Here is a 144,179-nt window from a genome sequence, read left to right as displayed (position 1 = left end):
CAAGTCATTAATAAAAATTACAAACAGTAGAGGCCCAAGGACAGAGCCCTGTGGAACTCCACTCACCACTGACTTCCAGGCAGAATATTTTCCTTCTACTACCACTCGCTGTCTTCTGTTGGCCAGCCAATTCTGTATCCAAGCAGCTAAGTTCCCCTGTATCCCATTCCTCCTGACCTTCTGAATGAGCCTACCATGGGGAACCTTATCAAATGCCTTACTGAAGTCCATATACACCACATCCACAGCTCGACCCTCATCAACTTTTCTAGTCACATCCTCAAAAAACTCGATAAGGTTTGTAAGGCATGACCTACCCCTCACAAAGCCGTGTTGACTGTATTTGATCAAGCCATGCTCTTCCAGATGGTCATAAATCTTATCCCTCAGAATCCTTTCTAACACCTTGCAGACGACAGACGTGAGACTTACCGGTCTATAATTGCCGGGGATTTCCCTATTTCCTTTCTTGAAGAGAGGAATTACATTTGCCTCTCTCCAGTCCTCAGGTATGACTCCAGTGGAGAGCAAGGATGCAAAGATCTTCGCAAGTGGCGAAGCAATTGCATTTCTCGCTTCCCAAAGCAGCCGAGGACAAATCTGATCCGGGCCTGGCGACTTGTCAATCTTAATGTTTGACAAAATTTTCAGCACATCAGCTTCCTCTATCTCGATCCATTCCAGCATGCACACCTGCTCTTCAAAGGTTTCATTCACTACAAAGTTTGTTTCTTTCGTAAAGACAGAAGCAAAAAACTCATTTAGGGCTTCCCCTACCTCCTCAGGCTCCACACACAAGTTCCCTATGCTATCCCTGATCGGCCCTACTCTTTCTTTGATCATTCTCTTATTCCTCACGTAAGTGATTATTAAATGGCGCGGCAGGCTCAAGGGGCCGGATGGCCTACTCCTGCTCCTGGTTCTTATGTTATAATGTTCACCAGTACTCTGGATTGTCTGAAACAAAAACAGAAATTGCTGGAAAATCTCAGGGGGTCTGGCAGCATCTGTGAAGAGAAATCAGAATCAATGTTTCAGGTCCTGTGACCCTTCTGCAGAACCTCTTCTTCAGTCCTCTGGATTGTCAGCCTAGAATTTATGCTCAAGTAATTTGCAGTGAGACCTGAACCCAAAATCTTAACTTCTACGGAGCCATGGCTGATATTAGCTGTGAGCTGACTAACTGTGATGTTGCCTATCTTTATTTGTACAGCAATCCAAAACACCAAGGCTCTTAAATTTAACCAAGAGGCTCCCCACGGGCATAAGAAGAGAAATGCCTTGGAAAAATACCCATCAGAACCATTACGAATCTTGTTTTATTGAAACTTGCTTTGTTATATAGTAAGAGATAACAAGGTGTAGAGCTGGATGAACACAGCAGGTCAAGCAGCATCAGAGGAGCAGGAAGGCCGGGCCTAGACCCTTCTTCAGAAATAATTTCCACATTCATTAATAATGTATTCAACTTAACAACCTCTAGACACAAAGCTACAAGGAGGTTTTCTTCTTGTTAGGGGAAATATTTAAGAATAAGGGATAGTAAGTGATAAGCTAAAGAGTTTGGAGGGAGGCTAGCCCATTGTTAGACAAAAGTAGGCTGAGTTAGTGTCTACCTTTCTACATCTCTCTCCTTCTTTAAGAAATTCCTTACAACCTATATTCTTGACTAAGCTTTCGTTCACTTTTCCTATTACATGAGTGTAAAACTTTGCTGCTTTAATGGTGCTACATAAGTGCATGAAGTTGTTGCTGTAATGTCATCCATTTGAATACCTTGAGCTCTCCTTGAAGCTCTGACTCATGGAGGGAACTGGATCGTGGGAAACCGACGCAGTGACTCACAGGTAAGTTGTGACTGACAGAGAAGGACAATCATTCTTCAGGGATTCAAGAAGCACTGGATCTCTTTAATAAGATTTGAGATGGCTTCAGTGGGGAAATGACCTGTTGGACGAAATGAGTTTGAGGGAAACCTGATGTCTGCAGGAAAGTGATGAGACAATGCAAAGAGATGCTCTGCTGCCCGTGATGTTTGAGAGAATGTTCAGGGTATTGCCCACTCCAGGATTCTTCTCAAGAGGACAGCAATGTTATTACGACTGGGCTCAGCAGTATACCGGCAGGGCCTGAAGGCAGCAGGAGTGGTGGATCTTAGGGAATTTGGCACAGTAAGACAACTAAATAGTACCATCTAGCAGAGTGCTGCTGGTCAGCATTTAGCACACACTCTGGCCGTGTATTGGCACACCCTTGCACCTCCTTCGCTCTCCCTGATGTCATGTAGGCTGCTTCCATGAATTCAACCCTTTGTGATTCTGTCCCCTTGGATTCTGCCTCCCATGCGGCCTGGGTATTGGGTTTCTATATTATATTCTTGAGGCTGCTCTACTCTGTCAGAATGTCTCTGCTCTGGATCTACTGGAATGACGGAGGCTGAGAGGCAACCTGATAGAGGTCTACGAGATTGTGACGGGCATGGACAGAGTGGACAGTCACAAGCTTTCTGCTGGGGTGGAAGGGTCAGTTACTGGGGGGCATAAGTTTAAGGTGCGAGGGGTAAGGTTTCAAGGTGATGTGTGAGGCAGGTTTTTTACACAGAGGGTGGTGGGTGTTTGGAACTCGCTGCCGGCGGAAGTAGTGGGAGCAGATACTTTTAAAGGGTGCCTTGCCAAATACATGAAGAGGGTGGGAATAGAGGCAAACGGTCCCCGGAAGTTTCAGCTGTGACAGACAGCATGTCGGTGCAGTGTTGGAGGGCAGAAGGGCCTGTTCCTGTACTGTAATTTTCTTTGTACTATCTTTACCCGAGCTCATGTGCCAGTTGTTTAACTCTTAGTAGTTTCAATAAACCCTTTCATTTACAGACTGATGTTTGAAACACTGATTGCAGCTCACAAATGCAGTTCATACATCCCTCTCTGTTGATGTGAGAGTTACATTATTGTGCATGTGCAATTGTGGATCTATCTGCGACACTTTAGGTAGACATGCCACCACCAAATCCATCCTGTTGGTATTAGTCTAGGCTACAGATACAAGTGAGAGATGAACGCCTGCACAATATCTGAGGTAGATATATGTGGTGCTCACTTCCCTTGAGCAGTAAATACGTTTGTTCCATTTTACTTAATAACAAGTTTACTTACGTCTAAAATACATAATTTTCTCTTGTGGGATAATAATAACATATACTTCATGCCATTACACTAAAAATAACCTAGCTTTAAGGGAAAAGAGAAGATGAGTTTTGACAGGCAGTGACCCTGTAATTTTAAGATACAGCAGTTAGGTGCAGATCACACACTCCCAGCTCCACATTCATTTCAAACACAAGCCTTTATAGTGAGAGCTATTAGTTAGACCATTGAAATGACCTGGTTTCCTTTGGTGTTAGCTGGTGCAGTGCAGACTGTGTTTAAGGCAATCCAATATAACAGTAAAGGTCTCAAACTTGCTTTCAGGCCTGAGCTGTTTATTTGAATGGCCTAATGTCTGTTTTAATGCACATTTTGGTACTATATAGATGTTGCTGGGGCTGCGCTTTCAGTTGGTTATCCATTGTATTGGAAGTTTAGTGCACATTTTGTGTCCGAGGAAGAGGTGTGGCACCATGGAATTGCAACAACATTGAGTTTTGTAGACCAGGGGCTCAACCTTTGAAGAGCTGCTGCATCCCTATGAATCTCAGCACCCAGCAACAATGATGAATCCCGATCTTCTACGCAACCCCATAAAAGAAAATGGCTGTGGTATCCTGAAGGAGCAGGAATTCCCCATCCGCCAATTCCAGCATCTGCATGTATTCTTCTTTAATTCACAGCCACTTTTCTTCCAACCCTCACAGTCACTTCAGCGGGCTAAAAAACCCAACTGCAAATTATCACAGAGATAGTAGGAACTGCAGATGCTAGAGAATCTGAAATAACAAGGCACGGAGCTGGATGAACACAGCAGGCCAAGCAGCATCTTAGGAGCAGGAAAGCTGACATTTTGGGCCTAGACCCTTCACCAGAAATGGGGGAGGGGAAGGGGGATCTGAAATAAATAGGGAGACAGGGGGAGGCAGATAGAAAATGGATAGAGGAGAAGATAGATGGAGAGGAGACAGACCAGTCAAACAGGCGCGGATGGAGCCAGTAAAGGTGAGTCTAGGTGGGGAGGTAGGGAGCAGATAGATCAGTCCAGGGAGGATGGACAGGTCAAGGGGGCAGAATCAGGTTGGTAGGTTGGAGATGGTGGTGGGGCTTGAGGTGGGAGGACGGGATAGGTGGGAGGAAGAACAGGTTAGGGAGGTGAGGACAAGCTGGGCTGGTTTTGGGATGTGGGAGGGGGATTTTGAAGCTTGTGAAATCCACATTGATACCATTGGGCTGCAGGGTTCCCAAGCGGAATATGAGTTGCAGCTGCTGCAACCTTTGAGGAGCATTGTTGTGACACTGCAGGAGGCCCAGGATGGACATGTCATCAGTGGAATGGTAGGGGGAGTGGAAATGGTTCATGACTGGGAGGTGTCCCATCTCCTCCCTACCTCCCCACCTGCACTCACCTTCACTGGCTCCATCCCTGCATCTTTGACCGGTCTGTCTCCTCTCCACCTACCTTCTCCTCTATCCATCTTCTATCCGCCTCCCTCTCTCTCCCTATTTATTTCAAATCCCCCTTCCCCTCCCTCATTTCTCAAGAAGGGTCTTGACCCGAAACGTCAGCTTTCCTGCTCCTGTGATGCTGCTTGGCCTGCTGTGTTCATCCAGCTCTTCACCTTGTATTGCAAATCATTACACATGGATTCCTACTGAAATTACACCCTTCTTGATAGCATTACATGCTCTACTCAGAGTCTTTTTTAGTGATTCTGGATACTTAGGGCATTCATCCATGCTCAAGATGGTAGGAAGGGTTTGTCTGCTGGCATTAGTTCAGATTAAACCAGAAGGTCTAACAACCCAGAAGGTCCAACAGGAAAGACATTCATGTCTTTGAACAGCTGAACAAGTTGAACACCAACCAGGTGAAGCAGCAAATTCCAAACAATGGAATCACAAATCCTATAATCCTACAATTGGTGGTTTTTGTTAAAGTAGGATATAAAACTGTCCTTTCACTAGAGATATTTGTAAGCCTAATAACTTCTACAATTCCATGATGAGAGCTGAATAGGTTTGCCTCTTCTGAACCTCTCTGGTTGATGACAACAGAAGTTTCAGTTTATTTTAGTACATGGCTATATCTCTCTTTAATTAACTTAGAGCAATTAATTTTCACTGGAGCAGTAAGAAGAAAATCACAAAGTTTGCATGAGTAAAAGAAAGAGCAAGATTTTACCTTTTAACCTTTTAAATATAAAAGATGTGACACCAAGCAAATAACCGTCAGGCAGTCACACATGCAATGGTCAAGTTAAATTGATATAATGTCCAGTATGAAAGGAAGATGAAGAATTTGTAGCTTAGAGGTCTTTGAATGTCCTTGAGTTTAACCTGAGACCATGTTTGATTAGTTACTTTATGGGACAGCCAGCAACAGTCGACATTGCAGTCATCTTTTAAGTTTTCAGCTCCCTGCTGTTTATTTCCAGTCGTTGTTGTCACTGGCTTTTCTTCATGGGAAGCAGAGAGCGGGTGAGACCAACGGGCACTGTCTATTCTACAAATATTTGTTGCATATTCTGTCTGCTGAAGTCTTTGTTTTTCAGACTTGACAATTCTAAGCCATGTTTTCATCCTCAACACATGAAAATTCCTACAATGGTGAAAAGTAAACGGGAGATGAGGACCTCTTTATGTCTCGCAGGGCAGTGGGTTAGGGCGAGGTATTGACTTGTCTCATCTCCATAGGATAAAGACAGCTCAGCTGTCTGTTGTCCGGTCCATTTTAACTTCATGATACTTGGCCAAACTATTTGGTCAGGCAATGCCTGTGATTAAATTAAGGCAGTGGTTTGGCCATGTTTTAAAACTATTTCAGTCCATGAAAGTCCCAAGTATTAAATCAGATAATGAAATTCAAAAATCAAGAGTCCATAGTTTATCTCATTATGACACAGTGAGGGTTTATACAGTCACCGAGTCACACTGCACAGAAACAGACCCTTCGGTCCAATTCATCCAGCCAAGTTTCCCAAACTAATCTGTCTGCATTTGACCCCATATCCCTCTAAACCTTTCCTATTTATTGACCTGTCTATATGTATTTCAGATATTGTAACTGTACCTGCACCTACCACTTCTCTATGGCAGTTCACTTTAATTTAGAACTCCCCTACCCTATGGAAAAGGCCTTTGCTATTCACCTTGTCTGTGCCCCTCACAACTTTATAAACCTATATGAGGTCACCCCTCAACTTCCTACACTCCAGTGAAAATGGCCCAGCCTTTCCAGCCTATCCTTATAACTCAAACTCTCCAGTCCTGATAAAATTCCTTGTAAATCTTTTCTGCATCTTCTCCAATTTAATAATATCCTCTCTTTAGCAGAGACACCAGAAGTGTATAAAGTACCCCTGTACAACCACAACATGACGTCCCAGCTGCCACGCTCAATGGTCTGGCTGATGAAGGCATGTATGCTAAATGCTTTCTTTATTCCTCCATCTACCCTATGATGTAGCATCCAAAGAACGATGTACCTGAATCCCTATGTCACTCTGTTTGACAACACTCCCCAGGGCTGTACTTGCTTGTTTTACCAAAATGCAACACCTCATATTTACCCAAATTAAACTCCATCTTCCACTCCTCAGTCCATTGGCCCAATTGATTAAGATTCCTTTGTAATCTTAGATAACTTTTTTCACTGTCCACATTACCACCAAATTTTGAGTCATCACAAACTTACCAACCAAGCTTCTTAAATTCTCATCCAAATTTTTTTTGTAAATGAAAAACAACAGTGGACCTGTTCCTGTGGAACACAACCAGAGATAACCGGTGTTCAACTCTGCAGGTAAACATTAGCCGAGAATAAATCTTTCCTGACCTGACAACCAATCAGAAACCATCGCTATTAATATGTGCATGCATCTGTTTGCAAAGAACAGAGCCTTGTGTAAAGAACACATCCACTAATTACAATTTAGTAAAAAAGGATGACCCTCATTCTCTGGTTCGTGCCTCAGGACAATACCTTGACCAATCAGAGTTAAACTGCCTGGCTTAAATGTAAACAAACCTTGGCAGTTAACTGTCAGATGTCATCTAACTGGAGCATTCTTCATGCCCTTAATGTTTAGGTTTCACTTGCCAATCAATCTCCACTCATTCAGGAGAAAATGTTGTCCCGCTCTACATTGGTATTCATTGTGAATCATAAGCTTTGACAAAAAAGTACCTTTTTTCAGCAATACTCATGTTACGTACAAAATTTCTGACTTCTAAAAAATATCCTTTTGAGCTGGTTAAAGCCAGGTTAAATAAGAACAGTGAATGGTTGCCAGCTTGCAGAATTAAAATTTTTTTAAAATGTTGTTGGTCAAACAATGTAAAACTTATACAAGTCCCTGTCAAATTACATGGCAACAAATGCAATATGAGACTATATACCCTGAAATGATGAGGAGGCTGCATGGTTTTTCAGGATGAAAGGGTTAAAATGGGTCAAATGCTCTCATCTTTTGAATAGTCCATTATTTTGAACGGGAGGTCAGGTGGGAATTCACATTCCTACCACATTTTATAATGTCCGGAATCACACCACACCGAGTTATAGTCCAACAGCATTTTTTGAAAACACAAGTTTTTGAAGCCTCACTCCTTCTTCAGGTGTGCGAAAGCTTGTGATTTCAAATAAACCTTTTGGACTATAACCCAGTGTCATGTAACTTCTGACCTGGTCGCCACCCCAGTCCGACACCGGGGCCTCCACATCGTGGCTATCACACTTTATAATGTTCAAACAACTGCCAAGTAAGATGGTAAACTGCGCCCGTCCGTATCTGTCTATTTTATCTTCCAGTTGGACTGTTTTCCATTTGTAAGCGCATTATCGGCCAGTTATTAGCATCGGCTTTCCTTCCCAAAAGGAGTTGTGCTGTCTCTGTGCATAATCCTTACACAGTCAGCCAGGCATGAATAAACAAATAGGATGGATAAGGTCAACAAAGAGTCATCATCAGTATCTTTTCATCACAATTATTCAGACTAGAGATTTTATTGCAAAAATGATTTTTAAAAACTAGATTAATCATGGAATAATTTTGGATGTAATATTTACAGCAAGACTGATAATTCTGGGGTTTTCCTTATAAATAGTGAAATATGGCTGCAATTTGAGAATGGTTGTCTCCTGAGGGCAGCCTTACATGATTCTGGAACATTCTTCAGTTCCGCCTGAACCAATGGTCTTTTGTGCAATAGGATAATGGACTGCTCTTGAGAATTTTTGCTGTATCTATTAGCAACCAGAACCACTAGGAAAGGATTTCTGACTTGAGGCATTGCTTTCTCTTCCTTTTATGCTGCAGTGTTTTGCTTATATTTAAATTCCGCCATGATTTATATACAGAAACTCTCGGTGCCACAGCCATGTTTTTATTTCTGTTGCGCTTTCTCATTGACTCGTCGTATGATATGAGGAAAACTGTTATGCCGTGCTGTCTATGGCATCAGGATTTCTCAAAACATTTTGCAGTCAGGTTATAGTGTCATTGGAATGAAGGAATTGTGACAGGCCGTTTGACGGTGGTACTGAAATGATCACAGCTAATCTGTTTTTGTGATGTTGATTCAGAGATAGATGTTGGTTAGGACAGAGGAGCCAACTGCCTTATTCTTGAGCAAACTAACTCCTTGGAGGCCCAAGTGCAACTTTTCATCCGAAGGGCTGAAGTTCTGACAATGCAGTTTACCCTCAGTGCTACATCAAAGTGCAAACTGGATTATTTACTCAAATCTCTGGAATGGGGTCTTGCACCCTCAACCTTCAGACTCTGGCGTGGGAGAGTCAGCCCTCAGTAGGATCTTGTGTACTGCGCCTGCAATACTGATCTTCATTTGAAAATGCTGAACCCACTTCACTGTTGCTCTGTGAGTTACCTATTCTTTGGAAATTAGAGGTTCAAAACTAGCAATTTCAGTATTTCGCATAATGTTTGTAACACTAATAGTTGAATCAATGAGGAAAGCAGGATCACTTAAACCTTAGGATATAAGAGCATATTTAGGCCATTCAGCCCATCAAGTCTGCTCTGCTATTCGATCATGGCCGATTTGTTTCTCAAGTCCATTCTATTGCTTCTCCCTGTCACCTTTGATTCCCTTACTGTTCGAGAGCTTACCTATCTCTGTCTTAAAGACGCTCAATGACTTGGTCTCCATAGACTTCTGTGACAATGAGTTTCCCAAATTCACCACCCTCTGGCTAAAGAAATTCCTCCTCATTTCAGTTCTAAAGGGCTGTCGCTTCACTCTGAGGCTGTGGCCTCAGGCCTGAGTCTCTCCTACTAGTGCAAACGGCTTCTATCCAGGCCTCTCAGTATATTGTATGTTTCACTCAGATTCCGGCTCATCACCCTTTTTTTAAGCTTTGTACAAACAATCAGTGTGAGAGCAGAGCAACTGTTAGGATTAATGGTCACAGTGTCATGGAGTCGTACAGCATGGAAACAGACCCTTTGAGGCTGTAGGTGTGCTCGCCAAGCCCATGCATTTGGTTGCAAACATTCCGTCGCCCTGCTAAGTAACATCATCAGTGCACTTCTTTAGAGGAACGCTGACCATGTTATCTAGCAGGGTGAAGAAATGTTTGTAACCAAACCCTCAAGCTCGGCCAGCGAGTCTATAACGTCATCCACAGCCGAAGCCACTAATCTTCTCGAAAACTTTAAACAGACCCTTTGGTCCAACCAGTCCATGCTGACCATGATTCCAAACTAAACTAGTCCCACCTGCCTACTCCTGGCCCATATCCCTCTAAACCTTTCCTTTTCATGTACTTTTCTAAATGTCTTTTAAACTTTGTAATTGTACCCACACCTACCTCTTCTTCAGGACGTTACCTCCACATGTGAACCACCCTCTGTGTAAAACAAGTTGCCCTCAATGTCTTTTATAAAGTTCTTTCCAATCATCAGAAAAATATGCCTCCCCCAGTCTTGAAATCCCCATCCTAGGGAAAAGACGCCCACCATTAATCCTATCTCATGATTTTATAAACTTTAGTGTAGTTGGACTGAGTATGAAAATAGAAAAGGATAATCAAAGAGCAGAGGTATGTGAAGTGGATGTGATCCCAGTTGAGTCGGCAGGTCTATTACTGAGACAATGGTTAGCACTGCAGCCTCGCAGTGCCAAGGACTCGAGTTTGATCCCACCAACGGGCGACTGTCTGTGTGGAGTTTGCACATTCTCCCTGTGTATCTGTGGGTTTCCTCCGGGTGCTCCGGTTTTCTCCCACAGTCCACAGATGTGCAGGTTGGGTGGATTGGCCATGGTAAGGTGTTGGCCCAGTGGTATTAACACTGGACTGTTAATCCAGAGTCCCAGACAGCGTTCTGGGGACCTGGGTTTGAATCCTGCCATGGCAGATGGTGGAATTTGAATTCAATAAGTATTTGGAATTAACAATCTAATGTTGACTATGAGTCGATTGTCAGGAAAAAAACCCATCTAGTTCACTAATGCCCTTTTAGGGAAGGAACTGCCATCCTCACCTGGTCTGGCCTACATGTGACTCCAGACCCACAGCAATGTGGTTGACTCTTAACTGCCCTCTGGGCAATAAATGCTGCCTGGCCAGTGACGCCCTCATCCCGTGAATAAATAAAGGGGGGAAACCCATGTGGGGGTGTGAGTGTGGGTGGGATGCTTTTTGGAGAGATGGTGCAGATTCAATGGGACCAATGACTTCTTTCTGCACTGTAGGGCTTCTATGATTCTAAACAGATTAATAGATCAGCAAAAGGGACTGTCCCAGTGTAAGCTAGCTTGAGTAGACAAAAATCACGTAACCTGTAATGGGAGCACATTGAATGGTGGGTTTTGAAGATAATCTTTTTCTATTGGGCCATGGAATGTGGAGACCTTGGCCAGTGTTTAGTAGCCTTTCATAATTATCCTTGAGATTTTGAAGGTGAGCTACCTTCTTGATGCACTGTAGTCCATGTGGTATAAGTTAACCCATTTAGTTGCTAGGAAGGCAATGAAGAAATAACAGTATAGTTTCAGAGATAGTAGGAACTGCCGATGCTGGAGAATCTGAGATAACAAGGTGTAGAGCTGGACGAACACAGCAGGCCAAGCAACATCAGAGGAGCAGGAAGGCTGACGTTTCGGGCCTAGACCCTTTTGCGCATGACTTGGAGAGGAACTTGGGGGTGAGATGGATTAAACTAGAATTAAATTGGAACTTCAAATCAAGGCATTTGGTAAAAGAAGGGCTAACAACATCAAGGAATGATACAACAAACATAGGTAACTGGGGGCAGAAGTGAAAGCAATTTTAGGAGAGAAAGTTTCAGAAACCGTTCGTAGACTATGAACAGATGATAAACTAATGGAAAGCATGCTCGTCTTTTAAGGAAGCCAGAGAGAAAATAGAGAGATTCTACTTTCCAATAAATGGTCCTTCTTAAAGAGCAAATTGAACACCATGTTTGGAGGGTAGCTAGTACAACACATCTGTTTAAGGAAGAAAATTAGATAAAAAGAATGCATTGCAGACTGTGAATATGGATCTTTGTAAGTTTTTTTTTCCAAAGGCATAGATAAAAGAAGTTCAGGAATATGGTCAAGATCTTAAACAGCGATATGGATAGAAAATTGATTGACAGGCAGGATCAAAGGTTGGTTGAAAGGATTTGAAACTGGTACATCCAGGGATTAGAGTTGTGAAATGTATACAATGATTTGTGTTTGTATTTGGGAATTATACAGGATGGGTTGAAATTGTTGATGATATTCGACAAGCTGCATGATCTTGAATAAGTCCTGTGAATAATCCAGTACATGCCACAGACAGCAAAACATGTTTTGTTTTGTCTCTGCAAGCAGCTTGCTCCCTGTATCTGCTTTCCTGTGCTGGCTGTTTGTTACACTGTATAAGAGAGAGAGCTTTGTTCCAAGTTGCTGGACTTTACCTTGGACCAGGATGGCAAACAATGCCAGGAACAACCTCAGCCTGCAGACCAACCGCCAATTGAGGGGTCCCTGACGGGCAGAAGGGTTTGTTTTTCCTTTTTATCATTCTTTTTGTTTAATTAATAAATGCCCTTTTCCTTCCTCGTCTTTTATTATTACTCAATAAATGTTTGTATTTAGGCAAACTGGTATTGTTGAGTCTTCTTTTTTTAACCAAATCTAAAAAGAACCGCTTGGATTCACCCCTGTGATCCAGGACAGGAATATGGCACAGAATATCAAAGCTTGCCAATAACACAAAGCTGGAATTTTGTACAGTGATATGGACTGCAAATATTTCAGCAAGGTGTAGGTACTTCAGCATAATGAAGAAAGATGTGTTTGTTCGAACTGAATCTGGAGAAATGTAAAGGAATCTATATTAGGATGGACAAACAGCAAGGAACACAAGTTGACAGCTAGTAGCAAAAAACAGATTGCTGTGATGGACAGAGAAAAGTTCTGGATGTTCAGTATGTGATTTTCTTAGTTTCATCATCTACAATAGTTACAAAGGCATTTTCATTACAGACAGACAATATGTCCTGGACTGATGGTGAGATGGCAGAGGCAGGGATTGAACCCATATCACTGGCATCGTTCTGCATCACCATCTAGTGCCAACTGAATGGATCAACCCCCACATGAATCCTCACTCTCTCATGTGACAGTATGCTTGAGTACCGCTGAACTGAATGGACCAGTTTGTGTAATATCAGAAGCAGCATGTTTTCAGAGGCTGAATTAAAATACCTAAAACGCAATTAGTTATTTCAAATTAAAATCTAACATCTGATTTTCCCAGGTTTGCGATATACCCAGAGTGTAGTTATGTTGTTGTTTGTTTCCCACAGTAAGTTAGAGCATATTGAATCCACTTCATTGGATCCTCAATTTCAATATCACTCAATTCTAATAGTTACACTCATTGGTTTAGAGGCAGGAAGATGAATGCGTTTACTGTAGGATTTACTCAACACAAGGGATATTGATCATCCTTAAGTCCCTGCTGATTCCATCAAAAGCCGAAGGATTATTTCAAATAAAAGCAATTGAATTATAAATATTTGTGACTGAGCTGTAATCCCATCCTGAATAATTTTTGAATTGATCAAATAAATACGCACTGATTCTAGGAGAGAGTGAAAATAAACCTACCTGTAAGTTTGAATGAAATAATTGCAATGGGTAGTGACACTATCTCAGAACCAGAGGCACCAGTTTCAGGTCTTGATGGGTTTGATGGGGGATGAGCCTGGGCGGGTGCTCTGAGGGTCGGTGTGGACTTGCTGGGCCGAACGGCCTGTGTCCACACTGTAGGGATTCTATAATTCTGATTTTATGATGGATGGAGGCGAAATAGGCCCAGTGGTGACAGATTGTACCTGAAGATTAGCAACTTTGAGGTTCTCCTGACTCTACTGTCTCCCCTCCCCTTCCCCCCACCACCAACACCAATGGTCTACTTGCAGTACAAATGCTTACATTATCAGATATAACAGTCTGGATTCCTCTATTGCCCTCCTGTCTGCCACACTGAAGCAACATTTGTGGGCAGCTTCTATTTACTTGTCTTTAAGAAGAACAGGGCCATGTAGATTGGAAACAACACAAATGGACCCTCCTAATATATGCAGCATACACAGGCAGCATTTAGGCATCAAAGCCACTTAGGGCTAGAATTGATCAGATGAGGTGATACACAAAGCTTATGTTTTGCCCAGCGCAATTTAAATGGGTGCAGGCACGTCACGCTAACTAATTTCTAGATTGCTGTTCCTCACTGAGATTGAGGTTGGAGAATTGCTCCTTGAGTAGCCTGGTTGGCTATCACCTCCTGTTGAAAGCCCTTTTACTCCTCCTCATCCTTCCTCTTCCAGCAGCTTGTTCTGCTCATCATTACCTCTGCTCATTCTCCAAGTCCTGCTCTAAGCCAAACGGAACACATACTACTGCGCCCACGTCTGGGTCAAAAGATCTGTGAAGAATCCTTGGAGTCAGGACCAAGTCCTTCGGCATGTGTTACACTACTTCCCGTAAACTTCAGAAACTTTGAAGACTTTGAGAAGCTATGGGCAGAATAAGAATCAAAAGCAGACGTCAAGCAGCAACTAACTTGTAGGGAGTGTGTACAGGATACAGATGGGGTTTTGGAGCTAAAAAAAAGTATTGGCACATCAGGAAAACAGTCTCTGTGGAGCCACAGTCTACAACCTATCTCATTAATCTTTTACACTGTGCTCTTAATTAATGGCTCATTTTATCTTGAACTACGGATTAAATTTTGCTATCTTTTGATCATTTCCATCCTCCACAGTTGTATGACACCCCACTAACCCTTTCATCTGTAGGTGGCTCTACTTCATCACTGTGAGGTGTTGAAATAATATAGAGGCGATCAGCAGAAGTTCAGAGACAGAAAATAAAAGCATTTTGTGTGTCATTTGGCTCATAACTGTTTCTGAGTTAGAAGTTAGAAGTGCATTCAAGGGTATGCTGAAGACTTGAGCATGAATCTCTTCGCTGCAAATTCAGTGCTGTGAGATCGCTTTTGGATGAAATCTTGAACTGGGGCTCTATATCCCCTCTCAGGTAACACAAGTGATCCCACAAGATTATTCAATGATTTGGGAATTCTGCTGGCATTTCCACCATTTTTGTTTATCCTTCAAACGATAATTTCAGAAAAACAATCCAATTATTTATTTCATTGTTAACTATTTGGCATTACACGGTCAATTTGGTTGCTACATTCCTGTGCATCACCACTTTTTGGAAGTACTCTATTGATTGTGAACCTTTTCAGATTATTCTAAGATAATTTGAGAAGTACAAGTTCTTTCTTTAACTATCCTTTAACATTTTTTTGACGAAGTTTTACAAGCCTGATCATTCCTGTTTATATGATCTGTTCACCTCACTTCATTTTCCTTTAGCCCTCCTAATCTCACATTTCACCTCCCCATTCAATTTACTCAAAATCCTGACAATATATTTAACTTGCATATTTCTACTTGGCAAAAAAAACGATTCATTCAGAACTGCGGTCACAAAGAGAAAGTTTAATGGAATTTTGTTCTGCCTCATTTATATTATAAGTAATTAGAAACAGCAGAAATTCAAGCCATGGAAAGTATGACCAACTGAGCAATTATCAGAGAATAGTAAAAACAAACAAGCAGATTATGTTAGATTGAACAAAGCTGGAACTTAAGGCAGGATCACAGCAAAGACAGCCCTATAGATGAGCAGATCAAAAACAGTTTCAAAATAGCAGAGAAATTCCTGAGATCAAGTCATTATTTGCCCTTTGCTATTTTAAGGGATGTCGTTACTGGGATTTGGAAGACTTTAACACAATTTTGCAATAAATTAAACACGTCAAATCGAAGGGCCGAATTTCAAGGCTTATGCTAGAATTAAAATGTACAGCATTTGAAATCAGTCCCTTCAAGAAAACAGGGAAGTCAACTAGTTTCTGGCTAAGTTTTAGTCTGAGAGGTGTTGCTCACTTGGGATGCTTCACAAGGGTGGCACAGTGGTTAGCACTGCAGCCTCACAGCAATGGGGTTCAATTCCAGCCTTCGGTGACTGTCTGTGGGAGTTTGCACATTCTCCCTGTGTCTGTGTGGGTTTCGTCCGGGTGCTCCGGTTTCCTCCCACAGGCCAAAGGAGATGCTGTTTGACCATGGATTGGGCTTGTTGAATAGTTCCATAGTGTCCAGTGATGTGCAGGCTGGGTAGGTTAGCCAGGAGAAATGTGGGGTTACAGGGGATAGGATGGAGGGGCTGGGTCTGGGTGGAATGATCTTTGAAGAAGTGATGTGGTCTTGGGTGGGCCAAGTGACTTCTTTCCACACTGTAGAAATATTAAAAAAAAAACAAATTTCTCGAAGGACCACCTATTGGAGTATTTGACAAATGGGAATGAGGAGGCAGGAAGCTGGGTTTTACCTAAAACGAATATGTCCTCCACTGGCAAAGCAAAAGGTAAGATCACCATAGTCTTACCAGACCATAGGGCTGCTCTCTTAGTAGAGAGGCAACTGGTGATGGTTTAACCAGTGGTTCACTACGCATCAGGTAAGGGGAGAGGTTGAGAAGCCGAATCCTTCATGATGACCTCAGATGGTGCGAGAATTGAACCCACGCTGTTGGAATTACACCGCAGCTGTCCAAACTAACCAAACCCGACAAAGCACATTGAGGTGCGAAATCATAAATCAGCATCTCCAACAGGAAGGGGAAACTCAGAGGCACAGGAAGAATTTATATGGGAGCAATCTTGATTTCTGGCTATCGTAGGTGAATAGAATTATATATCGGTTCCTTGCCTGAAATATTTAGCTGTACTCTGAGATAGATACAAACAGATCACATAACTAAACCGTTGAAGGAAATGAATATCAAGATGGCATAGACACAGTGAACCAGCTTTCACTTGGGTCCCACTGCTCCAAATGGAGTACATAATTAGAAGGAATTAATTAGAAGATTGCATTCTCCAAACTGATTCTGTAATGCTAATCCCAAATGGGAGCACTTAAAGAACATGATAGTCCTATTAGGAGTTTATTGTTCACATATTAGAATATTAGTCAAGTATAGTGACAGTCACCACCAGCTCCTGTATATCAATCTTCCCTCTGTTTTCATGCACATGGTTCTTACTGAAATTAGTCTGGGATTGTTCCATATCCCTCTTTTCCAGCATCAAATTATTTGGCAGTTCCACAGTCCGGGAAGATTGCCAGTAAATAATTATCCATCTCCCCAAGAACTGAGTGCTCCAAGTTGAAATCAAGACCCTTTGGAATCGAGCACCTTTGATAATTCTGCAAGCATGTGGGATTGGTGGGGTTAAAGGATTGGAGGCAGCTGAAGTGCTTCCTGAAAAGCTGTTTCTCAGATTTCAGTGTTTATTATTAGCTCCTTCTCTAAATTGACATCAGATCAGGAATCTGCCTCCAGGTCTATTCTCACTTCCAACTACTGCTGCTTTGGCATAAGGTCGAGGAAGAGAGAAGCCTACGTTCGGATCACAAACCCAAGCAAACAAGTTTCAGCAGTTTTAAATCGCAGCTGTTGTTTCATCAAATGAATGCGTTTTATATAATGTCTGACCTGACAATGAACAGAACTCTGTGTGAAATTATCCTTCCTCGCTTGTATTTATTTGATGAGGAAGTGGTTTGAAGAATGCTTCGGCATGAAATCGAGACCAGGCGAAGCTCAGGAACTACGCAAGGAGTAAAAATGCTGTTTGTTGCGATAATGAGTTGGTGATCTCCCACCAACAAGGATTCAGAAGTTCTTAGCTGACCAACCACCTTGGCTTTATTGTTGATGAAGAGGATGTTGTAAAACCCAATAACAGTATTTCACAAAAGCAACAAATAGAGAAGTCATGTCTGAAAGGGCAGCTCAGCAATGACAAACAAAGCTGATATGGGGTTAGATATTTGCTACCAAGACCAAGGGTAGCATGTATCAGAAAATTACTCGACTCTCCAGATTCGCCTTGATAGAAAGCATCCTGAATACTGCAGTCTTCGCTCTTGGCTGGGAGCACAGGTGCGGGGTAAAGCTGAAGCTGCCCACCCTGGAAGCAGCTTTCTATGGAGATGTCTAAGAAGGCCTGCCTCAGCTCCGTGGGATTTCATCCAGTGGTATTAAAGGCCCCCAGACCTTCTCACACCCCATGCCAAGTCATGTCCCCTGCTCGTGCATTGCTGGTTAGGCCAATATTTATTGTCCGTCCCTAACTGCCGTTAAGAAGGGGGTGATACGCCTTCTTCTTGAACCGCTGGTGCCCACGTGGTGTAGGTGCACCCAAACGGCTGCTAGGGAGAAAGGTTCCAGAAGTCTGACCGAGTGACAACTGAAAGAACAGCACAATGTCTCCAAGTCAGAATGACATGTGGCTTGGAGGAGAATTTGTAGTTGAAGGTCTTCCAAAGCATCTGGCACCTTCGAGATGGCAGAGGTGACAGGTTTAGGTAGTGCTGATGAAGAAGCCTGGGTCAGTTGCCCTAAATCCTGAAAGGCACAGGGTGATTAACGGGAGACTACTGGGTATGCAGTGCCAGTGCCATCCCATCTCACCTATTGTGTGACCATTTGTCCCACCATCCTGCCCTTGTAAAATATCAGCAGTTAAACTATAAATACCATCGATGGCCTGTTATCTTTCTGAATGTCGAGGTAACAAAGTGTGAAGCTGAATGAACACAGCAGGCCAAGCAGCATCTCAGGAGCACAAAAGCTGACGTTTCGGGCCTCGACCCTTCTTCAGAAAAGGGGGATGGAGAGAGGGTTCCGAAATAAATAGGGAGAGAGGGGTCGAAGTTGGATAAAGGAGAAGATAGATAGAGAAGAGACAGACAAGTTACAGGGTGGGGATGGAGCCTATAGAGGTGAGTGTAGGTGGGGAGGTAGGGAGGGGATAGGTCAGTCCAGGGAGGACGGACCAGTCAAGGGAGTGGGATGAGGTTAGTAGGTAGGAAATGGGGGTGCGGCTTGATGTGGGAGGAGGGGATGGGTAGGAGGAAGAACAGGTTAGGGAGGCGGGGACGAGCTGGGATTGTTTTGGGATGCAGTGGGGGAAGGGGAGATTTTGAAGCTGGTGAAATCCACATTGATACCATTGGGCTGCAGGGTTCCCAAGCGGAATATGAGTTGCTGTTCCTGCAACCTACGGGTGGCATCATTATGGCACTGCAGGAGGCCCAGGATGGACATGTCGTCCAAGGAATGGGAGGGGGAGTTGAAATGGTTCGCGACTGGGAGGTGCAGTTGTTTATTGCGAACCGAGCGTAGGTGTTCTGCAAAGTGGTCCCCAAGCCTCCGCTTGGTTTCCCCAATGTAGAGGAAGCCAAACCGGGTACAGCGGATGCAGTGTACCACATTGGCAGATGTGTAGGTGAACATCTGCTTAATATGAAAAGTCATCTTGGGCCCTGGGATGGGGGTGAAGGGGGATGTGTAGGGGCAGGTGTAGCACTTCCTGCGGTTGCAGGGGAAAGTGTAGGGTGTGGTGGGGTTGGAGGGGAGTGTGGAGTGGACAAGGGAGTCACGCGGAGAGTGGTCTCTCCGGAAGGCAGACAAGGGTGGGGAGGGAAAAATGTCTTTGGTGGTGAGGTCGGATTGTAGATGGCAGAAGTGTTGGAGGATGATGTGTTGTATATGGAGGTTGCTGGGGTGGTACGTGAGGATGAGGGGGATTCTCTTTTGGTGGTTATTGTAGGGGCGGGGTGTGAAGGATGAGTTGCGGGAAATGTGGGAGACACGGTTAAGGGCATTCTCAACCACTGCAGGGGGGATATTGAGGTCCTTGAAAAATGAGGACATCTCAGATGTACGGGGGTGCGGGGGCGGGGTTGTGTCGGGCGCGAATGCCTCATCCGGGGAGCAGATGCGGTGGAGGTGAAGGAATTGGGAATAGGGGATGGAATTTTTGCAGGAAGGTGGGTGGGAGGAGGTGTATTCCAGGTAGTTGTGGGAGTCGGTGGGCTTGAAATGGATATCGGTTTCTAGGTGGTTGTCCAAGATGGAGACAGAGAGGTCCAGGAAGGTGAGGGATGTGTTGGAGATGGCCCAGGTGAACTTAAGATTTCTGAATATACATTATTAACCTCTGATGGTAAAATGTCTTTTGACCTTGAAATGTAACCTCTCTCCAGGGCACCACCAAAGGTACCTATGTGAGGAGCTGCATGATTAACTGCAGACAGACTGCTGTGGGACTGCAGCATTCCTGCTTCTAATTCAGCTCATTCAAACCATCAGGTCCAATCATTCATTAGATCTTGCAACCTATAGGATATTTTCTCATCATCGCTGTTTAACCAATGGTTTGTCAGCACTTGGAGAAATAAACAAAGAAGGTCAAAATTATTCAAAACTTTTGTTCATTTCTTGGTCATAAAAAAAAGGGATTGAGACTCACTTAACAATGGGATGATTCTCCCGGCAAGATGTATGCACTGCTGGACACAATGCCATCTTTCAGCAAGGGAAGGACCCAGGTTCCATCTCTAGTGTGGGTTCTTGGCTGCTAAGGCCGAAAATCCTGATGTTGATGTTTCAGGCTCAACAGGGCTGGGGATTGAGAATCACAAAGCGCTGGATTTCCTTTTTACATGTTCTTTGCTTTAGAGGTAACTTTCTCAAGTTTACTCTCCACTAACATTAATGGACATTAATCAGGTAAGGTACAGAATACTATCCTTCTACTCTCTCCACAGATGCTGCCGATCTGCTGAGTGTGTCTAGTACCTTACTGCTTTTGTTTCACTACTCCAGCATGTGACGATTTGCCTTTGGTTTATACCAGTATTTGCCAGTGCACACCATTATTTCCGTGTACACACCAGTATATGCGAGTGCACACCAAAATACGCCAGTGCACACCAATATATGTGCGTACACATCAGTATATGCCAGTGCACACCAGTATATGCCATTGCATACCAGGATGTGCTAGTGCACATTGAATGGACACATTTTATAGTTTCAGTAAACCATATTGTATTTACATAGCACCTTTGACACAGCAAAACACCCCATGATCCTGCAGTAGGGTGTTGTAAAACAAAATTTGACACCAACTTACATAAGGATGAGGAGAGGTGACCAAAAGCTTGGTCTAAGAGTCAGGTTTTAAAGGAGGAGAGGCCACATAGTTTAGGAAGGGAATTCCAAAGTTGGGGTCCTAGCCAACCAAAGATACAACTGACAATGGTGAACTGACTTATGTGCAGAGCACCTCACTTCATGAACAAATACAATATTGAAATTTAGATAAAACATAGAAGCATAGAAAATAGGAGCAGCAGTAGGCCATTCAGCCCCTCGAGTCTGCTCTGCCATTCAATATGATCATGGCTGATCATCCAACTCAGTACATTGCTCCTGCTTTCTACCCACTGGTCCTTGCAGCCCTAAGAACTGTATCTAACTCCTTCTTTTAAACATTCAATGTTTTTGGCCTTGACCACTTTCTGTGGCAGCGAATTCCACAGGCTCCCCTCTGTCTAGTTGAAGACATTTCTCTTCATCTCAGTCCTAAATGATGTGCCCCCTTTTCTTAGACTGTGACCCTCGGATCTGCAATCCCCAATCATTGGTCAAACCCTTTCTGTGTTTACCCTGCCCAGTCCTGCTAGAATTTTGCTTTCAAGGGAGTTAATACAACAACTTTTAACATTTCTCTTCTACGTGCTGGTACTGTGTCAGAATTCATAGAATTCCTTTCTTCGCCAGTGAGTATTCCATTACTATGAGTCTGTCGCCCCTGTACTCAGTTCATTTCCTGCTGGGAATGCCTCAGCTGGCACATTGCTGAAGGAACTGGAATATCAGGAGTATTAACACAGCAGATGCTGTGACACAAAGGGTGAGGACAGCTCTGGACTCATTTTCACTGTGATAAGTTGACTCTGGAGCAACATTTTCTGAGTCCTTTCCATGAATAAGAGCCTCGGCTCTTGTCTTCTGTGAGAGTTTGGCCAGGAGCCATGTGTTTTAGACAATGACATCTTCTGAGATTAATTCAGCAGCATGTGGGTAAAGGGCACAGATTGCTGGCATATCGGTAGGTTTATCTCTGTGCCATGCTGGCAGCTATCCATCATCCCCCTCTAGAATGCTGTGTCATTAATGGTTGTAGGAAAGTTCCAGGAAAAGCATTGGAAACAAATGTAAAGACATAACCCAAGTCTGTTTTGATATATATGAACCCGTTCTCAGTGAGTACACAGCTGAGTACAAGAATCAGCTGTGGTTTGGTGGCAGTGCTCATGTTGCTGAGTCAGAAGGTTATAGTTTCAGGCCAAGCTCCAGCAGGATGAGTATGTAAGCTGCTTATCATTCAATGACCAATAAAAGAAAAGCTCTACAAGTCATTACCTCACTGCTGTGTATACACATCCAGCTGGGTTCTTGCCCCCAACTATTAATTTGCAACATTGGCTGTATCTCTAAAGTCATTGTGTCTTGAGATTGCAAAAAGGCACTTCATAAATGCAAGTCTTTCTTTTCTTTGTGGGGTCTGCATCCAGAAGTGCCACACACTGGATAGTTCCTATGACGCAACTGAAAAATCGACTGGAAATGTCACCCTCCAGTGGGTTGCTGACTGCCCTGTCCAGCACAACTGTGTTTCGATCATCACAGCGAAGTTTCGTCAATATCAAAGTGGGGAGAAGTGACTACATCAGTCACTATTTCTGCTGATATCTTCTGCAGAATATGTGCCTACATGGAGAATGAAGTACACATCGTCAAATAGCCTGGCAGTACAACAGAGTGATTTGAACCTTCCGCAAGGGAAGTGCCCACTTGAGCAAGGGGTGTACCTGGACCCAAGCTTGAGGCAAGACAGGGCAGAGTGGCTGCAGGAGTAAATAGGTTTTCATGCGGTGCGCTCACATACTAATCCACAGAGAGGTGGCAGTCCCTTCTAGTTTTCGTGTCACTGTCCGCATTTCCCCTGGGAGTAACCAGAGACTAAAGATTCAACCTTAGAGAGATTTCATCTCCATTGGGAGGGGTAGACCAGAAACCAGGGGTTCAATCTTACAGACAAATTCAGCGAAGAACCCAGCCAGATCATAAGTGTATGATCCACACCAGGTTGGTGCAGACTGGCCTACTCAGTTATTCTGATGCACACCAAGAGTATGTGGAGAAATCACAGATATATTTTAACTGAATACATCCCAACAGCTCATTTCTTTCACCTTCACGGTACAATATACTCAAACACACATTGAGATGTGTTCTCAACACTGCTGAGCGTGGACAGAAATGGTATTACCCATACTTACAGCTTCATTTCTCCACATACTCTTGGTGTGCATCAGAGTAGCTGAGTATGCACCAGTCTGCACCAACCTGGTTGTGGATCATTCACTTATGATCTGGCTGGGTTCTTCGCTGAATTTGTCTGTAAGATTGAACCCCTGGTTTCTGGTCTACCCCTCCCAATGGAGATGAAATCTCTCTAAGGTTGAATCTTTAGTCTCTGGTTACCCCCAGGGGAAATGCGGACAGTGACACGAAAACTAGAAGGGACTGCCACCTCTCTGTGGATTAGTATGTGAGCGCACCGCATGAAAACCTATTTACTCCTGCAGCCACTCTGCCCTGTCTTGCCTCAAGCTTGGGTCCAGGTACACCCCTTGCTCAAGTGGGCACTTCCCTTGTGGAAGGTTCAAATCACTCTGTTGTACTGCCAGGCTATTTGACGATGTGTACTTCATTCTCCATGTAGGCACATATTCTGCAGAAGATATCAGCAGAAATAGTGACTGATGTAGTCACTTCTCCCCACTTTAATAGTGACGAAACTTCGCTGTGATGATCTAAACACAGTTGTGCTGGACAGTGCAGTCAGCAACCTACTGGAGGGTGACATTTCCAGTCGATTTTTCAGTTGCGTCATAGGAATTATCCAGTGTGTGGCACTTCTGGATGCAGACCCCACAAAGAAAAGAAAGACTTGCATTTGTTGATGTTCTGCTGCTAATTTGATACACACACACACACACACACACACACACACACACACACACACACACACACACACACACACACACACACACACACACACACCACTGAGATAGAAAAATGTACTCTCTTCTAACTCACTAGTGGTGTGGCTCTGTGATGCTCTGTCATACTCACAGAAATTCATGTATTTGAGTTCCACGCAAGGAGATTGATGTTCCAAATGAGACAGCATTTGCCAAGGTACCACCTTTCAGATGCAAAAGAATCCCATGGCTAGTTTTTGAAAGGGAGTGGAGGAACTCTTGCTGGTGTCCTGGCCAATATTTATCTCTCAACTCATACAGCTGAAACAGATGATCTGGTTACTAGCTCCTTTCAGTTCTAAGAATGGTGATGTCTACTAATTGTACAGTGTATTCCCTCCATTGTAAGTGACGACACTTCAAAGGTACCTAATTGGATGTAGAGCATCTTGGGGCATCCTGAGGTTGCAAAAGGTGCTATATAAGTGAAAATCTTTCTTTCAGTCTCAAGGGTCTGTGTCTGAACACTGCACTCCTTGTTTATTGGATAAAAAAGTGAGAAATGGGTTGCAAGACTGACAGTTATGAAGTGAAAGGATAACATTAATAGTCTTCAGGATGTATTGGCTCATTAGATTGCCTGTTATTTATTCCAGAACACAGGGCATTACTGACAGTGCTAATTTACACCGAACATTTGAAGCAGGTAATTAAATATGGCACAGTCTCTTGCATTAAATGTCAACCTTCCAATAAGTGGATGCTCACTAAACTCTCCTTTCTGCAAGTATGACAGCAGTCAGTTAATTTCCAGCCTTTCTTGCAATTGTATGAAATAACAGACTAAAATTCCTTTTAACATGGAAGCTTAATACTGCCAGAAATCTCTCATAGCTGGACTGGAAAATTCACCATCACTGCGCCATTTGTGAAACTCGAAAGATGCATGGGATAAATGTGGCCATCAACTCGACTGGCACTAGCTGCACTAATCTCATAGTAGCTGCAGAGACGTTTGCTACAAGTGACATAGCCTTGCATTTGAACCTGAACCTGAATGAGTATAAGTTCCATTAAACAGCATGGTCCAAATTGATCATGTTTATGGATAGATTGAATGTTGTCTTAATCTATTATTTAAAATGGTGCTCTCAGTACTCTTTTTACCTAAATTCTGATCAGCAGCCACGTACTAGGTCACAGTCAGAACGTCGAAATGTTAGCATGGTTCAAAAGACCATGAGACAAAGGGACAGAATAAGGCCATTCGGCCCATCAAACCTGTTCTGCCATTCAATCATAGCTGATAAGTTTCTCAACTCCATTCTGCCTTCTCCTGTACCCCTTGATCCCTTTACTGATTAACATCCTCTCTGCCTGTCTTAAATACACTCAAATGACTGGATCTTCGCAATCCTCTGGGGCAATGAGCTCTACATATTCACTGCCCTCTGGCTGAACAAATTCCTCCTCATCTCAGTCCTAAAGGGTTGTCCCTTCACTCTGAGGCTGTACCATCGGTTCCTGGTCTCCCCTACCCGTGGAAACATCTTCTCCACATCCACTCTGTACAGGCCTCTCAGTACTCTGTAAGTTTCGATGAAATCCCGCCTCATTCTTCTAAACTCCATCGAGTACAGACACAGAGTTCTCACACGCTGCTCATACAACAAGCCCTTCATCCCCAGGATAATTAATTAAAACTCGGCTGCCTCCACCCAACACTAACACACCCTTCCTTAAATACGGGCCCAAAACTGCTCACTACATTCCAAATGTGGTCTGACCAGAACCATATACAGTCTCAGCAGTACATCCCTATTTGTGTATTCTAGTCCTCTTGAAATGAATGCCAACATTGCATTTTCCTTCCTACCTGCCAAGTGAATCTGCATGCTAACCTTGAGGGAATCTGGAACCTGGACTCCCAGGTCCCTTTGTGCTTCAGATTTCAAAGCCTTTCCCCATTTATAAAATAGTTCACACCTCTTTTCTTCTGACTAAAGTGCATGACCTTACATTTTCCCACATGATATTCTGTCTGCTACGTCTTTGCACACTCTTCTAGCCTGTCCAAGCCCTTCTGCAGCCTCCCCGTTTCCTCAACACTACCTGTTCCTCCAACTATCTTTGTATCATCTGCAAACTTAGCAACAATGCCCTCAGCTCCTTCATCCAAGTCGTTAATGTAAAACATGAATAAATGTGTTCCCAACACTGGACCCTGAGGACTCCACTACTCACCAGCTGCCATTATGAAAAAGACTTCTCTATCCCTACTCCCTGCCATCTGCCAGTTAGCCAATCCTCTATCCATGCCAGTACCTTGCTCCTAACACCATGGGCTCTTGTCTTATTTAGTAGCCTCCTGTGCAGCACCTTTACAATTGCCTTCTGGAAGTCCAAATAGGTTATGTCAACTGGCTCCCTAACTCAAGTGATTCCTGAAAGATCAGCACCAATGCCTCCAGAATTTCCTCAGCTATCCCCTTCAGAGCTCTAGGGTATTGTCCATCTGGTCCGGGTGATTTATTGACTTGCAGACTTTTCAGCTCCCCCAGCACCTACTCCTTAGTAATGGCCAATACAACTTACCATGTACTCTCCTGGAATTTTGTATGTTGCTGGTGTTTTCCATTGTGAAGGCTGATGCAAAGTACCTACTCACTTCATCCGTTGCTCCTTTATTCCCTATTAGCACTTCTCCACGCTCATTTTCCAGTCCTCCAGTATCTTCTCTTGCCTCTCCCTTATCTACCCAGGTTGACAGGGCTGTTAAGAAGGCATACAGTGTTTTAGCTTTTATTAATAGAGGGATCAAGTTCCAGAGCCAAGAGGTTATGCTGCAGCAGTAGAAAACTCTGGTGTGGCCGCACTTGGAGTATTGCGTACAGTTCTGGTCACCACATTATAAGAAGGATGTGGAAGATTTGTAAAGGGTGCAGAGGAGATTTACTAGGATGTTGCCTGGTATGGAGGGAAGGTCTTACGAGGAAAGGCTGAGGGACTTGAGGCTGTTTTCATTAGAGAGAAGGAGGTTGAGAGGTGACTTAATTGAAACATATAAAATAATCAGAGAGTTAGATAGAGTGGATAGAGAGAGCCTTTTTCCTAGGATGGTGATGGTGAGCATGAGGGGGCATGGCTTTAAATTGAGGGGTGACAGATATAGGACAGATGTCAGAGGTAGTTTCTTTACTCAGAGAGTAGTAAGGGAATGGAACGCGTTGCCTGCAACAGTAGTAGATTTGCCAACTTTAGGTACATTTAAGTTGTCATTGGATAAGCATATGGGCGTACATGGAATAGTGTAGGTTAGATGGGCTCGAGATCGGTATGACAGGTCGGCACAACATCGAGGGCCGAAGGGCCTCTACTGTGCTGTAATGTTCTATATTCTATCTTTTAGGTCTCTAAAATAAAACTTCTTGCTGCTTTCTTTTATACTGCTAGCTAGCTTACTCTCGCATTTCATTTTTTCGTCACTTATTGCTTTTTTAGTTGTCCTCTGCTGGTTTTTAAAGGCTTCCCAATCCTCTGGCTACCCGCTAATTTTCATCGTAAGCTTTCTCTTTTCCTCATGCGCAGGGTGAATTCTATCATATTATGGTCACTGTCCCCTGGGGGTTCCTTCACTTTAAGCTCTCTGATCAAGTCTTCCTCATTGCATATCATCAAATCTAGAATTGCCTGTTCCCTGGTGGGCTGTACCATGAGCTGCTGCAAAAAAAAACAAAGTCCTTTTCTTGAGATCCGCTACCAGCCTGATTTACCCAACCCACTTGCATATTGAAGTTCCCCATGCTTATCATAATAATGCTTTTCTTACACACCTTTTCTTTCTCCTGATTTATTTTCTTCCCCACATCCTGGCTACTTCTAGAAGGCCTGTACACAACTCCCATCAGGGTCTTTCTTCCTTTGTGGTTTTTCAACTTTACCCACACACATTCTATGCCTTCTGACTCTACATCACTTACTGCTAATGTTTTAACTTCATTTCTTTTTATCAAGGCTATACCACTCCCTCTGCCCATCTGCCTGTCCCTTCGATAGGTTGTGTATCCTTGGATATTTATTTCCCAGCCCTGATCCCCTCCCAGCCCTGTCTCTGTGATACCCACAACATCATACCCGCCAATTTCAATCTGCGCTAGAAGCTCATTTACCTCGTATCATATACTGTGTGCAATTAAGTACCACTCACTTAGTCCTGCATTGACTGCTCTCCTTTTCACAGTTACTAACTCATCTGCTGTGCCTGAAGTTAGATTCCTGCCCCTTCCATACTTTCTGTTCTATTACTTGTTCTAGAAACTTTAATGATCTCTGCTGAGCATCCCCTCTCCCAACTTTACCTTTTTCCACAGTTGCCCAAGGAACTGCTCCACCACAACCCCATTATTTGATTTAGAGTCCTATTCACAGCCCCAGTGATACGATTTGCCAGGACTCCGGTCCCAGCATGATTCAGGTGCCCATCCCATTCAAAACAGCTCCCTTCTTTCCTATTACCAATGTCAATGTCCCATGAATTTGAATCCATTTCTCTCACACTAATCTTTGAGTCACTTTAATCCTGTTGACCCTGTGCCATATTGTTCGTGGTTCAGGCAGTAATCCAGAGATTAACACCTTTTTGGCTCTGCTTTTTTAGTTGAGCCCCTTGCCGCTTACATTCCCTCAGCAGAACCTCTTTCTTCTCTCGAACGATATCACCGGTACCTATGTGAACCACAACAACTGGATCTTTCCCCTCCCACTCCAACTTCCTCTGCAGCCCAGGTGAGAGATCCTGAACCCAGGCTCCAGGCAGGCAACACGGCGTTCGGGTCTCTTGATCCTGGCCTGAAATCCTATTGCCCTGGCTGCACTATGCCCAATTACAACTGTATTTCTCTTCTCTCCCCATCCTTGAGTGGTTCCCTGTACCACAGTGCTATGGTCAGTTTGCTCATTCTCCCTACAGCCCCCGCTCTCATCCTCAAACCTGTTAGGAACTATCAAGGGCTGAGGCTCCTTCAGCACTACCTCCTGGATCCCTCTACCTGCCTCAGTCATGGTCACACTCTCCTTGTCCCTGACCACTGGCTGAATATGAGGTCGTTCATCTAAGGGGTGTGACTGCCTCCTGAAACACAGCATCCAGGAAACCTCCCCCCTCCCTGATGTGCCGCAGTGTACAAAGCTCAGTCTCCAGCTCATCGACTCTGAGCCAGAGTTCCCCAAGCAACTAACACTTGCCACACATGTGGCCATTATGAGCCACACTGGGGTCCACCAGCTTCCACATCATGCAGTTGCAACACCGCCTGGCCCTGCATCTCTATTTTGGTTACTTATTTCTTAATTTGATTGTTGAAAATTTCCCACTGGTCTTTTAGTTTGTAGCCTGTAAATACGGCTGTAAAGATTTTTTTTCTGAAGAAGGGTCTAGGCCCGAAACATCAGCTTTCCTGCTCCTCTGGTGCTGCTTGGCCTGCTGTGTTCATCCAGCTCTACGCCTTGTTATCTCACATTTACATAGCACCTTCCACAAGCATAGGTGTCCCAAAGTACACTGAAAGCAGTGACATACTTCTGAAGTGTTTTAATGTAGGGAACCACACCAGCCAACAGCATTTTGTTACACCTTTAAGTGGGGATGGTTATATTTTCTGTATGTAGATGGGAGATAAGGCAATGTATCTGCAGTAAATAAAAATCAAACGAACTGCCGATGCTGTAAATCAGGAACAGAAACAAAGTTGCTGGAAAAGCTCAGCAGGTCTGGCAGCATCTGTGGAGGAGAAAACAGAGTTAATGTTTCAAGTCCGGTGACCCTTCCTCAGAACTGGTGGTGGCTGGGAAAAAGTCAGCTTATATGCAGAAAATGGGGGGGGGAGTGGGGTAGGTTAGAACCCAAAGAGAGTGGAAGGCAGTTGGACAGACAAAGGAGTTGCTAATGAAAGCAACTTTTGGTGGCAGCTCCAATAATGACACCCATTCAGTACCTCACAGGATGTCAGCCTGAATTAGGCTAGGACCCCTCATTTACAGTGTGACTATTACTTGTTTCTGCTGCGAGTCTTCGACTGCCTCAACAGGTTGACCTGTCGGTTGGCCATACATTGGCCACATGACACAAGGACGTCCCACGTGGTGCTGGGAATCAGGGAGCGGGGTTCAGTTCTTTGACTCCCCTTCTCTGCTGCAACTCCATTGCAGCATTAAGATGCCCTGGTAGGCAGCATGATGCGCGCAGCGTGACAAAGACATTTTCAGTGTCTGGTACCACTGGCGGCTGCCGCAGGGGAAGTAAAACCTCGAAATGCTTTTGCAGCATTTTCTCTGTCAATCCCCAGAGAGTTGAGTGGACAAAATCCGAGACAGCAGCAAATGAACCACAGCCAACACTGTCATGAACCTATTTCTATATTGCTGTTATTTGTGCATGTTAATTTATCATTGATTTATTTAAAATAAAACTCTCATTATGGAATTTGTAGAGCATTAACATTGGGGGCAACGTTGTCATTATCACAGCACAACGCAATCCCAGCACTCTCAATAAATGGGCCAGATTGCATTTTTTATTGATGATGACGAATGAATAGCCTATGCTGCACACAGTATATTAAATAGGACAAGAAACCAGATTAGCCAGTCAAGATAAAACAAAGGGGAATCTACTCTTTTAACCCTCCACTTTCAGACTGATAGCAACAGCTTTCTCCTGCTCCATCACTCACTTCCTACCATTCTCAAATTTCCTGCCCAGGATGAGGAAAGCTAATACACATTCCCGTTTGTCATGGCAACTGCATGAACCCAATTTGACATGGATATAATTTGCAAGCCTGGGCAGCAAACAGCTTTCAAATCCGTGCCCAGTATCTTTTGTCACTGACTGCGACCCTTGTCCAGACATTGAAGAAAGCGAACAACAGAATTTCAGTCATGCAAATAAAGGAAATTAGATGAGATTTCCGGTGCACAAATAACTTTAAGTTCATTTTTAGATGTATAAATAGCTGCTGCTGCAAGCAGGTCTCCTTTTGTTTATTTGAGAGTGACCTTATTTACAGAATACTAGGCCATAAGAGAGGTACGTCATGACATGAGTTACTCACATAAGAACAGCAGAAAGCTTGGAGTAAGAAAAAGATGCTCTGTTTTGTCCCTTCCACATACAATCTACAATGAAGGGAGCCAGCACTCCAGTAGCTAGGCCATATGTATTCCATCAGTCTTCACTGTTTGAATGTCAAGTGTTTGGTATTCTGCAATGCAATTTTGCTTCATTGGTTGATGATTCCTAAAACAGTCTCTTAGACTGAGCACTGTGACCACAACAGATTTGGATATTCTGATGTAGGGAACACTGTGCTCTCATGATTCTGTGGCATGCGTTGAAATGACTATTAATATCATTCTACTATTCCTGAACAATATTTGATCCTATGTTCTTTTCCTTTCTTTCAGTGATGGCCCTCAATCTGTTTTGTATTCCCAATTGCTACGTTGAAATGCAGTTCATATGGGATTCTTCTATTAAAAAGAAAACACATTTACTTGTTCCATTTTCTTTGAAACGTCTGCTCTTAAATCTATGCTCTCCTTCAGTCCATGTGTTGCGTTCTCCCCGGCCAGTTATACAAACTGGGGAAAGAACTTACACCGGTGCACTGGATCAAACTGGTAAATGCAGAGTTGGGAAAATTCCCAAATCACAAGTCCAACTCGGGAGAAAGTGGCCCTGAGTACCCGGAATTTCTGTTCTGGGGAGGGCAGGTAACAACTGGAGTGATGCCACTGCCATTGGAAACTGCAGGGGCACATGATGTAAAAGGCCCACCTTGGTGCTCTGGGTCTTTGCAAAAGACAACACCCACCATCACACCACATCTCTGCACCCATGCCCTCTCCATGTCCCACCCACATCAACTCACGCCACCTTCAAAATGCCCATGCTAACGTATGCCCGTCTACCGAGCCTCATATTGCCCTTCATAAGGGAGGCACTGGTCTAGTGGTATTATTTCAAGGCTTTTTATCCAGCCACCCAGGTGATGAGGGAGGACCTTGCTTAGACCTCGGACCTGCCATGGCAGATGTCGTCATTCGAAATCAATAAAAATTTGGAATTAAAGGTGGGACAATGACGATCGTCAATCGTCAGGAAACATCCATCTGGTTCACTAATGTCCTTTAGGGCAGGAAGCCTTGTCTGGTCTACATGTGACTCCAGACCCACAGCCCTCTGGACAATTGGGAAGGGACAACAAATGCTGCTCTAGCCAGTGATGCCCAGATTCCTTGAATGAACAAAAACAAAACCAATGAATTTCCCTCTACACACCCCATATGGCCCCCTGCATACCACTTGAATGCTATTTCATGGCAACACATGACTTTTGCTCCCTGTTAACAGCTGCCATTTGGACACCCTGTATGCACTTGGGCATCCTCCACTGAATCCCTTCCACTTCTGCTTAAGCATACCGCACACAGAACATGAGGGTCCAGACAGGAAGAAAAATTATTAGGGAGATCATTTCCCATGACTCTTAGTCCCTTAACCCTTTACAGTCACTGTACTAACTGTGACAGCTCATGCCCCCATATCCACTGTTTGTCCTTGCACACTCAATGTCAACTCATCCAATTTTTTATCATGGGCAGACCTTAGGATCCAAGCTGAAATTGGAGAAAGTAAAGTTCTAAATCTCTATTACAGATTTCATGTATTTTTAAATAAGATCTCTTATTGGTAAAAGTCCATTCAATGTATTTAAATACCTTCAAGTAATTAATCCCTTATTAAAATAAATGGGTTGTATTCATGGAAATACAAAGGCAGCTAATCCCTTTACAACTACTTGGAACTGTGGATGAAACCATGAGCCTATAGACCCCTCTGCTATAGCAATGTCAGAGGTGATTGGTTCTTGTAGCCATCCCTATTTTAAAGAAACAATTTGCCTCAAAATCGAAAGAATGCTAAATGAAATCACTCAGTCATCTGTTGTTATCCTGTGCTTTTTTTCTCTTCATTTTCTGCTTTTCACTTTAAAAAGAATTATGGAATAGACACACAAACTGCAATTTTTTTTCAAAGAAACGCAATCTGTGTTTAATCTCAATAAAACTTTTGAATGTCGCCCTCTTGTTTTCCAAAATTATTTGGAGGGAAGCTGCTGGTAGGAAAAATCTCATAAAAACAGTACTCATGCATTCCAGGAAGCCAGGTTTAGACCAGAGATAGCGAGAACTGCAGATGCTGGAGTCCAAGATAAACATAATGTGGAGCTGGAGGAACACAGCAGGCCAGGCAGCATCAGAAGAGCAGGAAAGTTGACATTCCAGGTTGGGACCCTGCTTCAGAAATAGGAAGGGGGAAGGGAGGTGGGAAATAAATGGAGAGAGGAGGCATGGGGCCGGGGAAGGTAGGTGGGATGGTGATAGATGAGTGCAGGTAAGGAGAGGTGGGGATTGGTCAGTGGGACGGGAGGTGCGGATAGGTGGGAGAGAAGGTAGACTGGTTGTGTCAAGTCAACGAGGCAGGAATAAGAGGGAGGGTTGGACGTGAGATGAGGCCGGGGGTGTGGGGAGATGTTGAAACTGGTAAAGTCCACATTGAGACCATTGGATTGTAGGGTCCTGAGGCGGAATATGAGCTCCTCCAGTTTTCGGGTGGCGTCACTGCGACACTGGAGGGGGCCCAGGGTGGACATGTCACCCTGGGAGTGGGAGGGGGGATTTAAAATGATTCGCGACTGAAAGGTGTCGTCATTTGTTGCAAACCGAGTGTAGGTGCTCTACGAAATAGAACATAGAACATTACAGCACAGTACAGGCCCTTCGGCCCTCGATGTTGTGCCGACCTGTCATACCAATCTCAAGCCCATCTAACCTACACTATTCCATGTACGTCCTTATGCTTATCCAATGACGACTTAAATGTACCTAAAGTTGGCGAATCTACTACCGTTGCAGGCAAAGCATTCCATTCCCTTACTACTCTCTGAGTAAAGAAACTACCTCTGATATCTGTCCTATATTTTTCACCCCTCAATTTAAAGCTATGCCCCCTCGTGCTCACTATCACCATCCTAGGAAAAAGGCTCTCCCTATCCACCCTATCTAACCCTCTGATTATTTTATATGCTTCAATTAAGTCACCTCTCAACCTTCTTCTCTCTAATGAAAACAGCCTCAAGTCCCTCAGCCTTTCCTCGTAAGACCTTCCCTCCACACCAGGCAACATCCTAGTAAATCTCCTCTGCACCCTTTACAAAGCTTCCGCATCCTTCTTATAATGCGGTGACCAAAACTGTACACAATACTCCAAGTGCGGCCACACCAGAGTCTACGCTTGGTCTCACCAGTGTAGAGGAGACCTCATCATGAGCAGTGATTACAATGGACCAAGTTGACGGATGTGCAGGCCTGTCTGATGTGAAAGGTTTGTGTTAGGCCTTAAATGGGGGAAAGGGAGGGAGGAGGTGTAGGGGCAAGTGTAGCACTTCCTCTTGTTGCAGGGAACAGTGCCGGGCATGGTGGGCTTGGTGGGGAGTGTGGAGCGGACAAGGGAGTCGGGGTGAGAGTGGCCTGTATGGAGGGCAGGTAGGGTTGGGGAGGGAAATATCTCTTTGGCTGTGGGGTTGTGTTGTAGATGGTGGAAGTAGCTGAGAATGATATGTCGGATGTGGAGTTTGGTGGGTTGATATGTGAGGACAAGCGAATTCTGCCTTTAATAGGCCACCATATTGTTGATGTTAAGCTCAAGAGAGTGACTAGCCTGTTTTGTGAGGGTGAGGCCTTCGGGTGAAAATTTTGATGAAGTCTCGAAAGGCATAACAATCAATTTACAGTATTTAAGCATAGTGAAAAATATTTGCCATTTAGAATGTTTTCCAAACTTTATTTCTGATATTGGAAATTCCCTCCCTAATAGCATTGTGGGTCAACCCACAGCAGGAGGACTGTAGCAGTTCAAGAGGCAGCTCATCACTGCCCTCTCAAGGGCAACCAGGGATGGGCAATAAATGCTGGCCTGCCACATCCACAAATGAAATTTTTTTAAAAATCAGTCAATGTTTGAAACATTAGATGAATAAAGTTTAGAAAACATTTTGGCATTGGTAGGAAATCAATCTCCAGATTGCTCAATGTCAGGATAATTATTTAGAAGTTGCAGTGACCTTGGCTCAGGAGTGTGAGGTCCAAAACAGCACCATCTACAGGAGTTAAGGGGGATTTCTGAACGTTCACCCAGTGATGTGGCTGCACATCTTGTGCTGGAACACCAGGGGGAGAACTTTCTGCACATGTGCAGATGCAGCCTGTGATGTCACTGATTGCAAGAGAAAGCAAAGTATCATTGTAGTCCAGTAGTATTGTCTCTACCTCTGAGCCTGGAGGCCTGGATTAAAGACCCAGACGGGTGTAATAATATTCCCTGAACAGGCTGACTCAGGGAACAAACAAAAGATGGAAAGCAAAATCCAACTATGCCCTGATTTGTTGCTGTGGAAGACCAACGGTTCTCCAGTGGTCAACCCCAACCCTAGCCACCACCCTGCCCTCGTACACATTTCACTTGCCACATCCTTCACCGGTAACTCCTTGCAAGAACATGCGGCAGGCAATAGAAAGGATCAGTAGGAAAACAACCAGGGGCCTGCAAGGGGAGGGGCTGGGGGAAATGAACCAGTGGAAAGAGGCAGGAAGCAGGCGATAGGTGGGAGGGAGCAGAACCTGACCATTTGACAGAGTGGATGTGGAGAAGATATTTCTCCTAGCAGGAGAAACTAGGATCTGAGGGCACAGCCTCAGAGTGAAGGAATGACCCTTTACAGCTGAGATGAGGAGGAATTTCTTCAGTCAGATGGTGGTGAATCTGTGGAACTCATTGCTACAGAGTGCTATGGATGCCGAGTCATTGAACGTATGTATAGCAGAGATAGACAGGTTTTTGATTGGCAGGGGAAGAAGGCAGAATGAGGTTGAGAAACATAATCATGATTGAATGGCAGAGCAGACTCAAAGAACAAAGAACAAAGAAAATTACAGCACAGGAACAGGCCCTTCGGCCCTCCAAGTCTGCGCTGATTGAGATCCTCTGTCTAACCTGTCATCTATTTTCTAAGGGTCTGTATCCCTTTGCTCCCTGCCCATCCATGTACCTGCCCAGATACATCTTAAAAGACACTATTTGTCTGCGTCTACCACCTCCGCTGGCAACGCGTTCCAGGCACCCACCACCCTCTGCGTAAAGAACTTTCCACGCATATCTCCCTTAAACTTTCCTCCTCTCACTTTGAACTCATGGCCCCTAGTAATTGAGTCCCCCACTCTGGGAAAAAGCTTTTAGATATCCACCCTGTCTACACCCCTCATAATTGTGTAGACCTCAATCAGGTCCCCCTTCAATCTCCGTCTTTCTAATGAAAGTAATCCCAATCTACTCAACCTCCCTTCATAGCTAGCACCCTCCATACCAGGCAACATCCTGGTGAACCTCCTCTGCACCGTCTCCAAAGCATCCACATCCTTTTGGTAATGTGGCAACCAGAACTGTACACAGTACTCTAAATGTGGCCGAACCAAAGTCTTATACAACTGCAACATAACCTGACAACTCTTGTACTCAATACTCCGTCCGATGAAGGAAAGCATGCCGTGTGCCTTCTTGACCACTCTATTGACCTGCATTGCCACCTTCAGGGAACAATGGACCTGAACACCCAGATCTCTCTGAACATCAGTTCTCCCCAGGACTTTTCCATTTACTGTCTAATTTGCTTGTGAATTAGATCTTCCAAAATGCATCAGCAGACCAAATGGCCTAATTCTGCTCCTATATCATAGCCCTCTGCATCTCTTCTCACCATCCTTTAAGGTGCTTCTTCAAATCCATTACCTCTTTGACCAAGGCTGTGATCACCCAACTTAATTGTATTAGTGTGGGACTTACCGTTCTCCATATAATCTCATGTCTAACTTCGAGGATTCTCTTAAACAAAGTACATGATGATGAGTCAGAAGTGCTTTTTGCTCTGAGTCTCACTCATTCCAATCTACTAGCAGAGACCTGTGACATGAATAATTAGGTAACACTGTTTGCAGCGTAACCCAGAGGCTCATTTTCATGTTCGTCAAACCAAATCTCCACACAATGTTTCCTTGCTTTGTTCAATGTCAATTTTTGTCTGTTACAAACCAGTCAAAAGCTCTGGGATGATTTCCACAGTTGCAGGTGCTATACAAATGCATATTATTGTTGCTGGCCTGTTGAGCTAAGCCAAAGATAAACAAAGTCAGCTGCTGGGGTAGTGGGATATGCTGAGAAATTGCATCCTGCTTAGGCACACCAGCTCTGTGCAAATGATCAGAAGTTTGAAAATTCACTTTGGATTCGCATTGGGAATTTTAGCTCTTACACTGAGATCACATCCTGTTCTGGGGCCCTGGGTGGGTGAAGGTTAAAGGTCACCTGTTCTTGTGCCTGCACTAACATCAATCTTTTAGCTTTGACTCTCACAAGTATTCTCCAGTTCCATTTCCTGGGAATGTGGGAATGAAATGCCCACATCCAAATGATGCTTGGAATGCTGGAGAAATTTATTTTCCTTTCCCACTTTCCAAGCTTATCTCCCTCCTACTGATTGTGGAGGAAGGGGCCAGAACCTTATTACCTTTGCAATTGTATTGCACCTTATATAACCTCTGGCTGTTCCAGAAACCCTTACAGTCAGTGAAGTGCTGTTTGACTGGCACGTTCCACTGGTGTTTTTCCGTCAGTATCCTCCCACTCCCCCCACAGCATCTCTCTGTACAACCTTCTCACCGTTTTGTGGTCTCATCCCTTCTATTGCCTCTTGTTCTCAAGCCAAACCACTGACAGCCAAATGTCCGCAAGGCAAGCTCCCACACACAGTCTGATTTTTAAAAATCAGATAGTTTCTGTCGCTATGCTTGAAAAATGTCAAAAATCACACAGCATCAGGTTATACTCCATTGGTTCATTTGTACACACTAGCGTTGCTCCTTCCTCAGGTGTAGTGACAGAGGAGGTGTCAAGACACAGCATTTATAAGTAAAAGATCAAAGGATCATACAACCGATGTGAATGTATTAAATAACTGTAAAACAGCTGGCTGACTCCCTCCTGTTAAATCTTTAATCAGTTAGAAAGAAGATGCAGGTTTCAAATGATAAAAATGCAAATCCCAGAATTTCTCTCAAGTCACTGCCCTAAGATAACCAAAGGTTTTATCAATGTATACAAGAGGTGACATCTCAGGCCAGACAATGCATTTTAGGTGTGAGGCTGTGTTTAGGATCTGGATGTGTTTTAATCTGGAGTCAGACTGGTTTTACTTCCAAAGCAGGAATTTATAAAATGCCCCATTGACTTACTGGCTGTGTCTACAAACTGTGCACTTTTTGAGCGAAATACAATGTATTTGCAAACAGAGATCCGCAAATGCTGTGTGTGTGTGTGTGTGTGTGTGTGTGTGTGTGTGTGTGTGTGTGTGTGTGAGAGAGCGAGAGAGAGTGGGTCTCTGTACATGTGTGTGTGAGAGTGTAGAGTGTGGTGGGATCACCTATAGTGCGACATGAACCCAAAAATCACTGTTGGGGCCGTCCATCAAAATGCAGTTCCATCCCACCATCAGACTTAGCATGGATCACTCTTCAGAATCAGTCTCATTCTTGGACACACGCACCTCCATCAGGGACGGACACCTCAGAACCTCACTCTACCACAAGCCCACAGATAACCTCATGATGCTGCATTTCTTTAGCTTCCACCCTAAACATGGTTAAAAAAAAACCATCCCCTATGGACAAGCCCTACACATAGACAGGATCCGCTCAGATAAGAAGGAATGCAATGGACACCTGAAAGTGCTGGAGGACATTCCCAAAAGAACAGGATACGATGGTCAACCCATCGATTGCCAGTTCCAACGGGCTACAGTGAAAAGCTGTAATGACCTCCTCAGAACACAGACACAGAATATGACCGATAGGGTACCCTTCGTTGTCCAGTACTTCCCTGGAGCGGAGAGACTACGCCATGTTCTTTGCAGTCTTTAACACATTATTGATGATAATGAGCATCTCACCAAGATCTTCCCCACGCGTCCACCTCTCGCCTCCCAAACTGCCACCAAACCTTAAACGGACCATCGCTCGAAGGAATCTACCCAGTTTTCAGGACAACATCGACCACAATGTCACACAACCCTGTCACAGCAACTTCTGTAAGGCATGTCAGATCATCGACATGCACACCAGCATCACACATGGGAACACCACCCACCATGTACACGGTAGATACACATGTGACTCGGACAACATTGTCTCTCTCATTCACTGCAGGCATAATGCCCCGAGGCATGGTATACTGGCAAGACTTTGCAAATGCTGTGACAACGGATGAATGGACACTGTGCAACGATCGCCAGGCAGGGACGTTCCCTCCCATTGGAGAGTCACTTCAGAGGTCAAGGACATTCGACATTTGCATCAGTTGTATGATCCTTTGATCTTTTATTTATAAATTCTGTGTCTTGATACCTGCTGTCTCACTACACCCAAGGAAGGAGCAACGCTAGTGTGTACAAATAATTCTGTCGGAGTATAACCTGGTGCTGTGTGATTTTTTGACCTGGACCAGCACCAGCACCTCCACGTTATGATCAAAAGACAAATATGGGCCAAGTCACCAGATGGGATCTCCCCATTTCTTCTCCAGATAGCACCCTGGGATCTTTTACACTTGTAGGGTTGCCAGCTGTGATCAAATGAAATCCTAGCGGTTTCATCACATGGCTTAACCCTCACTCCAGCCGTTTGTCAACCACACACGCGTCCCCATGACACATTATCTTCCTGACCAATTGAAAGGCAGAAGGACTCATAATCCAATTGGAAGATGTTTGATTTCATCTGCACAGCCATTTCATTCTCAAACCAAAACTCAATGGGACTTCACTTCTGAAGAAAAATTTTGCCTGTCTTGCGGTGTTAACTCTGATTTTCTACAGGTGTTGCTGAGATTCTCCAGTGATTTCTGTTTTGTGTTTGTTTCAGATCTTCCAGCAGCTGCAGTTCTTTACTGTCTGACTGTTCTGTTGGCGCAGGTCTCATTAATAGTTTGATTACTTCTTTGATGTGGCTAGATCTTGGAACACGAATGTTGGCGCTTATAGGGTGGAGTGGATGTGTAGATAGAGTGGCACCATGTAGGTTTTGATCTTTTAATTTCACAGGGATATAAAAGAGGTATGTTGTTATTCCAATGTTTGGGTGTCTCCTAACCTGAAGGTGGCTGTACTGATACCTAAGTGACTCTATAGGAAGACTACACCAGGCCACACAGAGTGTGAGAGATTCGAGGACTTCTGTAACTGTGTGAGATATTGATTGACAATCAGGGTATGTAAAACCAGTGTATTGGTGTGAGAGTAGATTCATTGATTCGGTAACGGGCCTGCACCCTTTTTTATTTTGTGATATCGGCATCACCGGCAATGTCAGCGTTTGTTGCCCAGCCCTAATTGCCCTTAAATCGAGTGTCTTGCCAGGCCATTTCAGTGGACAGTTAAGAACCAGTCACATTGCTGTGGTTCACGAGTCATGCGCAGGCACAAAGATGGCAAATTTCCTTCCCTAGAGGATAACGGGAAAGCTGATTTTCTTTTTATATAATGTAAATCAATGATTGTTGGTCACTGTCACTGAGACCAAATTACATACTTTATTAACTAAAATAAAATTTGATCAGTTAACCATGGGGAGACTTGAAGCTGGACCTCTAGGACATTAACCTAGGTTTACAGATTACTAAATAAAAACCAAAAGAACTGCAGATGCTGTAAATCAGAAACAAAAGCAGAAATTGCTGGAAAAGCTCAGCGGGTCTGGCAGCATCTGTGAAGAGAAACCAGAGTTGACGTTTTGGCAGTGACCCTTCCTCAGACCCTGTTCTGAGGAAGGGCACTCAACCTGAAACATTAAATTCTGGATTTCTCTCCACAGATGCTGCCAGACCCGCTGAGCTTTTCCAGCAATTTCTGCTTTTGTTGCCTACAGATTGCCAATCTGTTTACCATTACACCACCAACCCCTCTCATTGTCAATATGTGAGACCTCACCCATAAACACACGCGATGCCAAGTTAAAACAACAACTTACATTTATGTAGCAGCCGAAGTAACTTGTTCCCAAGTTATTTCACGCGAGAAATTATCAAACACTATTTGACCCTGAATTGCGCAAGGGAGATATGCAAAACATTTGGTCAAAGGGTTAGGTTTTATTGAATTGGCTTAAAGGTGGATAGATTTAGGGAATGAATTCCAGAATTAAAGACCCAAAAACACTTCTGAGTTTTTCAAGAAGCAAGCTGAAATGTAGTTAAATGTTAATTAGCACTGCACTGGGGGCGCCTAAGGACAGTGGAGGGACAGCTGAGGAAATTTGGGGATTAATTTTGTTTTGGACTGTTAGTATGGTTTTCATGAACCAAGACTATCACAACCTTCGTTCACAATGTGACAACATTCAGTAATTACTTTCACCATTGATTTTAATAAACTTGTGAGCATGTTAAAAACATGATGACAGATTTGGTACAACTGGAACAACAGCAAGAGGATGTGGGTTTTGCCGGACACCTTTGGTAGTCAAGAGGCCCTGGGATGGTCTAGGTGGGGTTTTAAACTGCAACGGCGCCCAACCTGGTGTTAAACGTGTACTTGTGCAAATCACCATCTGGTAATAAGGATAGAACGTGTGCTGGGAACTGCGCCACCTGGAGGATTATTAAGGGGCTGATTGCCACTGAAAATTCGTGCTAAGGCTCATTAAGGAGACTGGAACATTTTCTGGGATAGTAAACATCCTAACCCCATGTCTAATAGCAACCAAATAATCTCCCAATACTCACTGCGAAGGATTACAAGCACTGCATTAAATTGACCAACATAGGGTCTTATGATGCAGTGGTAATGTTCCCCGTCTGGGCACAGTGATTCACACCTGCCTCTGAGGTGTGACTTGCCCCAAGATGACTTTCCACATTAAGCAGAGGTTCACCTGCACATCTGCCAATGTGGTATACTGCATCCACTGTACCCGGTGTGGCTTCCTCTACATTGGGGAAACCAAGCAGAGGCTTGGGGACCGCTTTGCAGAACACCTCTGCTCGGTTCGCAATAAACAACTGCACCTCCCAGTTGCAAACCATTTCCACTCTCCCTCCCATTCTTTAGATGACATGTCCATCATGAGCCTCCTGCAGTGCCACAATGATGCCACCCGAAGGTTGCAGGAACAGCAACTCATATTCCGCTTGGGAACCCTGCAGCCCAATGGTATCAATGTGGACTTCACCAGCTTCAAAATCTCCCCTTCCCCCACCGCATCCCAGAACCAGCCCAGTTCTCCCCTCCCCCCACTACACCACACAACCAGCCCAGCTCTTCCCCTCCACCCACTGCATCCCAAAACCAGTCCAACTTGTCTCTGCCTCCCTAACCGGTTCTTCCTCTCACCCATCCCTTCCTCCCACCCCAAGCCGCACCTCCATCTCCTACCTACTAACCTCATCCCACCTCCTTGACCTGTCCGTCTTCCCTGGACTGACCTATCCCCTCCCTACCTCCCCACCTATACTCTCCTCTCCACCTATCTTCTTTTCTCTCCATCTTCGGTCCGCCTCCCCCCTCTCCCTATTTATTCCAGAACCCTCACCCCATCCCCCTCTCTGATGAAGGGTCTAGGCCCGAAACGTCAGCTTTTGTGCTCTTGAGATGCTGCTGGACCTGCTGTGTTCATCCAGCCTCACATTTTATTGTCTTGGATTCTCCAGCATCTGCAGTTCCCATTATCACTTAATATATTGTAATGGGTTGATTAAAATAACTGTAAAGGCAGACTTCTCCCTAAAACCAGAGGGTGTCCTGCCCAATATTTAAATTTGACCAACTTGGACTGTTTACTGAGATAATGGGAACTGCAGATGCTGGAGATTCCAAGATAATAAAATGTGGGGCTGGATGAACACAGCAGGCCAAGCAGCATCTCAGGAGCACAAAAGCTGACGTTTCGGGCCTAGACCCTTCATCAGAGAGGGGGATGGGGGGAGGGAACTGGAATAAATAGGGAGAGAGGGGGAGGCGGACCGAAGATGGAGAGTAAAGAAGATAGGTGGAGAGGGTGTAGGTGGGGAGGTAGGGAGGGGATAGGTCAGTCCAGGGAAGACGGACAGGTCAAGGAGGTGGGATGAGGTTAGTCGGTAGCTGGGGGTGCGGCTTGGGGTGGGAGGAAGGGATGTTCTTTAAGGACCGCAACTTTCCCCCCACGGTGATTGAGAACGCCCTTGACCGCGTCTCCCGCATCTCCCGCGACACATCCCTCACACCCCGCCCCCACCACAACCGCCCCAAGAGGATCCCCCCCGTTCTCACACACCACCCTACCAACCTCCGGATACAACGCATTATCCTCCGACACTTCCGCCATTTACAATCCGACCCCACCACCCAAGACATTTTTCCATCCCCTCCCCTGTCTGCTTTCCGGAGAGACCACTCTCTCCGTGACTCCCTTGTTCGCTCCACACTGCCCTCCAACCCCACCATACCCGGCACCTTCCCCTGCCACCGCAGGAAATGCTACACTTGTCCCCACACCTCCTCCCTCACCCCCATCCCAGGCCCCAAGATGACATTCCACATTAAGCAGAGGTTCACCTGCACATCTGCCAATGTGGTATACTGCATCCACTGTACCCGGTGCGGCTTCCTCTACATTGGGGAAACCAAGCGAAGGCTTGGGGACCGCTTTGCAGAACACCTCCGCTCAGTTCGTAACAAACAACTGCACCTCCCAGTCGCAAACCATTTCCACTCCCCCTCCCATTCTCTTGATGACATGTCCATCATGGGCCTCCTGCACTGCCACAATGATGCCACCCGAAGGTTGCAGGAACAGCAACTTATATTCCGCCTGGGAACCCTGCAGCCATATGGTATCAATGTGGACTTCACCAGTTTCAAAATCTCCCCTTCCCCCACTGCATCCCTAAACCAGCCCAGTTCATCCCCTCCCCCCACTGCACCACACAACCAGCCCAGCTCTTCCCCCCCACCCACTGCATCCCAAAACCAGTCCAACCTGTCTCTGCCTCCCTAACCTGTTCTTCCTCTCACCCATCCCTTCCTCCCACCCCAAGCCGCACCCCCAGCTACCTACTAACCTCATCCCACCTCCTTGACCTGTCCGTCTTCCCTGGACTGACCTATCCCCTCCCTACCTCCCCACCTACACCCTCTCCACCTATCTTCTTTACTCTCCATCTTCGGTCCGCCTCCCCCTCTCTCCCTATTTATTCCAGTTCCCTCCCCCCATCCCCCTCTCTGATGAAGGGTCTAGGCCCGAAACGTCAGCTTTTGTGCTCCTGAGATGCTGCTTGGACTGTTTACTTGCCGTTTGAGGAGCAGCAGTTGGCCATTCGGCCCTTAAAATCTGCTCTGTCATTCCAGACTGTGGCTGATCATCTACCATGTTCCCGGGCTTTCGGTATATACCTTGACACTATTAGTGTCTGTAAAACCAACTGATATCTGTCTTGAGCAAGATGATGACTATGCTTCTGCTGCAGGCTCCCCGCCTCCCCCACCGCACCCTCACTGAGAAGATTCACAATGCCTAGAGTGAAGGCATTCCTCCTCGTTACAGTCCTAAAAGGCTCGCCTTTAATTCTGAGACTGTGTTCCCCCAGTTCAAGCTCCCACAGCAAATTTATGTACATTTCTATCATACCGCCTCTCATTCTTCTAATTTCTGGAGAACACAGGCCCAATTTCAAAGAACGAAGAACAATACCGCACAGGAACAGGCCCTTCGGTCCTCCAATCCTGCACGGACACATTGTGCCCTTCTGCACTAGAACTGTCTTCACTTACAGGGTCCGTGTCCCTCTATTCCCCTCCCAATTCATGTACTTGTCCAGGGGTTTCTTTAATGCTACTATTGTGTCTGCTTCGATCGTCTCCTCTGCTAGCACGTTCCAGGCATTCAACCACCCTTTGTGTGAATTTCCTCAATCTCTCCTCACACGACAGACACATTATCCCATTTCTCTAATTATAGTGCCTGTGCCCCACACAGAAGAGCCAGAGATAAATTATTTCTGCTGGTTGAAGATTCTAGAACTAAGGAGTATAGTCTGGGCATTGGGGCTAGACCATTCAGGAGAGATGTTAGGAAGCACTTCTACACACAAAGGGTGATAGATGTTTGGAACTGTCCTCCACAAACGTCAGTGGATACTGGATCTGTTGTCAATTTTAAATTTGAGATAGATAATTTTTTGTTAAGCAAATGTATTAAGGGATAAGAGCCAAAGGCAGATAGCTGGAGTTAGGCCACAATCCTCCCACAGTCCAAAGATGTGGGAGGTTAGGTGGATTGGCCATGCTAAATTTCCCCATAGTGTCTAGGGTGGGATATGCAGGGGTAGGGCAGGGGGTGGGCCCGGGTGGGATACTCTTCAGGGGGTTGGCGTGGACTCGATGGGCCAAATGGCCTGCTTCCAAACTGTAGAGAGTCTACGATGAGATCAGCCATGATTTACTTGAATGGTGGAACAGGCCCGAGAGGCCTACTTCTGTTCCTATGTCGACCACGCAACATTACCCTGGAACTGTCTCCAGAGATGCAGACAGACCTGGCGAATTTCTCCAGCACTTTCTGTTTTTATTTCACTTGTTCCTCTAACTTGTTAATTTGCTTCAGTCAGATTAAATTGGCTGGCTGTATTTATACACTCCTGACATAAAAGGCCCAGCTGACTGAATTACACAGGAACCAGTTTCAGCTGGGTCTTTAATTAACTCAGCTCAATGCCTCTTCCAGTGGAGACTTTGTTAAAATCCTGTTTATGTGCCATTTCCCTTTCTCCCCTTTTAAATTTTCCTGACCCCTGCCTGCAATTTGTCTTTGATATATTTTCCTCTATCCATATCAATATAAGCTTCCACACTCACAGCGCATTTTTACGTTACATGCTATTTACCATTCTCCCTTTATTTATGTGTTCCTTCACCTTCTTTTACTGAATCCTAACATGTTCCCAATCCTTCAATATACTTCTATAGGGCAAGCTTAGAAACCTCTTCTGCTGTTTTTGAACTTCCTCTATGGGTCATGTTTGATTGGAGGTTTGATAAGCTCCTTTGAAATACATTGGGAGATTTTCTAGAACAATCTGTCAAAACTTACACTGATACCGTCAATGTTTATTATAGAAATTCCTGGAATGTTTCACCTATGGCTATAAGCGCTATACCTTTTTATAAGAAATTGAGTGAAATAGAGTACTTGGCCATCAACATCTTACTAGACGTCCTCTTAATCTGCTGGAGGACATCAGACCAGGCACAATTACAGCAGCAGCTATAAGACAGTAAGAGACAGGAGGATGAGTTGGCTCCTCTCTGCTATGGGGACAGGACATCTCTCCTCCTCTGGTTCTCCTTCTCCCCAGGACCTCAAGGGCGATAAATTGACCAACATAGGGTCTTATGATGCAGTGGTAAGTCAGAAGGCATCCCACTCTTAGTCCCTGACATGTACTTCTGGTGTCAGTGACAGCCAGCCACACCCTCACTACAAGAGTGTATACAGGGAAAACATGGATCATTCCATAAACATTCCTTCCAATCCAAAGTTTGAGTGTTAACTCTGCAGCTATCTGTTTAAGCACCTTCAGGCAAATTCAATTCATTGATCGGCAGGAGTTAAGAGCAGAATTGCGAGCTGAAAGCAAACTCCCAAACAAACATATCTCATGAAACAACTCCCAGGCTGTTATCACCACTGTTTCACCTTACACCAAAATAACACCTTCATTGATACTTGGCTAATAGACACGGCTGGAAAGTTTGAAATTTGTCCCAATGTTTCGTGGTCCTGAGTGGATGTTCCATGCAGGCTGATTCCTGGGACAGCAGGATTGATGTATGAAGAACAACTGGATTGGTTAGGACTATATTCACTGGAGTTTAGGAAAATGAGAGGGGCTATAAAATTCTAACAGGTCTAGACAGGTTAGATGCAGGAAGAATGTTCCTCAGGAGTTGGGTGGGCGGGGTGGGGGGGGGTGGGGTTGGAGTCCAGGACCAGGGATTACGATCTAAGGATAGGGGGTAGGCTACTTAGGAATGAGGTGAGATGAAATGTGGAATTCTCTGCCGCAGAGAGTGGTTGTGGCAAAAATATTGAATGTTTTCACAATGGAGTTCAATATTGTTCTTAGGGCTAAAGGGATCAATGCGTATGGGGAGAAAGCAGGAACAGGGTTCAAGGTGAATGATCATATGGAATGGTGGAGCAGGCTCAAAGGGCTGACTGGTCTACTCCTGCTCCTGTTTTCTATGTTTCTTTGTTGTGTTACTACTCCCACAGTGCTGTGTCAGAGAGGGAGTTCCAGGGTTTTTGACCCAGTGGTGTTGAAGGAATGACATTAGAGCTGGCGGACAGGATGATGTGTGATATGGAATAGAACTTGCAGGAAATGCTTGTTCCAAGCAGTAGTCACAATGGAGTCAGAGTATGGTGAAAATTGTGAGTTAAGATTGCTTTCTTGGCACAGGGGTTGAAACTTAAGGGGAAATAATCTGCATCATAAGGGCGTAACATGCAAACAGAACTGCACTGATTCCTTGCAACATCCATTTACAGAAGTAGAAGATTAACGTGTCAGAGAAGAAGAATTGCAGAAAAGCCTCAAAGCCAACCTTTATTATTTATTCCTTATTCTATTTAAAAGCTAGCGATAGTCATGACATTCTCCCAGAGGCAAATGCTGTGCGAACAGGCAAACAAAGACAAAGGGTGGGAGAATTTCAGTGATTAGCTCCTGTTTGTTCAAGTCTGTGCTCACTCCAGACTCAACCCTCAGTAAGTATTGACTAGTGAACACATGTTGGGCATGCAGCGTAGAAGCATAGAATCCCTACAGTGTGGAAAGAGGTCATTTGGCCCACTGAATCTTCACCAACCTCCCAAAAAGCATCCCACCTGGATACATTCCCCCTGCCCTATCCCTGTAAACCCGCATTTACCACAGCTAACCCATCTAGCCTGCAAATCCCTGGAAACTGTAGGCAATTTAGTACGGCCAATCCACTCAACCCGCATATCTTTGGACTGTGGTAGGAAACCGGAGCACCAGGAGGAAACCCACAGAGAATGTGCAAACTCCACTGAGTCACTTGGGGCTGGAATCGCACCCGGGTCCCTGGCGCTTTGAGGCAGCAGTGCTAACCACTGAACCACTGTGTTGCCCATAATGTCCACATCTTGTCACCGAGTAGACATAATGTAACTATTAAACATGCAGGGGTCGCGACACTATGAGTAGAGAAGAGATTGTGAAGCATAATACAGAAAGAGGAAATGTGAGCATAGACTTGAACAAACAGGAGCTAATCTCTGAAATTCTCCCACCCTTTGTCCCTGTTTGCCTGTTTGCACAGCATTTGCCTCTGGGAGAATGTCGTGACTATCGCTGACTTTTAAATAGACTACAGAAAGAAATGAATAGGGAGTGAGGCTGCAACAAGTGCGTACACATCTCCTAAGACTATATTCATACTATTTACTAGCTATAGAAATGTTGGCCTGAATGTTACCAAAAATCTGCTGAGTGTCAGTTTCAGGGAGTTTCCTGGAGGTTTTCTCTCCACAGTTCATCTTATTAGTAACACACCACACCTCTACAGCATTGCACTATTGTCAGTTCATCTATGCTGGAAGTACTCATCAGGGCTGGGACCTCCTGGGATTACTGATGCAAGTGTCATTTTCAAACCACAGCCTTGCACCAGGTCTGGCACTGCCCGTATTGGTTGCAGTGCTGGAAGAATTGAACTCCAGGTGATTTAATAGAAAGAACCAATACCCATTGTAAGCACTGTTTATATAGCTGCTGGTTCAAGCAGTAGTAGGAGAAGGTGTAGACAAGGTGGAGCCAAGGGTGTGTGCAAATGGAGCTTTTTGGTAACAAATGGCTGTTTGGTCTGCAGACGAGTCATCACTTATCAGGGTCAATGCTGATAACTCTGTGGTTGGTTCTCAGATAGCTGTATAGCTTGGGGCTGTGAACAAAATTAGGAGAAGCCATCAGATCTGCATTAGCTGAGGAGGTCCCTCTGTTGTCAGCGGGAAAAGCTATTTTAAACCTGAAGAAAACCAGTTGCTGTACATTGTGATTTTTAATCAAGGAGCCAGAGTGTGACTTTTCCGAGTGCGAACCAGCCACCCTGTACCTCCTACAAACCAGTGAAAGCATCTTGAGAAGGAAGACTGAAAAGCAGCATTCAGATCATTAAAAGTATTATCTTAGCATACCTTGTGAACACAGACCACTGAATTGTTTTCCCAGTTTTACATTCCATCTTTAACACCCCTGTATTTTGTGGTGTGCGCGTGTGTGTGTGTGTGTGTGTGTGTGTGTGTGTGTGTGTGCACATGTGTAAGGGGGAGCTTGTAAGGGGTTAGAGTTTTAACTAGCAGTGTTATATTTTGAAAGTTCAGCCTCATTTACGCATAGCTAGAGTCTGTTTACTTGTTATAAATAATAACTCTGGTTAAGTATTGAAACCTGGTCTGTGCTTTCTGTCTCTCTGGGTTTAAAAGAATGGTAAATTGGGAATTTTGCATACTGTTTAAAGAGCTTTATCCTTTTTGACAGCTGTGGAAATAGTGGGGCTTCATTTCCAGTGTGCTAACCCTATGAGATGCAACCAGAGATAGCATTGAAAGTGTTCCGTAAAGGAGAATGAGATGGAGAGGCAGGGAGGGTTAGGGAAGTAATTCCAAACCAGAGTGCCTGACAGTTGGAAGTACCGCCAACAATAGTGAGCAAATGGAAGGTGAAATTCAAAGCAGGCCAGAACTGGAGGGGCATTACAAGGTCTGATGAAGGAGTTTACAGAAATAGGAAAGTGTAAGACCATGGAGGATTGAGAATTTGAAACTCCTGCCAATGAAATTGCATTGGTTTAGAACAATCTCTGACTTGTACTGGCAACAGAGTGATAGAACATAGAACACAGAGCAGTACAGAACAGTACAGCACAGCACAGATCAGCACAGCACAGTACAGGCCTATCGGCCCATGATGTTGTGTTGAACTTTTACCCTAATCCTAAGGTCTATCTAACCTGGCGATGACAAGAAGTATTGCACACTCTTCTCCTCTTATTTGGCCTTTCATTCAGGCTGGAATGATGGGATGGACGTCTGCTGCCAACTCCATTTTGCAACCCAGGCTTGATTGGATGTGAACTCACAGCAAACTCGCTTCTCACACTTCGGCATGACGCAGAAAGGCCAGAAGTTGGCCGTGGTAGAATGGGAAGGACTCAAAAGCATTGAACAGATTAGGCAGCTCTGTGAGCTGTGCAGATGACAGCAGGATGATATGAAGGGACTTTGAGGTTTTTAATGAGAGGTCAACACCGTGGAAGGTGGAGTTCAACATGGGCAACATTGCTTTGGAATTTTAAAAAGTAGGGGCCAACCAGATTGATGGTAGCACCACATTGGTTCCCTTTATAAAATGTTAGAATCAAGGTGGCAGGAGAGTGTGGCTGTTGCTGGAATGTAATGAGAGTATGATGGTGTGTTTTGAGGAGCAGAGGTTAATTAGTCAGGGAAGAAGTGTTAGCCAGTAGCCAAAGGCAACCAGAGCCCAAGTGAAGAGAGCACATTATTTAAAAATTGATTTAACATTCCATAGGGTTACTTTGCACAGGGTAACACAGCAGAACAACAGGTCATTCAGCCTAACAAGTTTATGTTGGTGTTAATGCTCCTCCTCTATTTCACAGGCCTCAACTCCAATGCTTCCCAAAATCTTTTCCCACTTTGAAGCAAACCGTCCCAAGTCTTAGGGAGAGTGGGTCCCAGTCAGGGCTTCAATGGCTACCTCAGAGCTTGTGACCCCAGGATTCCAGCTCACAACCCGACTGGGAGTCTCAAATCTCACATTGAGAAGTCCTCTCCTCTTTCTTTCATTGCTTACCCAATTGTCCCAGAATGGCATCTGAGTTCAATCATTCCGTCTTGGTAGCAAGGTCCACATTCTCACCACTCTCTGACAGAGCAGGGTCTTCTGAATTGCCTCTCTGATTTCTTGGCAACTATCTTGCCGTGATGTTACGCTCGTCCCCACAATTGGAAAATTCTCTCTAGATCCACTCTGTCATTACTTTACAGATCTCTATGATGTCACCCCTCAGCCTCCATTTGTTTTCAAGAGGAAAGGGGCTGTGAATGTTCGTTCTTTTTCCAAAAACATACGTAAAATTTGGAAGCAAAAACAAATGCAAATACATTTATTTCAATGCAAAATTACAGTTTGAATATTGTGGAATTGGCAAATACTATCAACATGTACACCTATATGACTCTTTGTATTTAGCAAATGTATTCCCTATCAGATATGCAGCCTGAGAGCAAGGCATTTCAAATTACAAATTGCAGCAACTAAGTCCTCTATACAACATGTTCTGCTGTGAGGTGCCTCAGTATATTTCTGATTCACGAACTTTGTAAGGTGCACAGCATGAGGTGTAACCCCGTTCCCAGCCCCTTGATGTACAATGATCTCCCTTCACTGAGTCTCTGCATTGGATGCTCCAAGCTTTAATACAGCCCTAAGCACATGCCATTGTCGGTCTGGCACAATTCCATTCACTGGAAGATCGACAAGTTTCCAGCACCCACAGCCTGTCCATTTTATTTTAACAGAAGTAAACATTATTTGTAAATTATCTATGGATACATTTCAAAACACAACAAGCTGGTCATCACAGACAATACAATAAAAATACCACACTTTTCATTTGACTCATACACTGTTAGGTGTCTCCCTCTAAATGCAAAATTGGAACTTCAACTTAATTTGACTATTTATATTCAAATACACCACAGGGAAGAACTTTACATCAAATACCTGATTGAAATAGTTTATTGGAGTGGCACAGTGGCTCAGAGTTTAGCACTGCTGCCTCACAGTGCTGGGGACCTAGGTTCAATTTCACCCTCGGGGGACTGTCTATATGGAGTTTCTACATTCTTCATGTCACTGTGTGGGTTTCCTTCAGGTGCTCTGGTTTCCTCCCACAGTCCAAAGATGTGCAAGTTAGGTGGATTGGCCATGCTAAATTGCCTATGGTGTTCAGGGATGTGCAAGTGAGGTGGGTGAGCCGTGGAAACTTCAGTGTTAGAGGGACAGGATGGGGGGATTGGCCTGGGTAGGATGCTCTCTGCAGGGTTGGTGTGGACCTGATGGGCCAAATAGCCTGCTTCCACACTGTAGGAATTCTGTGGTTCTACCCTTGTAGGTAATAGCAAAATTAGAGACTATAAATACACATATAGTCGCCGATAAATTAGACAGGAAACTCAGCAGAAATATTTTTACACAGTGTTGTTAGAGTGTGAAACTTGCAAGTTCATTTAGATGATAGGATAAATATGTTTTAATTGGGCTTAGATAAAGGGTTTAGAGGGATTTGGGCTAAATGCTGGCAAATGGCAATAGATTAATGTAGAATATCTGGTCAGTGTGGGCGAGTTGGACCAAAGGGTCTGTTTCCATGCAGTACATCTCTATGATTCCATAATACAATGTTCTATAGAATGCAAGACTTTTTTCCCTTTTGGAACAGACCCAGCAGAATGGGCTGCACAGTGGTACACATTTGGGAGGGAGTTGATCTCAGAGTCCTCAACATTGACTCTCAAGTAGTCTCATGGCACAGGCCATACATAAGCAAGGAAACCTCCTGCTGATTACCATGTGACATCTTCCTCCTTCATGTTGAAGAACACTTGGGGGAAGCAATGAGGGTGGCAACCGTGCAAAATATGCCCTGGGTGGGGGAGAATGAGGTGCCCATCACCAAGAATGGCTCAGCTGGACCTCTACTGACTGAGCTTGTTAGGTCCGAAAGAACATAGCTGCTATACTGGGTCTGTGGTAGATGGTAAGTGAAAATGATATTTGATCCACCTTCTGCAGATGCACCTATCCATGACCATTTCGGAAAAAGTGATCACTGCACAATCCTCGTGGAGATGAAATCGTGCCTTCACATTGAGGATTTCCTCCATCATTATGTGTGGCATTATCACGAAATGGGATAGACATTGAGCAGATCTAGCAAATGAGCTGAGGCATTGCGGGCCATCATCAACACAGAATTGTACTCCAACACAACTTGTAACCTCATGGCCTGGCATATCTTCCACGTTACTGCTACGGTCATGTCAGGGTATCACCCCTGGTTCAATGGAGAGTGCAAGAGAATGTGCCAAGAACAGTATGGACATATGAAGTGTCACCTTGGTGAAGCTACCAAATCTGCACACCAGACAATCTTAGCAGTGTGGGTTAGACTAGGCTAAACAATTTCATAACCAACGATTCAGATCTAAGCACTTCAGTCCTGCCGCATCAGTTATGGTGATGGACAACTAATCAAGTTACTGGAAGAGTGTGCTCCATAAATATCCCCCATCCTCAACAATGGGAGAGTCCAACACATCAGTGCAAAACATAAACCTGAAGCACTTGCAACAATCATCTGCTAGAAATGCTGAGTGGATGATGCATCTCAGCTTCTTACAGCGGTTCCCAGCATCACAGGTGCCACTCTTTAGCCAATTTACTTCCCTCCATTTTATATCAAGAAATAGTTGAAGGCGCTGGCTACTACAAAGGCTATGGGCCCGGACAATCTTCAGCAAAAGTACAGAAGATTTGTGCTCCCAAACTTGCCCCATCCCTAACCAAGCTGTTCAAGTAAGCTACAACACAAATAACTATCCAACAATGTGGAAAATTGCCCAGTTATGTACCTAGAACACATCTAGTCAGTTACCTCCCCATTGGTCTACTCTCGTGATCCTTATCGATGTCATCAAGCAAAACTTGCAAATGAATAGCCTTCTTATTGTGCTCAATTTTGCACAAAGGCATCTCAGTTACTGATCTCCAATGCAGCCTTGGCTCAAATATTTCAAAGATCAAAATGAAAGTTTGAAAAGTAGAAGGAGAAGTTGGAAGATGGAAGAAACCAGGCTAGCAGCTTTATAAAATCATGAGGTGTATAGATAAATTGGATAGCCAAGGCCCTTTCCCGATGTTTAGGGAACTCAAAACCAGATGACATAATTGGAAGATTCGAGGAGAAAGATTTCTGTTCTGTGGAATGGGCACCAAAACATTAACTCTGTTTTCTCCTTCACAGATCTGCCAGATCGGCTAGACCTGCTGAGCTTTTCCAGCAACTTTGTTTTTGTTCACGATTTAAAAGGGGTCTGAAGGACAATTTGTTCACCCAGTGCGTGGTTTGCATGTGGAATGAACTGCCAGAGGAAGTGGTAGATACAGGTACAGCTACAACGTTTAAAAGACATTTGGATAGGTACATGAATAGGAAAGGTTAAGAGGGATATTGGCCAAACGCCAATAAGTGGGACTAGTTTTGTCTGGGAAATTTGGTTGGCATGACAAGTTGGACTGAAGGGTCTATTTCCATGCTATATGACTCCATGACTCACTGTTCTATGCCAAACTGCAAGGGGTTTTAGATGTAAACAGGCTTTTGCATATTATGGAAAAAAGACCTTTGACACTAACCCTTCCCCCTGTGCTGTGGCAGCAGCTGCCCCGAGCTTTAGTGAGTCCCTCAGCGCCTAGCCCTGGACCTTGGAGTGTTCCAACCTGCAACACTTGGTCGAGGTCAGCTCCTTGCTCTGAAAGACCAATAAGTTTCCAGCAGATTGAAGAGCGTCTTGCAGCAGGTTCGTGGTCCTCCAGGCGCTGTCGATATTTGTCTTGGTGTGCGTCCTGCTGAACAGGCTGTAAAGCACAGAATCCCGTGACACAGAACTGCTCGGGACGATCCTCGACCACTGCGTCTTTCTCCAGGCTTTCTTTACAAAGGCACATCCAGAAGGACGTGTGTGAATCTCAACCGCCATTTCAGCACCCACTTTGAGGACAGTGTGCAGGAGTGGAGAGAGCCTGGCTGCGCATGAAACACTGACAGGTAGTGCACTTCTCACTGCCAACCAAGATACCTCTCGGTACTTGTTGTAGGGGTCTGGCGATCAGGCATTTTGCCAACTATCCTGATGTATATTCCAACACATTGGTGATCTAACCCTTGTTAGTTTTCCCTGCACTATCACCTGTGCCTCTATATTCCTTTTGTAATAATGGCGACTTCAACTACGCATACTATCTGAAGTGCGGTCTAACAGAGGTCTGATACTCTGAGGTTAATTGTAACTCTTTTGCATTGGGATGTCTTCCTAAACCAGGCATACTGAGCAGCAGCAGCAGCAGATCTCCAAGTGTTCCTACAGTCATGCTGGAGCTATGTAGATTCTACAGGAAAGCTTTACAAGTGAGGGATCTTGTTAACATCAGAAATCCTGTGGGCACACCCTCTAGTGGCATAATAAGGAACCATTCCAGGTATGTGATAATGGGAACTGCAGATGCTGGAGAATCCACAACAAAGCTGCTGGGCCTGCTGTGTTCATCCAGCCTCACATTTTATTATCATTCCAGGTATGTGACAGTTTAACATTAGAATTCCTGTTGAATCATAGAATCCCAACAGTGTGGAAGCAAGCCCTTCGGCCCCAACACCAACCCTCAGAATGTCCCACCCAGACCCATCCTCCTAATCTACACATCCCTGAACACTATGGGCAATTTAGCATGGCCTGCAAATCTTTGGACTATGGGAGGAAGAAACCCAAGCAGACACGGGAGGAATGTGCAAACTCCACACTGACAGTCACCGAGGGTAGAATTGAACCTGGGTCCCTGGCCCTGTGGGGCAGCAGTGCTAACCCATGGGAGGTATAGTGTTAACGATATGCAAGATTAAAAACAGGCCTGTCACCTTCTTCCTCATCCTATCCTCGACTATAATTCTGGCAACAGCAACATAGTTAAGTGTTTTACGTCCCACTAATTCCATTTGCTAAACGCATTGAATCTCATTTATTAAATGTATTTCCTGAATGTGACAAGCCGCTTTAGTTGTGATAGTTTGAAGAAAGATGTTTCTTGCTGGCAGACAGCTTCCTCTGTTCCTTTTAATGACCCGACGCTTCTCCTTTTATTTAGTTTAGTGACTGTTCTTCACATCATTTCTCAGTTCAATACACTCCCTGCTTTTTTTTTGCTTCCAATAGGAATGTCCTGCCATTTTACCAGCCCGTCTGAGTTGAGTGATTTACTGTTCCCTGATGAACTGTAAATAATTCGCACAATAACAGGCCCTGAAGTGAAAATGATGGCTCGATATGCTTATTGGGGGATTGATAATGTTTCAGTCTGCTTACGAGCTGGGGGTAAAGTAGTGGTCAAAGCAAAGCAATAGATTTGTGTAGTGGAAATAATATTAACAATAACAAAATAACCTGCAAATTTGAAAATGCTTTTGCATGGCATGGATGAAAGATGTACATGGAGGATGAGAAATTCATTTACAATTTGAAATGTTATTCGGCTGTCATGTGGATAAAGATTCACTTCTGTTTCCCCTTGCCTGCAATTCTCTGTTCAACTAGCTAGCTTTGGCTTCAAAACCCATCAGCCATTCCTTACTGATTTAACATCAATTACCGTATTTCATTTCACTTTTCATTTCCAGATAACTGTAGGGCACAAATAAATTAGGTTTGCATGTTCAGGAGCTCCAATAAAGTGACCCAGAAAGCACACTGGCATTCTGGACCCTCCTGTCATCTCAAGTATAAGTTCGTTTGCCTTGAAACTTTAAGGCTTGAAGTAATTTTCTCTTGATTAGAGCTCAGCAGCTAATAGCAACTAATAAAACAAAAAAAAAACAAGAAATTAACCTTTCTGACCAAGGTGCTTATCCATAAGAACTTTATCGTCAGCACATCACTGTGTGGTAACAAAACTTTGGCAATGTACATGTACCAGGAAAACTAGCCTCAATGACTTCCATCTCTGGTGCCTACAATATGTCCTTGATTTCTCATCAAAAGATAAAGTCACCCATGAAGCTGTCTGTTCTGGGGCAAACACGTTGTGTATACTAATGCTAGAAAAGGCAGCTTCACTCATTTTGACATGATGAGAAGGTGTCGCTGTTGAACCAGGGTGAACAAAGTCACACGACACCAGGTTTTAGTCCATCACATCTATTTGAAATCCCGAGCTTTCCGGAGTCTCGCTCCTTCGTCACCTGATGAAGGGGCAGTGCTCAGAAAGCTTGTGATTTCAAATAAACCTGTTGGGCTATAATCTGGTGTTGTGCGACTTCTGCTTTTGGCATATGCACAGGAATTAGGATGGACACATCCCCAAAGATATGGTGAGGTAGCACCAACTGTAGGATGCTGCCAGAGAGAGGAAAGCCTTCAACATCCATCTTGCCAGCTGATGATTGATACAAAATGGGCAATACCAGCTGTAGGCAGTGATTCCCTACCATGGCAATTTTATATTGTTTTGTTTCTCATTAAGTCACATGATGGAGGGGGCTAACACTGGCTGGACCTTCATTTATTGCCCCTCCCTAACTGCCCTTGGGAAGGTGGTGGCGAGCTGCCTTTTTGATCAATTGCTGTCCATGCGCTGCAGGTTGACCCACAATGCCCTTAGGGAGGGAATTCCAGGGCTTTGACCCAGCGGCAGCGAGGGAGCAGCGATATATTTCCAAGTCAGGACGGTGAGTGGCTTGGAGGGGAACTTCCAGGCGGTGGGTGTTCCCCTGTATCTGCTGCCCTCGTCCTTCTAGATGGTAGAGATCACAGTTTGGAAGGTGCTGTTGAAGGAGTTTCGGTAAGTTGCTGCAGTGCATCTTGTCAATGGTGGTCTTAGAAGCTTGCAAAGCAGGTGCCGGCTTTCCAAACAAGTTGTCAGCAGAGATCATCCCACAACGCCAGCAGGAGATATCCTCATGGGTGGCACTCGTTGCAGACTTTGCCTTTCCCGAATCAACTTGTTCAGTGTCTAAAGGACTGCCAGAGCTGAGCCAATCTAATCTGACTAAAAATCCGAGGCTGCATCTCCATCATCTCTCACAGATGGAAGGATTCCAGATACAGGAAGTTTCTCTTATCTCTTCATTAACACCACAGGGATCCATTCTTCTGAATTCAACCGTTTACCGCTCCCATTTAAATGGATACATGATGTGAATAAAACTGCTACCACTACTGCACACAGACTCACTAAATCTCCTACTAAAGATGATTATCTGAGTAATGGAAAAGCTGTTATGAATCAGCCACATAAATATGTAATAGACAATGTACTAAGCTGTTCTCAGTTAATTTCTGGATAATTAAAATCTTCTATGATTTGTTGAACCAAGACACCAGGCCCGTGATCGTCTGGTCTTTGACAGCAATTTCCTGTGCTATTTTCTGACCCCAGTTACCCACACTGAGTACCCAGATCATTTCCTGCTGTTAGCATAGGGGACTTGTCTGCCAGGATGCAGTTTGTGGCGCAAAATTCATCCTTTTTGTCTTCAGCTGCACAATCAAAACTTGGATGTTTTCCATTTACAAATGTAAAGAAATAAATTTAATGAATTCATGAAGATTCGCATTTAACTAGCACCTTTCTCACATTCAGCATGTCCTAAAACGTTTCACAGGCTGTTCCACATTCTGTAGTCACTGTTGTCATGTGGGGGAAGGGGTATTTGATCTGTGCATAGCAACTCCCCAAAATAGCAACAGCACAATAAAAGAACTTCAAAGAGTGACATCCAGAAAATAAAGGTAAGGTATTTTGGACATTTGATCAGGGCTGAAAAGTTTGAGAGATCTCTTCTGGAGGACAAGGCGATGGAAGAAAGACGGGTTAACCCAGGCAGAGTTGGATGATAGATTCATCTGTGGTGCAGGTAGGAGTGCAAGAACAGTGTAAACCAGATGAGCATGATATACAAGGGGGTATATCTCCTGCCGGGGGTAGCTACAAGCAGCACCAGACAATGATCTGACAAGTTGACTCTTAACTGCCCTCTGGGCAATTAGAGTTGGGCAATAAATGTTAGCCTGGCCAGCCATGCCCTCATCCCCTGAATGAAGGAATGAAGCTGTTTCTTTTTGTGTAATATTACTTGAAGAATGTCTCTGTCCAGGATATAAGGCTGAACACTCCTGCTCTTGTTTGAAGTCATGCTGTGGGATCTTTTACATCCTCCTAAAGGAGAAGGTGCAGTATTGGTTTAATGCTACATCAGAAAGGTGGTATCTTGAACAGTGTAGCACTCCTCCAGTACTGTACTGAGCTCTTGATGGTGTTCTACAAGGTCATGGATCTGAAAAGATTAATTTTGGAGATTGCATTGAGCTCCATCGAATCTGATGAATGTCCTACTGGCTTGGCTAGAACCAAGGTGGACAATCTTAGGACCTCAGAGAGTGCAGTCTGATATGTACAGTCTTCTCAAAATCTGACCAACAAAGTCTAAAGAACAAATGCAACTGCTATTGTTCCACAAACTGCATTTTGTTCAGATGGTAGCCCCTTATTATAAAGACTCATTAGTGGTTGATCCTTGACCACTGTAAACGAAATAGGCCCCCTCGGCCCAGTCGTGGCAAGATGATTGGTGGCAGGCGCCTTCAAACACAGATGGGAGATATCTTTGGGTATGACTTATCATCACTTCATGGCCGAGGTTCCCTTCCAGCCTGCTGCTTGAAATGTGCACAAGATTACAGCCAGCAACAACAAGATATTTAGCATGTTTCACATGCTTTCTAGTTCAGGTGTCTAAATTAATCATGTCACCCTGTACTGTTTCAGAGATGAAAGCACTGTGCCTCCATAAATGTCTAGCAGAGTTAACAGTATAGATAGCAAATGGTCCAAAACACTGAAGCCCTCAAGTCACTAAAGCTGGAACTTTTGTTTGATCTACTTTTTCTTCCTTCCTCTTTAAAAGACTAACTCATTGCTTCACCGATTCTATCCCCCGGCAGTCGAGTCACGAGCCAGCGATCAGGAGCGGGAGCCCAGGAGAACTTATCCCCGATAACAGCTCCGGAGCACCATACTGACCAAACTAACTCAAACAAGGCTGGGAGTTGTACCTGGGCGTCCTTGTTTCTGTCACTCAGCTACAAATGATCAAAGCTGAAGGTCACAAAGTCCAGGAATAAAATGGCGCGTTGCAAATTTCAGAACAGAGTTCAAGCCCCTGAATCCTGGAGGTTAAAGGGGCTGTGTGTGATCAAAGAGCCAGGGATAGAAAATGCAATTTTCAATAATAATTGGGAATATTTTGCCAGCAATAGACCGGAAGCAATGGCCAAAATGACTATGAACAGACATGCCTGGAAACTGCTCCAGGGACACCTATGCACTTTAGAGTGTACGCCATTTGTTGCCAGTGAAAATTAAAGATTGTGTTGGAATTCTGTGCTTCTCCCTTTAAAATAACGTTTCAATGGACCCATTATTGAAACTATCAAGTACTGTGATGTCAGCTATACATAAACCGTGTGTATGTGTGTGAGTCTGTGTGTGAGTGTGTATACATATGTGTGAGTGGGTGCATGTGAGTGTGTGTGATTGAGTGTGATTGTGCGTGTGCGAGTGTGATTTGTGTGAGTGAGTGCATGTCAGCGCATGTTTGAGAGTGTGTGAGTGTGTGTGTATGTGTGTGCATGTGAAAGAGTGTGCGCGTGTGAGAGACTGAGACTGTGTGTGCGTTTGTGAGAGTGCGTCTGTGCAAATGTGTATGAGCCTGAGGTCTGTGTGAGAGTGTGTACGTGTGTGTGAGTTTGAGAGTGCGTGTGAGTGAGTGTGTGTGGGTGTGTGCAAGTGTGTGAGAATGTGTGTACCTGTGTATATGTATGTGAGTGTGTGTGCATGAGAGTGTGAGTGTGAGAGTGTGTGTGTATGTGTGCGAGTGTGTGTGAGAATGAGTGAGTGTGCATGTATGTGTAAGTGTGAGAGAGTGTGTGCGTGTGTGTGAATGTGTGTGTGAGTGTGACAGTGGTGTATGTGTGTTTGTGTGTGAGTGTGTGTGTGAATTTGTATGCGTGTGTGTGTTTGCGTGAGTATGTGAGTATGTATGTGTGTGAGTGAGACAGTGTGTGAGTGTGTGTGTGTGTCTGTGAGTGACTGAGTGTGAGTGACTATGTGTGAGTGTGAGTCAGTGAGTGAGTGTGTGTGTGAGTGACTATGAGTGAGTATGTGTGAGTGTGCGTATGAGTGAGTATGCATGTGAGTATGTGTGTGTGAGTGAACATGTGTGTGAGAGAATGTGTTTGTGACTGAGTGTGTGTGTGCAAGTGTGTGTGTGTGTGTGTGTGTCTATGAGTGAGTCTGTGTCTGTGAGTGAGTAAGTGCATGTGTGAGAGAGAGTGTTTGTGTATGTGTGAGTATGAATGTGTGTGCGAGAGAGAGAGTGTGTGTGTGTGAGTATGTGTGTGTGTGTGTGAGAGACAGTGCGTGTGTGAGTATGTGTGTGTGTGTGTGCGTGTGTGTGTGTGAATGTGAGTGTGTGTGCATTGTGTGCGAATGTGTGAGAGTTGTGTGTGTGTGTCTGTGTATGTGTGTGTGAGAGACAGTGTATGTGTGTGTGTGCGTGTGTGTGTGTGTGTGTGTGAATGTAAGTGTATGTGCATTGTGTGCGAATGTGTGAGAGTTGTGTGTATGTGTGAGAAACAGTGCGTATGTGAGTATGTGTGTGTTTGTGTGTGTGTGTGTGTGTATGTGTGAGAGAGAGTATGTGTGTGTGCACTTGTGTGAGTGGTAGGAGGCATTAATTGAGGTGTGATCAAATGATAAGCCTCTTTAGCAACCCATCTGAATCTATATCACATTGGAGCCGGGATTAGATTAGCATTGGGCCTCTTGTCCACTTTTGATTCGTTAGAATTTCTGGTGCACTAAAAGTTTCTTGTTAGCGCTGAATGTATACAGGCCATTGCACTCTAAGAATAGATTGCCCAATTTTGTCAATTCTGAAAGTACCCATGACCAGATCCTGTTTTGACCGATTTCCTGTTATCGTGTTCCAGTTCAGTAGTGTTTCTGAACACCAGAGCGTCAAGGCTTTGTTTGACACTACCCTGATTTAAATATGCTCCTGTTATGTCTACCAGACAGTTGTCATTATTGTAAGAAAGTGACAGGGCCAGATACCAGAGGCTTCCCCTCCCCAGTGATAAGAAAGAAAATCCCTGCAGCCTGTATCAATGCTAGACCATGTCTGACCACTGGAATAAATAGGTGCACAGTGACAAAGGGTGTTTTGGGCATCAAACCTGGCTGAGGGCATTAGATTGGTACAGGATTAACAATATCTCACACAATTGAATAACCTGTGACACCGGAAACTGGAAGAGGCCCATTCAGCCCCTGTGGGGTCACACAATAGGATGAATGGGCTGAAGGGCCACATACATTTTGTTGATCCGTTGAGGGTTGTGCAAATAAAACGTGGGTTGGAAACATAGAAACAATTACACCCTTTGAGACTGCACCACCATTCAATATGATCATGGCTGATCATGCAATCTCGCTTTCTCTCCATGTCTCTTGATCCCTTTAGCCACATGGGCCATGTCCAGCTCCCTGTTGATATCTAACGATCTGGCCACAACAGCTTCCTGTGGGAGAGAAGTCCACAGGATCACAACTCTCTGAGTGAAGAAATTCTTTCTCATCTCAGTCCTGTTTGGCTTACCCCTTATTCTTAGACTGACACCCTCGTTCTGGATTTCCCACCCAATAGGAACATCTTTCCCGCATCGTGCCTGTCCCGTCCCATCAGGATTTTATATGTTTCAATGAGATCCTCCGTCATTCTTCTACAAGTGTGTTAGTACATAAAATGTGTTCACACAGCTATTTTTTAAAATTCATTATTGCATTAATTTTATGAAGAACCCCTGATAGCAAGGGTTAATTAGTTGTCAAATTGTCCAATAACAGGAAGTATAGGGTCAATTTTGTTAACATTCCCAGTGATGGCAGGAGGAAGATAAAATACCAAATGAGTTTGCATTTCTGGCTGGTTTCCCACAACAGCTGAGCACCATTGAATCCACACACCAACTGCCCCCTCCCCCACCCCATCCCCCAGCAGGCCCACGGATCCAGCAGAACTATTTGTAGAGCACAAGGGCTCCTTTACATTAACATGCAGCTGGTGTGCGACCACAAGAAAAGATTTACGCAGATTGCCAGGAAGCTGTTGTGAAGTTATTTCCCTGCAGCCAAACTCTTTAGCTTTCTTGGAATTGCACACAGGTTTTAAAAGTGGTCTCAGGGATAAAATACTTCCCCTCAAACTTGGCTGGTGACATCCAATCAAGGAGCTTCAAAAGAAATACAATGAAAAAGTATGTCATGACCAGATGTGTCTTTGAGAGAGTGATTGATTCGCTGTGCTGCGGTGATGTGGAGGGGTCCTTCAGTTATTTTTGTGTGTTCTTTTACGGATGTTCCCATTGCACAGAGAGCTACATCTGATGTCCAGCCATAATTGTTCTTCAGAAGTTGGGCAGTGAGTGATCTTTTTGGACTGCTGCAGCCTCTCAATGAGTGAAGGTGGGTCAATTCAGCATGTTAAATTGATGTGCTTTTGGATGATATCATCATGGAGTTTGGTATTGTCCCAGATGACTACTGCTACTACCTTGAGGTATTTGTCATTGCTACCAGTCTGCGGTACTGCGTAAGAATTATTTGAGGCAATTCACTGCAACCAATCTCCTGAGATCTGAAGAAGAGTCATACAAGACTCAAAACATTAAGTGTGTGTCTCTCTCCACAGATACACCTGACCCACAGAGTTTCTCAAGCCCTCTCTGTTCGTGTGGAATAGCATGGAAACTGGTCCTTTAGTCCAAGCAGTCCACACCTAACATAATTCTATGATAAATTAGTTCCACCTGCCTGCACTTGGCCCATATCCCTCCAAACATTTATTATTCATGTACTTATCCAAATGTCTTTTATATATTATAACTGTACTCGCATCCACCACTTCCTCTGGAAGTTCATTCCACACATGAACCACTCACTGTGTAAGCAAAATTGCCCCTCATACCTTTTCTAAACATTTCTCCTCCCGCCTTTAAAATATACCCCTAGTCATGAAATCCCCCACCCGAGGGAAAAGGCACCTGCCATTCATCTTATGTACACCCTTGATGATTTTATAAACCTCTAAAAAGTCACCCTTCAATCTCCAATGCTCCAGCCCCACCCCTTAACTCAAACACTCCAATCCCAGCAACGTCCTGGTAAATCTCTTCTGAACCTCTTCCAGCTTAATAACATCCTTCCTATAACAGGGCAACCAGAACTGGACACAGTATTCCAGAAGAGAACTCAGCAACATCTTGTGCAGATTCAACATAATATCCCAACCTCTATACAATGAAGGCAAGTATGCTAAATGCCTTCTTAACCACCCTATCTGCATGTGATGCAAACTTCAACGAATTACATACCTGAACTCTTTACTTGTTGTAACCCCTTTGCCTTTGCTTTCTCTTGGGTTTATTTGATGATCATTGATAGAAGATATATAGAAGAGACACTGTTCTTAGATAAGAAGAAAGTTACTTCATGACAGCAAAAAGTACAAGTACATTTGGTCAGGTATAATTACCAGGACCTCAGGGAGATGCAAGATACACCTGCTCCCTCCAAAAGCTCAAGTAGAGTTCCCTGTCTTCACCCACAGACTGCCTGACATCTGTTGAATGGGGGGAGCCAATGTAATATGATTTTTAACCCCTTCAGAACCATTCCCTTATACATCACCGGGCAGCATGTATATGAGAAATAGGAGAAGGCCATGTATAGATCCTTGGGGGACTCTAGAGGTGACAGTGCGAGAGGTGGGTAAAGAAGTCACTGTAGGTGATCCTTTGACTGCAACTAGATGGAAAGAATGGAGTCACAAGTGGGGCAGTCCTATCCAGCTGGACAATGGAGAGGAGGCAGGCAATTACATGGGCCACTGTGTTACACGATATGGAGGTGCTGGTGCTGGACTGGGATGGACAAGGTCAGAAGTCACACAACACCAGGTTATAGTCCAACAGGTTTGTTTGAAAACACAAGCTTCCTGAGCACTGCTCCTTCATTAAGTGAAATGAAGAGAAGCACACAGGCACAGAATTTATAGGCAGTGAGATCAAAAGATTGTACATATGGTGTGAGTGGAGTGTCGACAATTTGAATAATAAGTCTCTGCAGGTGACCAAATGAGTCCGATGGTGTGAGTAAAATGTCAACAGCTGAATAGTAAGTAAGGGGATGACCATAATCCAATTAATCAAGACAGAGAGATAATTATAAAAAATTAAAAATAACGTGGTACTGGAGTCAGACCAAACGTCTAGAATAACATGATAGATACAAGAGTTGCAGGCCAAGCGTCTGACCAAAGTAATAAGTAATCCAAAAAGTGTACAGACTAATTAAGGTAGAGAGATTATAACAAGTTATCAAGGTGATAGTGTCAAAACAGGACAGTAAGCAAGATTTTACAGATACAGAACAGTGTGGGTTGGGGTCACATGTAGCACAACGTGAACCCAAGATCACAGTTGAGACCATCTTCATGGGTATGGAACTTGGCTATCAGTTTCTGCTTGGCGATTATGTGTTGTTGTATATCTTAAAGGTCACCCTGGAGGGCACTTACCTGAAGATTGGAAGCTGAATGTCCTCGACTGCTGTCATGTTCCCCAACTGGGAAGGAACATCCCTGTCTGGTGATTGTTGCATGCTGCGCATTCATCCGTTGTTGTAGCGTCTGCAAGTTTTTGCCAAAATACCATGTCTCCTTGCATGCAGGTTTCAGGTAGAGTGGAGTCACGTGAATATCTGTCATGCGTGTGACGGGTGGCGTCCCCATGTGTTATGGTAGCATCTATGTCGATGAGCCGGCATGCCTTGCGGAGATGCCTGTGGCAAGGTTATGGTCGACGTTCACCTGAAGGCTGGGTGGTTTGCTGCAAACAACAGTCTGTTTAAGGTTTGGCAGCTGGTTTAAGACGAGAAGTGGAGGTGCAGGGATAAACTTGGTGAGATGTTCATCTTCGTCAATGACATGTTGAAGGCTGCGAAGAACATGGCGTAGTTTCTCCGCTGCTGTACGACACTCTATTGGTCGTACCCTGTGTCTGTTTTCTGAGGAGGTGGATGTGGTTTTTTGCTGTGGCATGTCAGAACTGGCATTCATGTTCAGCATCATGTCCCATTCTTATGAGGGCAACTTTCAGCATCTTTAGGTGCCTGTCATGTTCCTCCTCATCTGAACAGATTCTGAGTATATGCCGGGTTTGTCTGTAGGGGGTGGTTTCTTTTACCATGTTTGGGGTGGAAGCTCGAGAAGTGCAGCCTCATGAGGTTATCTGTGGGCTTGTGGTAAAGTGAGGTTCTGAGGTGTCCATCCCTCGTGAAGATGCGTGTGTCCAAGGATGGGACTGATTCTGAAGGATACGTTACGGGCTGCAGACAGTTTCGGAAGGATAATAATGGATGGTTTACCAAATCGACAGTAAGATATTAGTCATTTGTGATTTTGAAAAGAGCTGTTACAATGCGGTGACAGGTTAGATTAATAAAATTCAGTTGTGGGAAAGGTTAGCACTGGTTTTGGGACTTCCATCACTGGAGATAAATGATCGGGGAATTTCATTCACAGAGTGTTGACTGAGGAATAAATGTTGAACAGACCCAAACCCACTCTTCGTGTTTCAAGCCTCCCCCAGTTTACTCCTGGCCAAGTCCTCCCACAAATAGTGGCATTATCCTCGGCTACACCAGGACCATGCGGCTCTCAATTTTTTATACATTAGGATGTTTGAGAGGCAGGGATCACGTGATAATTGTTTCAACCGATAATTAGGCAAAATGAGAATGTGTTTCCTGAGGATAACTCTGGGCTGGCAGATATGCAGTAAAGTACCACCTACAGTAATGCTCCCAAGAGATGGTGAGGAGGAGAGCGAGTGAGGGGAAGGGGAGAAATCTGTCTGTAGAAAATCACAGAACACAGCAGGCTTTAATAAAGAAAATAATACATACACTGTGTAGAATATTTATGCACAAGAGGTTTAACCATTCTTTGTAAATGCTGCATTGTTTTATGCTTCAGCTGAGTGGACCGCCTAGAATGGCAGCCAAAATGTTTTGCAAAACATGATCTTCAAAACAATATCAGCCTGGTAGAAATGAAAAATTTACAATTTTGTTTTACTCATTCATGGGATGACAGTGCCACTGACTAGGCCAACATTTATTTACTAATTGTCCTAGAACTGAATTATTTGGTCAATTCAGAGTGCAACTATGAGTCAAACACATTTCAATGGGCCTGGAATCACATGTAGGCCAGATAAGGACAACAGATTTCCATTAATCAGACCGATTTTACCACCGTGGTTACACAGACACTAGCAGACTAGCTTTCAAATCAATATTCGGCTCAATTCAAATTCCACCATCTGCCATAGTGGGATTTGAACTCATGCCCATTAGCCTGGAGTTCCAGGTAACCAGTCCAGTGACATGATGGTACCACATGCTATGTAATTTCAAGGCTGAGATAGGCAACTATTTAATCAATAAGAGGATCAAGGGTTGTAAAGAAAGGCTTGAAATTGGAGTTAAGGATTATCAGATCAGCCATGATCTAACTGAGTTGCACAGCAGTCTCGATGGGCTGAATGGCCTACTTCCATTCCTTGGTCATTTCACCAGACTGATTTCTCAACAATAAATGAGCTTGTAACCAAAATAAATCTTTTTCTAGGCATTTTATCCATGTACATCACATTCTAGCTCCTAGTATATGATGCACATGGAAACTAAAGTCAGGATTTTATCACCTACTAACCTCATCCCACCTCCTTGACCTGTCCGTCTTCCCTGGACTGACCTATCCCCTCCCTACCTCCCCACCCACACCTTCTCCACCTATCTTCTTTACTCTCCATCTTCGGTCCGCCTCCCCCTCTCTCCCTATTTATTCCAGTTCCCTCCCCCCATCCCCCTCTCTGATGAAGGGTCTAGGCCCGAAACGTCAGCTTTTGTGCTCCTGAGATGCTGCTTGGCCTGCTGTGTTCATCCAGCCTCACATTTTATTATCTCAGGATTTTATCAAGCCTGTTTGATATTACGAAACATTATTGTGTGTTTCAAGCATTTAATCTAATCACAAAGTTCGGATAATGACTGGAATCATGAGCATTTAAAGACTAGCTGAGAGCCTTGATATCATTGCATGCTGGCTGTCTCTGGGTCTGTTTTAATACGTCCATGAGGGCAGATCCACCAGTACAGGGCCTGGAAGATGTGTCTACTTTGGGTGCCCTGTGGGTAATTTAGACTGTGTACAATAGTGGCTTAACTGGTTTCAATGAAAGTGAAGTTGGGGGGTGGGGTGCGAGGTGTGAAGGACAGTTACATTGATGTTTCTTATTTTACACTTGTCCAGAGTCAAAATTCAATCTTGTACCAGGCAAGTATAACAGGGGTCAGGTGTAAGACACTTGCTTTAACAGTGCCATCAGAAGAACATTCCCTTGCCTGTCCATTGCATTCCTTCTGAACTTTCCCTAAAATAACTGCCCCCATTCTTGTGTCATTTTGGGCTAAATTATAAGGATATTTGGTGCATCTACATCCACCAGTTATTGGGGAGGCAATAACCGAGTGGTCTTATCACTAGATTCTTAATCCGGAGCCCCAGATAATGTGGAATTTGAATTCAAAGAAGAATACTGCACAGGAACAGGCCCTTTGGCCCGTCAAGCCTACGCTGCCACATTTTGCCCTTCCATGCTAAAACTGTCTTCACTTACAGGATCCAGATCCCTCTATTTCCCTCCTATTCATGTATTGTCCAGGAGCTTCTTGAATGCTGTTAATGTGTCTGCTTCCATCATCTCCCCTGGCAGCACGTTCCAGGCGCTCACCTCTGTTTGTGAGAAAAACGTGCCTCGCACATCTCTTTTAAACTGCTTCCCCCACCCCCCCGCCCCCGCCACACCTTGAACCTGTGTCCCTGAGTAATTGACCTCTTCCCCCTGGGAAAATGCCTCACATTTTCCACTCTATCCATGCCATTCACAATCTTATAAATGTCTATTAGGTCACCCCTCAACCTCCTGCATTCCAGTGAAAATAAACCCAGTCTATCTGGTCTTTCCTCATACCTAAAATCTCCCATACCAGGCAACATTCTGGTAAACTTCTTCTATACCCTCTCCAAAGCATCCACATCCTTCTGGTAGTGTGGTGACCAGGATTGTATGCAATATTCCAAGTGTGGCCTAGCTAATGTTCTATGAAGCTGCAGCATAATTTCTCTGTCCTTATACTCGAATAGCTAGGTGTAGAGCTGGATGAACACAGCAGGCCAAGCAGCATCAGAGGAGCAGGAAGGCTGACGTTTCGGGCCTAGACCCTTCTCCTGAAATGTCAGCACTCCTGCTCCTCTGATGCTGCTTAGCCTGCTGTGTTCATCCAGCTCTATACCTTGCTATCTCAGATTCTCTAGCATGTGCGGTTCCTACTATCTCTGTCCTTATACTCAATGCCCTTTGCAATGAAGGCAAGCATGCCATAAACCTTTTACTACCTTATCTACCTGTGTTGCCACCTTCAGTGATCTGCACACTTGCACACCCGCACACCCAGATCCCTCTGCATGTCAATACACTTAATGGTTCTGCCATTCACTGTATAATTTCCACCTGCACTTGACCTTCCAAAATGCATCACCTCACATTAAACTCCATCTGGCATTTTTCTACCCATGCTTTGAACTGATCTCTCACCTGCTGTATCCTCTGATAATCTTCTTCACTATCTGCAACTCCACCAATCTTTGTTTCATCCACAAACTTACTAATTAGACCAGCTACGTTTTCTTCCAAATCATTTATGTAGATCATGAACAGCAGAGGTCTCAGCACTGATCCCTGCGAGACACCACTAGTCACAGCCCTCCATTCTGAAAAGTATCCTTCCATCACCACCCTGCCTCCTATGACTAAGCTAGTTCTGTATCTATCTATCATTTGTACCAATCCGTCATGACAGACCTTGTCAAACGCTTTACTGAAGTCCATGTCGACAACCGCTTTTCCCTCATCAATCATCTCCTCAAAAAAACGCGATCAAGTTAGTGAGGCATGACCTCGCCTGCACAAAGCCATGCTATCTATCGCTAATAAGTCCATTTGGTTCTAAATACATATAGATCTTGTCCCTGAGAACCATTTCCAATAATTTCCCTACCACCGACGTGAGGCTCACAGGCCTTTAACTCCCAGGGTAAACCCTGCTACCCTTCTTAAACAATGGAACTACAATGGCTATTCTCCAGTTCTTTGGGACCTCACCTGTGGCCAAAGAGGACACAAAGATGCTCCAACAATTTGTTATCTTGCCTCCCTCAATATTCTGGGATAGATCCCATCGGGACTTATCTATCTTAATACTTTTTAAGATGGACAACACCTCTTCCTTTTAATAGCAACTTGGCTATTTAATAAAAATTTGTAACTAAGAGGCCATTGTCAACACTATCACATCCAAAAACCTGGTTCACTAATATCCTTTAGGGAAGGAAACTGCCATCTTTACCTGGTCTGGCCTACATGTGACTCCAGACCCACAAAAATGTGGTTGACTCTTAACTGCCCTCTGGGCAATTAAGGGTGGGCAATAAATTAGGAATGCCCTCATCTTGTGAATGAATTTTTAAAAAAACAACAAAAGAGAAATATGTGTTTCCCAGGACCTCCTTGAAAAAGGCACAATACGTGTGTGACCTCTTGTCGCTGCTAATTTTTCCTTCGTGAAGCAAAAGGTTGCGAATTACAAATCTACGTTCCACTCCCCACACTGCTCCCACAGGCAAAACCGAGGTAAGCGATGTCTTATTAAAAGTCGTCTCCAGATTCATCTTATAAGCAGCGTCTATCTCCACCATTGGGTCTAATGTGGTTTTACAATTGATTACACTCTGTTCATCTTTGTTAAAATATACACACTCAATCACTTGGCCGCAATGTTCATGTGAGTGGAGATGACTGCTTAGATTTAATAGAGAAAAGTATGCAGTGGTAATTAGATCACGGGTTGTTCAGGCTTCTGAGTTATTTCGCAGCTGACAGAACCACAAGTAACAAATCAGTGCTGCTCCTTTATGAGATAACAAAGTGTAGAGCTGGATGATCACAGCAGGCCAAGCCGCATCAGAGGAGCAGGAAAGCTGATGTTTCGGGCCTAGACCCTTCTTCAGAAATGTATGTTGCTTCTGCTACTGCACTGGGATCACTTTGCAGCAGTGATTTCCTTTATATTAAATTGCATGGAAGTATCTTTTTAACTCCTTTGAGTGTTAAAAATCATAAATTTGTAGAATTCTAGTGTCTCCTTTTGATGCTTGTGCTGGTGCTAAACAGTTGCTGAGGTCATAGCATTCAAGTCAATGGGTGTTGGAGGAAAAATCTCCACTGGTTGGTATCATACCTGGCACATTGGAAGATGGTTATGGTTGCTGGAGGACAATCATCTCAGCATTAGGATGTCTCTAAAAGAGTTCTTCAGGGTAGTGCCTGAGGCCTAAACATTTTCATCCGCTTCCTCAACAACATTCCCTCCATCATCAGGTCAGAAGTGGGGATGTTCAACGATGATTGCATAATGTTCAGCCTCATTTGCGACTCCTCAGGTAGTGAAATAGTTTGTGTCCATATGCAGCAAGATTAAGCCTTAAGCTTCAGGCTTGTGCTGATAAATGGCAAGTTCATCCACATCAGACAAGTGCCAGGTAATGACCATATCAACAACAGAGATTAGAATCACCATAAGACCATTAAATAAAGGAGGAGAAGCGGGCTATTCAGCTCATTGGGTCTGTTCTGTCATTTCAATAATTCACAACTTCACTTTCTTGCCTTCTACCTATAACTCTTGAATTTTCTTTATGAACCAGTCTTGACAGCCCTCTGCAGTTAAAAAAAATTCATATATCCACTACAGGTAGAGAAGATTGTAAAGAGGGTGTGTTTTTTTTTCTTTATTCATTTGTGGATGAGGATGGCACTGACTAGGCAGCATTGATTGCCCATCCCTAATTGCCCAGAGGGCAGTTAAGAGTCAACCACATTGCTGTGGGTCTGCAGTCACATGTAGGCCAGTTTCCTTCCCTAAAGCACATTAGTGAACCAGATGGGTATTTCCTGACAGTTGACAATGGATTCATGGTCATCATTAGATTCTTAATTCCAGATATTTTTATTGAATCCAAATTCCACCATCTATTGTGGTGAGATTTGAACCTGGGTCCCCAGAACATTATCTGACTCTCTGGATTAATAGTCTAGCGATAATACTACTCGGCCATCGCCTCCCCCCCGTATAGAATGCTCCCCTTTATTGACAGAGGCACAGAATACAAAAGTAGGAATATAATGATGAAACTGTAGAAGAAGCTGGTGAGGTCACACTGGAGCATTCTCTGCAGTTCTGGTTACCACATTACAGGAAGGATGTCGTTGCTCTGGGCAGAGTACAGAGAGAAAGTACTAGAATGGTGCCATGGCTACAGCATTGTAGCTACAAGGAGAGGTTAGGGTGACATGATTGAGGTATACAAAATTGTGAGGGGTAGAGATAGAGATATCCCTTGGGAGAGAGTTCCAAAACCAGAAGTCATAGATTCAACCTAAGTAGCAGAAGGATTACAGGAGACATGAGAAAAGAACTTTTTATGCAGAGGGTGGTGGGTATCTGGAATTCGCTGCTTGAGTTGCTGATGGAAGCAAAGACCTGAAACTCTTTCAATAAGATCCTGAGTCTACACCTTAAGTGCTGTATGCAGAAAGATAGGATTAGAAAGGGCATCTGGGTGTCTTTGGATCATCATGGAATGGCCCCTTTCTGAGCTATATCATTTCTATGGTTTCTATGGTGACAGTTTGTCAAATTTTCACTGACGCTGTTACATCTATTCTGAAAATTCACTGAGGATTTCCTCCAGGAAATCAAAGCTCTGTGCTGTTGTACCTTATTGAATGCCTTAATGAGAAAGGGAGTGTTAGCATTTCGAGTCTGGTGACTTTTCATTAGTTAAAAAAAATCACTGGATTTGAAACGTTAACTCTGTTTTCTCCCCACAGATGCTATCAGGCCCGCTGAGTTTCGCCAGCAATTTCTGTTTTTATCTTGTTTCAGATCTCCAGCAGAGCTCTATGTTTTATTACATGAGAAAGGGAATGTTTAGCCAAGAGCATTCCCCGTGCTCATCCTCTCTGGGTCTGCAGGAGAAATGGGAATGTGACAATGAGGCTGGGGTGAGCAGCTGATGAAGGAGAGAGGGGCAAGAAGGTGAGATGGGCTCCTTTCTCCTCTGGACAGTCCTCTGTACAGGACAGCCCTCCTTCCAAACCTCCAATGCCACACCTGAAAACTGTGCACCCTATCCCTTGATCTCGGAGCTGTTCTGAAACATGCTGTTTGTATCAGCCAGAGCTTGAATGGAAAACTGGTTTGATCATTCACAGAACTTTTAGCTGGACCACATAAAGCAGGGCTAGGTTCTGTTTCTGCTTGTCACTATTCCAGGATCGTCCTGGAAAGGCAACGATAGCCCCAGGCTTTTTTTTTCCCATTGCAAACCAACCTCTCCACTCATGGCCAACAAGTGCAAGAGGCCTATGAAATTTGTTGTTACTAAGACTGAGAGTCTTTATTCACTTTAGTCTCTGCTGTGTCCCTCCCTTCTTTAGCCCCACAGGTCCAAATTCCACGCAGATTCCCACCCAACTACCTTACCCACAATTCATCAATTCTCTCCATCCCGGCTGTGAGACTAATCTCCCGATTCCCCCAGTTCTAATGTACACTGCACTATATTTCCCTCCCTGTGTTTCCTGCTATTGCTATTGATGTTCTATCCTCAGGTACTGTCCTCTCACCTTCAGGATCACCATTCAACCTCCCCTCAAAACACAAACTTCTTTCAATCCCCCCATCCTCGCAAACGACTGCTCCAAATCAGACCTCCCTTTTCGTTCTTAGTGCTTGAACATGCTGTTCTTGCACAAATCCATCCTTACATTTCCCAAAGCTCTTTTGCTGAATCCTTCCAATCATTTTCTGACCTTGTCAAAAATTATGCCCAATGTGACTATCAGGATGTCAAACTATTGCTTCTCACTTTTCTTGATCTGTCTACAGTCTTTGACATGGTTTCCCACAACATTCCTCCTCCATTGCCTTTCTCTACTATTGTCCAATTGGATGGGACTGCACTAATCTGGTTCAATTCTCGTCCATCTAGTTTTAGCCAGAGTCACAGTTTCATAAGCTCATCTTTCCATTTCTGACTATTACCTTTGGTTACAGAGCCATAGAGATATACAGCATGGAACCAGACCCTTTGGTCCAACACATCATACTGACCAGATATTCTAAATTAATCTAGTCCCATTTGCCAGCATTTTGCCCATATCTGAATACACCCTTCCTATTCATATACCCATCCAGATGTCTTTTAAGTGCTGTAATTGCACCAGCCTCCACCACTTCTTCTGGCAGCTCATTCCCTACAAGCACCACCCTCTGTGTGAAATAGTTGCCCCTTAAATCTTTCAAATCTTTCCCCGCTCATCTTATATCCTCACCATCTAGTTTTGGACTCCTCTATGCTGGGGAAAAGGCCTTGTCTATTCACCCTATCCATGCCCCTTATGATTTTACAAACCTCTGTAAGATCACTCCTCAGCCTCTGAAACTTCAGGGAAAATAGCCCCAGTCTATTCAGCCTCTCCCTATAGCTCAAACCCTCCAATCCTGGCAACATCCATGTAATTCTTTTTTTGAATCCTTTCAAGATTCACAACATCCTTCCTACAGCGGGGAGACCTAAATTGCATGCAGTATTCCAATAGTGGTCCAAACAATGTCCTGTACAGCCACATGACCTCCCAACTCCTATACTCAATGCTCTGACCAATAAAGGCAAGCATACCAAATGTCTCTTTGTTATCCTATCGATCTGCGACTCCATTTTCAAGGAACTATGAACCTACACTCCAAGGTCTCTGTTCACAACATTCCCCAGGAACTTACCATTAAGTGTATAAGTCCTGCCCTGATTTGCCTTTGCCTTGAAATTTGCCGAGTGCAGCACCTTAAAATAATCTATGTCATCCAAACAATTGCGACCACCTTGTTTATCTTTGGTTACCAGCGATTTTTCATCAACCTTCTATGGTATCATTCAACATCAATTTCTACATGTTTCTATTGCATTGAGTATTGGAGTTGGGATGTCATGTTGTGGCTGTTCAGGACATTGGTGAGATCATTTTTAGAATACTGCGTTTAATTGTGGTCGCCCTACTATAGGAAAGATGTTGTTAAACTTGAAAGGATACAGAAAAGATTTACAAAGATGTTGTTGGTTTTGGACGGTTTGAGCTATAGGGAGAGGCTGAATAAACTGGGGCTATATTCCCTGGAGTGTCAGAGGCTGAGAGGTGAGCTGATACAGGTTTATAAAATCATGAGGGGCATGGATGAGGGGATTAGCCAAGGTTGTTTCCCCAGGGTAGGAGGCTAAAGGGGATAGGTTTGAGGTGAGAGGGGAAAGATTTAAAAGGGACCTAAGGGGCAACTTTCTCATGCAAAGGGTGGCTGTGTGTATGGAATGAGATGGCAGAGGAAGTGGTGGAGGCTGGTACAATTACAACATTTAAAAGATATCTGGATGGGTACCTGAATGGGAAGGGTTTAGATGGATATGGGCCAAATGCTGGCAAATGGGACTAGATTAATTTAGGGTATCTGGTTGACTTAGACAAGTTGGACGAAAGGATCTGTTTCTGTACTGTAAAATTCAATGACTGAATGTTATATATGTGTTACCCAACTACCCCTCTCCATCCCCTGTAACTTTCCCAATTGTTGTTAAATTGTCAGGCTCCTTGTCTAACATCCTATACTGTGTGAGCTGAAATTTCCTTCAACTATTTCTTGGGAATACTGAATCCATTGTTTTCAATTCCCCAAACATATACCCAGTTCATAGCATTTGTAAAAATACATTACCAACCAATTCAACATGAAAATTGCAGAAGGTGCTCCAAAATTCAACTTGCGTCCACACAGCATGTTCCACTCTGAGGTGATTTATTACAATTGGAATGGTCAGAATATTTATAATGTACATTTCATGTCAGGGATTCAGCCCAAGGGGAAAATATTTCAAGTTGAAACTTACAGATAAGGCAAAAGAAATAAACCTTTCTCCCTGCACCATGTCTATACCAAAGTGCCCCAAAACAACTTCAATATTCTTGATGTTCATACTGTACATTCCTTGTTAGGTGTTCAGCCAAAGCGGTTCTACAGTTTTCAACCCTCAGTGCACTACAATGGAAAAGTCTTTGTCACCGATCTTTCCCTATTGTATCTCTGTGGTGGCTGCTCCAAGCTTTAAAGTGTCCCTCAGCACACAGTCCTGGATCTTGAGATGTGCCACTCTGCAACATTCAGTTGAGGACAATTCTTTGCACTGGCAGACCATGAAGTACCTTTCACCAAGTTGATGGGTCCTCCAAGTGCAGTTGAAGTTTTGCCTGGTGTGCACCCCTGGGTCCTGCATCATGGAGCTGCTTGGTTTGAGTTTCCTCAAATTCCTCTGCTTCCTCTCCACAGATTGTGCCAGGCCTATTGAACTTCTGATTTTGTTTCAGATCTCCAGCATCTGCTGTTCTTTTATAATAGACAAAAGACAATAGGTACAGGAGTAGGCCATTCGGCCCTTCGAGCCAGCACCACCATTCATTATGATCTCGGCTGATATCCACAATCAGTATCCTGTTCCTGCCTTATCCCCTTTGTTTTAAATGACATCCTGGTGGTTGTTTGTAAGTTACGGCAATGAGGCATTCTGCCAAGTGACTTTGAAAGTGCTCAATATACCAACCGAGAGGATCCACCCTCTCCTTTGCCCACAGTATCTCTAGGATGTTGACCATTATCCGAGAGACCTACAGTCAAAGCTGTTTTCCTGCATAAATGTCTCCACAAGGGAAAGGGACACAGCAGAGTCCAGCTATTTGGAACACTCCGTGGCAATGTTTCTTTTATTCATTCGTGGCACATGGCTGTCTGGGCAGAATTTATTACTTGTCCTGAGTTGCCTTTGAGACGGTGGTGGTGAGCTGCCTTCTTGAACTGTTGCGGTCCACCTGTTGTGGGTAGACTCACAATGCCCTTAGGGAAGGAATTCCAGGATTTTGACCCAGCGACAGTGAAGGGATAGCAATATAGTTCCAAGTCAGGATGGTGAGTGGCTTGGAGGGGAATTTGTCAGTGGGGGCTAGAACCATCCTTGATATAACTGGGGACAAGTGAAATCTACATGTAGTGTCAATCTACATGTAGTTTTTGTAGTGTGGAATTATGTACAGTTTGATGCAGTGAAGACAAAGGTGGCTATCAGGATAAAGGTGATGCTGGGTATTTAGAGGCTTATACAAAGTGTCTGCTTGGACAATGTCCATTTTCAACCTCCAGATGAAGTGGAAGGCAGCTAGGGTGATTGCTACAGTATAGGAATGAGGAATGGGCTAGAACGGCATCAGATAAAATAGCACTGAGACTACCTCATGCCTGATGACCAGGTTCTTAACCACAGGGAGACAGCGCAATGTTTTCATGTACTCAGTTTGTTTTTAGTCATCTCTCCTCATTTTCTCCTGTACTTAAAGTAAGCCTGGCACATAATGGCATTAAACCTGTCAAATGTGCTTTCTCCTCCAGGCAGCATGGATATAAAAGAATGCTGAATAATACACATTTGAGCACTAATGTCCCCAGATGCTGTTGATACTGCATTGCCATGGCAACAGCAAGGGCAAACCTTCTCCATGAAAAATGAATAGCTCAGTCAGTTTTCCAATTGTCGTTTCTCTCTCTTTCAACTTTCGGCATCAGTTACACTGCACGATGAAGCTGAGCCTTTTAATATGAACACATACCATTAATCAAGAGGACAAGAGGATAAAAAACTTGTCACATCAATCTCCCTTGAGCAAAATGTAAACAGCGTTGTCTTATTTAGACACGATGAAGCTCAGTGTGTGAAAGAACATGCAAAACCTGAGTGGGAGGAAGAGGAGGTCCAGGCCTACACTTTGTTATCTGGGAGGAAGAGGAAATTCTCGCAGAACTTGTCTGTAAACCTTTCACCCACTAGGTATATATCTGGGTGCAAAGCAGTAGACAAGAAATCTCAATAACTCAAGAACTCAGTGTTTAGGGATGTGTGGATTAGTTGGATTACAGAGGGATGGGTCTGGATGGGATATCTCAGGATCAGTGTGGACTTGTTGGGCCAGAGGGCCTGTTTCCATACTGTAGGGATTCTAAAAAATACTCTTAATGTTAAAAAATCTCTAAGGCACTAAATTAAGGCAATAGTTCTGTGCATTGTTCTTTCAGAATATGATAACTATTCTTTGTAACTGATTCAAAGAATGAAGTAAAATATTGGTATTGCACATTGAAAGTGCGATCAACCTGCAGGGCAGGGGCTGCAAAATTACATGATGTGTTGGAGCATGTGAAGTGGTTTGATACAATACTAAGTCCAAAGCAGTAACACTTTGCATGGTATAAAAATTCTCAGAAACCTTGTCTACCAGGCAGCTTTGAACTGTGATAACATAATAGATCAATGAATGAAACCACTGCATTAGCTCAAATGCTCTTGTAATTCAGTAGAGATTTCAGCAAGACTTAAAAGTTAGATGAAGACAAATCATAAATATAAGACTTGAGTACGACTGCCTCAGATACGTACATCAATTCAGGTTTACTATGCTGAATCCATCTTTTGTATGTGAAGTTGATCTTGATTTTTGACTAATAAGTGAGGAAAAGCTTACCCAGCGTAGACACACAGGGAAGTAGAGTTGAGGCAATAATTAGACCAGCCATGATCGCTTCAAATGGTGGAACGGGCATAAGGGTGGAACGGGCATAAGGGTGGAATGGGCAGAAGGGTGGAATGGGCAGAAGGGTGGAACAGGCATAAGGGTGGAACGGGCATAAGGGTGGAACAGGCATAAGGGTGGAACGGGCATAAGGGGCCAAATGGCCCACTGCTGCTCCAACTGCCTCTGTTTCTATGGCCACCTGTTTGGTTCAGCTGCGTTGAAAACAAAAGCTCACGCTTGGACAGCACCTTTCACACACTCAAATTTATTTGCAACGAATAAATTACTTTTCAACTGTAATTGCAGCTGCTTGATACACAATTGCAGCATTCGGCTTACTCAAGATCCCACACACCCCTCTGAAATAATCATCCAGATAATCTGTTGTTTGAGGAATAAATGTTGGCCAGGCTACCAGGAAGCCACAGAAAAAGTGTTACAAGATCTTTTACATCAGCATGTAATGACAGATGGTACAAATTTCATCCTAAAGAAGGCACCTTTAATAAGGAATGTAGAATCCTGTCAGCACTGCACTGAAGTGTCAGTGTAAACAATGTGTTCCTAGCATCAGTCGGAAATCCAGAATCTTCTGACTTGGCCTTCATTGGATTGCTGTGTTGTTGTGAGATAGGACCTCCGTCCCAGGGTCCTTGATCCCGGGGAAGTCCCACCAATGGCCCGTTAAGAGCCTGTGTAGAACAAGTTGCAGCAAGATGTTGTTATGACTGTGATAATGGAATGACACTGTTAACCAAGTTCCACTACTCCAATCGTCACACCATTACTGTTAATGCATTGATTCAATCAGTAAAATAGCTGATTGTTTTTTGCTATTACCCTGACTGAGAGAGCCATCTGATGAAGGGTCTAGGCCCGAAACATCAGCTTTTGTGCTCCTGAGATGCTGCTTGGCCTGTTGTGTTCATCCAGCTTCACACTTTGTTATCCTGTTTATAAGAACACTAAGCTTATCCTTAAATGTCAAACACTGGTTAACATCTTAACTATAATCCAGACGCACAAACTCTCACACACACAAACTGTCTCTCTCTCTCTCTCTCTCTCACACACACACACACACACACACACACACACACACACACACACACAGTTAACGATCTCTGCAGAGAGGAAAGTTTTAAGAAATGGCTCAACAACAAGAACACTCCTGTTAGTCAAGGGCTTGAAAACAAAAGATGGAATGTGATTAATTCTCTTGGTAATCTAATGTAATTTATAACGTACTTAGAAAATGTCTCTAAAACAGAAAATTAAAGTCCAGAAAACATTGCTAACCAATTAGAGAGACTATAAACACTTCTTTGAGTACATAAGAAGGAAATGTTTGGCTAAAACAAATGTGAGTCTGTTATAGAGTTAGGAGAATTTGTAAGGGGAAGTAGAGAAATGACAAGGAAGCTAAATAATTACATCATACTTTTCACTGAGGTAGATATAAGAAATCTCCCTGGACTAGAGACCCAAGTAGCTAGAAGTAATGAGGAGTTGAAGGAAATTAATATTAATGTTATTATTAATAAAATGATTGTAGTAGAAAAATGAATGGGACAGAAATTTCATAAAGGAGGATGCCCTAGAGGTAAGCGATGCATTTGTGATTACCTTAAAAATTTCTATAGAAATTGGAAAGATTGTGAATTGGAAGATAGCAAATGTCACCCTAACATTTATGAATGGAGCAAGATAGAGAACAGGTAACTGCAGACCTATAGCAGGGAAAAAGCTGAAATCTATTATAAAAAATGGGCTAAGTAGTTGCTTCAATGATACAGTCAGCACAGTTAGCATGGATATATATATTAGAAATAATTTTTCATAAATTTGTTGGATTTTTTTATGTTACTAATGAAATTGATAATGGAGAGCTACTAGATCTAGTATATGTCGATTTTCAGAAGGCTTTTGATAAAGTCCCCCACAGGGAAGCTCATTAGAAATGTTATAGTACATGAGATAGAAGGTAAATGTACTGACATGAATTAATGATTAACTAAGAGACAGAAAGCAGGCCAGTGGCAACAAGTGGTTCACCCTCATGTTGTCAAGCTGTGACTAGTGTTTTTTTTCCCCTAAACAAACTGTTCAGGAATGTTATTACATACCTGTGGAGCAGGTCAGACTTGAACCAGGGTCTCGTGGTCCAGAGTTGGGACACTACCATGTGATACAAGAACCCTGTGACTAGTACCATACTGCAAGGATAAGAATTGGCCCCGGTCCCTAATATAAATCACTAACTTTTTCCAAATCTGCGGATGTTACACTTATATTCATTGGAATTTAGAAGATCAGAAAGTGACCTTACTGAAATGTATCAGTTCTATAGGAGGCTTGAAAGGGTACATACTGAGAAGCTGTTTCTTTCTGTGGGAGACGCCAGGACCAGCAAGTATAATCCCAGAGTAAAGGGTCACCTATTAAAGACAAAGACAAGGAAGAATCTCTTCCCTTGGAGGGTTGTGAGTCTGTGGAATTCTTTACCATGTAGGGCTGTCAAAGCTGAGGCCAGTAAAGGAGTCAAGGATGATGGGAAAAAGGCTGGAAAATGATGGTGCAGATGATCAGATCAGCCATGAATGGTGCAGTAGGCATAATGGGCTGAATGGCCCAGGTCTGAATTTACTGCATTTACTGAATTTACAGAGGGCTCTGACCTCCAGCAAAACTGTCACCCTTCAGAGCTGTCACTGTCATCACTTCCTGCTCATGTTGCGCTGTGAAGTCTGCAGATAAAAAACACCGATTATTGTGCAGTGCGATTAATTGCACTGGTGTGGGCAATAGATCATGCTTCCTCAGAAATTGTGATCCTTCAACTTCTGTTCTATGTTTGAATGTCCTGGGGGTGAGCGGAGTTGGAGATAAGTTAGTAATGAAAAGTGACACTGACACTGTTTAATAGATTTTAGATGCTCACATTTCACTCATTGTTGAAATCAGTCTTAAAAGAGATTAAGACAGAGATATTAAATTCTGTTATTGGGCAGTTGCATGGTCCAATTCTGTCCATCTCCAATGATCTCCAATGCCGCTGTTCTCTATGACCCCTTCCTCTGCTGATGCCAGCTGCCTATCACCTATCCTCTCCATCATGTTTTGTGCTCATTTTCCCTGTAATGTGTTAACAACAGGCTTAACGGTGTCTGTAGCATATGTGTATACCAAATGGAATGTATTCAATATGGGTAGCTATCAGATGTGGCACATTACACAAGGACTGATGTGAATGGTAGTGATGGATAAACAGGAAGGTGAATAAATGCATACCAAGTCGAAAATGACTGCTCTTTAAATTAGTGACATTGAATTATCCAGTACAAAAGGAGGCCATTTGACCCATCATATCTGTACCAGCTCCTGAAAGAGCTACCCATCTTGTCTCGTTCTCCAGGCTTATCTCTGTAACACTCTAGATTCATTATTTTAAAATGTCCATGTCTCTTTGAAACTTTCCATGGAATCCACCTCCTGCACTCTCCCAGGCTATTCCAAATGCTCACAACTCTCTGAGTAGTGAAATTTTTCCTCGTCTCACTCCTGGCTCTCTCGCTGACAGTCTTGAAAATGTGACCCGTTATTCTGACATACCAACTAATGGAAAGGGAATATCTTTCTTTGCCCTGTCAAAATTGTTCATAATTCTGAACACCTCAATCAGGTCACTTCTTAATCTTAGATAACAAAGTGTGGAGCTGGATGAACACAGCAGGCCAAGCAGCTTCTTAGGAGCACCTAAGATGCTGCTTGGCCTGCTGTGTTCATCCAGCTCCACACTTTGGTAGCCTGGATTCTCCAGCATCTGCAGTTTCCATTATCTCTGATACACTTCTTAATCTTGTCTGCTCCAAGGAGAATAAACCCAATTTCTCTTATCTTTCCTTGTATCTAAAATCCCTAATTCCTGGTAGCATCCTAGTTAGTTTCCTTTGCATTCTCACCAGAGTTTTAACATCCTTCCTTAAATAACATGCCCAGAACCTTAATATAATACTTCAAATGTGGTCTGACCAATGATTTGTAGACGCGCAGCATCACTTCCTTGCTTTTGTACTCAATGTTCTATTTATAAACCCAAGGATCCTATGAGCCTTCTGAACAACTCTTTCAACTTGCCTGGTCACCTTCAGAGAATTACACTCTCGACTGCTTAATTCTGTGAGGATTGATGACATGGAGTACATGAGTTTAATTTTTGGGATGGGAGGGTTTGTGAACTGCAGCATACAGGTAAATTTGTAACTTGATCTACCTTTCCTGTTATAGTGAGGTCATTGAATCACTTCAGCATAGGGTACAATCCTTCTTCTGTTAGCTTTGTCAGCTGCCTCCTATCCACAGCTCCTGGATAGCAACAGCATGTTTCTTCTTGCTGTTGCTGGAGAATGCCATTGTCCTCATGTCTATACTGTTTCATGTCAGGTGTTATTGCAACTGAGGCAGCCTTTGGATATCATGGGTCAAGCTTATTATTTTCTCATTTGTTTCCAAAACTCATCTTCTCAAAATGCCACCTTAGACTCAGTCAATTAAAGTTAAAATTGTGTCATGTGGATACGTATTATATTTGCTGAGTTGCACAGGAAATGAAATGTGATCCATGTTGAAATCAAATATTCCAACATGAGAAACCTTTTCTACCTTTTGCAACTCCAGTTGGCATCATTTCTGAGCTCTCTGACCCTCTGCTCAGAATTGACTTCTGCATTATGCTGCTGAGCTTCGTATGTTCTATTTGTTCTTACTGAGCTTGTGCTAGACTAGTCCCACTTCCTACAAAAGTCTGTTTACTTCAGCTACTTCTACATTCCAAACGAGCCCTCATAACAAACCTCATGTTGTTCTTTCATATTCAAGCATTCTCATTCATGTTAAGTTTGCTTGGTATCTCACAAGAGTGTCGTTTTCTACTTCCTCTAGATGCTTGAATTTGCCATACATACTAACTTTGATCTAGTTATGTACTGGATTAGAAAATATTAAAATATTACATGAATTAATTCTGAGCTCCTTGAGTACTTTTGTATGTAGTTGGTTGAAATTCCCTATTAAAAATAAGTTCCTATTTCCATTTTCCTTTCTCGTTTTTTATTTGACTCTTTCCTTTTTCAATAGGCCTTACATTGATTGTTCGTCTTTTAAGGATATGCAACCAGCCCAGTTTAATTTCCCACCTTGTAAGCAATCAACTCCTTTAGCTCTCTAGATATTACCAATACATAAGGAAGGTCACATTGTCTCTTTTCCTGTCTCCTAGCTCTTTATTAGGTGGCTTTTGGTCTTATTTATGTTTGCCATAGTTTTAATATTCCTGTAGCTTTGACCAGAAAGGAGTGAGACATCAAAAAGAATGAAAAGAATTTAACCACAATAACTCGTATTTATAGCACAGTCAAATGTGTTCCATAGCAAGCAATGAGGAAAAAGAAAATTGACACAGAACTGAAGGAAGACATTTTTAGAAAGAGAGGTTTGATCAGCTTGGTAGCTACAAGATCACACAAAGCCTACTTTGCTCAATACTTGTCTACACAGAGGCACTCAACGAGATAAAAAAAATTACAAGTATGTTATGAGAGATAAGAAATTATAATTACAAAATAAAATCAAAGAAGTCTTCAGCACTGTTTTTGATCCTTGCAACAAATTCTATTACTTAGCTACCAGTTCAGTTGAAATTCCTGCAATAGTCTTTAATTTGATCAGGGAGATGTGGGCTTTACCAGCTAGGCCAGCATTTACTGCCTCCCTGGATCTAGGAACGGGTAATACCACTGATGTCAAAGCAAGATGGTCATTGTTTGGTACTTTCATCTTTCAGCCCAAAGCGCAAATGTGAATATTGTCAAAATCTTGCCGCATATCGACACAGGGTGCTTTATTATTTAAGTTGTGAACAGAATTGAACATTGTGCAGTTGTCAGTGAACATCCCCATTTCTGACCTTACATCACAGTTGAGGTTATTGGTGGAGCAGGTTGAAGCTGTTGGGGCCCAGGACGTATCCTGACGAATTGATGCAATATCCTGGGTGTGAGCTAACTGGCAACCAGCAACTACAACTTCTTTATTTATGCTGGCATGTGGACTTCAGTTTTTCTGAATTCCTTTTTGCCACTCTCAGTCAAACGTGGCCTGGGTGTCAAGGGCATTTACTCTCACCTCATCTCCAGAATTCAGCTATTTTATCTATGTTTATACCAAGGCTGTACTCACTCCTCCATTCACAAAATCTCCTCACACACCCATTTCACCTTGCCATGCATTCAAGAAGGTGTAATACCTGCCTGTTTACCTCCTCCCTTCTCACCATTTTGGGTCCCAGACACACTGTTCAGTTGAAGCAGCAATTTACCTGTACTTCATTTGACCTGGTCTTCTGTATTTACTCTACACTGGGAAGTCAAATGCAGACTGGGTGACCGCTTTGCAGAACGCCCGAATTCTGTCTGAAAAAATGACCTTGAACATCTAGTTGCTTACCTCTTCAACACATTATTATGTTCCCACACCAATATTTTTGTTGCAGACCTGCTGCAGTGTCCCAGTATCTCATCACTTACTCAGCTTCTCTTCTGTCCTAGCCTGCTTTCCATACGCTTCTAGTTTGCCTACCCCTTTCATATGTCTCACTCTCTGAGCTTTGTTTCCATCTATCCACTAACCTTTCGGTCTAATATATGGTCCAGTACTGAACATTGATATCTGTACGTGGTCCGGTATTGATCATTGATGTCTGAATGCAGTCCAATACGTTGAGCCTTTACATATACAATACTGGCTATCGATCCCATATATATATATTCAAAACTGAGTGTTGATTTCTGTATAGAGTCCAATACAGACCATCAATCCTATATACATGTTCAGTAGTGACCATTGATTTCTGTATATAGTCCAGTACTGACCACTGATCCTATATACATGTTCAGTACTGACAACTGATCCTATATACATGTTCAGTAATGACCATTGATTTCTGTATAAAGTCCAATACTGACCACTGATCCTATATACATGTTCAGTACAGACCACTGATCCTACATATATGTTCAGTACTGACAACTGATCCTACATACATGTTCAGTAGTGACCACTGATCCTACATACATGTTCAGTAGTGACCACTGATCCTATATACTTGTTCAGTAGTGACCACTGATCCTATATACAAGTTCATAGTGATCACTGATCCTACACACATCTTCAGTAATGACCACTGGTAATACATACATGTTCAGTAGTGACCACTGATCCAATACATATGTTCAGTAGTGACCACTGATCCTATATACATGTTCAGTAGTGACCACTGATCCTACACACGTTCAGTAGTGACCACCGATCCCATATACAAGTTCTAGTGATGACTGATCCTACACATATCTTCAGTAGTGACCACTGGTGATACATACATGTTCAGTAGTGATCACTGATCCAATATACTTGTTCAGTAGTGACCACTGATCCTATACACAAGTTCATAGTGATCACCGATCCCATATACAAGTTCATAGTGATCACTGATCCTACACATATCTTCAGTAGTGACCACTGGTGATACATACGTGTTCAGCAGTGATCACTGATCCTATATACAAGTTCATAGTGACCACTGATCCAATACACATATTCAGTAGTGAACATCGATGAACCCCAATGGCAGCATCTGCCTCAAAGAGATGCCACGAGCATGCGCGATGGCGGCCGCGGATGGAGGAGCGCTCGCTCCCTGGCAGCGGGAGTGTGCAGTACAGGAGCGCGCGCGGTTGTGCCGGCGGTTCGGAGCGTGCCTTTCTCCATCGCCGATCCTGCCTCCAGGTCTCTCGGCGACGGTTGGCGTTTGAGGGTCCGGCCGGTGTGGCCATGAGCTCGGAGCGGTCAGCGCCGGCCGGTTCGCCCGCTCCCCCGTGCTCGGAGCCCGAAGCCGGGGCGGCTGATTACCGGGACTGGGTGAGGCGCAGTTACCTGGAGCTGGTCTCCTCGAACCACCACTCGGTGCAGGCTCTCTCCTGGAGAAAGCTCTACCTCAGCCGGGCCAAGCTCAAAGCATCGAGCCGGACATCCGCTCTCCTGTCGGGTTTCGCCATGGTGAGTGCCCCCCCCCCCCGATCCTCATCCCCATCCGCCTCGTTAGAAACAAAACCCGCTTGTAAATTATCCCCCCAACATTACAGTGAGTGACACACCCAGAGTTCAGCTTCACTCACACTTCTCACCATCACTACAACTATGGCCATTTGGGGGATGGGGGTGCACAGAGAGAGACAGATGTCTGGACTCAGTTTTGGTGGGGGGGGGGGGGTGCGCGGGATGATGTTCTGCCACATTTTGGATGGGGACGTGTGGGGGCAGGGAAGAGGGAGAGAGCCTAGCCATGTTTTGGGAGTGGGGGGGAAGAGAGAGAGAGACAGATGTGTAGTCACTTTTGTATTGGGGGAGGTCTGGCTTGGGGAATGCAGAGGAAGGGGGCTGGATGCCTGGCTACGTTTTGGGTGGCGGCAAGGAAGAGAGAGATGTCTAGCCAATTTTTTTTTGGGGGGGTAAGATGACTGGTTATAATTTGATGGTAGGGGAGAAAGATGTGTAGCCACTTTTTTTCGTGAGGCGATGGTGAGAGACAGAGAGAAATAGATGGGTGTCTGAGTATATTTTGCAGGTCGGTAGATGTTTGGCACGTAGTTCAACAGGAATGGATAACTGTTCCTTTTGAAGAGCGTGTATGCTCGATAATTCAGACTTGGAGGGCTGACTGGATTTCATGGGAAGGATAACATACGTGGCCAAATAATTTTAGCGATATCCTGTTGGTCATGATGATTGACATCCCACGTTAGATTACTTGCATAAAATGGTCTGGGCAATCACTATCTCCCTTTATTCTTCTGCGAATGGAAAACAAAATTGTAAATTTCAAAAAAAAACCTGATTTTGTGATGGCCATCTCTGAGGGTTTGGAATGTAATTTTTGAGTAATTCATCTTTGTCTGTTTGTGAATTGAGGCATATGTGTTGGCCCACTGCCTTGTGAAGAATGCTGTTGATAGGTTTGTGTAAGGGTGCCATGCTGAAGCAATACATTTTAGCCAGTGCGCTATTAATTCAACATTTTGAATTAGTTCCACTATGATTGACAGTCATGTAACCGCTCAGCCCTAGCTTTGGAAGGGCATCATCTGAAAAGAAGTGTCTAGGCCCGAAACATCAGCTTTTGTGCTCCTAAGATGCTGCTTGGCCTGCTGTGTTCATCCAGCTCCACACTTTATTATCTCATCATCTGGAAAGTGTTTTTTGCGCTTGCCGAAATTTAACGTTCATCGTTATGCTACCAACGATAGCAGTGTGATCAACTGAAGATGTTACAGTTTGTGAAATGGATGCAGAAGTTTGTTTCCTGGTTCTGGATATTGTGTTTTTTTTGGCTTAGATGGCTGGCCAATCATGTTCCCTCTTATTGCCAATGTACACAGGATATGTGGATGCTGATCTTTGTGGGAAGATGTCTTTTACCTATTAGATTATCCTTTGAGAAGATATTAACCCCTTTCTTCTGCTTCCCCTTACCCAAATCCATCTGACTTGCTTCAGGGTCTGTATAGCTGCCTTTGTGGCCCCGTCTGCATTTTTGGCAGTGCCTCCTACAGAACTGTGACTCCATGGGGACTATCACAGATTAGCTGGCAGTTCCAGATATTCAGCAGATATTCCACCATCCACCAATTTATCTGTCTTGGTGTTATGGCTGTAGGTTGAATGTCTTCTGGGCCTGTTGGCTGACTGCTGACTTTTCTCTCTATCATTCCTTCTCCTGCCAATCTGTAAGATTTACCAGAGATTTCTCTTTAAAGTATTACTGTCTGAAAACCTATCCCCTCTGCAGGTGCAACATCCCAACCAGCAAATTAGAAATCTTTTTAAAGGTTACATGTTACGTCTGTTTTGCTTTTTAATTATCCAGTGCTTTGAATTTAACATTGCAGCTAAGAAAGCAAAATAGGAATTCAGTGCTGAAAATTTCAATGACCGTATCATTGACATATATTTGCATTTACGATAGACTGTGATTGAATTTGTTTAATTTCTTCAGGATTCAAATGAAAAGCAAACTATTGCTGGTTGTTGGAAATCTGAAGCTGAATCAACACCAGAACTGCTCAGCAAGTCGGGCACCAGCTTTAGAGCAAAGAGATAAGGTTAACATTCCAGGTTAATGACATTCTATGATAATGGGAACTGCAGATGCTGGAGAATCCAAGATAATAAAGTGTGGAGCTGGATGAACACAGCAGGCCAAGCAGCATCTCAAGAGCACAAAAGCTGACGTTTCGGGCCTAGACCCTTCATCAATGACATTCTATCAAGTGTTAACCATGCCTACTGCTGTCTACAATGCTACTTGATCTGCTATGTGCTTCCACTGATTTCTGCCTTCACATTTTGGCCCATATTTGGTTATGACTTGCGCTGTTTCAGTACCAGGCGATGAGTGATTTTTGCTATCTTTACATTATGGGGTGTTTTAATGTCATTTCCAAAGTGTGTGGATCTAGTGCAGGTACTCCCAATAGCAGGGTTAGGCTCCCAGAGACCTCGCTTAAAAAGCTAGATGGTTCCTAATGGTTCGCCTATGCATTGAGGTTGCCTGAGATTCAGTACCTGACTGCACTATTACAGCATTATTGTTGTATAATTAAATTAGTCACTGTACAGTATAGAGCAGCATCGGTCTCTTCCTGTGAATATGTGGGTTCTGAGTTTTGCAAAATATTTTTGTCTTATGCAAAGTCCCCACTACTTGAGAAGTGATTGGTCAGCTTCAAGTCAGTGAAAGATTGTGGTGACTGGTCATTTTATGATACTCGGGCTACCTCTTTTGTTACCGAAGTCATAGAGTTGTACAGCACAGATATACCCTCTTCAGTCCAACTTGTCCATGCCGACCAAATATTCTGTGTTAATCTTGTTCCATTTGCCAGCATTTGGCCTATATCCCTCTAAACCCTTCCTATTCAACACCCATCCAGATGCCTTTTACATGTTGTAATAGTACTAGCCTCCACCACCACCTCTAGCACCTCATTCCATACATGTACTGCCTTCTGCATGAAAAATTTGCCTCTCATGTCCCTTTTAAATCTTTCTCCTCTCACTTTAAACCTGTGCCCTCTAGTTTTGGACTCCTCTTCCCTGGGGAAAAGACCTTGATGATTCACCCTTTCCATGCCCTTCATGATTTTATGAGCTTCTATAAGGTCACCTCTCATCTTCCGTGCTCATAGAAAGTAGCGCCAACCTATTCAATCTTCCTCTAAAGCTGAACCCTGGCAATACCCTTGTAAATCTTTCTGAACCCTTCCAAGTTTCACTGCATCTTTCCTTTGGGGGTGGTGGGGGGAGGGGGGGGAAGACCTCAGTTACGTGCAGTGTTCAAATAGCAATGTCCTGCAGAGCTGCAACATCACTTCCCAAATCCTGTATTAATATCATTGTGATTCAGTAGGCAGCGCGGCTCACATTCAATTTGCAAGCCACATATCACTTTAAAGACTTGAGCTGAGAATTTCATTGAAACCTAATCTTCATATGCTATGGATATTTTCTGTTTAACCTACTCAGAAATGTTATTACACTCGTCTAGAGCCGATGGAACTTGAACCCGGGCCTCCAGGCTCAGAGGTAGGGAACTACCACTAAACCACAAGAGCCTCTTCTGTAATCTGATGTCTTCAGCCTTTTAATTGCATCTGCTTAAAGAGACATTTCAGAATTCGTCAAGTAAATTCTTCATTTGTGGATTTTTGCCCAATTTGATGGATAGTGACAGACACTTACAACTGTGCCAAAGAGCCCCAGTAACAGTCAGACATGCTTGTAAATAGAAGTGAAAGCTACTCAGAGCCATAAGTAATGGTTGTATTTATTCTCTCAAAGTGACGTTTATTTTTTGGGCAGAATTTTGAAATGCTAACAGAAACCTACACGCCCTGATAAGACAAGAATGACGAATGAACTCCAGTTCACCAAACTTTGGGTCCTCAAACCAGCTGGAGTTCCTGCATATTCTCAATTTACAGAATTTCAGCTAGCTTATTTGTATTTGTGAATAGTTTATTAGTTCAGTGGTGACCTCTCCACAATTCTGGGGATGATTTTGAATGGTTTTTTAGTCTATTCAGCTGCTTCTGCTTTTAAATAATTTCCTGTAGCTATCCTGCTATGCTGTTTTCAGTTTAATCCCACAATAGTTAGATCTGTTGTGAGAGTCCTGTTTAACTGTTGCAATGTCAAACAGGCAAACAGCTGACTGGGCTGGCCATCTCACTATAATGTACTTAGTGTTGAACATGGCAGCATCAGATTAGTGAGGAAACTGTTCTTGCAGGATAAAGAGATAACAAGCTGTAGAGCTGGATGAAACGAAACAACAGGCCAAGCAGCGTCAGAGGTGCAGGGAAGCTGACGTTTCAGGTCTAGACCCTTCTTCAGACACTCTTCCAGGATAAAGACCTGATCTGTGTCCAAGATGCTTTCCTACATCCTTTAAGTCCTAATGACCTAACATTTTAATGCTTTGTGTAGTTATATGTGGTAGAAATAGTTTAATGTGAATCTGTCTGTTAGCAGTTCTCCTACAGTTTGCTGACACTGCTGAGTTGCTACGTTGGTTTATTCCCCTCTAGGCATGTGCCCGGAGGAGATTCCTTGTGAATTTTCTGAGATAGAACATAGAACAACACAGCGCAGAACAGGCCCTTCGGCCCTCGATGTTGCGCCGACCTGTGAACTAATCTAAGCCCATTCCCCTACACTATCCCATCATCAACCGTATGCTTATCCAAGGGCTGTTTAAATGCCCCTCATGTGGCTGAGTTAACTACATTGGCAGGCAGGGCATTCCATGCCCTTACCACTCTCTGAGTAAAGAACCTGCCTCTGACATCTGTCTTAAAACCATCACCCCTCACTGTGTAGCTGTGCCCCCTTGTACAAGCTGAAGTCATCATCCTCGGAAAAAGACTCTCACTGTCCACCCTATCTAATGCACTGATCAGCTTGTATGTCTCTGTTAGATCCTCTCTTAGCCTCCTTCTCTCCAAAGAGAACAGACCCAAGTCCCTCAGCCTTTCTTCATAAGACCTTCGCTCCAGACCAGGCAACATCCTGGTAAATCTCCTCTGCACCTGTTCCAACGATTCCACATCCTTCCTGTAATGGAGCGACCACGCAATATTCAAAGCGAGGCCGCACTAGCGTTTTGTAGAGTTGCAGCATGACGTCACGTCTCCGGAACTCAATCCCTCTACCAATGCAACCTAACACACCATCAGACTTCTGAACAGCACCATCAACCTGGGTGGCAATTTTCAGGAATCTATGTACATGGACACCAAGATCCCTCTGCTCATCTACACTGCCAAGAATCTTTCCGTTGACGCGGTGTTCTGCCTTCCTATTATTCCTCCCAAAGTGAATCACCGCACATTTATCTGTATTAGTCTCCGTTTGGCAACTTTCGGCCCAATTCTTCAGTTTATCCAAGTCTCCCTGCAACCTGCAATATTCTTCCACAATGTCCACCACTCCACCGACTTTAGTGTCATCTGCAAACTTACTAACCCATCCACCAATGCCTGCGTCCAAGTTATTTATACAAATGACAAACATCGGTGGTCTCAAAACAGATCCTTGTGACACACCACTAGTAACCGGACTCCAGGCTGAATATTTTCCATCAACCACCACTCGTTGCCGCCTTGCCGAAAGCCAGTTTCTAATCCAAATGGCTAAATCTCCCTCAATCCCGTGCCTCTGTATTTTCTCCAATAGATCTTCAAACTCAAACAAAAAGCCAGATATTTTAGAGAACTGAGCTTGGGGAAAAAGAGTAATTGTAAACAGCAGTGGGATAAGATTGACTACACTGAGAAGTAGTGACAGAATTAATGAAATAAGAAACTTTAGAAAGGCATTCGGCTAGTCTGAGCATCAGTGGGAAGGTTTCCGAGATTGAGCAAATTCATGAGGATTGTAATGATATGGAGTCTTTTCAGCTTCACTTCAATGCAAACCATTGTTACTTGGATGCAGAATCAAAACAGCCTTGGAGATGTATAGTGATATTTTGAGGTCTCTTCCTTTGCCAACAATTTCAGCACTTGCTGAGCTGTAGCTTGTAAATCTATCTCCTGTTTTCTCATTTTAACACTTTATATAACTTCATTGTTTAATTATTTCTGTATTCCCCAATGCCTTTCATTTCTTTAATTGAAGTTTAACATTCAGGATCTGTCTGCATGGTGTTTACAGATGCCTTGGAGTGGTCTCTTTCTGTGGAATGCAGAGGATATATTCTGTGATATGATTTGTAGCCCATGTGTGAGCTGATCTGGCACACCACAAGTAACATTCTGTCCTGGGATTAAGGGGTTGGAAATTTGGATTTTCTGACAGTTGTTCCTTTAGTGGCAGTAGAAACCTACTTGTGGCAGTATCCGAAAATTCTTTAGGATGTTTTACTACAATTTGTGAACTGGTCTGTCAGGGCAAGCGGATTTATCATGGTTGCACGTTGGTCAGGTTTTGTATAAGAAATTTCATTGCCTTGTAGAATCATATGAAATTACAGCACAGAAAGAAACATTCCAATCCATTAAACCTGTGCCAGCTTTTTAAAAGAGCTGTCCAGGTTGGTTCCATTTCTCAACTTATTCCTCATAACAAAGCAGTTTAGGAATTGATACTGGATGTCCTCAGTCTGCATTCCATAGAAATTTGTCATTTGAATGATACAACTGTCTTAACCCTAACCTTGAACACTGTGGAACTTTGCCACATAAATTCAGAGCACCAGCACTTTATTTAAGTCTTGTTGCAGACCACTTGACTGTCCTATTTCTCCAATGATATGGGTAATTTATTCAGCTAAAGATATAAAAATACCTTTCATGTATTGTGATCCATCTGAAGACATTCTAGTTCATAACCAGAAGTGTATCAGTCTAAATTTTGAGAATTATGATTTCAAAATCACGTCACAATTTTAACACACCGCTCAGGTTAATGTTTGTATGGTAGTTGCCTGAGATGGAGACAGAAAATTCCAGGAAGGTAAGGGATGTGTTGGAGTCCAGGACCTTTCTGTCTCCATCTCAGGCAACCACCTACAAACTGATGTCCATTTCAAGCCCACCGACTCCCACAGCTACCTGGAATACACCTCCTCCCACCCACCTTCCTGCAAAAATTCCATCCCCTATTCCCAATTGCTTCGCCTCCGCCGCATCTGCTCCCAGGATGAGGCATTTCACTCGCGCTCATCCCAGGTGGCCTCGTTCTTCAAGGGCTGTAACTTCACCCCCCAAAGTGGTCAAGAATGCCCTTGACCGTGTCTTCTGGATTTCCCGCACCTCATCCCTCACACCCTGCCCTCACAATAACCAGCCAAAGAGAATCCCCCTAGTCCTCACATACCACCCCACCAACCTCCAGATACAACACATCATCCTCCGACACTTCCGCCATCCACAATCTGACCCCACCACCATAGACATTTTTCCCACCTCACCTATGTCTGCCTTCCACTTTCTCCGCGACTCCCCTCTAACCCCACCACACCTGGCACTTTCCCCTGCAACCGCAGAAAGTGCTACACCTGCCCCCACACCACCACCTTCACCCCCATCCCAGGCCCCAAGATGACTTTCCACATCAAGCAGATGTTCATCTGCACATCCGCCAAGGTGGCATACAGCATCCGCTGTACCCGTTGTGGCTCCCTCTACACTGGGGAAACCAAGCGGAGGCTTAGGGACCGCTTTGCAGAACACCTACGCTCGGTTCGCAACAAACAACTGCACCTCCCAGTTGTGAACCATTTCAACTCCCCCTCCCATTCCTTAGATGACATGTCCATTCTGGGCCTCCTGCAGTGCCACAATGATGCCACCCGAAGATTGCAGGAACAGCAGCTCATATTCCGCTTGGGAACCCTGCAGCCCAGTGGTATCAATGTGGACTTCACCAGCTTCAAAATCTCCCCTTTCCCCCCCCCAACTGCATCTCAAAACCAGCCCAGCTCGTCCCCGCCTGCCTAACCTGTTCTTCCTCTCACCTATCCCCTCTTCCCACCTCAAGCCGCACCTCCATTTCCTACCTACTAAACTCACCCCGCCCCCTTAACCTGTCCGTCCTCCCCAGACTGACCTATCCCCTCCCTACCCATACTCTCCTCTGCACCTATCTTCTCCTCTATCTTTAGTCCGCCTCCCACCTCCCCCCTCCCTATTTATTTCAGAATCCTCTCCCCATCCCCCATTTCTGATGAAAGGTCTAGGCCCAAAACGTCAGCTTTTGTGCTTCTAAGTTGCTGCTTAGCCTGCTGTGTTCATCCAGCCCCACACTTTGTTATCTAGTCATCTGTGGCTGTTTACAGTTCTGTGTGTACAAGATGCCTGTTACATTTGCCAAGAGTCGCTGAATCTCAAAGTAATTGATTGTGAAGAGAATCAAATGTTTCTATCAAATCAGTTGTGTTGATCATGCTGGAGGCATTTCATAAGATGTATCTTTGAGATACAGAAACTGTGTGTTTCTGGTGAGTGCAGAGTAATTTTGAGGATATGATGCTTTTGGCGATAAAAGCAGATTTATTTTTCCCCTTAATAAAATCCACTTGTCACAACTGGTTGCCTGATTCATCACAACTCAGTAACACAAGATATAGAACATAGAACCATGCAGCGCAGAACAGGCCCTTCCGCCCTCAGTGTTGTGCCGGCCTGTGAACTAATCTAAGCTCCTCCCCCTACACTATCCCATCATTATCCATATGCTTATCCAAGGACTCTTTAAATTTCCCTAATGTGGCTGAATTAACTATTTTGGCAGGCAGGGCGTTCCACACCCTTACCACTCTCTGAGTAAAGAACCTGCCTCTGACATCTGTCTTAAACCTATCACCCCTCAATTTGTAGCTATGCCCCCTCGTACAAGCTGATGTCATTATTCTCGGGATACTCGAAGGAATTCCAAACACTGTGCAGTAGGACTCTAGTGCTTTAAAAACTAGTAATTTCTTTATAAATAACTTCCAGCAGTGAATTTAACATTGTATGCTCCACTCTGCTCTGCTACCCTGATGCACTTTGTGTGGTGCAGTCTACCATTACAGCATGCAAAACAATGCTTTTCACTGTTGGCACATGTCACAACAATAAATCAATAAATCAGTCAATCAATTTATGTTAGCAATATCAGTATTAGTCCAATACTGAATAACTCTAAATTGCAATCCACTCAACACAAACCAATTCACATTGCCTATTGCAGTTTTTTGGCTTTAATTTCCCACTACAGTGGTATTGATATTGATTTATTTGCAAAAAAAGTTACCAAGAGCAGCTGCATGGGCAACAGGAATTCAGATTTGTCTCAATGTATGAATCCATTTTGTACCTTGCATGAAGATCTCACTCCATTGAACACAGTTTTATACTCTATGTATTGTGTTTGTATAGGTTTCATCCAGTTTCTCTGGCTTCCTCCCACAGTCCAAAGGCATGTAGCCTGGGTGTATTGGCCATTCCAAATTGCCCATAGTGTCCAGGGATGTGTAGATTAGATGTGTAGGTGAGTTAGCCATGGGAAATGCAGAGCTAAAGGGAACGGATAGGGGAATGGGTCTGGTAGGGATGCTTTTCGGCTGGTCGGTATGGACTTGTTGGGCTGAATGGCTTGCTTCCACACTGTAGAGATTCTAAGGACCAGTCACCAATTCCTTTCATACAGCTTTTCATTTGACTGTTATCAATAAACATACAAAATTGGTTAAAGTAAACAAACATCTTGTAATGCCAGTGCTCATAATTCACATGTTCAATGACAGGCTCAATTGCTTAGATATTATGTGCCAGTCAGCAATGCTATTAACCACAAATGGACTGCAATTATCTGCAAATGGCAAAGATTTTGGACAGTTCAACTCACGAGTTCATGTCCATTTGCTATATTATTTAACTAACACTCATCAACTGTTCCAATACATAGGCAGCCCATAAACAGATTCTTACCTAAGGCAGATACAGCAAAATAGATTTCCTTCATTTGCTATCTCCTCCAGTCCAAGAGAAGCAACGTCAGCAAAATGAATCTAATAGCAGAGTACGTGAGAAGCTTCAACTCTTTTTAAAAAACCCCACCTTCAACAACTGAAAGCAAAATCTAGAACCCTGGTTCTGTGTGAGCCTGACTCCATTCACTCATGCTTCTTATGTCAACTTAAAAAAAACCAAGGCTATTTGCTCTCCTTTCCAGGGAGCAGACACTTTGGCACTTGGTTTACGACGCACCTCTTCAATAGAAACAGGACAGAGCAAATCCCTTTTAAAGGTATATACCGTCACAGTGATGTTAAAATTTACGCTGGCTCAGTCACTGGATCCTCAACCAGTATAACTACAATTATTCAGTGACTGAACCCTTGATTTTCAGCTTGTTTGGTTTTCTGCTTTATTTTATGGTTACGAATGTGAATGCATTCAGGGGTTTGTGACTAGCAGTTGGTTTATATTTTATTCACCATTTCTAGGTGACAATTGGCTTGTGTGGTGTGGTAACTTTACATTGCAGTTGTAGAAACTGCGTCTCTGTGATCTCACTATAGTTGCCAATTTTCCTTGCATGTCAGCCCAAGTTTGCTGGAGATTCATTGGAAGGTTTACTAAATTTGCTTAGAGTTTTGTTTAATCTCCCATTTAAATGGCATGTGAAAAACAGTTGACATCCAGAAAGAGTCCTTGTTGCCTCATCTGCCATCTCAGCACTTGAGGGGAGAGGGGACAGTGGGGGCAACACCAGGTGCCCAACAAAGATGCCGTTGGCGCACCGCCTTTTGTTCCACTCTGGTGTAGAGTTGAAACCTAAGGAACTCATTGAGTCGGTGCCCTGCAGAAAGGGCAAGAGAATTCATTTGAAGGAGTTACAGTATTGTAGGTGGGGCACTTAAGTGCCTGGAGGTCAATTGCGCTGCAAGTGTCAGAGATGCACTTGCAGCTATTAATTGTTCATCTAAATGTTATACAACTAAAAATGTTGCTCAGACGCAGCCCACTTTTGGAAGGACAGGATCTGTACTTATGCCTTAGGAAATTGCGCACCCCATTCCACGTTCTCCCTGTGTCTGAGTGAGTTTCCTTTGGCTGCTCCAGTTTAGTGCCATAGTCCAAAGATGTGTGGGTTAGGTGAATTGTCCATGCTAGGTTGCCCATAGTGTTCAGGAATGTGCAGGCTAGGTGGGTTAGCCATGGGCAATGCAGAGTTATAGGGATAGGGTAGGGGGGTGTGGGTCTATGTGGGTTGCTGTTCTGAGGGTTGGTGAAGGTGATGGGCCAAATGGCCTGTTTCCACACTGTAGGGATTCGATGATTATTGTTATTGCCTTAAAATTTTGGCAGATACGTTTGTGGGATATGTTTTAAAGTAATAGTATATTAAAAAAAATTACAATGTAACTACTTCAGGTGTTCAAACCACAGACAGCTGGTTCACAAAGCATCATGAATCGCAGCTGCTGCTAAGAGTTGCTAATTTTACTACATGTAATCTTCAATATAGTTGCTCAGAAGTGTTTGTAAGAAGCTCAAGCTGCATGATGGGTGCGACTAACAACCCTGTTTTTCTTTTGAAACTGGAAGTATAGAGAAGCAGACACATGTTAAGTTCTCAGATAGGATGGGCAGTGGCATAAAGTAATGTCAATCGCTAAGTAATCCAGAACCCCGGTTAATATTTTGGGGACATGGGTTCAAATGCGACTGTGGCAGCTGGTAGAATAAAAAGCTAGTCAAATGGTGACCTCTTGTTGATTGCTGTAAAAACCCATTGGGTTCACTAATAAAGGAAATCTATTGTCCTTACTGGACTAGCCAACACAGCAAAATGGTCGGCTCTTAACTGCCCTCTGAGCAATTAGGGATAGGTGATAAATGCTAGTCTAGCCAGCGATGCCTACATGCCATGGATAAAGAAAATAAAGGCTACCTGAAAATCAGGGTGTCCAAAAATTCATTGATACATGGAAAATCATAAAAGTAATGTAAATTGAGTAAAATTCAGTAAAAACCTTTTAACATTTACCTTGCTAATTCAATTAATGTTGCCTCTAGAATAATTACGCATTTGCCATTCAACAAACCTGACCTAACTCAATCCAAACTGTTGTAATGACGTGAATAATATAATACTTCGGAATTTGGATTTAAAGTAGAGGCAGATGGATGTAGAACAGATCTGTGAAGGTCCTTGTTTAAAAGTAGGTCAGAAAGCCATATGAAGCAGTGAACTAACTGGATTAAATACAAGAAGCTGGAGAACTCCTGTAATGTCAGTGATGAAATATTTATATTGTTGAGCTTACAGCAGACTAGAATCAAAACAGAAGTTTCAAGGTCTCATTTCAGAAGGAGGATCAGTTTCACCCAGCAGAAGCACCATAGTTTAAGTTCAGGGGAGGCAGTCACTAAAACTGCAGTGTTTTAGTTTATGGAACTTCTAAGCCAGGAGAGCTTGTATAAAACTCCTATTATTAGAACTGAAAAGGTTCACGCCAGTGATCTCTGAAGGGAACTGGTAAGATTATTTCCATGGTCTAAGGAAAAGGAACTGGGAAGAATTAATTAACAAAAATACCTAGAGTTATGAAATGAGTGAAATTTCTTTAGAATTGAATATCTGTTAAAGGATAGCGTTGAGAAGCAAGTTAAAATCTTGTTTTGCTGTTTGTATTAAGTTCTTTTTCCCCCAGTCGTCTCATATCTTTGTTTTGTGTAATGAATTTGTGATATGGTGTTAAAGAACATCTACAGGTATATGAGAATAATACAATCATAATACTGTTCACAGCCCAAACTGCCCAAACTAAAATCTTAAAGTATCTGAAATCGGGCATGGTCTTGGTTCTGAGGTGCTAAACTTGTATTTTGCTGTACCGGGTACAGCTGATATTTGAATTGTACAAACTCCCTTATGTGCTTAAAAGTCACACTAACATCCTTCATTCCTCCACTCCAGCAGACTAGTGTACAGATGCAGTAAAGTTTTGTTGTTCCTTTTTCTGATTTCTTTTTCACCCCGTCATCAAAGGTGATGTTTGGGCTTTATGGTTCTGTTAGCCCTGCTACCCTTTGATAATTCGATAAGTGGCCTTCGTCATGTGCCCATTGTTCGTCAGGCTGCCTTGGCAATCTTGTGGAAATTGGGCAGTAAAAGGAACAAAATTGAGAAGCTTTTGAACAGGCATTAGTATATTACAGAAGTTATGAAGCGCAACTGCCATCTGTAGCTCAGTTGGTAACAATCTTGCCTGGGAGTCAGAGGGATCCACTGGGTGTTCTTGTACATGAATCACTAAGGCTAGCATGGAGTTACAACAAATAATTAAGAAAGCAAATGAAATGTTGGCCTTTACCACTCTGCCTCGAGTACTGTGTACCGTTTTGGTCTCTATCCAAAAAGAAGGGATACATTTCCATTGAAGGCAGTTCATAGAAAGTTCACAAGGCTGATTGCTGGGATGAAGTGTGTGTATCCTACGAGGAATAGGTGAGATAGTTGTACATTTAAGGGCAGCTCACCACTACTATCTTGAGGGTAATTAGGGATGAACAGTAAAAATTCCGCCATTTCCAATAAGTTCAATTCAGATGAACACACCCTCATGATCATCCAGGTGGTGTCCACTTCGATTCCAAATGTGTGCCAGATTACCAAAGTAACCTCTTCTATTGACTTCTTCTTTACATCCACTGCATTAGGCAGGTGGAACCTCAGTTTGACTGGTCAATGGACACCGTGGACGATAATTAAGCCTCTGACGACTCCTCTGTGTAAAAGGTCCTAGAGCATCAGTTTGTCCACCTGATGGATCTTTGGATCTCACTGGAATGTCTCTAATAGTGCAGCACTTCCCTTGGAAGTGCACTTCAGTGTCAGCCAAATTGTTGTACCTGGCTCTTGCGATGGTACTTTCTACAACCCACAACCTCCTGATCAGCTGTTAAGAAACAAACAGGAGTTTTGATTTGTGCACATATCGCTTGTGATTCAGGGGTTAAAAAAAAACACTTGTGATTCAGTTGGTAGCGCTGTTGGTTCAGTGTCACAAGATTCTGCGTTCAAATCTCAAGCCAAGTCTCAGGCACATCAGTGTAGTACTGAGGCAGTCCAGAGACATTGAAAAGCATAACATAAATGCAGATTTATTAAAGGCTCCGCCTCATGTAAGTCAGAATTTCAGTTCAACATACCCAGAGTTCTTTAACTAGATTGTTCAAGTAAACATGAATGATCTCCTGACCAACAATTGTAGTTTGCTACAACAGACGTGATATGTGAGAGATGCAATGTACAAATAAACATCCAATTTGAATGGAAATTGGAATAGTTAAATATTTATTAAAATGTTGCATTTAAATGCAAAAAAAAATTTGTATTTTTCTTGTCCCATTCTGAGTGTTAATGTTTGTAAAACAGGCAAATTTTTTTTACATCTTGGTATTGTAATCATGAAGTAGCAGCATTCACTTTGCATAAAGTGGACAAGATTTTCTGGTAGAGAGCTTTGTTTGAGAAGGTAGAGGAAGTTTAATTAAAATGTTAATTGCCAGAGCATATACCTTAAAATATAATTTCTAGCATTTTAAGAGTGAGGGTTTACTATTACAGGACCAATAACAGTTAACAAGCCTTTCCCTTACATAGTTGTGGACAATAGACTTGTCAACTAATCATCAGCACAAGGAAAGAAAAGGAACTTCAAGAGAAGGAGAAAATAGAAAAATATCTAGAAACTAAAACCATAATCACGAATAGTCAACATACATTTCAAAAGGCAAAATCTTGCATGACCAGTTGCCTTGTATTCATCGGCAAGATGACGTAATAGATGTAAATTGCTATTTGGAGAAGAACCTGTATGTTTTTTTTAATGCATGGCTTGTTGCGCATTGAGCCCCAGACTTTGCATGGCATTGCCAAATTGCAGTGATCAGGGGCTTGTATGACTTGGAGCAACATTTTGCTACAACTTTTTATTCATGTTCAGTAATGAGCCAATCCACCATTGAATAAATTTTATTGTGGTAGATTGGTTGAATGGTGACCTTTGCTCGTCTTGTCACAGGCTGCTGTAAAGTAGGTTTATGGGATTTTTGAATGATGAGAGTCACCATCCTTTACCCCATCCCCAGCTACAGTCCTAACTGCATGTTTGTCAAGAAAGGCCCTATTTGTTTTGCAGACAGCCTTCAGTCAGCTGTTTTTCACTTGCTGAGCTGGTTGGTAGCTGCAGCCGCACTAACTGTACTGAAGAACCCTTTCATGTGGGACCCGAAAGAATGTTTCAAAGATGGCCTCAACAGCTCCGTGAAGGCCTGCTTTGTTAACGTCAGCATGGGAAACTGATGCCCAAATGCGATCAAAATGGGGATCCATCATCAAAATTGTTGTCAGTTTCTGCTAAACACAGAGAACAGAAATAATGATTGTTGCTTGACGCGTCACATCTATCGATCAACATGAGGCAAACCTGTAAGGCTAAGTAAGATGGAGTTCATAAGCTGTTTGCAAACCCACAGCCCACACTGATACTTCACTCAAACTCCAGTCATCCACGAGGTTAGATTGACTATGACATGAGGTGCTGGTGGTGAATTGATGTAATATTTAGATTTCCAAATGGTACAGTAATATAGACAAATGAACAATGTCAGAGGACAAGCATTGAATGGATAACTGTCCACCTGGGAGAGAGAAGGCAGAGCTTTGGGGTAAAAGCTATCTTTTCAGAGTGACAGACTGTGAGAAATGGAGTCCTACAAAGTGCTGGGGTCACTTATATTAAAAATTTAGACTTTAGAATCAAATATAATCCCTAAATTTGTGACCAGTAGATAGGGATAATCAACACCTGGACAGAAGCACGGCAGAATAAATTACAAAACCGGGTTTTAGAATACTCATGATTGGTAAATGATTTTCAAAATAGAAATATGTTGTAAATAATTTGTATGGGAAGAAATAAAAACATGTTGCATTTACTTAAAAATAAGAATCTAAATGCACCAGAAAAGTGATCTTGGAGTACAAGTAGACGTCACAAAGTTGTGATTTTGATTAATAAAGCTAAACCAAAAGCAAATGTCTAAAATAAAAATAACAAAAGCAAACCAGATAGCAGGGTTTATTTCTGGAAGGATAGAATTGAGAAGTTCAGTTAAACTCTCCTGAGCCCTAGTTTGATTATATGTGGAGTACTGTCTACAGTTTTGGTCACCATAAACAAGATATTTACTCACCGGTGTGGACTAAAAAGAAGTTTATAAGGTTTTGTTTATTCACTTGGACAAATGCATCACTGGCTGACTAGCATTTACCTCCAATCTCTTGAATCGTTGTGGTGAGCAGCCTTCTTGAACTGCTGCAGTCCACATTCTGTAGGTTGACCCACAATGCCCTTAAGAGGGAATTCCAGGATTTGACCTAGCGACAGTGAAGGAATGGTGATATATTTCCCAGTCAAGATGATGAGTGGCTTGTAGGAGAACCTATGGAGCCATTCAGCATGGAAACAGACCCTTTGGTCCCAATGTGACCTGGTCCCATTTGCCAGTATTTCACCTATATCCCTCCAAACCCTCTAGGAAGATGGAACATTTCACCTATTGGGAATAGAGGATGTGGCATGGAAATAGTAAGCTGAGGGATGACCTAATAATAATTTTCAAACTTATGAGATGCTTTGATAGTATGGACATACCTAATTCAACTTGTGGGGCTGAGCAAGACTGGATGTCACCCACATAAGATATTCGCTAAGAAATAAAATAGGCAATTTTGAAAAAAACTCAACTGAGTGAATGATAAATATGTGAAGTTTGGTCCCACAGTAATTGAGGTGAGTTAAACAAATTAATTTAAAGGGAGGCTGCATGAGCATAAGGGAGAAAGTAGTAGAGGGTTATGATAGGTTTGGATGACAAATGATGACCAAAGAATTGAGTGGAGCACAGATGATGTTCTATACTCATTAGGCCAAAAGGCCTGTTTCTGTGCTGAATGCTGTGGATTCAGAATGCTATAGCATGGAAAGAGGCCCTTTGACCAACTACATTCACGCTGTTCATCAAGAATCTCATTAGCAAGCCCTTGGAGTGTAGTTTGAATGCTATTGCATATCAGGGATTTGTCTGAATACTTGTTGGATCTTGTGATGGTTCCTGCCTCCTCCATCCTTTTAAATAGAGTTCCTGATGCCCACTGTTTTCTGTGTAAAAGCATTTTTCCTTAAATCCCTTCTAAACCTCTTGCCCTTTACCTTCACTCTGGTAATTGACCCCTCTATGATGCGGATAAGTTTATTTTTATCAACGCTAGCTATGTCCCACATAATTTTGTAGATCTCATTCAGCTGCACCTCAGCCTTTTCTGTTCCAAAGAAAGCAATATGAGTCCATGTAGTTTCCCTTCATAGCTGAAATACTTGAGCCATGCAACACCCTGGTGAATATCCCCTGCACCTTCTCTAGTAGTATTGCATCCTTCCTATGGTGTGGAACTGCACATTGAGGGGGACTGTAATTCCCTTGTACTTGAGAAACAGTGAGATAAAGCCAAATATTCTACGGGAGGCCTGAGTGGGAAATCCTTTTTACTCTATTTACAATTTGGTTGAACAGAAAAATGGCTGTGGAGATGACAGCCTTTATTCTTGTAAAGTAAAATTAATAGATGGTCATATTACATGGACTCAGAAATGTGATCACAGTCTGTTGTTTGTGCAAGTAATTGTGAGAATACAGAGTACAGATTTTGATCTTTCCTTGTATCTTCCACTGGTTTTGTGTGTTACCAAATTGATCAAGAAGTAACAAAACTCTTGAGGCAGCCAGGGCTGAGCAGTGAGTTCGGTCTCCACAGTTTGCTTCCTTTGTGCTCCATCTTATCCACCTATATTTAAAATTAGGCATCACAGGCAAATCTAGGTTAGTTGAGGACTGCTGACTCACCTTCATAAGTTAACTTCACTAATAGCCGTGAATGAAGGCATTTTCTTTCTCCTTCAGCAGGAGATTTGCAGAGAAAGGACAGTCAAAAGATAGCTAGTACTGAAGGTTGCCTTGTACCACTACATCGGAGAGACAGAGAGCCATAACAAAGATTGTGTCTCTTGTCCATTTGAAGCTGATTGACTTCAGTTACTGCAGCAGGCTTAACATGACCATGCACATGGCATCCTTTTTCAATACTGAGTTCAGCCTTACATGCCATAAATGACCGTATTGAAGTTTGAACTTTGTATGTTCCGCTTCCAATCCGTCGGCGTGATTTCTCCCATTCGATCTGGAGCATGCCTGTTATTTTCTCAAAACTCTCTCTACACTTTGTTGCAATAATTAAATAATAGATTAAAGTTTCATCACCTCAAGGGTTTATTTGCCCATCTTGCTTATTTCTGAGCATTCCTTTCAACCTATGCATAATTCTATTGAAGCTTTACCACATTGTTTTCTTTCCTTTAGTTTGGACTAAAAATTGCTGTTTGCTGGAGCACATTGAGAATTGTGTACAATGTAGCATTTTTTCTGGAATTGTGGGAGCAGAATCAGCCTCTTAAACAGCCAATGATTTGAACTGAAAGATGACTGCATGTCATTGATGTTCTGATTGGCTCCTGACCAAGTGTCCTTAGCTTGTGTGGGGCATTGCAGCAGAGATCTACACGACCTGAAAACTGATACCATCAAAAAAAGTGTTGCTCTCTGTCTCTCGGATGAAGTGGTACAAGGCAACCTTCAGTACTAGCTATCTTTTGACTGTCCTTTCTCTGCAAATCTCCGGCTGAAGGAGAAAGAAAATGCCTTCAATGACAGTGAAAGGATGAATTTGAAGTATTTATGTGCAACAACCATGTCTCAACAGCATAGAATTAAAAGGAATAGAAAGCAACTCATTGAAGTCTGATCCACACGATGGTTTTATGGAACTGTTTCCCAGAGTTCTTTTGCTTTTATTTCCAGCCTAAGCATCCATGTTTTGTGGAAATTTAACTTGGTGTAGAGTTTGTAGCAGCAATTCATGTGTCAGCAGTTCATATTTCCTTTTTGTTATTAGTTGAAAGCAATTTATTTGTAATACTGTAATTTTCTTGTGAAGTACTTACTTTTAGTCTGGATTTGTCGGTTAGTTAAGTTGGGAATTTCGTATAGTTTGACTAAATCTTTCCACATTTATGGTGATAATAGGAATCATGAGGCTTGATCTCCAGCACACAACCCCAGTGACTCGTGACTCAGAAAACTACCCCAGTGAACGGATATCTGCATCTCCCTATTTTAATCCCTTCACTTTAGCTCTTGCCTAACTTGGAACTTCAAGACCTTTCTAGTCAGAGGCAAACCATAACCTATATGAAAATAACTACAGTACAATATTCTTCTTGAGGCACAACAGGATCAAGGAACTTTCACTGACTCCACTCCATTTTTTCCCATCTCCATTTGCTGGTGGTCTATCACAGCATTATGCATAATCTATAGCTCATCTTCCATATGGTTGCCAGTGACATCCAATTTTAAACCTCATATTAGGCATCATGTGGCTCAGAAAAGTACTCAACACTGTAGTCTTGACCTCCCCTCCAAATAAGCTCCAATTTGTTCAGAATTTTACCCTGTTGATATTCCACTTACAGAGTTGACAGTTGGCTTCCCAGCATCCGTTTCAAAACAAGCTGTCAGTTTTAAATCTCACAGTGGCTCCACTTCAGCTCATCTTCATTATTTGACAAAATCTTGCATTTTGTGCTATCCTCTGCTGCTCTCTTTCTGGCTCAGCCACACTAGTTGCTTGGTCAGCTAATTGCACGTAAAACGTCTTGGATATTTGTTGCATCATAAATGTTTTGCAAGAATAAATTGTAATTGCTTAGTACCCTCCCACAACGCAAATTTATCGACATGAAAACAAGTCCTTGCAATCAAGGGAGATCTCAATGTAAATTGATAGAAAAACATTTGTGCTTATAATTATTGTTTTTGTTGTGTGCGTCAGCAAACTACATTCTGATAAAATCCCAGTGGTCAATTACAAGATGATGCTTAGGTTGATTCCTCCATAATCCCCTCTAATTGCTATTTGAGATGGCTTGTGTCATTAACTGCAATCAGAAGCTAGAGGATATCTAGCACACAATGACAGACAGTAATTGGGTTGCTGTGTGGATGTTCTATCTGGTCTGTATCCTACTAATTATCTTGGATGTAGCAAGCCAAGGCAACTTACAATTATCAAATCTTCTGGCAGCAACTCTCGATAGAATGGATGCTAATGGCTGATGAAGTAAAGATTTCCCATTTGATTCAGGTGACTCTTTGCACAGTTCACATGATAGTAATTTTTTGAAATCGTTCATGGAATGTGGGCACCGCCTGTTTACCCAACATTTATTGCCCATGATCTGAATGGCTTCCTAGGCCATTTTAGAGGGTGTTTGAGAGTCAACCATAGTGCTTTGGATCTGAAGTCATGTGTAGGTCTAGCCAGATTAGGATAGCAGATTTCCTTCCCTAAAGAATATTAGTCAGCCAGATGCATATTTGTGACAATTCACAATGATTACATGGTTGCCATTAGACTGTTTAAATTTCATATTTTAATTAAACTCACATTTCGCCATGTTTCAGCTGTATGAACATGAGTATTCTGGGTGACTAGTGACATTATCACTACATGACTTGATCATTTACCACGAAGCCACTGCTTCCATTTATCTTGGATACAACCTTTCTTCATATAGTTCAAAATAAGTTCTGAAATAAACAAATGAAAGTTTAAGTGAAAGGGATGGTTACAAGCTTTTGGCTCTCTCCTGTTGATTGGCAACCTTTAACTTCTTTCTCACCCAGTTTGACCTGTCTCTTTCTGAACATTCTGTACTGCATTCTCTCAGGTGTCACAGTGACTTCATCGAAACTGCTGATAACGGTGGTGCTGTTATTTGATGTGGCAGCCTCTGCCTTGCAGAGGCTAACCCCCAATCTTAGATATTTCCTCTTATCTCCTGCAGACCAAGACCTCACCATTGGACATCAAGCTGTTATTTCCAGGACTGTCACTGATCTCATCTCTGGAGATCTCCCCTCCACAGCCTCCCATCTCATTGTCCCCCAAACCTGCACAGCTTGCTTCTACCTTCTTCCCAAAATCAACAGAGGACTACCCTGATAGACCCATCAGCTCAGCTTGTTACTTCTCCACTGAACTAATATTTTTAACTATTTTGACTCTTTATCTTCCCATGTTCAACAAGCACAAAAAACACAACTCTTTCTGCAGTGCTACAGTGATGTCATTGTTACTGCTTCCTGCTCTCGTCTGGATTGGAAAAATTAATTATTTTTGCTTCCAATTTCCATCTCTGTCTCATCCTCACTGGATCGCCTGATTTCTCTTCCCTTTCTTGATTTCACTGTCTCCATTTACGAGGATAGGCAGCTTGCCAGTGTCCACTACAAACCCACTGACTCTGATAGTCACTTCGACTACACCACCTCACGCCCTGCTTCCTGTAGGATTCCGTTTCATTTTCCCAATATCTCTATCACATCTGTTCTGATGATACTACCTTTCACTGCCTCTGCTGTCCTTTCCCCTCAATTGACAATTTCTTCCCCTCCACTCTCATTTCCTGCACTTCTGCCTACATCCCTTCCTCTCTCTTACGTAACAGAGATAGGGTTCCCCTTGTCCTCGTTGAATAGACTGGTTTGTGTTAAATCAGAGGATTACGCTCTGCCAATTTTGCCATCTCCAGCAGGATACAACCACCAAACGCATCATCATCTACTTTCCACTGTTAACATGCCACAGGGATAATTCATTCCACCACATATTGCCTCACTCCTCTATCATCCCTAATACTTCCTTCCTCCCCTGTCCCATGGCAGCTGCCAGTGTGATTGCAAAAGGTATACCACTTACACTTTCCCATCCTCTGTCTAAGGCCCCAACCGTGCCTTCCACGTAAAACAGCAGTTTATTTCTATTCTTATCAATGTCATCTACTGTTTGCCACTTACAATGTGGTCTTCTTTATGTTGGTAAGACCAAGAGTAAATTGGGTGACTTCTTTGCAGAACGTTTCCGTTCTGCCCGTAAGAAGACCCTAACCTTCCAGTTGCCTGACATTTCAACAAACTATCTTGCTCCCATGCTAACATCTGAGTGTAGAGCCAGATATTATAGCAAAGTTTAAGAGGTATTTGGATAGTTACATGAAGACGGACATAATAGAGGGTAATGGACCATGTACAGATGGGTGAATTAGTCTAGAATAGCATCATGATTGGCACAGACCTGGTGGGCCAAAGGGCTATGCTGTACCGTTCTATGTTCTATCCCCGTGTTAGGTCTGCTGCATTGTTCCAGCAAAGCTCAATACAAAATGGAGAGAAAGCACCTCATTTTCCACTTGGGCACTCTACAACCTTCAGGACTATAGGATTCAACATGCAGTTCTACAGTGTCATTTTAGATTTTTTCCTTTTCACATGTAACATTAACATCTACATCGCACCTTATCACTAACAAACCATTTGTCTTTTGTAGTCTGTTTCATTCGTAATCTAGTTGACTCGCTTCTCCTCCCCTTCTGTCAACAACATAAAAACCACCATTCTCCAAACCCCTTCGGTTGTGAAGATGCACCATACTTGACTTAATGCTGTCAAACCTGCTGAATTTCTCTAGCATTCTGTTTCTATTATAGAAAATGCTTGCTTTATCAGCAAAAGATCCATATGTGACTCAATGAAAAACTATTTATGCAGTGGTTATGGTCTGGAATGCACTGCCTGGAAGGTGATGAAATTGGATATTATAATTATTTTCAATAGAGATTTGAATCTAGACGTCACAAGGAAAAGCAAGGCGGGTGGAGTTAATTATTTTGTTCTTTTAAAGAACTGGCACAGATATGAAGGCTCAACTGTCCTATGCTGTCTGATTTTCTGATTATGGTGCAGCTACAGACAATTAATGCTAGTGTTTGTCAGGAACACAGATACTTGAAGAAATCATGTTGTGGTAGCACTGGGCAGGCCACTGATTACATGTGTCTGGTGAAGTCTTAACTGTATCAAGCTCATGTCGAGAAATAGACCACTAAGTACTGATTCCTTGAGATAATTCCACAGGCAAGGGAAATGTGCATTAAATATTGTTCTGGGTGAGGATTTTATTGAGCATAGAATGGGGCATTATCATTCCGATGAATCTGTGATCTTTACAAGATGGTCTGTCACTGGTTTGCTATATAGTCTGCGTATAACAACACCTTGTATTTATGTAGTGCCTTTAAAGTAATGAAGCATTCCATCATCAAGAAATTTACAGGAAGAAATGGAAGGACCTTGCTGTCAGACTTGTAGATTTTTTTTAAACCGGTTTACTACTTAACCGTAATGCTTTCTTTAACCTGCACAGATTAGATGTAATAGAACAAGAACATAAGATATAGGAGCAGGAGTAGGCCATCTGGCCTGTTAAGCCTGCTCTGCCATTCAATAAGATCTTGGCTGATCTTTTCATAGACTCAGCTCCACTTACCTGCCTGTTCACCATAGCCCTTAAATCCTTTACTGTTCAAAAATCTATCCATCTTTGCCCTAAAAACATTCAACGAGGTAGCTTTAACTGCATCACTGGGCAGGGAATTCCACAGATTCACAACCCTTTGGGTGAAGACAGTTCTCCTCAACTCAGTCCTAAATCTGCACCCCCTTATTATGAGGATATGCCCCCTAGTTCTTCTACTTCCTGCCAGTGGAAATTGCCTCCCTGCTTCTATCTTTATCTATTCCCTTCATAATTTTATAAGCTCCTACAAGATTCACCACCCCCCACCCCCAACAAAACGGCCATTCTTCTAAATTTCAATGAATATAGTCCCAGTCTACTCAATCCCTCCTATAAATCGAACCTCTAAAGTCAGGATTCAACATCGTGAACCACCTGTGTACCCCCTCCAGTCCCAGTGCATCCTTTCTCAAGTTACGAGACCAGAGTTGTACATAGTACTCCAGGTGCGGCCTCACCAGCACCCTGTAGCAACTGCAGCATAACCACCCTGTTTTTAAACTTCATCCCTCTAGTCATGTATTCCATTTGCCTTAATTACCTGCTGCACCTGCAATCCAAAAGAACGCCAAATTTTGTAGATAGCGGAAATGAAAGATAAAATTTGTAACGTGTGTCTGACAAGTTATCCCTGTTTTTCTGTCTCATATGGGCCTGATGCATTGTGTGCCCTTTTTTTGAGTTTTAACTAACTAAAGAGAATTTTACTTATTGCATTGAAGAGTTTGATTAACCATAATTAGTCATGTTTGTTTTTGGTATTGTATCAGTTGAAATGCTCAGTTTTTGATCTGAAGGATGAAAATGCACTCACACCCACATTATAAATGAGTGCAGCTTGGAATCCCATTGACTGATGCCATCTCTCCAAAAAGAAAATGCAACCTTTCTGGCCATTGTAATTGACACCACCATGCTATCTGACCTTTTGAGCTTCATTCAATCCTTTTAAACTCCAATCGTGCCATTCCAGATGCATCTTTTTATTCTCCCTGCATTTTCAGTGAACCCAAAATTCCACCAGCTTCTCCAGTACTTCTTCACTTCCGTTAACCTCAAGTCTGTGGCACAGTCATTTCCTGCAGTTGCTATGTACCATCTTTTAAAGCTCATCTTTGCTAGCAGTTAATTGCTGCTATGGAATGTTAATTTTTCTTAACTAAGATGTGCATTTTGCTTTTCCCATTATTAAATTTACACTAATTTGTTCAGCTCCACCATATGTTGAAAGAAATAAGGTGATATATCGTTGTGGACAGAAATGTTCATTTTCTCCTGAATTGTAGATATGAAGAGGATCCATGGGTTAACAGTTTATCAGTGGGTTATTTCCATTTTGAATGCTTCTGTACTGACCATATTGTGTAAAAAGTTCCCTTCTTTAACTCTTTCAAGGACTGTGCAGTGTATGATCATTTTAAAACCAATTTATCATAAAAGTAAACATTATTGCAATAAAGTAAAATTGGTGTTTACAGCTGTCTTCCAAATACAGGGTTAAATAAATAAACTACATAATTAATTCTGCATTCTAGTTCTGTCCTAGATTGTCTATTATCTTCCGCCCTATCTAAACTTCAGCTCATGCGAAACTCTGCTGCGTACATCCTGCCCACCATTCTCGTTCTCCCATCACCCTTATGCTCGCTGTCCTACGTAGGTTTGCGGGAACAAACAGTTCATGTCCAGACTCTCTGATCATTATGATCTCCTCGTACTGCTGGTTCTGGCATCTTGAGCACCCCCAATTTTTAATTGCTCCGCAGTTCACAACCAGATACTTAGCTCCAGCCCAAGTTCTGGAATATCCTTGCACAGTGTTTGCTGTTCTGTTCTTCTGCACTTCTAAGCAGCCTCCCAAGAGCTAGCTCTTGAATGAAGCTTTTCGTAATCCGGTGTACTACTTCCTGTATGGCTCTGTTGCAGGTTTTGTTATTGTTTTAAATATTTCAGCATACTGTCTTAAAATTCCTATACAAATACAATTTGTTGTACAAAAATATATGAATCTTGAAAAAAAATGCTTTTTTTTAAGTTAAAGGAAGAGCTTGTGTTTGTCCAGCATTTTTCACAAACCCAGGATGCCCCAAAGCACTTCACAACTAGTGAACTACTTAAAGTATTCATTGGCATAGACAGTATAGCAGTCAATTTGCCCAAAGAGAGAATTAATTTTAAAAAGCAGTTAATCTGTAACATGGTTGGCTGAGGAATGAATATTGGCTACAGAAAAGTTCCTCTGTTTTCCTGGAACAGTGCGTTATGTCTGCTTGAGAATAAAGTGAGGATCTTGTTTAAATAACAAAAACTTTCAGGTCTGTGCTGGACTATGAACCAGTTCAAGGTAATGGATAAAAATTAAGAGTGCTCAATTTCAGTAGCTGTGTCAAGTACTGATCTTTAAAGTCATTAATCTGTTTCTTATTAATTCTTAGAAGCAAATTTGTTTTACCAACAGAATTCCATTGTGCAACAGCAGCTATTAATGTGCATCTGTGTATTTCCATGGTGTCTCTGTCCACGGAATGTCAGCAGGCTTCCAATAAGTGGCTGACAATTTTGCGTACTTATTTTTTGAGTTTTGATGAGTTTGAGATCATTAGAATGTTAAAAAACAGTATGTGCACAGATCGTCTTTGCATCTAGTTGGGCCTGTGGTCTGTTTAATAAGGGCATGACATTCCCTCTTTACAGGTGGGGTTACTATGAATGACTGTGATGTGTGCAATAAAGATTTATTTAGTGTTCCTGTTCAGTATTTCACTTTCAATGACGTCAACAATATCATTCCAAATGGGAAGTGCTGGAAAAGCCTAGAGGGTTGATAAAACATGGAACTGTTAGCTAAATTTATCTCCAAATGTAAACTGTTAGTTGGAAGGTTTATGCGTCCTATGAACTAAAAGCTGTTTCTCACTTGTGTGCGAGTGGCTAGGGTACCCTGAGTAGGATAATCAACCTTCAAATGTAGTAAATCCTCAGATTGCCCACTATGTCAGCAATCATTTTTGATCATGGAACATACATTGTTAAATCGGTTTCAGATTAAATCTTGTCCTGTTTACTCGCGTGTAAAGCAAAGCAAGACTTAAAAAGCAGAAACAAGGTACAGAAGCAGAAGTGTGAAAGGAATGGTGTCTCCCATCTTCACCCAATTAAATGCCATTCCTCCAAATTCCCCTTGGGGGATGAGCATTAATTTTGCCCTATAAGACGGTCTGTGACAAGAGAATAAATGTTTGTGCTAATGACACTGTACTATTCTGTATGTCAGCAACCTTCTGCATAAAAACAGTCCTTCTAACTTGCTTAATAAAGTATGGAGCTGGATGAACACAAGCAACCCTCTCCACCTATCTTCTCCTCTCACCATCCTTGGTCCCCCTCCCACTCCACCTATCTTCTCCTCTAACCATCCTTGGTCCCCCTCCCACTCTCTCCCTCTTTATTTCAGAACCCTCTCCCCATCCTCCTCTCAAGGGTCTAGACCCGAAACATCAGCTTTTGTAAAAGTTCCTAAGATGTTGCTCGGCTTACTGTGTTCATCCAGCTCCACACTTTATTATCTTGGATTGTCCAGCATCTGCAGTTCCCATTATCTGTGATCACACTTCTAACTTGCTTACTATTTTAATTGATAATTCCTTTTCACTTGCTGCTCAATCAGAATAATTAGTTTGTTTTAAGCAGTCTATGAAAAATTCTTTAACAATTTTAAAAGCTGCAGTTGCAGCTCTCTGTAGGTCATCTTTTGGCCAGTGAAATTAATCCCAAAATCTTGTTTAGTTATTCATACATAACTGTTGTTTGCCATGCATGGCTTAAAAAGCCCTTTGCATAATGGGCTGACCCAAACTGTGGATAGGATAGGAAATATGACCTAACCAATATACATTATAAATATTTTAAATTGTGCGTTTTAATCCTCAAGGTGTCTGTTCATCCACATTCACAATATTCTTTCCAGTTTGAATGTATCACCTCTCAGTTTTCCATTTTAAGTTGCTGCCTTTCTGTTTATTGTGTTAACTCGTCAAAGTCTTTTTGAAGTCTCTCTCTTGGTATTCCTTGCTGCTTACAAACTGCTTTACCTACCTACAGATGCCCTTGAAAAGGTAGTGGTGAGTGACTGACGCCTTGAACAATTGCACACCACAGATACACCCACAGCTGTTAGAGCTGGGAGTTCTAGAGTTTTGATCGGTGAAGGAATGGTATAATAGTTCATGATCTTCGGTGGGATCTTGATGTACTTATCCTCCTCCATTAGTAGAGGTTGTGGGTTCTGAATACGCTGGTGAAAGAGCCCTGGTGAATTGCTGTAGTTCATGTTGTAGATGATGTTCACTGCTGCTGCCACTTTCTGCTGTTGGAGGGAATGGATGGTGGATGGGATCAAAACTAAAATGGGCCTAGTCTTGATCTTTGGGGTACTGCACTTCCCAACTGATGTGCAGTCCATCAAACTCGTTCTTTTTTTTAAAAGAACAATATATCCATGCTACAGTATACAGACAAGGAATTGGTTTGTGGGGGTGCAAAAAGGAGGGGCTGTCTGTTTAACAATTTTATACTGTTTCATTAATTGTCAGGAAAATTGATATCGGTAACTGTATGGATAGCATGGGCAGGAATTGAAAATTGGCTGGCTGACAGGAAGCAAAGAGTAGTGATAAACGGGTCCCTTTTGGAATGGAAGGCAGTGACCAGTGGGGTTCCACAAGGTTCGGTGCTGGGACTGCAGCTATTTACAATATACATTAGTGATATAGACGAAGGCATTAAAAGTAATATTAACAAACTTGCTGATGACGCAAAGCTGGGTGGCAGTGTGAAATGTGAGGAGGATGTTGTGAGAATACAGGGTGACTTGGACAGGCTGGGTGCGTGGACGGATGCATGGCAGATGCAGTTTAATGTGGATAAATGTGCGGTTATCTACTTTGGCAAGAGCAGGAAGGCAGATTTCTATCTCAATGGAGTCAAGTTAGGTAAAGGGGAAGTACAAAGAGATCTAGGTGTTCTTGTACATCAGTCAATGAAAGCAAGCATGCAGGTACAGCAGGCAGTGAAGAAAGCTAATAGCATGCTGGCCTTCATAACAAGAGGAATTGAGTATAGGAGAAAAGAGGTCCTTCTGCAGCTGTACAGGGCCCTGGTGAGACCGCACCTGGAGTATTGTGTGCAGGTTTGGTCTCCAAATTTGAGGAAGCACATTCTTACTATTGAGGGAGTGCAGCATAGGTTCACGAGGTCAATTCCTGGAATGGTAGGACTATCATATGTTGAAAGATCGGAGCGACTGGGCTTGTATACACTTGAGTTTAGAAGCATGAGAGGGGATCTGATTGAGACGTATAAGATTATTAAGGGATTGGACACCCTGGAGGCAGGCAGCATGTTTCCGCCGATGGTTGAGTCCAGAACCAGAGGACACAGTCTAAAAGTAAGGGGCAGGTCATTTAGAACAGAGTTGAGGAAAAACTTCTTCACCCAGAGAGTGGTGGATATATGGAATGCTCTGCCCCAGAAGGCAGTGGAGGCCAACTCTCTGGATACTTTCAAGAAAGAGAGCCCTTAAAGATAGTAGAATCAAGGGTTATGGGGATAAGGCAGGAACAGGATACTGATTGTGGATGATCAGCCATGATCATAATGAATAGTGGTGCTGGCTCGAAGGGCCGAATGACCTACTCTAGCACCTATTGTCTATTGAATCTCCTGATCAGAAAGAGGATTCTTTAGCCAAATTGAAGTGGGAATATTTTAATTCTGGTCAAGGCAGCTTTCCTTTCACGGAAGCTAGACAGTATTGAATGTGTTTCTCATATCCAATGTAAATATGTAATTCAATTCATGTTTCTAGTAGTGAGAGCTGGAGCTGTAAGGGAGAACTATTATCTGAAATCATCTAGTGGCTGGAATCTCACATCACCTGATCAGAATTTGCTTCATCGTTTCTCCTATTTTCTGCTTTCTGGACCTTGCACCTCCTTCAATGTTTCGATTTGAAAAGTGATAAATTTCTTGTATCTTGTCCTTTTTGCAGTATTTTTTAAAATAAACCTTTTATTGACCTCCATTGACAGAATAACAAATTGTGAATGGTTCCATTACAGATTTGTTATTTTCTAGATGATTTCTGAATTTATAAAGAATAAATATCAGTCAGTCAGTCACATTAAATTGCCAGTGCCAGGATTTCTATCGCTAAAATGTGGATGATTAAATCTGATTTTTCAGCGCTTTTATTTTTGGCTCTAGGATTTTGCTGACACAATGAGCTCAAGTAATGCAGACCCTGTAATATTATCCACGTAAAATGCTGCAGGGTGAGAACGATGCTGAGATATTGCAATTTGAAGTAACTTGATCATCTTTGTAGAATAAATGGGTTGGCAGATTTGGCTTTGCTAATCTGAACTATCTCTCATTATTCCAGCAGCTTCGTGGAATGTTCAGTTTTTCCTTCATGTTTGTTGCAGCTTTCTGTTGAGCTATTGTACGTTGATGAACAACACTGTAAACAGCCTCAGCAGCTCCTGCTGATTCACATGGATATCATCCCAAATGTCAAATCCTGTTTATATCATTGGGCATCATGATTGCTGTTGGTCCAAAATTCTGCACTTCTGCTCTCTGAGCAATTACCTCCTATCTACCACATTCTCCGGTGCTTATTGTGTTATGTTTTGGCCTTTTTAAATAAATTATATCCATTGTTCGTTACTACTGTGTGGTTCAATTTCAGATCCACACTTTTTAATACAAAATTGTGAAGAATTTCCATTGATGTGAAATGGAAAATTGTTTTGCCAAACAAAGTATTTGTGTATTTTTATGTTCTCTTAAAATGGTTGAAATCTTTAGTAGCACATCTGACACAAAGGAAATTGAGGTGATTTTCAACATTTGAATATCTTGGAAAGGCAGTGGATGGAGCAAGTGCATGCCTGGTATTAATATTATCACCCTTAACTATTGTCATAATCAGACCTCATTTGTATTGGGTCATGGAATAACAGGCTTTCTGTATGACAGTTAAACCAGAATTTGACTCCATGACACTATGATAAAATGAATATAAGGGAAGCACCTCTGCAAGGTCTACTCAGTGACTGACAGTGCAGCTCAATTCTTTGGTGAATAGGTTCCTGCTTTCAGGTTTGGTTGCTCAAGGCTTAGTATAATGGACTGAGAATGCACAGTGCAAACTCTGTTCATTGGTGCTAAAATTTGATATTTGTATATTTGTGCAAGCTTCTCATTGTGTCAGTGAAGAGCTCTGGCTAACGTTTTCAGCCTCATCTCAAAATTGTTTCAGTTGACTATTGGGCTGGGTGTTTAGATTTTACATATGCAGTTATCCACTGCCTCAGTTTGATGGATGGCTTTTGAAAATCTCCCTGAAGGTTTTTTTTTGAGCCTGTTGTCGGAGTGAACACAGATTTTATTTTAACCTTGGTCTGAATGGTTTGATGGTGACGAATTATTTTTTGACATGTACATGATAGCCATTGTCTATGCTCCTCTCTTTCTCCCTAACCTCTTTACTGTATAACCATCTGAGATCTCCAGTCTTCCAATTTTGACCTCTCTTACATCTGTGATTTTCATTGCAAAGTCATTACTCACTTTGTCTTCAGCTGCCTAGACCCTAAGCTCTGGAATTTCCTTTCTAAATCATTCCATCTCCTTATGTTTCTCTGGTCCTCCTTTAAAACGCACTTTAAAACTGATCTGATTGGACAAACTGTTTATTGCCTTTCCCACAGTCCATCACCTTGTGTGGCTCAGTGTTAAATACTATACAAAAATGCTCCTGTGAAGTACCTTGAGATATTTCACTAAATTGAAGGCACCTACAGATCATAAGTCTTGCTGCTGGGCATAGTACAGCAAATTGCAACCTATCTGGAGATTCCAGCTGGTAAATACCAAAAGTTACCTGAAGCACTTCTCCGGCACATTGACAATCTGCTCAATCACATCTGGTGGGGATATGACATTCAGTTGTGCTATTGGGTGGTAAAGTAGGAGTTTCTCACAGGTACCATGACATGACCCAAGTTTGCAGTGGGTGCCCCATGTCTCCTAGCAGCCTCTCCTTAAGCAAACTTCCAGACCAAGGAGAAGAGAACTTGGCTGCTACCGAGTGCAAGTCTGAGGGAATAATTGTGTAGTTGTATATTTGCTGTATATTAAAGAAGGCAAAGCCCATATGCTTGTTCTAGGTTCCCTGCATTACCTACTCTAGTACTATCCATCTCAACCAATATTCTTTGGATCTTGGTATTACTGTCTAGTGTGATATCCTTGTTACCCCACCCTTTCCAATTACTTTAAGACTGCCTCAGTAGCGCCAGCAAATTGCCCTGCAAAGAAATTTGTTCATGGTATTTGTGGGAAATCAGGCAGAGCCACAAAATTGAAACACTCTCAGTCTCATTACAAGAGGGAATGTATCAAAATGTAAATCAGGCTTACAATGCATAATTGTAAATACAAGGCAATAGGTAAATAATGAATTGTAGGCACAGATAGCCAAGTAGAAATTCGTAGTGAGAGCAAAGACCTAGCTCAAAGAAGGGTAGACCTAGGTATTAAATTTTCTTGGGTACAAGGTATTCAGGAAAGATAGGAAGGAGAGAAATGTGATGTGGTGGCAGTATTGATTAAAGATCATTGCAACGTGGGATAGAGAGGACGTCTCAGATGATTCAAGAACAGAATCTATTTGACAAGAACAAAGAAGGCATGAATACATTGTGTGGCATATTCAATAGGCTACCAACCATTGGGGAAGATGGAGAAGAACGAATTTGCAAGGAAATTACAGAGAAATGTGAGAATTAAAGAGTAGTTAGAATGTGGAGGAAATATTCATATGAATATAAACTGGGACAGTCATAATATAAAGGCAGAGCGGGACAAGACGTACTGAAGTTAGTTCAGGAGATAGGTTTCTTTCTTTGAGAAATTTTCAAAAAAAGAAGTCCTCAATGGTTCCGTTTTGATTTTTGGGGCTATATTTCCATTGTGTTCTCATTCTCATTAGCTCAATTATTAAGTGATGCAGTAGTGTTGTAGTAATATCTTCTGTATTTGGACACATGTAGAAGCAGAAATGAGAGTAATTCATCAATAGGAGTTTTCAAAATCATGAGGGATTTGGACAGAGGAAAGAAGGAAAATGAGCGGAATGATCACGAACTGGGGATATCTATTTCAGGTAACTAGCAAAATATTAAAGTTGCACAAGGAAAACATTATTTACACAGCAACTGGTAAGAATTGGAATGCTCTGCCTGAGTGTATTGAAGGTAGGTTCAGTTGAGAGATTCAAGGCTGGGACTTTTTTCCCTGGAGCATAGGAGGCTGAGGGGTAACCATGTCGAGGTTTATAAAATCCCCTTCATTGCTCAGACCTTTGAGTATAGGAGTTGAGGCATCATATTGAGGTTGTCCAGGACGTTAGTGAGGCCTCTTCTAGAATACTGTTGCCCTGCTTTAGGTAGGTTATTATTAAGCTAGAGCGGGTTCAGAAGAGATTTATTAGGTTGTTGCTGGTATGGAAAGTTTGAATTTTGTACATAAAGGCTGGATAGGCTGGGAATCTTCACTACAAAGAACAAAAGAAATTACAGCACAAGAACAGGCCCTTCGGCCCTCCAAGCCTGCGCTGATCGCGATCCTCTGTCTAAGCCTATCATCTGTTTTCTAAGGGTCTGTATCCCTTTGCTCCCTGCCTATCCATGTACCTGTTCAGATACATTTAAAAGACACAAAACATGTCTGCATCTACCACCTCCACTGGCAACACGTTCCAGGCACCCACCACCCTCTGCGTAAAGAACTTTCCGCGCATATCTCCCTTAAACTTTCCTCCTCTCACTTTGAGCTCATGGCCCCTAGTAATTGAGTCCCCCACTCTGGGGGAAAAAGCTTTTAGATATCCACCTTGTCTATACCCCTCATGATTTTGTAGACCTCAATCAGGACCCCCGCAATCTCCGTCTTTCTAATGAAAATAATCCTAATCTACTCAACCTTTCTTCATAACTAGTGCCCTCCATACCAGGCAACATCCTGGTGAACCTCCTCTGCACCCTCTCTGAAGCATCCACATCCTTTTGGTAATGTGGCAACCAGAACTGTACACAGTACTCTAAATGTGGCCAAACCAAAGTCTTATACAACCGCAACATGACCTGCCAACTCTTGTACTCAATACCCCGTCCGATGAAGGAAAGCATGCCGTGTGCCTTCCTGACCACCCTATTGACCTGCGTTGTCACCTTCAGGAAACAATGGACCTGAACACCCAGATCTTTCTGGACATCAATTTTCCCCAGGACATTTCCATTTACTGTATAGATCACTCTTGAATTAGATCTTCCAAAATGACTCACTTCGCATTTGCCTGGATTGAACTCCATCTGCCATTTATCTGCCCAACTCTCCAATCTGTCTATATTCTGCTGTAATCTCTGACAGTCCCCTTCACTATCTGCTACTCTACCAATCTTTGTATCATCTGAAAACTTGCTAATCAGACCACCTACACCTTCCTCCAAATCATTTACGTATATCACAAACAACAATGGTCCCAGCACAGATCCCTGTGGAACACCACTGGTCACAGGTCTCCAATTTGAGAAACTCCCTTACACTACTACTCTGTCTCCTGTTGCCTAGCCAGTTTTTTTTAATCCATCTACCTAGCACACCCTGGACCGCATGCGACTTCACTTTTTCCATCAGCCTGCCATGGTGAACCTTATCAAATGCCTTACTGAAGTCCATGTATATGACATCTACAACCTTTCCCTCATCAATCAACTTTGTCATGTCTTCAAAGAATTCTATGAAGTTGGTAAGACATGACCTTCCCTGCACAAAACCATGTTGCCGATCACTGATAAGCCTATTTTCTTCCAAATAGGAATAGATCCTATCCCACAGTATCTTCTCCAGCAGCTTCCCTACCACTGATGTCAGGCTCACTGGTCGATAATTACCTGGATTATCATTGCTACCCTTCTTAAACAGGGGGACAACATTAGCAATTCTCCAGTCCTCCAGGATCTCAACCGTGTTTAAGGATGCTGCAAAGATATCTGTTAAGGCCCCGGCTATTTCCCCTCTCGCTTCCCTCAATAACCTGGGATAGATCCCAAACAGACCTGGGGACTTGTCCACCTTAATGCCTTTTAGGATACCCAACATTTCCTTCCTCCTTATGCTGACATGACCTAGAGTAAGCAAACATCTATCCCTAACCACAACATCTGTTATGTCCCTCTCCTTGGTGAATACCATTGCAACTAGAGTTGACTAGGAGGTTGAGATGTGACCTTAGAGATGTTTATAAAATTATGAGGAGTATACGTAGGGTTAATGGTAGGTATCTTTTCTCTAGGATGGGGGATTTCAAGACTAGGGGACATATTTTTAAGGTGAGAGTCGAGAGATTTTAAAAAAAGGGGGCAATTTTATTTTATGCAGAATGGTTTGTGTGTGGAATCAGCTTCCTGAGGAAGTGGTAGAAGCAGGTTCAGTTACAAAGCTTAAAAGACATTTAGATAAGTACATGAAGAGGAAAAGTTTGGAGGGATTTGGGCCAGGAGCAGGCAGGTGGGACTAGTTTAGTTTGGGATTATATTCAGCATGGATTGGTTGGACTGAAGGTTCTGGGCTGTTATGACTCTGTGACTAGTTTTGAGGGATGGAGTGCCCTCCATATGAAGCATGCAGTAACAGTATAGAGGATATAAATCGCACACTTAAATTAAATAGCTCTTTCTGCACATCCCAGTCTGCTCCAGATAATTTTTTTTTTCCTTCACCATTGTGAGATTACCCGTCTTAATATTGCTGTGAAATTGCCAGGGTGTATCAAGCAATCTTCAATGAGGTTTCTTTTTTTTTGCAGGTTGCCATGGTTGAAGTGCAGCTGGAAATGCAATACAACTATCCCAAGTTTCTGCTCATTGCTTTCAGTGCCTGCACAACTGTGCTGGTTGCTGTTCACCTCTTTGCCCTTCTGATCAGCACTTGCATCCTCCCTAATGTGGAAGCTGTCAGCAACATTCATAATCTTAACTCTGTCAACGAGTCACCCCATGAGCGCATGCACTACTACATCGAGCTAGCCTGGGGTTTCTCAACTGCGCTGGGCATTTTACTGTTTCTCACGGAGGTGGTACTGCTTTGCTGGATCAAGTTTCTACCAGTAGACAAAGCTGTGACGAATGACAAAGAGACTGGTCCAGTCCAGGCAGGAAATGGACACACTGGGTGGAATGCAGCTTTAGCATCCACTATTATTATGGTACCTGTGGGCCTTATTTTTGTGATTTTCACAATACACTTTTACCGTTCACTGGTTGGACACAAAACAGAGCGTCACAATCAAGAGATTGAAGAGCTGCATAAACTGAAAGTGCAACTGGATGGTCATGACCGGGTCATGCAAATGGTTTGAAGCTGTTGAAAATGGCAAAAATAAAAGTTTTAATTCTTCGACTATCCTGGGATCAGGGCTTCTACAGAAACTCTCATTGCAAGTGCCACGTGGGCGCGTGTTTATTCAGGAATTCGGGTTTACAGCTATGGCTTTTAGTTGTCTTAAGCGTCCAATTTATAAAAAAACCAAGGCTCATGCAACTTTCTCACTGTCACCAAATTGAGATGTAAAACTGGAATTCTGAGACTATCTAAAAATACTTCAGATTACGTGGATTCTACACCAACTGTTAATGAACTGTAATTTGAACTAAAAGGATGCTGATTTTTGTTTTAAGAAAAAAGCATAATTCCTTACAGGCCTAAAAACTGGGCTATCACTCCAGATTGAAACAGATGATGAGATGTGGTTCAATGCTCAGTTTTCCCCAATACACATGTTTTTTTTAACAGTACAAGAGTGAATGCAGGTCAGAAATTTGTCGTACATGGAGAGTGATGATTGGGAAAAATAAGGAAAACTGAATAGAGGATCCAGAAATGTGCTTATTGAATAGTGTTTGGCCTGTTTGTCAAACATGAAAACTTGTCACAGTAGAATCTTCCCCTCCCTATCCTATACCAAAATTGCTGTTAACAGTTTTTATGAATATGAAAACAAAACCAGCTTTCTTTTATTCCCAGGTTCTTGCAGGTGTAAATGATATCCAATGCTGCTCCCAACTGGTCAGAAGAGTATTATAATGAAGTAGGACTGCCAATTGATCTCTCCTTTGCAGCATTACTACTTTGTGCTAACACTATCAGGAGCTCGCTGGACTGCAGGCTCAGCCAATGCCCCTTTATTCCATGGCAAGGTGCACTAATGCTGCATTGTGATGCGCCACAGTGCCTGCGTATTATTAACAATAAGTTATTCATATCCTGAGATGAATCAGCTTTAAGGTGATGCCCCAGATAATGATGTATATATGATGTGTATGTATAATGATGTTCAGGTTATTGAATTGCTCTGATCACAGCAATGTCATCACTGATGTGGATTGAAATGGAGACCTGTCATCTATTGAACTCCTTGAAGTAAACAGAGATTGCCCATGGCAAAAAGGGGAAATATTTTCTGATGTAAAGTCCAGCTTTGAGCTATTCGGACACTGCTTACTTAACTTGTAATCATGGTACCGTCCTGCACTGGGGAGCCTGGCCCTTTGCTTTACTCAGCTAAAGATTCTCAAGACAATGTTTTAATGTGTCTTAATATAAGAAGAGCCAACTGTCACTAGCTAAATTTGTTAAAGATTAGATATTACTTAAATTATCTGTTACAAGAGTAGAGGTGACATTTTCTTGTAGGAGGTTTGAAGCAAATCTGGAGTATTTAGAAGCTGAGCCAGTTTGAATTACAAATATTGAAATAAATCCAAATGTGCCCATTTCGTACCCTGTCTGTATCACCTGCCTTTCTTTGGAGGGTTTGAGCTGATTATGAAAGTTGGAGGCACCTTATTGTTGAGTCTGACAAGGGCTAAATAGCCTCTTCCTGTGTCCTAATGAAACTATTATTGATTTGTGCTAAGTGTTCTTTTTGAAGTGATCCAGCATTTAGTCTTAAAGTGTTTAACTCCTGATGAATCATCCCTTTTGGAAGGGAGAGGTTTGGATAGTCAGAGTGATGTTTATCTGAAATTTTTAGGAGGAAATTTTGGCTGTTGCATCCATTCTCCTCAGTCAGGGCTCAGGGGAATATGGAAATCGGTCAATTTGACTGTACACATTGCAAAATGGAAATTTTGAGGGCTATGAATTCAGCCCTTTGCACACATCAAACGAGACCAACTGTTGCATGTTTGCTATTTTGATGTTTACTTGTACAGCTTTTACATGCTTATCTACAAATGTGGCCTTTTTACTGAAACCAGTATCCTTCAACTGCTTTGAATCGTAACTACTTGTTTTTTTTTCGTAAATACATTATTGTAGTCTGTTCCTTGGATCAGGCAGCATGTAATCTTAAGCTTTCTGTGTATGATATATTGCTAACTTTATGTTTCATATGTGAACACCTAATTGTCTTAATCTTTGAGGTCAAAATCTTCTGTGACTTGGGTTGGAGAGCACTGTAGTTTGCCCTGTGCATCATTATATAACTTATAGTTACAGTAGTTTGCAAGACAAGTATAGTTGGTATCCTGCTTCCTTCAATTTTATACACTGAGTTCTGGACAAAAAAAATGCCTTTTTAAAACAAATTTTTTCTTGTACTTTAATTACTATTTTCGTCTAGCAAAGCTTATGTATACTTTGTATGTGGTACCTTTATTGTTTTGCTATCTTGAGGATTTGTCCTGTAGCTGTTGGAGGAATTAAAGTTACACTTCAAACGAAGTATTGCAAAATAATTATGTAGCATCAAGAGCATGAGAACTTTGATTTCTGACTTATTGTTTGGTGAGTAAATATTACATAAGTCTGTAACTTTGCAGCTTGACCTCTCACAACCAGCCCATAGTCTTTTTTTCCTCTTATCGCCAGATTTTTCTGGATTATTCAGAGTCCCCTGAGATTTGCTGGCTAGATGAGCATTTCTACCCCACCCTTCATTCTTATCCCTTGAGAATGCCTTGAACTGCATCACAATGCTATTGGGCAAGTCGTTCTAAAATCTTGGCCACCAACAACAAGGAAATGGTGTCATGTTTCCAAGTTAGCTTGGTGAGCGGTTGCAGCTGCTGATATTCCTTTGTCACTGCATCCTTATCCTTCTAGATGGTTGTGGTCGTGTGTTTGAAGGATGTTTTGTAAGGAGCCTTGGTGAGTTTCTGCAGTGCATTTTGTACATGATGCACATTGCTATTGAGCATTGATGGAGGGAATATACATTTGTGGATATGCTGTGAATCAGGTAGACTGCTTTGCTTTGTTCTGGATGGTGTCAAGCTGCTTGAGTTTTGTTGCATTTGCACTCATTAGGTGAGTTGGGAGAGTTCCATCACATTTCCCACTTATTGCATATAGAAGGTGGACAGGGTTTTCGAGCCTGATGAGTTATTCACTGCAGGAGCCCTGGCTTCTGACCTTCTCTTACAAATACTGTGCCTATATGATTAGTCCAGTTTGGTTCCTGGTTGATGATAAACCCCAGGATGTTGATAGGTAATGCCATTGAATGCCAAGGGTCAGATATTGTCTAGTTGGAAATTGTTGTTGACCAGCACTTTGGAGGCGGGAATAATACTTACCACTTCTCAACCCAAGCCAAGATATTGTCCAAGTCTTGCTGCATTTGGACATGGACTGCTTCAGAATCTGAGTCATTGTGTGCACCTTCCAACACTTTTCAATCATCAGTCAACATTTCTACTTCTGACCTTATGGAGGGAAGGTCATTGATGAAACAGCTGAAGATGGTTGGGCTTAGGGCACTACCCCCAAGAACTGGGTGCTTGTGGTACATTGGTAGCATCCCTACCTCTGAGCCTGGAGGCCTGAGTTCAAATCCCATCTGCTTCAACGGTGTGTAATTGAAAGTATCTACCCTCAGGAGCTCCTGCAAAGATGTCCTGAAGTTGATATGATTGATCTACCAAAAACCACGATCATTGTCCTTTATGCTGAATATGACAGCAGCTAGCAGGAGTTTTGATTTCCATTGAGCCTAGTTTTGCTAGGGCTCCTTAGAGTCATACAATAGAAAAGAAACCTATCGAGTCTGCATCGATCTATCTACTTAAATTCCATTTTCAAGTACTTGACCAATAACCTTGAGTGTTATAACATTTCAAGTTCTCATGCACATGTTAAAGATTGTGAGATTACATGCCTCTACTGCCCCCTCAAGTACATCATTCGAGATTTCCACCACCCTCTATGTGAAAACCAGGCAGCATTGTAGGGAGATGCCGATCATCATTGATAGCATAAAATTACAAAGAGATACTGCTAGCCTAGGGAAATGGGTGAAACTGTGGCAGATAGAGTTCAATGTAAGCAAGTATGAGGCTATCCATTTTGGAGCAAAAAATCAGTGTACTTTCTAGATGAAATGAAGTTAAATAATGGATGATCAGAGAGACTTGGGAGTGCATAGATCTTTAAAAGGCCACAGTCAGGTGCAGAAAATAACCAAGAAAGCTCAGGGAATGCGGACCTTTCATATCTATTGGACTGGATTATGAGGATGCAGATGTTATTGTTGCACTTATGCAAAATCCTGGTTAAACCCCACTTGAAAGCACTGAAAGTGCTGTGAGCAGATCTGGCTACTACACGCCATAGGAAGGATTATATTGGTCTTGGAGCACAACATAGTTTTACAAGAATGGTACATTGACTTAAAGGGTTAGGTTACGGAGAGATTATACAAATTGGGCCAGTATGCTCCAGAGTTTAGAAAGTTAAGGGGTGACATAGAACATAGAACAGTACAGCACAGAACAGGCCCTTCAGCCCACGAAGTTGTGCCGACCATTGATCCTCTTGTATGCACCCTCAAATTTCTGTGACCATATGCATGTCCAGCAGTCTCTTAAATGTCCCCAATGACCTTGCTTCCACAACTGCTGCTGGCAACGCATTCCATGCTCTCACAACTCTCTGTGTAAAGAACCCGCCTCTGACATCCCCTCTATACTTTCCTCCAACCAGCTTAAAACTATGACCCCTCATGTTAGCCATTTCTGCCCTGGGAAATAGTCTCTGGCTATCAACTCTATCTATGCCTCTCATTATCTTGTATACCTCAGTTAGGTCCCCTCTCCTCCTCCTTTTCTCCAATGAAAAGAGACCGAGCTCAGTCAACCTCTCTTCATAAGATAAGCCCTCCAGTCCAGGCAGCATCCTGGTAAACCTCCTCTGAACCCTCTCCAAAGCATCTACATCTTTCCTATAATAGGGCAACCAGAACTGGATGCAGTATTCCAAGTGCGGCCTAACCAAAGTTTTATAGAGCTGCAACAAGATCTCACGACTCTTAAACTCAATCCCCCTGCTAATGAAAGCCAAAACACCATATGCTTTCTTAACAACCCTGTCCACTTGGGTGGCCATTTTAAAGGATCTATGTATCTGCACACCAAGATCCCTCTGTTCCTCCACACTGCCAAGAATCCTATCCTTAATCCTGTACTCAGCTTTCAAATTCGACCTTCCAAAATGCATCACCTCGCATTTATCCAGGTTGAACTCCATCTGCCACCTCTCAGCCCATCTCTGCATCCTGTCAATGTCCCGCTGCAGCCTATAACAGCCCTCTATACTGTCAACGACACCTCCAACCTTCGTGTCGTCTGTAAACTTGCTGACCCATCCTTCAATCCCCTCATCTAAGTCATTAATAAAAATTACAAGCAGTAGAGGCCCAAGGACAGAGCCGTGTGGAACACCACTCACCACTGACTTCCAGGCAGAATATTTTCCTTCTTCTACCACTCGCTGTCTTCTGTTGGCCAGCCAATTCTGTATCCAGACAGCTAAGTTCCCCTGTATCCCATTCTTCCTGACCTTCTGAATGAGCCTACCATGGGGAACCGTATCAAATGCCTTACTGAAGTCCATATACACCACATCCACAGCTCTACCCTCGTCAACTTTTCTAGTCACAGCCTCAAAGAACTCTAAGGTTTGTGAGGCATGACCTGCCCCCCTCAAAGCCGTGTTGACTGCATTTAATCAAGCCATGCTCTTCCAGATGGTCATAAATCCTATCCCTCAGAATCCTTTCTAACACCTTGCAGACGACAGATGTGAGACTTACTGGTCTGTAATTGCTGGGGATTTCCCTATTTCCTTTCTTGAAGAGAGGAATTACATTTGCCTCTCTCCAGTCCTCAGGTACGACTCCAGTGGAGAGCGAGGATGCAAAGATCTTCGCAAGTGGCGAAGCAATTGCATTTCTCATTTCCCAAAGCAGCCGAGGAAAAATCTGGTCCGGGCTTGGCGACTTGTCAATCTTAATGTTTGACAAAATTTTCAGCACATCAGCTTCCTCTATCTCTATCCATTCCAGCATGCACACCTGCTCTTCAAAGGTTTCATTCACTACAAAGTTTGTTTCTTTCGTAAAGACAGAAGCAAAAAACTCATTTAGGGCTTCCCCTACCTCCTCAGACTCCACACACAAGTTCCCTATGCTATCCCTGATCGGCCCTGCTCTTTCTTTGACCATTCTCTTATTCCTCACATAAGTGTAAAACGCCTTTGTGTTCTCCCTAATCCGTTCTGCCAAGCCTTTCTCGTGCCCCCTCCTGGCTCTCCTTGGACCATTTTTGAGCTCCTTCCTCGCCTGCTTGTAATCCTCTAGAGCTGAGCTTGACCCTAGCTTCCTCCACCTTATGTAAGCTACCTTCTTCCTTTTGACGAAAAGCTCCACCGCTCTCGTCATCCAAGGTTCCTTTATCTTACCCCTTCTTGCCTGCCTCAGAGGGACATATTTATTCGTCACTCGCAACAACTGTTCCTTAAACAGTCTCCACATGTCTATAGTGCCTTTGCCATGGAACAATTGCTCCCAGTCCATGCTTCCTAACTCATGTCTAATCGCATCATAGTTTCCTCTTGCCCAATTAAATGAAATCTTCAAGGTATTAACAGGAATAGAAACTGGTTGGGGATTCTAGAACTAGGGGACATAGTGTTAAAAATTAGGGCCAGACCATTTAAGATAGGTGTTAAGAAGTGCTTCTACAGACAAAAAAGATGGTATTTTGGAGTTGTCTTCCACAAATGGCAGTGGATTATAAATTGGTTGTTAATTTTAAATCCGCGATAAATAACCTTTTGTTAAGCAAAGATTTTGAGGGATATGGGCCAAAGGCAAAAATATGGACTTGGGACACAGATCAGCCATGATCTCATTGAAAGGGGCTGAATGTCGCCTCTCTTTCCTCTGTTCCTATGAAGCATTTTTCCTCAAATCGCTTCTAAACCTCTTGCCCTTCACCTTAAAAATTGTGTGCCCTCATTATTGACCTTTCAACTCATGATGACATGGTGGCTCAGTGGTTAGCACTTGCTGTCTGTCAATTCCAGGGACCTGGGTTCGATTCCAGCCTCTGGTGGCTGTCTGTGTGCAGTTTGTACTGGATGCTCCACTTTCTTTCCACATTCCAAAGGTGCACAGATTAGGTGGATTGACAATTGTTAATGTGGCATTATTGGGATAGGGTGAGGGAATCCATCTGGGTGGGATACTCTTCAGAGGGTCAGTGCAGATGCAGTGGGCTAAATGGTACTGTAGGGATTCTATAAAACAGCTACTTCCTATCCACTGTGTCCATGCCTCTCAGTTTCTATACACCTCTATCAGGACCCCTCTCAGCCTTCTCTGCTTTTAAGAAAACAACCCACATCTATCCAGCCTTTCTTTACAGCTGAAGTGTTCCAGTGCAGGCTACCTGTTGATGAATCTCCTCTGTATCCCCTCCAATGCAATTACATCTTTGACATCACACTGTCAAATGCTGCGTTAATGTCTAGGGCAGTCACTCTAACCTCATCTTTGGAGTTCAGCTTTTGTCTATGTTCAAATTAAAACTAATGAGATCAGAAGCTGAATGACCCACAGCTTGGGTTCCACCAGGGGCAATGAGCAGGTTATTGTTAAGCAAGTACTGCATGATCGCACAGTTGCTGACACCTTCCATCACTTTACCAATGATTGAGAATAGACTGGGATTCAGTTTGTCATACTTTTTGTGTTAAGTACATAGCTGGGCTATTTTCCACATTGCTGAGTAGATGCCAGTATTCTAGCTGTACTGGAACAGCTTAGTTCTGGACATGGCAAGTTCTAGAGCTCAAGTCTGCTGGAATATCGTCAGCTCCCATTTCCTTCCACCTTTTCTTCAAATCACAGAGTGAATTAAATTGGCAAAGGACTTGCATTTGTGATATTTGGGATCTCTGGCAGAAGCTCAGATGATTTATCCACTTGGTACTTCTGGCTGCATGTTGTTGCAAATATTTTTGCCTAGTCTTTTGAATCATTGTTCTCCCATTGTTGAGGATGGGGATATTTGTAACCTTCCTTATCCAATGAATTTTTAGATTATCTATCATGGTTCACTGTAAGAGCACTTAACCTGAACTATCAACATATCTTTTTACCCCAGCACTCTACACACCCATCCCCCAACTATAGCATTAATGCTGCTCCCTCCAAACTTCATTTCAGCTCTGATGAAGAGTCATCTAGACGCAAAACATTAGTTTGCGCTCTCTCCATGGAAGCAGGTCAGGCAGCAGTGATCTCAAGCATTTGTTGTTTTCTGTATCATTCGCTGTAAGATGTGGTAGGGCTGCAGAGCTTGGATCTGGGCTGTCGATCATGGAATTGCCTATCGGTTCTTGTACTTGCTGCTTGTGTGTGTGTGTGTGTATAATCTTGTCGCTTTGCCAGGCTGCCATTTCATTTTTAAATGTGCTTTGTCTTATTCCTGGTGTGCCATACTACACACTTCGTTGAACAAGAGGTATTTCTTTAGCTTAATGGAAGTGCTAAATTGGGGGGTATATTGGGCCATGAGGTTTCAAATGATGTTTTGAGTACAAACCCACTGATGGCCTTGTGAATGCTAAGTCTTGTGTTGCTAGGTTTGTTTAAATTCTGTCACAGTTGGCATGGTGGTAATGCCACATTACACAATGATGGGTGTCTTCTTGTCTCTACAAGGCTGTCGTTCTTGCTGCTGTTAATGCTGTCATATTCATCTGAGACAAGCAGATTGATGAAGATGAGGTTAAGTGTGTTTTTCCCTCTGTTCCTCCACCACCTGCAGCCACGTTTTTCAGGAGTCTACCAGCTCAATTAGTAGTGGTGCTGCTGAGTGATATTTGGTGATGGACATTGCAGTTCCCCTTGCCTATTTGCCGTTGTTTCCAGTGCTTCATTCAATGCCAGATGGTCTGTATGGCTTATTCCTTTTCTAAGCTGCTTTGATCATTTGATACAATGAAGTGGCTTATTTTGCCATTGAGAGGACCGTTAAGCATTCACTATGTTGTTGTGAATCTGGAAGTTATGATTGGCAGTCTTTCTTTCCTAAGGGACATTACTGAATCAGTAGGGTTTTTATAACAGTGGTTAAATGGGCATCATTAAGCTTTAAATCCAGATTTTATTTAAACGCATAGTCTACTATCTGCCATGATGGAATTCAAACCTTGCTCCCCAGAACATTCTCTCGGTCTTTGGATCAATTGTCCAGCAACAATACTACTGTGCCACTGTCTTCCCCAATTGCATCTGTCCAAATTTAATTGCCTTTCTCTAGATGATTCCAGTTCAAGCAGCCAATTTGCCAGACACTGCTGGAGTTCACATTACCACAAAATGGTGAGACCTTGCCAACCATTCCTTGAAGGTGATGTCCTGTTTTCAGCCAGGCAGAGATCTCCATTACCCTGTGAAAGAAACTTACTTCCTGACCTAAAGGATACAACTGTGACACTCACAATACATAAAAATTTGGAGAATGCTTTCTTTCAGGAAATGAAAAGACCATCAACATGATCTGTCTTTATGCTGGTAGGTGATAAGAATTGTCTGCGATAAATATAATTTTAGTTAAAATACAGTACTGGATTCAAATCCAAGCCTAGAAATAAATGCTGTCTTTTTGCCGAGTGTCTTTGTAAAGTTAGTTTTTTGCACCCAAATCCTGAAGATCCACTGTTTTTATCTAGATCTTGGGCTTGCCAATGTCACTCAGTACAAATGTCAGAACTGTACTGACAGGTTGGTGCATTTGTAGAATTCTGCTTTGCTTCTTTCTGTGTTCCACTCTCCTCAGGTCTTTTGTAGTATAACTTGAAGCAAAAAATGCCTCTTTCTCCAGCACTGTAATGCCTCTTGTTATTAGTGGAAGTTGTACACAAAATTCACAAACAAAATTTTTACAAGGCATGATGCTTGATTGGCCATTGGTAACTTAATTAAGTGCCTCTGTCAGCTGAAGATTTTTGTAGGTAACAGTTTGAGGTCTAGTAGTGACTAATTTGAGCTTAAAAAGGTCAATTTTAACAAAATAAAATCATATTTGCTTTTTCTACATATTAAAAGGTAACTCTTTGTTATTCTTGATGTTTTAATTCTGTAGTTCTTCCTGTGGAAGTTAGTCTCTGGCTGCTGTGACAATGGTTTATTCTGTAAGTTCTAGCAATACCTTTTTTGGTCAAAGAACGAACTGTGCTTTTCTCTTTTCTTTATTAATAAACTCGAAGCTATGCAAAGGTCATGGCTTTAATTTAACACTAACAGCCTAGTTTACTACAAGTGGACTTTTTTGACTTCTGTTAATCCTCTTCCCAATAGCTAGTTGAAGACTGGCAGCAGAGGGTTACAGCTCAGTGGTATGGTAATTTAGCAATTGATCTGCATCTCCTGGTATTTTAATGGCTGAGAAAAATGCGTGTGTTGGACCAAGCCAAATCTAATGTAAGAATAGACTGAATATTGGATGGAAATTTGATATGAAAACACAAAATGATGGAAATATCCAGTGAGTTATTCAGCAATTAGACAAATATGGGTAATGTTTCAGGCCAGATCTGAAGAGTGTTTGCATGCCAAAATCGACTTCTATTCAAATAGACAAATACACAGACTGTTACTAATCACATCACTCAGATGGTCATACTGAACGTGCTGAACTTTCTGTTCTGAGTGGCAGAATAGAGAGTATAGAACAATGTGGGGAAGCTTTGCATAGATGCCTGGTCGGGAGAATGGGAAGACTGAAGAGATGCCAGGGAGGATTGAATCAACACTGAGGTGCGGTGGTACGGTGTAGAAGCAGATTAGGTGGAATCTACTGACAGGAGAGGGGTCCATTTGAATTGGATGCTGGGATAGGATTGAATGGAAAAAAAGAATACGGGCATGGACTATTTTCTAAACGGTGAAAAAATTCATAAAGCAGAAGTACAAAGGGATCTGGGAGTGTTGGTCCAGGATTCTCTAAAGGTTAACTTGCAGGTAGAGCCTGTGATTGAGAAAGCGAATGTAATGTTGTTGTTTATCTCAAGAGGGTTGGAATATAAAAGCAGTGATGTGCTTCTGAGACTTTATAAAGCTCTAGTTAGGCTCCATTTGGAATACTGTCTCCAATTTTGGGCCCCACACCTCAGGAAGGACATACTGGCGCTGGAGCATGTCCAGCGGAGATTCACTCAGATGATCCCTGGAATGCTACGTTTAACGTACAATTAACAGCTGAGGATCCTGGGATTGTATTCATTAAAGTTTAGAAGGTTGAGGGGAGATCTAATAGAAACTTACAAGATAATGTATGGCTTAGAAAGGGTAGACACTGGGAAGTTGTTTCCATTAGGCGGAGAGACTAGGACCCATGGGCACAGCCTTAAAATTAGAGGGGGTAAATTTAAAACGGAAATGAGGAGACATTTCTTCAGCCAGAGAGTGGTAGGCCTGTGGAATTCATTGCCACGGAGTGCAGCGGAGGCCGGGGCGTTAAATGTCTTCAAGGCGGAGATCGATAAATTCTTGATCTCACAAGGAATTAAGGGTTACGGGGAGAGTGCAGGGAAGTGGAGTTGAAATGCCCATCAGCCATGATTAAATGGTGGAGTGGACTCGATGGGCCAAATGGCCTTACTTCCACTCCTATGTCCTATGGATGTTGGAAGTATCTCATTAGGGATTGACTAAATGCCTGGATTCAGGCACCATTTGATGTGCCTGGGTTGGAAGGATGTGGAATGGGGAGACAGAGGTGGATCTTGGGTGGTGGTGGGGAGAGAAGAGATTGGATGGATACCTTGGGGGATGGAGCTGGGATGGTGAGCGGTGGGGAGGAGATTAGATAGATGCCTTGAACGTGGAAGTGAGAATGAAGAGAGTGTGAATGAAGGTGGGTGTATTTGTTGGGTAGGGGCAGGAAGAGGAAAAGATTGGATGAATGACTAGAGGATGGAAGTGGTATTTGTTGTGGTGATGGTGGAGGTGTGGAGAGATTGAATGGATATCTGTGGTGTTAGGAGTGATTGGATACATTTCTGAGGAATGGACAAATTGATGGGATTATTTGAAATTGCCTGATCGACTGATTTGTCTTTTATGTTTCTATATTTTTGTATTTCCAGCATGGATGTTTGTTTCTGACTTTCCTTCTGTTTGTTAAAAGATTGGTCGACTCGAGTCCTGGTATAGGTAGAAGGAGTAATAATACAGTGAAACATCGCCCATTTCCTCCTATTGGTAATTTGTCTAGAGTGATGACATCTATTGCTATTCCAAAGATTTAAATCCAATTTGGTTTTTGATTTGGATAAGTACATGAATAAGAAATGTTTGGAAGGATATGGGCCAAGTGCAGGCAGGTGGGACTACTTTAATTTGGGATTATCAGCGGCGTGGACAGGTTGGACTGAAGGGTCTGTTTCTGTGCTGTATGACTATGTTAAACATTTTCTTTAATTGGAAAGCTCACTTGAGGCATGTTGTTACAGAGGCACAGCATAGGTTCTATCTTAGGCAGTCAGTGTCCTGTAAAGCATCATTAAATGCATAATACAGCAGCCACCTTCACATCTTTGTTAGTACCTCTGTTGTATCAGTTGATATCTCCCCATTGTGAGGCCTCTTGGAGCAAGATTGTGTGTTGGTGCCAAACTAGAGGCAGTTTTATAATGTAAGTTAATAGAATTTTAATGAATCACCCGTGGGACCTGCAAGCAGCAAAGACTTTTGCTGACTTATGTTTGAACTCCGTCATAGGGCTGAAATGCAGAATTCAGGCCACACAACTGAACCACTCCTTGCTATGTATAACATTTTCATATTTATTGGTGTTTATTACAAACCAGATATTGCAAAAGCTCAAAGCCTAGCTGCAGAGTGACTTTATTCCTAGTTTGTTCACACAGTTCCCTCACATTGTTAGAACCCAAGCATATAAGAGGGGAAATTGGTGAGAACCTCTTTACAGACCAGTCAAAGTTAGAAATTTTCTTAGCAGACTGCAGATGCCATGGCAATTGAGATTTTGAGACTGACCAGAGTATTGATGGTCAGGGTACCAATGAATATGGAATGAAGATGTGTTGGACTTGAGTTGAAGTGTGGATTAGCCACGATCTAACCTCATGGCAGAGCAGACTCAAGAAGCCCAGCCGTCTCCTCCTGTGCCGACTGCCACCTTCAATTCAGCAACCTGGAAACGCTGTGCCTCTGCTAGAGAGCTTTATGAAGTGGAGGAGTGGTCAGAGAATAGGGTGCAGTGAGATTGGAAGGTGTGACCTCCGTGAATTTGCTGTGCCGCCTTCAATCGTTGTTTGCACTTGAGCAAAGCTGTGCTAACTATTGTGCTCTAATACTTTCTTGGCATTCTAACTCCCTAATTATACATCTTATAGAATCTCTACAATGTGGAAACAGGCCCTTTGGCCCAACAGGTCCACACCGAACCTCACAGCATCCCACCCAACCTACACGTCCCTGAACACTGCGGGCAATTTAGCTTGCCCAATCCACCCTAACCTGCACATCTTTGGACTGTGGGAGGAAACCGGAGCACCCAGAGGAAGCCCGCACAGACACAGGGAGAATGTGCAAACTCCACACAGACAGTTGCTCGAGGCTGGAATCGAACCCAGGTCCCTGGCGCTGTGAGGCAGCAGTGCTAACCACTGAGCGGGACTGTCCAGCTTTCCTGTTGTGCTGATAACCCTCTTGGCCCATATGTCAGCAATACTGCTTTTGCCCTTAAGTGTTATCCGTCTTTTTTTCAAATCTGCCATCATCACCTCCCTTGAAACTAAGCCTTCGGACCAACCATTGTTGCATGCTACCACCACATACCTACGTACATTTTCTGCTCATTCAACATTTTGCTTCCCAAAACTGTTCTTGTGTATCCCCAAACTTCATATTTGACTCTCTTCAATCAGGTTTCTTTGCCCCTGTCATAGTATAAAATGGTTCTCATCAGGGTTACAAATGACATCCTGTATGATCGTAACAAAGGCAAACTCCTGCTTCACTTCCTTGCCAACTTGTCTGCAGACTCTAGCGTAGTTGACTTCACCATCCTTATCTAAAGCCTCTCCATTGTTGACCTTTGATCTGGAACTGCAATCACCTTTTTGTAGCCAGAGCATCACTTGCAATGGTTTTTCATCCTGATCCTGCTCTGTTAAGTCTGGTTTCCCCCAGTGATCCATCCTTGCTGCCCCCCAGTCACATTGTTTTAATTTTCAGGTGTATGCTTACAAACCTCACCACCGCCTTGCTTAACCCGTCACCTATTATCAGACTGTTTATCTGACAGGACAGCAGAAATTTCCTCCAGGTAAATATTGGGAAAATCAAAGTCATTGTTTTTGACCCCTTCTCCAAATTCAGTTCCCTGACTACTGACTTTCTGTCTGGTAATCAAACAAATCTGTAACCTTGGTGTCACATTGGATTCTGACATTAGCTTCCCATCTCTCACTTTTGCCACTGACAAACCCATCTATTCCCCTGCCTCATCTCCCCCCTCCCCCCATAACATTGCCATATTTCACCCCTATTTCCTCTCTACTGCTACTGACAGCCTCTGTCATGCTTCTGAACTTGACTATTTCAATGCAGTTGAGGTTGGTGTCTCACTTTCAATGATCGTCGTTCTTGAAGTCATCCAAAATACTGCCACTATTTTAGCTTGTGCCGAGTCCTGTTTATCTGTCAGTCCTGTGCTCAATAGTCTACATTGGTTCCCAGTCAGGCAATACCTTGATTTTAACATATTCTCATCTTTACTTTAAAATCTTAACCATTGTTAATTATGTTCTTCCCTCTTAGTTCCTTCTGCTGCACATGTAGTCTAGTAGCTCTGGTCCTTTTAGGACTTGACCAGCTGAAATCAGTATCGTTGCTGACCCTCTCCTAAAGATGGCCATTAAGTTTCCTTACCCAAGGTACATTCTGTGACCTTGCCAGCCTGAGTACCTCCTCCAAGTGGCGCTCAATATAGAGTAGTATTGACACACCAGTTGAGATCGGGAACAGTACATGGAAAGCAGCAGGAGGCTTCCTCGTCTCTGGTGCCATAAGACCTTCTGGCAACTGGAGTCAATGTTAAGGACCCCTAAAGAAACTCCCTCCCAATTACATACCACTGTGCCATCACTTTTGCTGGGTATGCCCTACTAGTGGAACAAGACATAATCAAGAATGCTGAGTTAGTTTCTGGAACCTTGTCAGTATGGTAAACATGGTTATAACAGTTTGCTTAACTAGTCTGTGAGGTAGCTCTCCTGATTTTGGCACTAGCCTGCAGATCTTAGTAAGGAGTACTTCACAGCTTTACCAGGGATGTTTGCTGTTATTGCTACTGGTGCCTAGGTCAATGTCAGGTGGTTCTTCTGGTCTTCGTCATTTTTGAATCATTTTAGTTTGTTACAGCTGTGTGCTTCTTACTATTTCTGAAAGCAGTTAAGAGTCAACCATGTTGCTGTAGGTCTTGAGTCACAAGTAAGCCAGTCCAGATTTCCTGCCCTACAGGACATAAAATGACCCAGATGGAATTTTCGACAATTCAGTTTCATAGTCATCATTAGACTTGAAGTCGTAAAATATGGAATTACAAAATCTGCCATAGTGGGTTTAAAACCTGGGTCCCCTGATTGCTGGATTACTGGTTCAGCAGCAACATCACGACACACTGCTTCCCACAATGGAAGGTGGTCATGAGCTAGTCAGACTAGGGTATAGCGCTGTTTGGTGAGATCATCTGATTGGATCGGAGGATGGACTAAGCAGAGGATTGGTGTCTGTCATTTGGGCATCTGTTCTGAACTTACCCAGGTGATTAGACGAGGATGTTTTCTAGGAAACATTTCCATTTGGAGATATTTGCTGAAAGTCCTGGGGAGCCCAGTAATTGCTCATCAGAAATTCCTGTGTAGTTCTAGCAGATTAGCATGCCAGAACGTTCACAGGATCCCAATAGACATCGTCTGCCATTTATCTGGTCTCCTCTAACTTCGAAACCAGAATATTTGGCCAAGTGTTGGAAATCCTTGTCAGTTTTATTTTTAATTCACTCTTAGGACATGGGCAGCACTGGCTGGCCAGTATTTATTGCCCATCCCTAGCTGACCTTGAACTGAGTGGCTTGCCAGGCCATTTCAGAGGACAGTTGAGAGTCAACCACGTTGCTGTGGGTCTGATAGGTGTTGTTCGGTTGGTAGCACTCTCACTTAAGTCACAAAGTTCCCAGTTCAATTTCTGCTCGGGCGTTAAGGTTGGTACTCAAGTGCAGAACTGCAGGAGTGCTGCACTGCCACTGGAGCCATCTTTTGCATGTAGACAAGGCTGTTTGGGCAGATGTAAAAGATCCCATGATGCTATTGAGAAGAAAAGTGGATAGTTATTCATGTGACCTGGTCAAGATTTGCCCTTTATTTGAGACAACAAAATGCACATTATCTGGCCATTGTCACATGGGCGTTTGTGAACCTTTTATAATTTTCCGAATAAACCTTTAGACGTCATTTCTAGGATCCCAAAGCTTTATAGTGATTACATGTACAGAGTACATGTATAATGGAGTCAAAATTTCTAAATAGTTCACAAGTTGTCCATGAGTTTTTTTTGTACTGCAGATTCTTGATCACCAATTCAGGCCAAGCGTATAAAGTGCCCTGTTGGTTTTGAACGTCAAAAAACCTACAAATCTATGACCTGGGAAGGATCCACAGGAAGTGAAAACTGCAAAGAGGCTCCTCAATTGCAATGCCACTTGCTTCATGAAAAGTTCATATTTCTTCACATTCATCCTGTACCATATGTCTGGCAGAAACTTTTATTTGTAGTGGCCTATTTCCCAAGTGTACTTTAATTGCTGAGTTACACGCCTTCAAATTAATAAGTACAACTGTAATGCACTCTTAGCACAGGTCTTTCAGTGTCACATTCCCACTAATGTCAGTGCCCCTCATTATGGATCATCACTGTCTTTATTAAAAGATGCTCAGTTTTTCTGTCTCTATCATTTGAACTGAAACCTTCAAAGGTTCTTTCCTGACATTGCGTTTTTAAATTGTACATTCACTCGTGTTTCTCACTGTCTAGAATCCCAAGATTTGTGAAGTCTATGAAAGATAGTGAGATATATGAAGGAAGTCTGAAGATTCAGACGGTTGAAGAATCTTTGGGATAGTTGGAAATAAGTATAAATGCAAGACAAGTGAGGTGAGGCTGTCAGATTTCCTGGAAATTTGGTGACTGCGACAAATATTATGCACTTTTATCATTCAATAAACCATAATTCCAAATAATTTTCTATCTTCAGTTTCCAATCATCCTGTTCATCTAAGGAATAATTAGAGCTTATCATCAATTGATTTGTTTTAAAAAAAACACAATCATCCACGCAGATCATTGTACCTTTGTCAAGTCTTTGAAGGTGTTGTGCAATTAGTCCCACTCCTTTGTTCTCCAAAACCCTGAGGTATTTTTGATCCATTCAAGGATTTATCCAATTCCTTTTCAAAATCTATTTCTACCACTGTTTGTTTCAGGTGGTACATTCCAGGTCATTGTGACTTGCTGTGTAAAACAGAAGGAGGACTCATCTTTTCCTTCGATTCTTTCTCCAGTTACCTTTGTCTCCTCTGGTTCCCCTTCTGTTGCTGAAAGAAGATTGTGTGCTTATTTACCTTTTCAAAGCCTTGCCCCTCCAGCCGGTCTCACCTTGCCCTTCTTTACTTTTAAGTAGAATAACTCTGGCTTCTGAGCCTCACCACACATGTTCGAGTTCCCTCTTGTACCATTCTGTGAAATTCTAATTGCCGTTGCTGCATGATGTAAATGCTTAAGTGAGTCCAAAACTGGACACAGATTTCACTGGGGCCAAACTAATGATACATAAAATATTAGCATAATTCCTTGCTTTTGTACTCTGTTTATAAAATCAAGAATTTCATTTGCTTATTCTTATGTAAATCAGCTTTCACAACTTGTCTTACAATCTTCAAAGCTATGTTTATGTACACCTTAAAAAATGTATCATCCAGTTTGTAATACCTCCCCTTATTCTTCCCACTAAATTGCATCACCTCACATTTAGAACATAGAACATAGAACAGTACAGCACAGAACAGGCCCTTCAGCCCACAAATGTTGTGCCAACCATTGATCCTCATGTATGCACCCTCAAATTTCTGTGACCATATACATGTCCAGCAGTCTCTTAAATGACCCCAATGACCTTGCTTCCACAACTGCTGCTGGCAACGCATTCCATGCTCTCACAACTCTCTGTGTAAAGAACCCGCTTCTGACATCCCCTCTATACTTTCCTCCAACCAGCTTAAAACTATGACCCCTCGTGCTAGCCATTTCTGCCCTGGGAAATAGTCTCTGGCTATCAACTCTATCTATGCCTCTCATTATCTTGTATACCTCAGTTAGGTCCCCTCTCCTCCTCCTTTTCTCCAATGAAAAGAGACCGAGCTCAGTCAACCTCTCTTCATAAGATAAGCCCTCCAGTCCAGGCAGCATCCTGGTAAACCTCCTCTGAACCCTCTCCAAAGCATCCACATCTTTCCTATAATAGGGCGACCAGAACTGGACGCAGTATTCCAAGTGCGGTCTAACCAAAGTTTTATAGAGCTGCAACAAGATCTCACGACTCTTAAACTCAATCCCCCCGTTAATGAAAGCCAATCGTTAGCAGGGGGATTTCTTGCCGTTAAATTGCACCTGTTTACCAATTTCACCCTCTGTCCTCCTGAAAGCCTGTTATTGCTCCCACTGCTGGTTACTACATTTTCTGTGTTTTCTGCAAACTTTGCCCTGGATACCGAATAGATCCTTGATAAATCCAAAAGAACAGTGATTCCAATACTGACCCCTGGGAAATACTTTATTCCCTCCAGTTGCAAAAACAGTTTCCCTAACGTCTGCTTTCTGTGTCTTATCCGATTATGTTTTCGTGCTGCTGCCGTCGTCCCAATCCCGTGAGCTTTGACTTTGCTTGAAGTCTGTTTTCTGGTTCTTGGCCAAATACCTTTGAAAGTTCATATACACATCAACTGCAGAATTCCTGTCAATGGTTCTATGATATCAATGTACTTAATCAAGTCAACACTAATTTGCTTTTGACAGCTATAACGGATGTATTATTTAGTTAACCAAAATTTTCCAAATGACAATTACTTTTAATTCCAATCATTATCTTTTAAAAAGTTTCCCTGTGCAGTGATGGTAACGCTGATTAGCCTATCATGGCTGAATTCATCTCCTTCCCCTTTTATAAACAGGGGTGCAACATTTGCAATTCTCTACTTCTCTGGCACCATCCCTGTTTCTAAGGACCTCAAATAGGTTGTGGCCAGAGCCCCTTCAATTCTGCAGTTATTTCCCTCAGTAAATTGAAATGAACTTCCTATCTTGAGTGCTCAATTATGTAATGAGTCCCTCATTACATCACTGCAACACCATGCCCTTCTCCCTCCTTTACTGTTAGGTCAAAAATTACACGACACCAGGTTATGGTCCAACAGATTCATTTGAAGAAGGACCACAACTCCAAAAGCTTGTGTCTTCAGATAAACCTGTTGCTCTGTAACCTGGTTAGAGATAGTGAGAACTGCCGACGCTGGAGTCAGAGCTAACACATTGTGGAGATGGAGGAATACAGCAGGTCAGGCAGCATTAGAGGAACAGGAAAGCTGATGTTTCTGGTCAGGTCCCATTTCTGAAGAAGGGCCCTGACCCAAAACATCAACTTTCCTGCTCCTCTGATGTTACCTGGCCTACTGCATTCCTCCAGCTCCCCACTGTGTTAGCATTATATGGGGTGTTATGTGATTTTTGGTCTCGTCTACCCCAGTCCAACACCTGCACCTCCACATCATCTTTACTGTTAGATTAGATAAGACAGCTGTCATATGTAGGAATGCCCTGACTCCAGAATTTTTCTTTTTAGCTTTCTAATTAGACCACGCTGCCTTTGACTTCCCTTTTACTGTTTATCTGTTTATAAAATTAGAATGAAGAATTAGTTTTATTGTTGCACATACTCACATGAATTCATGTTGCCACTTACAGTACCATTTTAGGTACAGAGGTACCTAGGTGCAGATTCTTAAATACAAATTCTTAGGAAAAAGAAATTAGGCAAATGAACAAATTAAAATGTCCAGCATTACAGATCATAGGAATAAATTAGAAGAATAAAGAAATAAAAAGTTCAGAATACCAGTCCTTCCAACCCAGTCCACGCCATTACCTAGCTTCCACCATTACCTAGCTTCCAGTCCGAGTGGGATGGTGACTCTAGACACCTGGGATTCACCTCACGGTTGGGAGACCGTTCTGGTATCATCCAGAGAGACCACTATTCCAGGCTCATGTTGAGAGCAACAATTTAGATCATCACTGAGAAGAAAGAAGGAAAAGAAAACACAGAGAATAAAAGAAAAAGAAACAGATAGAGCAGACGAGGTCCAGCTGAGGAATCCTACTCCGACACCATTTTGGGCTTGGGCCCGTTTCATGTTCGTCACAAATATATTCTTATACTCCTTCCTAACCTGTTGTTTGCTGTCCGGGTTCACCTGTGTTTGGTTTGTATTCAGCTTGATTGTCTTGAGATCTGCCAAAACCTACTGTTTTCTGATGTGATTCAGTCTTTACATGAGTGAGTCATCTAGGGATCTCTAGATTTGAAAGTTGTTCACCTTTTTATAGGAATATCTAATCTGTGCCTTTACTGTTTCTTATTTGGAGGTCGCCCATTACTTATTAACTGGTTTACCTACCAATCTACTATTCCAATCTATCTGGACCAGACAGTCTACCCTCCACCAGTTACAGTATAGACATGTTTGATTGATTGATATCTCATCTAAGCTCTAATGATCTTGTGAATGGACAAGGGATGTATCAAACCCTCAAAATACCAATCATTTCAGAGGAAATGTGGAACGAAACTCAATTCCTCTCACCTACCCTGTCAGCTTAATTTGATCATCTTGCGCCTCTTACTGGAATGTGGGAGAATTACAGCTGCAGTTTCACTACTGGCCACAGGTGGTGTTAGCAACAAAGCTCTGCAGTTCTTTCACCCTTTCTTGAGAACTAGGAGCAGGCAATTCAGCCCCTCCAGGCTGCTGTGCTGTTTAATATGTTCATGGCTGATCTCATCTTGGCCTTAACTATCTCGACCACTCCCCAAAACCTCTAACCTATTAATAATTCTAATCTGTCAGTCTCCTCCTTAAATTTATTCAGTGC

General features: G+C 42.9%; 1 protein-coding gene across 2 annotated transcripts; it reads left to right on the top strand.

Annotated features, from left to right (window-relative positions):
* The first annotated feature begins 62,964 nt into the window (after positions 1 to 62,964).
* orai2 (ORAI calcium release-activated calcium modulator 2) lies at positions 62,965 to 127,493 on the top strand. Of its 2 annotated transcripts, none has more exons than XM_048557077.2 (2): positions 62,965 to 63,314; positions 122,403 to 127,493. In XM_048557077.2, exon 2 carries the CDS (start codon positions 122,409 to 122,411, stop codon positions 122,952 to 122,954), a length of 546 nt encoding a protein of 181 aa, XP_048413034.1. In that variant the 5' UTR covers positions 62,965 to 63,314; positions 122,403 to 122,408; the 3' UTR covers positions 122,955 to 127,493. The 2 variants fall into 2 exon arrangements, with proteins under 2 accessions (XP_048413034.1, XP_048413032.1); XM_048557075.2 differs by lacking the exon at positions 62,965 to 63,314 and adding an exon at positions 86,521 to 86,869.
* The last annotated feature ends 16,686 nt before the right edge of the window (positions 127,494 to 144,179 follow it).

The sequence above is a fragment of the Stegostoma tigrinum genome, chromosome 27, assembly GCF_030684315.1.
Source record: "Stegostoma tigrinum isolate sSteTig4 chromosome 27, sSteTig4.hap1, whole genome shotgun sequence".
NCBI classification, from domain to species: Eukaryota; Metazoa; Chordata; class Chondrichthyes; order Orectolobiformes; family Stegostomatidae; genus Stegostoma; species Stegostoma tigrinum.
Note: the sequence above shows the minus strand (reverse complement) of the source record. Positions and strands in the feature narration are given on the sequence as shown.

Excerpts from the sequence above, each read along its gene's own strand:
- orai2 (XM_048557075.2), top strand. The coding sequence starts at position 86,645 with ATGAGCTCGGAGCGGTCAGCGCCGGCCGGTTCGCCCGCTCCCCCGTGC. Across the intron at positions 86,870-122,402 it reads TCCTGTCGGGTTTCGCCATG|GTTGCCATGGTTGAAGTGCA; the intron begins GTGAGTGCCCCC and ends TTTTTTTTGCAG.